The sequence below is a fragment of the Cyphomyrmex costatus genome, unplaced genomic scaffold, assembly GCF_001594065.2.
Source record: "Cyphomyrmex costatus isolate MS0001 unplaced genomic scaffold, Ccosl1.0 scaffold297, whole genome shotgun sequence".
Taxonomy (NCBI): Eukaryota; Metazoa; Arthropoda; class Insecta; order Hymenoptera; family Formicidae; genus Cyphomyrmex; species Cyphomyrmex costatus.
This window is the reverse complement of record NW_017277093.1, coordinates 133,868-277,146: the sequence shown is the minus strand read 5'-3', so window position 1 is coordinate 277,146 and position 143,279 is coordinate 133,868. Positions and strand designations below refer to the sequence as shown.

General features: G+C 30.8%; 3 protein-coding genes across 4 annotated transcripts in view; 1 reads left to right on the top strand and 2 right to left on the bottom strand.

Moving 5' to 3' along the window:
• Nucleotides 1-6,691, top strand: part of LOC108775316 (protein FAM117B) — an 8,008-nt gene extending 1,317 nt beyond the window's left edge. Inside the window, exons 2-9 of one of the 2 annotated variants that reach the window (XM_018541644.1) lie at nt 1,104-1,261; nt 1,385-1,485; nt 1,924-2,066; nt 2,144-2,310; nt 2,700-2,829; nt 3,255-3,335; nt 5,692-5,827; nt 5,914-6,691. In XM_018541644.1, coding sequence (XP_018397146.1) covers nt 1,104-1,261; nt 1,385-1,485; nt 1,924-2,066; nt 2,144-2,310; nt 2,700-2,829; nt 3,255-3,335; nt 5,692-5,827; nt 5,914-6,097 — 1,100 coding nt within the window. In that variant the 3' untranslated portion in view covers nt 6,098-6,691. The remainder of the gene's footprint in view (nt 1-1,103; nt 1,262-1,384; nt 1,486-1,923; nt 2,067-2,143; nt 2,311-2,699; nt 2,830-3,254; nt 3,336-5,691; nt 5,828-5,913) is intronic. The other variant, XM_018541646.1, reaches the window with a different exon arrangement.
• A 5,335-nt stretch (nt 6,692-12,026) lies between these two features.
• LOC108775318 (sorting nexin-29) lies at nt 12,027-18,593 on the bottom strand. The gene is made up of 12 exons (XM_018541649.1): nt 18,318-18,593; nt 16,586-16,830; nt 15,993-16,294; nt 15,787-15,909; nt 15,160-15,412; nt 14,943-15,072; nt 14,483-14,724; nt 13,417-13,632; nt 13,182-13,338; nt 12,964-13,104; nt 12,711-12,850; nt 12,027-12,372 (listed from the first exon to the last, which is right to left on the bottom strand). The coding sequence occupies exons 1-12, from the start codon at nt 18,318-18,320 to the stop codon at nt 12,288-12,290; spliced, it is 2,037 nt and encodes a 678-aa protein (XP_018397151.1). The 5' UTR covers nt 18,321-18,593; the 3' UTR covers nt 12,027-12,287.
• Nucleotides 18,594-29,306: 10,713 nt separating this feature from the next.
• On the bottom strand, nt 29,307-134,330 carry LOC108775310 (EGF like, fibronectin type III and laminin G domains protein pikachurin). Its single transcript, XM_018541639.1, has 14 exons — nt 134,213-134,330; nt 119,487-119,603; nt 99,031-99,260; nt 95,731-96,049; nt 62,551-62,752; nt 56,390-56,534; nt 51,396-51,582; nt 47,129-47,268; nt 38,898-39,121; nt 32,754-33,003; nt 31,798-32,093; nt 30,503-30,748; nt 29,737-29,840; nt 29,307-29,455 (listed from the first exon to the last, which is right to left on the bottom strand). Exons 1-14 carry the CDS (start codon nt 134,328-134,330, stop codon nt 29,307-29,309), a joined length of 2,727 nt encoding a protein of 908 aa, XP_018397141.1.
• Between the last annotated feature and the right edge of the window lie 8,949 nt (nt 134,331-143,279).

Here is a 143,279-nt window from a genome sequence, read left to right as displayed (position 1 = left end):
CCCCCCCCCCCTCCGCTCCCCCTTGTTCCGTGGACTTGTTCTTTGTGCTCGTGGAGTTCTGCTCGAGGAATACGTATCCGCGCGCGTGACCCCTCGAGCACCGAAGTCTCGTTATCGTGGACGGAATATCTGTCCTCAGTAATGATGACTCCGGTGCTCGAAGGGACTATACCGGTACTCTGTCACTTGTCCTTGAAAAGACATGTAATCCCTGGAGATTCTGGTCCAGTTGAAAGGTACGTAAATCCTGTGTGTGTGTTCTGTGCAAACTTGATATTTGTTAAACAATTAGCATTTTTTCATAGGCCGTCTTGCGTTACCACTGTTCAAAGGTATGTAAGTTGAAGAGCTGTCTTTACTGCAAGTGGGAGATGTGTCTGATTGAAATACTTCTCAATCCTCAAATTGTTTACACTTTGACACAAGGTTCTCTTCCTTTCGTTATTTATAATAGAGAATAGAAAAAAAAAATAGAAGAAAATGATTTGTAAGCTATATTTATCATCGTCTTTGACTCAGTAGCGAAAGTTTTTTATTTCTTTATTATTGTTGAACCAAATTTATAGAATGACGGAAAATGTTTTTCTTTTTATACAGTTGAATTATTTATTCCACATTTGCTATAAATGTTGCCTGGTAAGTATTTAATTTTTGTTTTTGTTAATGTATATTTACTTTGTTATAACATGTTACATTTTTGTAACTTTGTTTATACAATTCATACATTGTGTTTTGGCTAGTCACAATTATACTTACTTTTCAGTTGTTTTGAAGAATAAGAAATTTTTTATTTTTTGAGGCGCCTATAAGTAATTTACTTTTATTTCTGTACTTTATAGTAACCGAAGAGACATTTTTAGTTCGGTTACACTATTATTTTCATATTTATGTTTCTTATTATTTTATTTAACAAATACTTTTTACTTATTCCAGCAACCGAAAACAACATGCTTATAGTTCGGTCTGGTGCATGTATACATATTTTGCACTTTAATCTTACAGTTTACTAATTTCAGACTAAAATTCTTTATATTATTTTCTTCTTCTATATCTTTAATTGAATATTATTATGTATAATAATAATATTATTGAATATTTTTCAGCCAAATCAAAAACATTGAGTGGCCGTTGTAGCGATAGCTTAAGTGGAAACCAGAGCATTCGACGGACAGCATCTCTAGATACTATCTATTTGAAAGGACAATGGCCACGTGACTCCTATTATATGCATTCCAGTCTTTTGGTAGATAAATCTACTCAGGTGAGTAAATTTTGTTTCTTTCTAAGAATTATATATAAAAACTTAAGTAGTGTCGTGTTTGCGTTATATAAAACTTATTTAGCATTTATTTCATTTGATTCACGGGTATTTCTTTTATTATAGACGGAAGAATGTTCCAATGAGCCAAGAAAAATGCATACTCGTCATCCTACAGAACAAACTGTCACTGATGAGAAATTGGAGAAAAATTACTTCAGGCATCGGTATGTGTTTATATTTTTCGCAATATAAATTAATTATTTATAGATTTTTAATGTCATTCATAGATTTTAATATGTCATTCAACATTGTTAAGATCCAAGATGCTATGAGCATCGAAATTGTTAAGTTGATAGATAATTTAACTCGTTATATTATTGCGGTAGTTTTGTAGAGTAGCGTTTCAAGACTGAAAAACTGTTCGGCACGCGATTTAAAAGATTATATATGTAATAAATAAATTCACACAAAATTATAATAGCATCTAAGATCCAAGCTCGACCATTAAAGGCAATTTCTCATTGGTTCTGTTTCTCACATGTACGGTCCTATAAGATTTAGTATTTAAAAAATGTGTTTATATTATTTTTATTATTTATATTATATCTTCTGCATGTTTATTGGAAAAGCTACACGCTGTTTCTTATATACTTTTATCGCAGATTACAACGTACAAATAAGGAAGGTACTAGCAGTAGAGAGCGAACGGCGGCATTTGGACTAATAATGCCAGGTGGCCCACCACCTGCACTTCCTGGTGATCATTCAGTACTTTTGCCCAGTATTGCTTCACAGACATCCATGCGTGAGTAATTTTCCGAAAGCTCTTTGTTCTGTTTATAAGATCATTTAAACAATACGTAATATATGTTATCTTTGTAGACAATCAATTTAGCTTGAGTACAAAAGCAAGTCCCATGAATATCCCAGTAAAACCAATAAGGCCTCCAATGCGTTCGTCTATCGAAGGACTCAATCAAGAAATAGAAGGACTTGTGCTCAAAAATACAGCCAATAACAGTGATGCAGACCACCCAGTAGAAGACAAGGTAATGTATATTTTATAGTGTTATTAGTAGAATTCGATGTTTTAAGATAGAACAAGAATTTTAATTTGTTATTGATTGTTCTTTGAAAAAAAAAAAAATAGAAATCTTATTCTGAAAAAAATGTATTTAAAATTGTATTTCATCTTGAAAATTATTTTTGCGATGAATGATTATATCTACATGTGATGTCTTTTTTATCTTGAATACTTATATTAATAATATTATTTTTAAATATTGAAAACATACATTTATATCGTTAACTACTACAAAATGTAAGATAATACAACAATTTCGAATCTACATTTTTCGCAAAATAGAAAATGTGAATTGTTTTTTAGTCTTTGTTTTATATAACAGTTTGATGATAAATATGAAATTTTTTTCTTTAGTATGCACGATATCGCGAGCAAATTACACCCGAAGGACATCGCGCCCCTCTAGCAGACTTATTGCGGGCTACTCGGAGTGTCAACACACAAACACCGGCTACTGACCTTCCCTCCAGTTCTTATTCTTCAGGTAAATTACGCAATGACATTTTCATTGATTGATTTCCAGGTATACATGGTGGTTATACATAATTACGATTGTTACAAATATGCAAAAGATTTACAACTAATGATATAATGAGCTCTTTAAAAGATAGCTGAATAATGACCAAAAAGTCAAGTTATTTTAACATTATACTTACTCTATACATAGATTTCTTAATGTGATAATTAAAAAAGTTATAAAATTATGTAAAAAAGATGAATGGAATATATCGAATCAAATTTCTCTATGGAAAAATTTGTTTTTCAGAAAGCATAAAATTATATCGTGTTAAAAAGTTTTATCGCTAATTAAACGATTATAGCTTGTATGTACACATGTATGTATTTTTTCTGGTTAAATGCAACAATATAAATAACACACTAACTAAAGGTGTGTGCCTGTTGAGACAGGCCCTCCATCTAGGAATTCTGAGTCTCCGCTGATTCCTGGTGTTATGGATGCATCCCGTCCGCCTAGCGATCTCTTACAAGGTTGGAGCATTTGCGGAAAAATTTGATTTTTCGTTTTCACAGATCTCATTTAACAAATTTGTTTGTCTTTAATCCTTTCGATATTATTGATATTACACATTGAATAAACTTATATTTATCTATATACATATATAAATACATATATATATATATACACATTTTATGCATGTGTGTATATATATATATATAAATACAATTATATTTTTTCTAAAATCCATTAATTAAGACATCCACTTCATATGCATGGTATTATCAAAATTTCTAAAAGATTGCCATCAAGATATATATAAAATTTAATATAAAATTCTCTTAATCTTATAAGAAAACATCGTACTTTGTTTACAGACAAATTTGTAGTCACGATTTTTACAATCATATTATTTCGATTACGATCAAATTTCTATTCATTCAAGATCTTATCATTTTTTTCATCATCAATAACATGCATATCATTAGATGATATACTGCCTATAATAATAATAATAACAATAGGTAAAACAAGAGATTCTTAAACAAAATCATGTACATATATTTGAATTAGCTGCATGATTTGCTATTTTTATGAATGTTTTGTATACTCATTTATTCTTTAACTGCGTTTCATTTGACGCTCACAATGCCCTGGGAATTATTTCATCCTTGTTTATCAAGTATTAAACAAGAACAAATAATGCTCTTAAGCTATGTAAATGTCAAATGGAACGCACCGTTTATAGTTAACTAAAGTATGCTAAAAGGAATATATTAATATATATATTCCTTTTATAAATGTTACCAGTATATTAAACATACATACTGTATATATGTGTGTGTGTGTGTGTAATATATATAGTGTATATTTATGTATATATATATATATATATTTATACACACAAATTTAAGAACATCACAAGTGCACACTAATTGCAATTTTAATTTAAAATATGTTTTAGTATAGATATTAATGTTTGTTTTATTTTTTTTTAGCATCATGAGAAAGCAAGAATATGAATGTCTAATATTATATGTATACACGTGTTTTTTTCTATAATATTTTTTTGATAATATTAAGTTTAGCATGTGAAAATATGATTTGTGTTTATACATTTATTTGTTCAGTTTTGTTACAAAATAAACATGCAAAGATGACCTCTTTTGCATAAATCTATACCTACTCTTTATGTATATGAACAAGCAATTATTACTACAGGATTGCCACAAGTCAGGGAAATCAGGGAAATGTCAGGGCATTTGAAAAATGCGTCAGTAAATCAGGGAAAGTCAGGGATTTCAGCGCATTTTTCGGGAAACATAAAATAGCTGTAAAGAAATTTATTTATATCACAACGCCACAATCGTTAAAATTATTTCGCTTTGTTCTTCAAGCCAATTCGGTCGATAATTCTTTCGCTTTATGATTTGCCGTGATCTTGTAGCGCTAGAGCACTATTGTCTTGTGCGTGTATATTTTGTTTTGACTTGCAATTTATTTGGACGACGTTACTTTTGCTGTTAGACCTTTCGTATGTTAGGAAATTTTTTCTCATTTTTTAAATTATTATTTGTGTTGTAAAGATAATGCATGCGTATAGTGCTTGACCATTGAGCTCTAACGTTTCTCCTGTTTTGAAGAAAGGAAATCCATACCAAAGGTAAACTGATAATCGTTTGATGATAAGTTATGTGATGTGTTGCTGATTTGTTTGCCCTGAGATTTTTTAAATTAAATGAAAACATCATTAGCCTGTTCGCATTAATATAATATTTAGCTCGTACAAAGCTATCATATGGGATAGTTTTTGGTCTGGCATCCTATTTTAGTAGGAAAGTTGTTGACGCTGTTCGTAACTGTGGTCCATTTGTAGTTTCTTTTGATGAAAGCTTAAATAAAATGACACAAACTCAACAAATGGATATTGCTTTGAGATTCTGGAATAATGATAGTAATCAAGTAGAAACACACTATTTTTCTTCTGCTTTTCTTGGCCATGCTCGTGCTAAAGATTTATTAAGAGCTTTTAAGGAAGAAACTAAAAGATTTAAGTTTACAGAATTTGTTATAAGTATCTATGGATGGCCCCAACGTAAATTGGGCCTTTTTACTCGATCAACAAAATATTTAACAATTTTCAAATTAGGATGAAAATACAAAAAATATTTCAAAATATTTATTATTGAAAGTCAGGGAAAATTACAAAATTTTGTCAGTAAAATCAGGGAAATGTCAGGAAATTTTAGGATGAAAAATTTGTGGCAACCCTGTACTAAGATAGTGAGTGGCATGAATTTTTGTTTCATATTTCAATTAATATAAAAAACATGTTCTGTGAATCTTGTTCTTTGCGATGACATTTTAACTTTCTTCTTTGATTTTTAGGTGGAAGCCGTGGTTCAACACCTGAACAAGATAGAGAAGGACGTCTCGGCACTTCTCCTCACATTAACAGGTTCCTTGCGAGGGAACCGCCCGATGGCTGTGAGAAAGTCAACCTCAAATTTGTGGAAGATGCGAGGTAACAATAGAGCTCATTCTTCCCTACGGTCTACAGTATTATTTTGCGCTATAAATAACGATTTTTTTTCACGTTTCCGTATGTAGGCGGCCCATGATAGATTTGAGCAAACTAGACTATTGCCCAAAGCCGTGCGTTCCAGCATTCCAGTTGAAACCCAGCTTGGGATCAGCGTTCCTGCCATTGCAACAGCCGGCCAGTCCGACAATGGTCGCCAGTGCATCACCCTCCGCGCATACAACACCGACCACACCTCCTCCAAATCCATAGTCCCACTCTTTACCTTGCGGTGTTACACTTATAAGCTCGATTAGTATATATACATATATATATTTTTTTTTAACGATCTTGTGGGTAGAAAGTGATTTACTTCGAGATAAAAGCATATAACGACAAAGAAAAGTTACCGAACAAAACAAAAAGAACAGCCTGTCCCCAGTGCGCCCCGTGCGAATATCGTGCGGACTTGTGAATTGTGTAATTAAAAGGAAGTTGCATCGATAAAAAAAGAAGTATTAGAAGACATTTGAGCTCCGTTCTAATGATTGAAACAATAATAAATACGAGGAACAATAATTTGTGATAACTAAAAAAAAAAAACAAAAAGAAAAGAAACGACAAAAAGTTTAGAAATGAACATTGTGTTCTACAGGGAAAAAAGACTAATGAAATTGTGTATTCTAAATTTAGTGCTAAAATGTGCTAAACGACTTTAGTTTTGTATACACGAATAAATATTCAAGATGAGAAAAGGTATTAAATTTCATTGTTGGAATGAACAAAATTCTACGGATACAAAGAAAAGAGCACGTGTTCACAATATATATATACAGGGTGTTTGAAATTAACCGCCAAATATTTTATGTGTGGGTAGAACAGACTATACTAAGTCGAAAAGTCCTGTACCATTTTGCGAATACAGTAATAGTTAACGAGATATTAATTTATAAAGATATTTAAATTCGCCCGGCCCACCGTCAAATGCAAGCGCGCGGCTGGATAGGACCGCCCTGCAAAGCGCGCCGCGCGCGTTCACGTTCGCCGTCGCTAGGCACGCGACTCATGTCTAGCGACGACTATTGCCGCTTGTTATAAACAACGCTTGTTATAAACAACGCCTAGCAACGGCGAACGCGCGCGGCGCGTTTCGCTGGGCGGTCCTATCCAGCCGCGCGTTTGCATTTGACGATGGGCCGGGCGAATTTAAATATTTTTATAAATTAATATCTCGTTAACTATTACTGCAATCACAAAATGGTACAGGACTTTTCGACTCAGTATAGTCTGTTCTACCCACACATGAAATATTTGGCGGTTAATTTCAAACACCCTGTATATATATGCATATGTACGCATATGTATATATGTATACGTTGCTGCTTGTCTCTGATGTTTATTAGATCTTCATTGCTTGAAGTAATTCAATTACATAGTGATAGAGATGAATCACTTGTTAGAATTTTGTATCGTTTTGTATTATTACTTTTTTGTATGCTAAAAATATTCTCAAACTATTATTGTACAAGGAGCTAAAAAATAATGTATCCCTCTGTGTGTATGTATGCGTGCGTGTGTTTCTTTATTTTACGGAAACGGCTTTACGAAAACGATTGTTTTTAATACGAGCAATCGAGTGTCGTGAAAATTTGTTTGGAGCTGCATATAAATATATATAATAAGTTTATGAATCTATTTTTGACGAATAGAATTAAGCAAATTTCACATTTTGAAATATATTATTGAAATTGAATTTAATATTTTGGAGTATTTCATACTTTATTTGGAATTGATGTTTTATTCTCTTCTATTCTATCTTGTGACAATACTATATGATTACAATGTTTTTATTTGTCATATTTTATATTACATTGTAATCTGAATATGTACAACCAACACAACATATAACAGATCGATGAATGTATGATGGAACGAGATATAAGAATGAATACTTATCAAGATAGAAATGATGAGTGATAATACTAAACATTGATTCACGACATGTGCTTTCGCTATGGTATCAGATGAATAAAAACAGCTCCCTAATCTGGCGCGGAAGTTAAGTGTGCGTGTTTTGTATAAACGTGGATAATTATGCTAAAAACATAAAACCTACGTCTTATACAAGTGTGCGTGTTGTAATATCGAAATCCTGATTAAACCGTTCACACGAATAACTTTAGAAAGGAATCGATATATTAAAATCAATTTCAGTATGTAAAATATTTGCTCAAACGCAGTCTGACTATCAACCTTTATGTTATATTAAATAATTAGCAATTTACACACAGGTAAAAAAGAAAATTTGCTTTAATTGTCATCGAAGACACTTCTCGCATTGTTAATAGAAATTTAAAAACTAGTAAAGATTGTTACATAAAATACAAATATGAGAGAGGTAGAAGTTGAAAGTTATTCGTGGGATGGATTAAATTATTGTTTAGTATACGCAGACATAGCCACAGGAAATTTAAGTTTATTTTTTGCTTTCTAATACGAAAAGTTTTTGCAAACGATTTTTATAGTTACTGTCTGAGGAAAATAAGAATCTTGAGAGTGTAAAGTCAAGAGCAGAAGGAACGGTTTTTTAAATACGATAGTAATATACTTTCTAATAATGTAATGTATATCTAGCTATACAACAGTGAAGAAAAAAAAGAATGTTAACACATAAGTACCTGGCACACTGGTCTATGCTCTCTCTTATCCAGCTCACTAGGAAGTTCATGCCTTAGAATGCGTGGTAAGGTGTGCTACATAGACAGGAAGGTTAATCAGAGAGTCAGGATATACACAAAAAAATGCACTGGCTAGTTAAAGTGTACACAATACAAAGATACTGTAGTATTTACTAGTTTAAGAGAATTTCGTTTGTATTTATTTTGCTACAGATCTAACGACACTTCGTACCACTAACTTTGTCGTATATATCTCAGTGTGAAGCAGCTTTTAAGAGAAAAAAGTACGAAGTATGTATATATTCATACATATTTCAATCTATGCTTTGCACTTCAAACGGAGAATGATTCTGACATAATACGACGACAATGTATAATTAACATTAATGAATAAAATGAAAGAATAGATTTTCGTACATTTAACAATGAGCAGTAGATGGGGAAAAAAGTGATTTTAGCGAACGCTAGCCTCGTTATTTTTTCCGCACTCTTTCAAAAGGCTCCACTTTTTAACCTTCGTGTACTTGCATAATGTGTTATCATTATTGTTAGCTTTTGTTGTCAATTCTGTAAGCAGAGACGCGTATGAAGACTGCTGGAACTAAGAATATTACCTGTTATTTGGATACCTAAAAAAAGAATCTAAAATTAAATAATTAGGCTCAAATCATATCGATTACCTATGAATGAGTATAAATATATTCTCTTGTAATTTATTAAATAATCTCTTTACGCGCGCGCATGCGCGCTTCACTATTGTTCGGTACACATTCTCTCTACATATCTAAATCTGAGCAGGCTTCAGAAACGGCAAAACGATTATGTCAATTAAAAATTCATTTAACCCTAGGACAGTCTATAGATGTATCGTTGCAGTATCTTGCACAAAAAATGAAAATGATTGTTGATCATATATTGTAATTTGTAAGATGCTCAGAATTATACAAACTTTTCACTACATAAAAACATGTATGTTGTATAAATTATCTTAAAAAAATTTTATATACCTACTGAAATTAAATGCAACTTTTATTCACTGTTTTATAATAAACATATAAAAAATTATTTATTGTTTTTTTATTCTATGAGGGGTACTGTCGACCTATTTTCTAGATTTTGGTACTGCTCGTGTGTGTAAAAAAAATATAATGTATATTATAAAATATTTCGATGTACCGAGCAATGTATTTATGTTATTGAATGGTGTGTATATATATATTTGCTAAAATAATCAAAGTTTGACATGTTTAATTCAGTTGAAGATAACAAAGTTTGTATGAATAAGCACTTTATTTAACTCTAACATATATATATTTACGTTATATCGATATGGTTTATTATTAGGTATTAGATATAATAACAACGGTTATTAACCAATTGATATTTACAAAATTGAAAATTTTATAATTTACCACATGATTTCGTATAAATTCACCGACTTGGCCTTATAAATACAAATATATTTAAATTTCTAAAATAACAAACATAATTGTTTGTTTTATAATTATTTATGACATTCTTAATATTCCAGAAGAGTATCTTACAATGCTATGTTATATTATTGCTTTCATTCGATCTTGTAGATGAAACGATGTTGAAATTTGTTTAGTTTCTAACTGGTCCTAGGGCTAAATCAAAATTAGTCAGAGAAGAGAAATAGAGTACGTAAATAAGTTAAAAACGCTTCTTGTACTAACCATTTCTGATACAGAACATAGTGATGCATATTTTCGCAAAATTAAAGTTTATTGATGAAACAACAGCACGTTCGTCAATGTGTATATATTACTATAATATATATGTATATTAATCTGTACATATACAACAATAATTCCGTGCTCATATTTTCGCAATAATTAATTGTTACTTAGTAACTTGTTAATTTTGTTTAATAAAAATGTTTCAGAATCGATATATGTATATATTTTTTTTTTAAATGTGGAAATTGATATTAAGTATAATTTTGTTTCACACATTTTCATTAAGAAAATTTCAATTTTTAGCAAGAAAAACTGATATATACTATATGTATATATATTGTGTGTATATGTATATACATATATATATCAAATTGTATATGATGTATCTTGTTAATATATATTATATATCATTCTGAAACAACTTATATATTCTTGTTTGTTATCAAACGATTTATTGGCTTTTTTATAATCTTACAAATAAATTTCGATATTATGATACTATTTTTATATTCATGATTAATTATCATAAAAGTGTATACAGAAATTGTATAAAAATATATATAACAAAGTTAGCATTGAGAATATTAGATAAAATTTTGTGCTTTTTAATATCTGTATTGAATACCTTGTATGATTTATTTAAAATTAAAAATTTTAATTCTGTCATTTTTATAGCTATATGAGAAAATGACATGATTTAATAATGATGTTTATGAATATAATTATTATAATACTGCGATTGTGATGTAATGTAATTTAAGCTCATGATATTTCGTTTGGCCATTTATATAAACACATCGACTGTTACGTGATGGCTTCATAAAATGATATAATTATTACTTGATCTTTATTCGTCGATTATAGGAAAAAAGAAAAAAACGTTAATAATAACAAGTATATTTGTAAGTCTAAGCATACCATGCTATTAAGGAAGAAAGAACTTCTCTCAATATGGAAAGGTGAGCACAGCCAAAGTGTTGCCTAGTACAAATATATTGTAAAAAAATGGATTGTTGTTTAAATGAGCCGAAAGTGCTACTTGCGTTTTGCGCAGATTTATTTCGACATACATTTATTTTTTTTTAAATATTCTTGATCTCACGAGTTCTCTTATTATCTTACCTCTCCATAGTGAGAATATCTTGTCTAAGTTATTAAAATTCATGTTTTATATACGCGATTAGTTGTACTCTAATTTATCGGCATAATATTATATGTACTTATTCCAATAACGATATGCACCTTTATTTTTGTCATAAAAAATAAATGAAAAAATGTACCTTTTTATATTACTATTAAGACGCCTTACATAAATAAACTTTTTAAAAAACGAAATATATCGTAATTTGATGCGCATTATACTTTACCATAGATAACAATTTATTTAATACGCTTTATACGAATAAGAAAGTTCATATTAGATACTTATTAGATAGTTATTTTCTCCATTCTTAAAAAAAAGATTATGATATACATATATCTGAATAAATTTATATTTCATTCAACAACTGGTGTATATATATATATATATATATATATATATATATATATATATATATATATATATACGTATATGTATTTTTAATCGCTTTTTAAATGTTTTACATATATACATATATCTTGAGCAAACATTAATTTAATTACTATTTTTTATAGCATGTAATTATACTTAATTATTGGGGTTCATAAATCAAATATAACACTACTAATATTGTGTTGAGTTTAACAAAAATAATATAATTTATATTGTCTTTAAACTTTCTTCTGTAATTAAATTGATAGGATTTCAGATTGGGATAATTTTTTTTTGTAATAAAATATTTAAAAAATATAAATCTCACTTGCATAGAAAAGACCAGCTTTTAATCATTTTTTGCTACATATCAATCTTATACACATGCTGAGCATCATATATTGTCGCATGTGCACAGATACACTCTTATTTACATAGATACATGCAACAATTAATGCTTGTTTGCTTCATCATCAACAGTGTATATTGTATATAACAAGATACTTGTCTGACGCAATTAAATTAAGATTTCTTTCTCGTTATGTACAAATTGGCTATAAAAATTGTCATGATTATAAACCCATATATTGAGGGGAGGAAGAAAATGTATTTCTTGCAGAATTATTTTTCCTCGATTCCTCAGCATTAGGAATATCACTGAAAATATAAGCTGATGGTAATATTTTGGCAAAAATATAAAAATATATTGAAAAAGACGATCTTTTTTTAAAAATAGAATTTTTTAATAATCTCTTTTTGTACTAAATTTTGCACTACATTTTTGTACTGAAGGAGACAAATTCTGAATTTTTCAGATAAACGCGAAAATCATAATTGTACTTAGCGCTAAATTTAAGTGGATATGTATTTACAGTTATATTGATAAGAAATTTCTTAAGTTTATAGTAGTATTGTCCAAAATAGTTGAGTTATTCGTGCAATTATTGGACAGTACTGATTTATCAAAAATAATTCTTATAGATTAAATAAATTACCCAAAGAAAGGTATCAGAGACACGAGCGTCTGTCTGCTTGGCCTACACGCAAATACAGGTGAACATTGCGCTATGCGCCCAACGACACGTCGTAACCATTGCTGCAGCTTTTGCCGTCGTTCTTCCACAAATTTTGCATCCTAGTTATTAATAATAACAAGTTATTAATAATCACTTGTTGCATCTAAATATTACTATTAATATTACTAAATATCATATCATGAATTTACGTTTCAATATATCTACAACTTACCTTATTTCCTATCGTTTTCTTCGGTGGAAATTCAAAAGTTGTAACAATAGTATCGTGTTTCTTTAGCTCTCGATAAAGTGCATAAAATTGAGCATATCGCCGGTAAATGTTCCACTCTATGTCTCTTATGCGTACGTAAATCTATGTTTAACATAATGAATATACAAATTATATACGAATTATTTTAGTAAAATTTTGGAAAACAATGACGATCGTACTTGATAAACATGATGGATATCAGATGATTGTCCTGTAAGAAAAGCTGATGGAATCCATATGTGAATAAGACATGGTGGCTCTGCAGGTAAATCGTCCTCGTTTAACGGTCCTCGGAGACATTCCAATTCCGTTTGCAGCATTTTTACTAATCTATCTCTGCATAACATTTGAACAGTGAAAGTATAGAGAAGCATTACAAGATTATTCGCGTGATACTTAATATTAATATAATACCTATTTGTCAATTGCATTGTCAATCTAGCATTAAATTCCATTAATTCAGCATGCATATCTGCAACTTGTATTAACTTTTCTTCATATTGTCGCGCCTCATTGTGATAGTCCAACGATGGATCTTCCTCGGATACTGTTGTGGAATTAGAATCTCGTCTTAACATCTGAACAGCAGTGACATACTTACGTAATTGCTGTCGTAAGAGTTCATTCTCTCTGCATAATAAAAAGTAAATCAAATTAATATAAATTATATTATTAGGGCTACGTTTGAGGAATGTGCTGTCATCGGTATTACGTCATTTAATCCTTGTTTTATGTGTAATGAATGATAAAGATAGAAACACAATAGCGCTGATAGTGCACTCTCCAAACATAGTCTAAATATATCAATAATTATTGTTAACAAAAATAATATCTTTATTATGAAAGTAATTAAGATAATTAAATTATATGATTCAGTCTGTGTATATGTGTAACATAAGATGTCTAATGTTAGGTGAAAGGCCGTTTATGAGCAAGTAAACTAAAATGAGTTGAAAAATCTTCCACCATTTTACAATTTTTGTAATTAATTGAATAATAATCACTAAACATCGCTGAATAGGCGTGTATCCGCTTAACCCATCGTCAAATACAAGCACATATGCATTTGAGGAGTTGCGCACAATCAAAGAAATAAAGAACAGGGAACAGAGAATAAGAATTTCAACTTATCAAAATAGTGTATTCCACAGTACATAGTTTCTTTTTTTTTTCAGTACATAAGTTGAAATTCTTATTCTCTGGTTCCTGTTCCCTATTCTTCTGATTGTGCGCAGCCTCTTAGTGATTACTAGTTAACTAATTGCAAAAATTAAAAAATAGTAGAAGACTTCAACTCCACAGTTCACAGTTTTTTAGTCCGCTCTACCGGTTTATTATATATAAAATAAGTGTACGCGCGCGCACGCATGTATAATGGGTACGATCCACTTGACGTTATAAATATTTCGAAGTATTTGTAGCATCAAGTGAACTATAGCCCATAATTGTTAACATTAATCATATAAATAATCATAATTACCTGTTCAATGTTTGCAACTGTAATTCATGTCTTTCTAAATAATGTTGATGTTGCCTCTGGAAACGAGCTAACTGCAATCTGCTTGTTATTGCATCTTCCCTAGCTTGTTCCAGCACTTCTGTCATAGCTAAAAGTCTTATGCGTAATGTATCTATATCTAAATTTTCTGGATCTATATGGAAATCTAAACCAACTAATGGTTCTGTTGCTTCCAATGCAGGTTCTGTTACTTCTGACGAATCCTAAATAAAAATAAAATTTAAAAATATGCATATATACTGCATGTTTTGTTTCAACTATCTTATTCTTTATATAGAGATATATTATATTATTACATTATATACGAATTATAGAATATATTTACAATATATTTACAAATCTGTGCTTTAATTGTTAAATGTTTATAATAATAAAAAATACATTAAATTCTTTTGTTAAACATAATTAAAATGTAACTTACGTCTAAGTAATTTGGCAGACTAACTAACATATCGTCTAATGTTTGATCAAGTGATGAAACAGGTACAAGGCCGCCCAAATTTCCCGTATCCATTACAGGAGTTAATATTTTCTCCTCTTCAAAAGATTCACTGTAGATATTAGATTTTTATTAAAAAAAAATCATTTTATATCTATTATTATATTACATAATAATAGTTATAATGAAAGATGTTTACCATTGTTCCCAGTCCGGAAGTTTTGTATTGATTGCTGTGCTGTCATTAGAATCCATTTGAGGTTGACAATCTGATAAACATGGAGATGTAGAATCTTTAGTTGGCGTTATTGTAGGAGAACTAGAGCATGTTGGTGGTGCACTAATAGAAGTTGCAATTTCCTTGTGTTCTTCTTCCTCATTGTCATCATCAAAAGAAATTATGCGAGTTTGCACTTTCTTTTTCCGTTTTTCTTGTTCAGACGGGAGAGATTCTGTTAAATAACAATTAGCATAATAATTAATAACTCAATACTAACAATTACAATAGCTTAAAAAAATTTTTCTTTTAAATATGTTGATATAAAAATTAACTGTTCACTTTATTAATTTAAACAATATTGGAAATTTAAAACAAAGTTTGTTTTAAATAAATAATTATAAGTTTATTAAAATAAAATTTTATAAGAGAAATTTAAAAAATGAAAAGTTACAAAGAAAAGTAGTAATTATTGATAATAATTAGAACATTATGTAAAATTATAATAAATGTTATAAATAAGTTTTATAACTTCAAGAGTTACGAATTATGTAATTTTTAACAAATGTGAAAAATATTCTATCCCAACTTAATATCTATATTTAATACCTGGTATTACTGTAGAAATAATTGGTTCTGATTGCGCGTATCTATTTCTGTCTATTCCTCTTCCATTTAGGTCATCAAGTTCCTCATTGTCTGTTCTTATCGCAAATAAAATAGTACCGAGACCTAATAAATATACATGTGTATGATAAGATTAATTAAATATTTTTCAATAAGAATACAGTAAAGTATTATTTACGAAAAAATACCTGCAGCTACATTAGGTAAAACAGAACTCTTTTCTTGATCAAGTAAGAAGGCCCATTCTTCATAAAAAGGTGACAATGTGTTAGGATTTATAATAGCATGTAAGTGCCGTTCTAGAGATCTTTCGTTCAAGACAGCTCTCAGCCATGCTCTGCCTCGACCATAATCCGTATGAACTTTTCTCAACATACTAAAACGTTCCTGCTCGTGCCATGTAAATTGATCTTTTATGCATGGCCAGAATGCTATATCTGTTGCATTACCAGGTTTTGCATTACCACCAGAAACCAAATCAGATACATGTCTATAAAATAAATATAAATAAAAATATTTCTATTAATTCGACATATTCTTATCAGATATCATAACTTAAAGTAATTATGATCATTTGTGTTTTTAAAATTATTCATTCTATAAACTTATCAATAAAAAAAACTCCATGCATTTTTATCATCTTGTATTTATCATCTGATGAGTCATACGATAGATAAAATTATAAAGCATGTCTGTTTCATGACCTTGTATATGCTCATACAAGAAATGGGAGACAAAAGATAAATACACATAAAAAGCATTACAATATTATAAACATTACCTAAATGCTGAATTAATTTTTTCTATATAATTTGTCTTTAACCCATGACTAAAGATCAATTCAAATATATGGCAGAGTTTTGCTACACATGTTTCTGATTCTGTAGCTAATTCTGCACGTCCACCAAATCTGACGTGGCATTCTTTTGCAGACACTAATAGATCTTCCAATAATTTTTCCTTCTCAGTTGCATGATCTACTATGTTATGTGTATTTGGCACTATCGCTGACATAATACGTAAAGCCTAGGACAAATAACATTTTAAGAGAAACAGATAAAAATTAACAGTTTCGGAAAGAATCTTAATATTTCTTAAGTGTTTGCTGTATTTTTTAATTATGCCCAATTTCTTCACCTCTAAATAACTTTATCCAGGAGATATCTTTAAGATAAAGTTATCCACAATTTGTCTAGAAGTGAAGAAATTGAGCACTGATAATATAGAAGATTGTATTATTACTTAAATGAAAATCTATTATAAATTAAAACTATTTAAAAATAAACTCAGAAAGAAAAAGGCACTAGGAATTAAGCGCAGATAAATTTACGCAACGCTGATATATATCAAGCAAAACCTATTTATTACAATAATTGTGCTAATTGATAAATGCACTTAACTCCTAGTGTCCTTTTCTTTCCGAGTTTATTTTTGAATTGTACAGGAGTTTTTGTTATCCAAGAATTATTATATGTTTTAAAACTATTTTTTTTAAATAATTATATATATTCTCTATATTTTATATATTAATATATTAAATCTGATATTTAAATATTCAAATATAAATATTAGATGTTTATGGAGCAATTGTAATTTTAATATCTATAATATCAGTTTTATTAAAACTGTCTCTGAAATTTGTTCTAAATTAAGATGATCAATCAGTAACACAAGTCATTTCTCATTTACATATAAATATTGTATCATTTAAATATCATATACAGGTATTCTGTATTTAAATATAAATCTTCTCCAGTTTGATTACAGTTTCTTAAATACTCCGATATTACGAAAACAATATTTTAAAATATACAAAGTAAAAATAATTACTTTTCCATAAAGTAACTAAAAAGAATATCATGTTTATTAATTTTTGAAAGAATTTTAAAAGAAATATTACAGTTCATAAATATATATATATATGTATACATATGAATATAAACAGATATCCAATTACATAGATAACAGAGAAAGTAAATAATTTAAAAAAAATAATTTTAGGAAAGAAAAATATGAATCATAGTATATTATTTCATATAATATTTCTAAACAATATACATTAAACATAATTATCAAATTCGTAATAGTAATTTTTGAAATAAAAAAAATCACGCAGTCTTGGCTTGAAGAAATACATCAACGTGTGCATTCCTTGTAAGTTATTAAAGCTTTTAAAGAGAATCCATATATATTCCTCAGCGATTTGACAATTGGATCTATGTTCGTACAACGTACCCACGCAAAACATTGAGAATCTGCCATAATACTTTATAAACAACTTTTAGCTTTGTGATGAAATTACGGCAAGGTATTCGGAACGATCACGCAATTTTCTCCAGATTTCTCTCGGATACTTTTAATACACATCCGATTGTAACAATAATCGTTCCGAATAATACCGAACATCGCGATTACGCACGGTATCAGCTCAATCGGCTGTGATCGTTGGCGTTGGATATCAATGACACATAATGGAAAGGGAAACACAAAGGAGCTTAGCCAGCGAAACTTACCATTTAAGCGACGCAGTGAGGAATCACACCGCTTCGATTTGCTTTCACGAACAGGGATCGCCAACATTCATCAGAGATTTTGCGACCTAGCGACGATAGTCGTGTACGCGAAAAACCCGTAGCGAGTATAGGACTCGTCACTGCTCGTCACTCTGGAGGCACGACGATGTTGGTGCGTCGTCGTTGTCGCGTCATGACATTTCACGCGTTCACAGTTTGCTTACGATGACACTGGATTACACGAGACGATCGCAAAAGACGCGTGAAGAGTGATGAAGAGTGAGGACGCGATGACGCGTGAGTCGTGACGCTAAAAGTACACAGAGGCAGTGATGGAAGTGAAACTTGGTAAAAACTGCCCCACAACAAGCCAAGAATCCAGAAGTTTGTTAGACCTGGAGAAACCTGAGAGAGGCCACGCCAACGTTTTTCGTGACAGCGTCGAAGTGGTCCATACACTAGCGCCACTACATCCATTTTCGTTATGGGTACTACGTAGCTACATCCGTGATATCTACCAGAGAGAAACCCCGAGAGAATCATTTTTCGTCTATCGAACCTCGAATAATAATGTCCACGTTATTGTGGTTCTCTTCCATGCTATTACGTGACTTAGATGAGGACGAACAATCAACTTCGATGATCTGATAAAATAATAGGCCCCAAATGGACACAGTAGACCGCAATAATGTCACAAATTCTTTGTTTACAGGAATCATCTACACAAAATAAATTATACAAATAAATTATACTATAATGAAGATGATACTAAATTATACTACCTATATAATATTATATATAAGATTTTTTAGAATCTTTTAACATCGATATAAAATATTTTTTGTTAATTTATTGTATATAAAGTTTCATGCTATTATATAAGACGCAAACATAATGTAACATATGCAGGTTCCTTTTTTGATTTTTCTATAAATATACGATTACCTTCAGCTCTCTGATATATATAGAACTATTAGTCACTTTAATAACACTACACGATAAAAATTATATTAGCTTTAATTTTGGTCTTACTGTCTTTTTAGTTTTTATATCATGCCGGTTTACACGCCACTTGTAACATTTTATAATGCAGCGTAATCTTTATATTTAAAACCGTATTATTAAAAAAATAAAATATATATAAGTATATAAAACCTGATTTAGAAATTTACGAACGTATGTAATATTATGAATAATATTATGTCACTATTATTTAAACTACACAATTTGTAAAAGAAAATCGTAAAAATTTCATTTTCTTATTTTGTGGAGTTTATTTCCAGCCGATTTTGTTAGAAATAATTTAAGCTACGAATATATGTGCGCGAATTATGAGTTTTAATAAAGTGTAATAATTAGTTTTCGAAAACTAAGGGGTGTCTCTTTATAAGGTGTCTCTTTTGTCAGTATTGGTGACTTTCTTAATTCTATTGTTTAAAAGACGATTGAAAAAATTCAATGCGTGGAATAATTATTTCTTCAAATATTAATTTTTTGAGCACTACTTTAGTTTGAATATATATAATATAATACATATTTATGTACAGAGAGATATAGTTTCAATGGGGAGAGAATGTTTTTTAAACGTCTTTAAAACGTTCATTAAACATTTTAAAAACTTTCAAAAAACATTCTCTCCTCATTGGAGTACTGCACCGGCAAATGTCAACACCGTGAACAGATTATTTATATCATTCAGTAATTCTGTTATTATGATATAAATTATTAGATACACCACGGCGTTCTGCGGTAAATCAAAAATAAGGTGGAAATGCGCGCGAGATCCATGCCAAAAGTGATAATGGAATTGACGTTATCGAAATTATTAAATTGACGTCGAATCGACGTCGATTCAATGTCGAAATCATCAAATTGACGTTGAATCGACGTCAATGCCACTATCATTTCTGGCTAGAGAGGAAAAGTGGGATAAACGGTTCACGACAATGAGAAACGTCGCGTGGTTTATAAAATCTCTGTTTTTTTTGTTTTATTGATGCTTTGACAACATGGGCTGAGACACACACATTTGCTCATAGTTCATATGTGAATTTAACCACTGCGTGTTCAAACGTATACGTACACAATCCATTAAATAATCGTGCCGCGCCGACCGATGTGCGCCATCGTATCAGTTCAACATTTCGGGTTTATGTAAATCACACACGTATAAAATGTCGATGCGGAATCGGTCGTTCGTAAACGGCACGCGCGGTCCGCAATTTTCTGTCGAATCGCAGAGCCGGCGGGGTATGCACTAGCTGAACACCCTTGAAATAAATCATACGGAGTCGTATCACGCCATACGCGGGCCGCGTCGTGAAATGTCGACGTTCACGCGCGATAACGCACTTCGGCACACGCAGATTGATAAGGTATCGATTCGGTCGTGCAATCGTTACACTTTGACATATCGCACGAGCAATAACAATCGCTCTACCGGAGAAAAATTGTTCTATTAATCCTGGACGCAGACAAGGCTCACAGAACCGATAAGTTTGGCTTTTACGGCCAAGTTCACGTGTGTGTGTGTGTGTGTGTGTGTATACGTGATTATTATTTTAATCACCTGTTTTATATTATACTTAATAATAACGAATGTGCAGAGAAGTGATATAAAGATAAAAAAGTACTTATATGTGCAATTTTTACATAAACATTTTCAAAAGTTATGTACTTAATCTCTTGGAAATTCAATTCTGTATCACTTACATGCCTAAATATGAATTTTTCATATTCTGGCAAAGCCAGTTTTACATGTTTCCGCTTTTATATTTGCAAAAATCTTATATTATTTGTTTTATCATTACTTAATTGCTAATATATTTTGCAAAAAAAAAAAAAAAAATAGCAAGATAGATATTTTCTTACTGAGCGTATAAGCTTTCCCGTATGACTAATTTAGCCGAAAAGAATTTTACCAATATATATTGAAGATACTGTTATTTTATTTTCGAATAATTAATTAATTTAATCCTAACTTTAGTTAATTAGCGATTATTTGCGTAAATAGAATAACAGCATTTTCCGCGAATAAGCGAGAAGGAATTTATCTCGCAATATTATCTGTCCAAGATTAATCCACAATGTTTTCGCAATTGGTGCGCGAGCGTCGACATGCCCACGGCAACGCCGGAGAGGATTGAAGCGAGAAATCGCAAAACGATCGCGAACGTAGCGTCCTTAGTTTTATTGCCACGAGCGTCTCACGAACATTTAACGATGAAGATCTTACACATTGATCGTCTGAAACGAGGACGGGAGACCGTCGGGGACCGACTCCGGTCGCCCGGCAAGTCTCATACATGCGCGTACGCGCGTATCGTTAAGTGCGCGCGAAATTTGCACCGCGGCGAATCTCCGGGGGACACGTTTTGAAGGAGATTGCTCGCAATATTGCACGCTTGTCGATACACGCGCACGCATACACGTATGTACATAGATATCCGAGGAGATCCATATGGGTCGTAAGAATAGGTCGACAGGATAGACTCTTCTAATAGACTTTGCAGACGGACATAATAGAAATAGTTAATATATATATAGCATCATATATTAATATAATATTCAGTAATAATATAATATCTATTATATATTAATATGTATATTGATATTTTTTTTTTCCTTTTCATAATAGCGCCTCTTCCCGCCTTTTCTCATCTCTGTTTTTTTGTCTTGAGGTGTGTGATAACCCAGCGATTTGCTTCAGGTTCAAATGGATATGATGTAAAAAGTACATATTACGCGTCAGCCTTATTACACGTGCTTATCAAATATCCGTTTCCGAGCCGCTAAAAAATCTCTCCTCTCAACGTTTTGTGATCGCGCCTCAACCCTTTCGCTAAATCTTAGCAAGTGAGCGGTTATATATGCGTGCCCGAATTATTATATAGTAAGTATCAGCATATAAAATGAAGATGCGATGAGATTTGACATTTGTTAATTAATAGTGCTTTGCACGCATATACAAGGAACACATAAAAATTGCATTATTCGTGTCTTATATAGACAATTTGCAAAAAATTCGCTTTGTTTTATCATCATCTTTTTAGGAGATTTTAGAAATCGCCTAATCTTAAATTTTTTGTTTCAACGATGTCTGTTCTAAATACAACTAAATTGTGTAAATTGTAATTTTGTGCAAACTGCGAAAACTTGCAGAGCATAGAAATTTATTCGTCGTTAATTTTTTAACGTTTCCAATAAACGAAAGTGGCGAAAGGGTTGAAATTCGTAGAATTTCAGGTAGACTATTTTCGCGCAGGATTACATCGAGGGACGCAGGACAAGTTATTTTTACGAAAACGTGGAGGATCTTCATTTTTCTATTTCATTAATTTTGAATATATTTCTTTCAGCGAATCTTAGAGCTTCTTCGTTTTCTATTTTAATCGTAATCTATTATTTCATCTCCATATTCTCGTTTAAATAGCTCATCCTGTATTATACTCAAAATGATAAGAAACAACTTCGATGTATAGGTGCTTGTACGGTGCTCGAATGCTCGAAATCAAATGCGAACGTCTGATTGTATTCATCGTTTTTTTTTTTTTATAAAAAATGTACACAGATAGTGACTTTTGTCGGCTGTGACGTTCTAAGAGTGAATTCGAGACTAAATTTACGTGCCTGTCTTTTCTTTCTCTATAATATAGGTACACCGACTCGAGTTAAACCTGAAAATTAAAAAAATGTGCACAGAAAAACGGCATCTTTTAGAATGTACATAAATTTGTTATGCAAAAGGAGATTTATTTAATTTAAGGAGTCAACTTTATTTAAATATCTCGTATTGTTCTTATACTGCGAATAATTTATTCAATACAAAAATAAAAATTTTTATAAATTGTTGGATTAAATAAATATAGGAATATATTTAAAACTAATTAATAAAAAATAAATTATTTTAATTTACTTACATTTTCTAAATATATTTCCGCTTTAAACAAATTTTTTTGCGGTTTTTACACTAATATCAATTTATTCACGTTTTATTCTTTTATGTATTCTTTCAAAAAAATTATTTAAAAAATATAAATTTTACCTATGAATATTGTTCTAAATATAATTAAAAATGTTTTCGCAGAAATATTACATTATGTTTATTAAAAGAATTAAAATTTGATAGAATAATAGTAACAATTTTTTCTATTGAAAAAAATTTGATTCAGATGCTTTTCAGTTATAAGGAATCAGATTAGATTGTCTGATAATCGAGCAGAACTTGCATCATGCTTAATTATCGTCAGATAATCTCCTCAGTAAAAAGAGACGCCGTTTTTCTCATTCTAAGTTTTTTCCAGTCGACTTTGATTCAGTTTTTTCAATGAAAAAACCTCATGTCTTTTATTAGCTATCATTAGTAGAATTCTTTAGAACATTTTAAATTGATTTTGTTGACGCGTCTTAAGATCAGTTGTCTCAACGCGATTACACTATATTTTATTAATAAAGAAATAATATATAATTTTTTAGGCAGCAATAAGTAATTAGTCCATATTATATCAAAATAATATGTACTATTTACTCACTATATTTAGATATAGACATTTGTTACGTTAAATGTTCAACATATTGCTCTTTTGTATATTTAAAATTATAAATATTCTTTAAAAGCTGTCAGAGATTTTGAGAACACTGAATGTATTATAAATAAATCTGGATCAAGTTATGCAGGAAGGAAACAATTAAAAGTATTTGATTTATCGATCGATTCTCTATTCTTATATAGAAATCGTTCCGATTCTCAAATGTTAAAACTGTTGCAACTTATAAAGTGACAGTTTCTTGTTCTAATTCGATATAGTACATTTAAATATTAAAACAAAGTTCTGATCACATTCATTTTTTCATAAGGACTCTCATTCATACTTTATCGAAAAGGATCGTCCATTCTTATATATATAATGGATATGAAACTCTTTTCTTTTTTTGATCTTTGAATGAAGAACGCATGATTAAAAGTTCAAAACGACAAGTGCAAAGACAAGCTACTTAATTAAAGCTTTGATCTACTATCGCATATTCGTATTAGGATCAGATTTGCCGTCGAATATACTCGAATGTTCGAAAGGCAACCGCATAATTAATTATTCCAAATTATTTGTATAATTAGAAAAAATTTAGATATTTATAGTTAAAGTATTTATCAAGTATTAAGTTAATTACTTAGAATAATTTATTTGAGAAAACTCGATTGGATATTTAATTATAAATAATACTTTTTATCAAATAATCGCAATTTAATTTAATTCTAGTACGTATTTAATTGTTTTCAAAATTTATACGCTGGATAACTAATTGTTATTGTAAGAGTATGCTCTCTTGGAGTAATGGAATAATTATCGACCCGAATATTCGCAATTCAAGCATGCGGATACTCGAGAAATCCCACTTTGGAATAATTACCACACACAGCTGGAATATTATTATTGAATATTCGAATTATACGTTGCACACTTCGAGTAATTCCAACGGTACTGAGTGGAATGCGTCCAGGAACCATATTTCCGAGTTGAATGCGTTGCAATTACAAAATCAGCAGAACATACTTGGACTTCCCGAGAAATTCTCCGCGTCCGCATGAATTCCTGCGGGTTTACTCGCAAACGCGAAGAAACAGAGTACGTATGCTGTACAAAAACAATTTAACATACAAACACAAAAGCCCCAAGTCACTCAATGCATACTTACGCGAAATATTGTACATTGAATTACACTAGAAAAGGTGCTTTTAATCCTCCCACGCAGTAGAAAGAGTGATTCATTTTAATTTTAATAAGCAAATATCTCCAAATAAAAGTTGTATGATATCAAGGGGTACATATAATAATGACGTCTCCCTCTATACTATATAATTTTTATTTAGAACGTTTTTTTTTTAATTTCATATTTATATAAAACATTTGCCTTTTAAGATTAAAATAAACTTCGTGACTATATTTTAAATAAAAACGTTAAACATATATATTAAATCATGTACGATATATAGTTTGAATAATTTAAGTAAAATTTCTATTTACTATACTGAAATACTAAATCTCTTATTTCGATTAGTACATAATAATAAATTATTTAAAAAAAATTAAATTATTTTACACTTGAGAGAAATAGTCAATTTCCTCATCCGAAGGACTCTTTCCTTGCTAATTAAAAATGCTTTGATTTTTCTTCACATTAAAACGTGAGAGGATTAATAAGAACGATAATTACTCTGCTAATTCTCGACATACAATTAGTTAAATCGTATATTATTACATTTTCTACTACCGACTCTACCACCCATCTTTGATATATTATTATATTTAGTCCCGAAAATAACATCCGTACAAAATTGACTACAGCCGATTGCTTTTATGATGTGTGTGTTTGAGAGTAGGTCATTTTAAAATCATTTTCGTGCGATGACAAAGTGAAATTCATCGATTACTCTATGCTTTACGTTACTTCATTTCTTTTCGTTCATTTCTATCTCACTTTTTCTTCTTTCCCTATCTCTTTCCTTGTGAAATAGGATGTGTATATACGTATTGACCTGGGATTTTCCGACCGGTAGTGCTAAATTGTGTTCATAGGATTGAGTGAAACGCTCTATGAAGATAAAAAAATATGCGACGATCTGCATAATAAAGATATCATTTGTTCTTTTTTTTTATACGTATATGTAAAAGTGTTATTCTCTCGTTTTCTCGTTTTTCCTTCATTGAATAAAATATCGAATGTTATTTAATTTTAAGTTATCTTTAAACAAAAATTACATTAGTTAACTTATATCGAATAATATTCCCCTCTAAAATGATAATTATAAGATTTCTTCAAATGATAATTTGTCAATCTTATCATACAAAGTCATCAAAAATATTTTGTATACGTAGCGTATGTTGTAATATTAATTAAACAACTTATCTGTGAATTTTATACACTTCTGTGCAATTTAAATAATCTTGGAAACTCGATTTAATTATATATTTCTTTCGATATACGAATATACTAATGATTTTAGTTTTCTTTATTGTATTTAATGATAATAAAAATGATCTTATTATTAACGTAAAACGGTAAATTCTTGCATAAATATATTGCTGTAATCTTAAAATATCTTTGAGATATGGCGTTTATACGGACGAAATGGTTAAAGATCCGTATATTGCATAAATCATTTGCAAAGTTTGCCCAACACCGAATGAGATCGCTTATAAAGTATACGAGTCTCACATTTTCATCAGGATACGCACTTTGCATTCTGAAATTGCATTTTACGTATTATATATTCTCGTTGGAATAGACGGTGATACAAGTTGGTGTTTGGTCCATGGCATAGCTCTCTCTTATTTTTATTAATAGTTACTCGTATCGATCACAATATTAACTTCGATATCGTCGTGGAACTAAAACTCGTGCTCATAGTTGCGCTTGTGACTTAGCTCCTAGAAAAAGATCGTGATAAATTCTAACATCATTGGAAAAGTTGCGACGCAATGATTCATGGGAGCAGCGAGCACACACTGTCTGGACCGGTGCTAGATAGTTTTTTATATATTATAATAATGGCACTATACCATATATTTAAATAATCAAATTTTGCTGAATATAATGTATTTATTATAGAACTCTGCTAAACAATTATATATTTTTTTTTCTAAAACTAAATGCACATTTATTAAGGATATATATAATTTTTTAGAAAAATATTGGCTAGAATGTAACATTTTATATACTATTTCTTATTAAAAATATAAAGTAAAATTATTATAGCGTTATCAAAAATTTGACAAATATTTTAAAGAAATATAAAAACAAATTACAGTAGAATATTAATTAACGTAATTAACTGCGCAAGATGAAATTTTTATTTTTCTCTTCTATTTATTTTCTGCTTACATTTTTCTTCAAAAATTTAAATTATCTATTCAACTCTGTTTCCAATTGAGATTTTATCTAGCGCCGATCCAGACGCGCTCTAAAATTTTCAATAATGTTGAATGTTTTGGACTTGTAAAGATTGAAGATAATGACACTTTGTGTCGAAGATAATATCCGGTCGGAGGGAATAATAAAAATTGACGCGGAGGGGTTGCATTTTCTACATACTTTTATCTTATTAGGCCGAAAGCGCGTTTTCACGACGCGCTTCGTCAAATTTTTATATCCGGCCGGGCATTATCCTGGTGCAACGACTTCCATTTCCTTGGATGCTGTACACACATTCTTTTACGAATCCTGACCCTTTCCTGATATTACGTTTACATAACTTAAGCGTTGTTATAGAATTCATTCTTGGATTAAACTCTATTTTATAGAGTGTTAAACTAATGCACTCTCGCCACTTCATTGACTCCACTGTCGTTGTGATTAGACACATTGTTATTATTATACAAACAGTAATATAATTCATGCAAATTTAATTATAAAACAATTTTCGAGAGAGGCCACTATGCCGACTATTAATATACAGATATGGATAAGTTGAAATTGTTAATAGTAGGTGGTTTAATTATGAACGTCGGATGAAAGTTTTAGTTCAATTTGTGCGTTTCCTGGTCCGAGCGAAAATGTAATTGCTGCCAATTTTAATTTAATCCATTCCATTTTCCCTCGATTCAATTTAAGAACAGATATGAGTGAAAACCTATAATTTACCACGGCACGAATGATAATTTTTCAGGAAACGATTGCAAAAATTGTAGAGAATTTTCATTTAATTTGAATAATCTTCGCTTAACTTACTTTAAAAATGCAATTATCATCCATTACTGTAGTTTTGTAAAAATGGGAAATACTGTAAATTTAACGACAGGATATTTCTTTCGAAACTTTTTGCATAAAGTAGCACAGACATCACACAGCAGTTGATTAATTCCACCAAATTAATGAATTATATTAAAATTTATATACAACAAAAATAAGTTTCTCTATTTTTTCATAGAATTTATGTTTGCTTCACACTCTCTCATTCAAATTTTAATAGCATTTCCAGTATTTAAATTTTAAATTAGTATTTTAATTAGACAAAGAAGTAGGTTAAAAAGTGCCAACGAGACTGGAGTAAATCGAGATCTTTTTTCATCCTTTTAACTTAGGAATTATTTAGTAACAATTACTTACAAAGAATGGAAGTAGAAAAGCTGTCATACTTATTTATTTTAATTGCACATCAAAGTATTATTTTATGATTGCAATAACTTTCTTTCTCAACCCTTGTAGTAGCGACATTTTTTGTGAAAAATGGATATGTCAGTTCGATATTTTCAATATTATATACTTAATATTTTTTAGTTATATATTTAAGTTCCTAGTTATCATCTTTTTGTATCGAAAAAGAATCTTAGAAATCATACAAACAGTTATGTTCAAAACTAATTTCTTTCTTAATGATCTCAGTTCTCGAGAAGCACGATCAAGTGGAGTAATTGTAACTTTCGAGTAAATAAGACAATGCGATGAGCTTCCAATGATGAATAATTGCAATTACTTATAACGACGTTATGAGGAATATCATTTTTCATGATTTTTCGCAACATCTTTTGCCATCGGAAAATCATTATCGTTGTCTCGTTTACACGACCCCTTCGCGATCGAATCTTATTCTAAGACCGGGGTAAGGCTCGACAGGAAGTCGCAGCGCCAAGGATCAATGCCGCGAGGCAAATGATAGATATTTTCGCGGTATCGCCCTAATATTTACAGTAAAGCCGCCTACCAGTCGATGGCCGCGCACGACGATGGTCGGTTGCCGACCCACTCGATCTCCATCTTCTCGAGAGTTCCACCTGTAGAAGGATGAGTCTGTACAAAAATGATGAACCGCGCGTAAGATATTACACGCGGTCGCACGTGGATGCACGAGAGACACAGATGCACTTTCGCGGAGCACTATCTGCCACGGTTATTTCACCGCAGTGTGATACGTTATCCTTAAATTTTCATATCCTAGCTTCGGGATGGACCCGACAACACCACCTGACGTCGGACGGCACGGATATCTCTCTTTCAGGGGATGCAAGAGTGTGTGTTGGTTGCCTGTGCTGGCGACGATAGAGCGACGGAGAAGTCCGAGTCTAATACGAGGTCGCTGATACAACCCACGATGCCCTTCGCGTACCTGCCTCCCGTTGTCCTCACGACATCCGGCGCACCGCCTTCAGAACGAATTGAATTAGCATGAAAGAATTTGTTTCTTTAGATAAAGATTTATTTAATACGAGAGAAGTATAATTTGTTTATTAAGGATTATTAAAACAATTTAGAATTGTTTAAGTAATTAGACATTGATTAATCTTATCACATCTTTTTCTCTACGACGGATTTGTAAAATCTTTGTACACAGAAATATTGCCAATAACAATATTTGTGTGTTGATTATAATTGAATTGAAATCTATGATGAGATATAGTAACGATAAAAATGTTTTATTACTTACCTACGTAAAGACCGGTATCAGTGTTTAGTTGTCTCAGTTGTCCTGGAGAAGATGCTGAGACACCAGTGCCACTATCTACTACGAGAGATGCCCATTGTTCATTTCTAGAAAAAGTCAATGTTATTCAATGCTCCATGACCCATTTCGAATATAAACATTTTTCTTTTCTCCGGTTTAAATAAAAAGCGATTTGCTTTGAAAAGAGGTAGACACAGATATTTTTTATTGGCTTTCGGCGAAATATAGAATGGTGTAGATTAATACATGAATGTTTATAAAAAATATTCTTCTTTCATGAAATTTCATGGAAATAGTACCATTTTAAATGGTAGCCTCAAGCTACACAGCTATATGAATAAAAATTGGAAATAGAACAACATTATTTCCACACAATAGCCTGCTTGCATTTATGGAAACTACATATTTCTTAACTAACAATTTTTTAACAAATTTATATCCATTTTTTTTAGTTAAAATTGAATCGTCCTAGGTTTTTTTTGTCACAGCTTTTTTATTTTTAATTACTTTTTAACTAAATTCGTGATGAAATTATAAATCCCTCTAAATATACGTGTGTTACATTTTGTTAACAAAATGTGAAAATAATTATTTTCTCGTATATTTAATAATATATTATTTTAACACTTCTGTTAACATCACCTCCCTTTATTGATCAATATGTTAAATAAATAAATATTATGAAAATAGGTGTGCAAGCGGAAGGGAAGGAATTGGGTAACGAAGCGCATAAAGCGTTTATTCTCACCTAACGGCCCTGATACGATGCCACAGATCGTCATCCAATCGCGTGAGATTATACCGTAACACGGCTTCTCCGGAACCCAAATTATATGCAAGAGTAAGATAACCGTGATCCAGGCCGAGGGCGAGGAAGTCGTCATTTTCATCCCTTTGTTCCTGAGGATCAGATTGACGACCGCTCCACAGCAGCAGGCCACTGCTGCTACTGGCGCGGAATCTCATATTGATGTCTACCCTATAACTGATTATCCTGCAAACATCGATAAAAACGTTTTAATATAGGAAAACAAAAAAAGGAATCGCGACGATGTGACGCACAATGTGAGGAATGGTTAATCTGGAGAGAAATAATTAAACTTGATAATATATATTAATTATAACTGTCAACGGCTATTTTACTTTGTATAATCAATTCATATATTATGGATACAAACTTCTTACATGAATAATTTGAGTAAAAGACACGAAACGAATAATTTGGGTAAATTACCAAAAATTAATTGTGTAAGAATTTAAGTATGAGCAATGCTGTAAAAAGTTTCTGACATTCTAGTAACCAGTTTGAATGTTTTACATAATTATTTTAATGGGTCTCAACAAAATTATTTTCAGATCTGTATCTAGTTCAATTTTTAGATGCTCCAGCAAAACGTTTTTTACGAAAGTTTTATTTCATCAAAAGAATTAGACAGCTATTATATGTAAATTAAAAAGTTATCTAGTGAAATAAAGATTATTTTTGTCACTCGTCACTTGTGCGTGGCACGAACGTTTGATAGACTAACGCAGGATTATTAAATCAGGTCAAGGAGCGATTGTGTAGTGCAACGTGTAACGCTGTTTACGCCCCACTCGGCTTTCAAACGCCGACATGTAGCTTTGACATTTACCGAACTTTTGCGTGCTGCCGATTATTTTACACTTGCATAAATAAAATATTAATAAACAAATCAACAGGATTTTTAAATTATAAAAACGGATCGCTAACACATTTCACGAAATCATGAGGGTAGAAAATTCATGAGAGTGTCAATTGATGAGTACGTTCGTGTAAAGAGTGTCGCAAATCATAATTTTAAACACGATAGCAAATGTCACAAAAATAAGAAGCAACTTTTCAGTTCTCTGAGAAAAAAAAGCTATATTTCTCTCAATATTTATTTGAGATTTCAGGAAAATAAAGAATAATTTTAATGTAATTATATAAAAATCCCAATTTTATAATTAAAGCATTCAAAGTACAGGATTATCAGAATTTCTTATGAGAAGTTTGCCATTTATTATTTTTGTATAGAGCACCTTTTCATTGTGTCGGCATCGTTATAATGTAGGTAGCTTTCACTGCCGGTGAAGCTGGGCACAGCCCTCTCGTATCTCACGGACGTAACAGCGTTGCTGCTGATTCTCGCCGGTGGCGGGACCAGCGGCGTATAATCATCCGGTGCAGGACAAGGGTGCGGTACTCCTGGACGGCACTGGCAGGTAAATCGCTCACGAAGAGGCCGACATTCCGCATCGCCACACGGTCTAGCCTCGCATGCATGCCCACAATTTCCTACGTTTACCCCACCTAACGCTTCAGCTAGGATACCCACCTACGATGAGAATCATAACAGTTAAAAACAACAATACTTAACATAAACGAAAATTTAAAATGTTCCATTAAAATAATGTAACAGAAAGCGAATTTGTTTGTATTTGCTATATTAATTGAAATGTTTCTGTTAAAAAGAAAAATTCAATATTTACACAATTCAAAAAACTTAATTGCTTCTTTTATATTAATCTTTCATATATAAATAATTAGAGGTAAAACATTCAGAGTCGCGTGTTTTGATGAATTTTTAATCAGTTTTTTCATATTAAAGGTCTTATGATCTCAATATTTCTGAAAAAGGAAGAGCTTTGTGAGAGCCTTTTATCAATTTAACTTCAAAGAACTCTTAATTTAATTTTAAACAGATTTTTTCATTTTAATTTGACTCTTATGATAAATTATTATCATTATTTATTTGCTTGTCTGTTACTAGTAATTTCCTGACTTATAATTATACGTTTGTTTAGTTTATGTCTATTTCATCTCGATTTTTATAAAATGCCAGATGCGACGATAGAGATTTAAATTCAAATGATTCAAGTGGGAGCTTCAACATCTTATCTACCAGACCAGAGTGGCTCAAACTCCAAGGCATTCCAACAGTAACATTATCTACCGCGCAACTCCAGAGCAGCCTGTATAATCCCAGTGTTCTTACCTCGCGATTATTCAGCACGATCGCCTGAATACAGCCGACGAAGCTGGCCGTAGTTTTCATCTTCGGCGAGTACATGTCGGAGGACGGCGCTCCGCCTAAATAGAGGTTCAACGGTAAGGATAATTGCGTGAACGCTCCGGGCGCCAGGATTTCCTGGGCTGGGTCATCCTCAACTTCCAAGGATGCCAAACGACCCGTCCTGGAGACTCGAACTTCGACCCATTCGCCAAGACGAATTGGATTTTCGCTCCTAAAACAATAACGTAAATACCACTGAAAATAAAATCATCATTCACTTTTGAAGGTTCAAAGAATATTTTGAAATTATCATTCATTTTAAAGGACCAGGGAATATTTTGAAATCTGAACATTTTATCAGACAGAAAGAAGAAAGTTTCCTAATTAGTAAATAGAAACGAATATGCATGTGTTATATATATATAATATTATGTACCATAAAGCTTATAAAATCCGATTTTCTACTGGCACCGACTTGTTTTTCGGATTATTTTGAATTCAGAAATAAATTGAAGTAATATATGATTGTAATTAAAGTAGCATAAAAAAAGTAGTTTTTTTTACTTTAATTAAATATTATATATAAAAAACCTTTTTAAATGTATTTTTTGCTAATTATTTCCTTGAATAAGCTATGTACTTCAAATATGTTTTTAATACTTTTTTGATAAAAGACTATGCGTTTCAAATAAATAGAAATATTTTTCAGGATTAAAGTTGTAAATGTGTATCTTTATTTATAATATTTCTTATAAATTCATTTTTTTGTTACTATTTCTAGTAAATATGACATTAATTAATGCGTGTTGTATTTTAACATTTCTTTATCTTTTTCATTATAAAAACTCTGAACAGGAAAATGAAGTATAGCATGAGAGACGATATGATCCTTCTAACTTAGCGAAGTATGACATAAGGTTCTTGAAGAATATCCGAGGTTGAAAAAGAGACACGATATTACTTTTTTACGGATTTTTCGAACAATTTAATTTTTTAAAATGGATTTTCGTACGAGAACAAGTCTTTTTTATCTTCTATTTATGCTCTCACAAAAAATCAATCTTCCTGCGATTTTATGTCAATTTTATGGGATATAATACATCCCTATATCGTATTTTCACATTGCATCTCTTCTACTGAAAGTCTTAACGTTGCAGAACATTTTGCCCGGAGCAACTCTACTTTCCACGAAATGAAGCTCTTGCAAAAACACGTTAACACTAAAAAACTAGAACGAGACTTGCACATTGAAAAATTGAAACGGCGCACCTTTCGTCGCGGGGCCCGTGTGAAGCAATTAACGCCGACCGCTCTCTCCTCTCTCGTTCACGTCTACAATTATAATCGACGTTAACTCGATATTGACGGACGCTCCATCGATTTGATTTTGCAACGACGACGCCCGGGAAGCCGCGCCAGCCAGTCAACCAGACAGCCTGGAGTTTTCCTCCAAGCGGTACAGAGGAACGAAAATTCGCGCACGTACCGCAGAAACTTTACGCTCGCGGCCACAAAGTCAGATCATTCAATTTGAATTTCGCAAGAAAAGTCGGCGCGTGTTCCGTAGACAATGGATTCTCTCTCGTAGACGGAGACCGGTACTTTCCTTTCCCGAGAAGATTCGACAGAAGAAATTCTTGCATAATTAATGTCGAATTGTGACGAAAGGACAGACGCAGGTAAAGAAGGGCGAGGGAGAGGAGATTCGTGGGATTGTAAGCGGGAAGTAAATTGCTAATTAATAAAGGAACGATGGAGTCGAAAATTTTCATATTGGACTTTTCGTCCGACGTTATTATGATAAAAAGATACGGCGCGCTTGAAACTTCGAGGCTCACTTGTTATCCGCTTCTTCTTTTTTCCAGACACGGAGTTAAATATCCTTGTTTAATGGCGCATGTAATAATGCACATTTTCTTTTTGCGTCCGAGTTTCCTAGCGGTCGCTTTGTATTTAGCAAAAAGGAGATGTATTTTTGCGTAAGATTTATTATCTAACGAACTGAATTATAAATGGTATATAAATGTTTCTGCACGATTAGAAAATTGTTAATAAAATATTATATTGTATAAGGATTCATATACGCGTGTTATAAGTTTATTCATAACACACAAGAATGATAAATTATATGGTATTTAGAAAGAATATTTCTAATATTTAACAATTAAAAAATCGAGCATTTTTGAAATTAAGATTTCGTGGCATCAATAATTTGTATCTTTTAAGTAATGTTTTTTTTTTACAGTTTTAGTCTCTCTTGTTTAATTTTACGAAAACTCTACTTTCTCTGATAGACTTACAATTTGAAACTAGAAACTGCTAACATGTTGTTAAAATTTAATAAGATGTTGCTTAGTTGTTAAAATTTAATCTTGAAAACTCATGACACAATCTCTCCTGATGCTTCCACAAGAAAATTGATTAAAAATTCGTTAAGTAATAGAATAAATTATATAATATGTACGCAATTATATATATATATATTTATATACATATTATTTATTACGAAATTTGTTTAGCACAAATACATATTTGCATATAATAAATTTAACACAATAATGTATCGTTTTTATATTATCGATTTGTCTAAAATTTTATTCAATTGTAAAGTATAAGGAATATTCCAATATTCAGATTTTATTCAATAGAATTGAAAGTAGTCTGATAGTCAAGCTGTTAGAATGCGAATGCAAAGTATTTCACGAAATTCATTTTCAGCAGCATATTCTGAATAATTTTATATTAATAATACAAACGAGGTCATGTGTCATATTTGGTAAAATGTTATTTTTAATTTAAATTTTGATATAAAAATCTTAAGTAAAACATAAATTTTATAAAATACTAATTTCCTAAATAATGTTTCTTTATTAAAAAATATTAATAAGATAGGGATAACTGGGATCGATTGTCACAGTTTTCGAGTAATGATTTTTAAAAGAAAGTAGAGATGTCAGATTTTTAAACATTATGTTATAATATATGTTATAAATTATAATATATACATCCGTTAAAGGTATTAAATAATTATTACTTTTGAATCATCGTACAAATAAAATCTATGAAGTAAGCACGACATTCTGTCAATATCGAAAATTACAACAGTTCCTTACAAAAATAAACAATAGTTCCGCATTTTGCAATACTAAAAAATTTAAAATGAAAATATATCGTGCTAACTTCGAGAATCTAGCATGACACTTTCTCCTTTAAAGTTCCAAAAAACGACAAATATTATCAATTTTGGCAACAGTTCCAATTAATACTACTCGAGTTCTACTAAAATATACAAATATGAAAACAAAATTCCAACAATTATTAGTAATTATAAAATTTAAATATAAGTACAACATGACACCTGGAGAAAAAGTGTCGTCCTGGTTGTTCATACCAGTTTTATAACGCCAGTTCTAGTTAATACTGGCAAAGTTCTATGCTCTGCAATAATTTTTAAGCAGAGTTCCGGCAGCTAGATATTTTTAAACAATTTTTTAATCTCCGTATCCAGCACGACACTTTTTCTCCAGGTATCCATGCTGTACTTATGTTTAAATTTGACAATTTTCAGTAATTGTTCATTGTGTAATCAGGAATTTTGTTTTCATATTATATATTTTAGTAGAACTCGAGTAATATTAATTGGAACTGTTGCCAAAATTGATAATATTTGGCGTTTTTTGGTACTTTAGAGGAGAAAGTGTCGTGATAAATTCTCGAAGTTAGCACACAACATATTTTCATTTTTAATTTTTTAGTATTACAAATGCGGAACTATTGTTTATTTTTATAAAATAACTGTAAAACACACTATGAAAAGTACTGGAACTGTTGTAATTTTTTTTATATCGACAGAATGTCGTGTTAGCTTCACAGATCCGTACAAATAAAAGTTATTTAATTTTAAATAAATCTACGAAAATGTGATAATATAATTAGCATTATACGCGAAGTTGTCACACGTTCCAGAGTTGGCAGTAACATATTTTTTTGGAGATAAAACAAAATATAGAGTTTTTATTTTAATGTGAATTCTATCTTTCAAAAAATAATAGTAATCATAATATTAATTTAAATAAAATGGTTATTTTAATTATAAAATACATAATTTGTTTTCGTATATATTATAGTTTCTATACTAAAAATGAAAAAAAAAAAATATATGAAATATTATATTTGTAAATTTATTTTTTAACAGAATGTGTTGATCTAAATACTGAGAAAAGAGTTTTGTTGGATTAATTGAAATTGTTGTTAAAAATGTAGGAATAAAAAAATTTAAGGCTAAATCTATACTACAATTCTAGTTGAGATGACTAGAAGCTTTAGTGATATAATCAGAATCCTCTGATTCGTCTATTTTCAATCAGATATTTTTCTTAATAAAGATATTAAAATTGGATATTATCTAATTCCGACTCATTTCAATTAATCTATTCCACGTGGCCAATTTTAGTAAAAAAGATGGTATATTCATAAATTTTATTGAGTCTTGAAAACAAGATATTAATGTTTATTATATTATGTGAATTTATATACTGCGTATGTAGTCCCCCCCGCGACGCTGATAGATTTTCAGCATTGACGCATACATATTCACTACCGCAGTAATATCACTTAATTAAATTGAGAATCAATCTAACCAATTTTTGATGCCTATAGCATCTTATTAGATCTTAATAATATGTTGAAAGACATATATTAAAATTTAATATTAAAGTAATAATTTAAAATCTGTGAAAAATAAGATTGCGAAGAATATCACAAGATCTAATAAGATGCTATAGGCATCAAAAATTGGTTAGATTGATTCTCAATTTAACTAAGTGATATTACTGCGGTAGTGAATATGTATGCGTCAATGCTGAAAATCTATCAGCGTCGCGGGGGGGACTACATACGCAGTATATAAATTCACATAATATAATAAACATTAACATCTTGTTTTCAAGACTCGATTAGGCTTTACACTTTCTGAAATTTTTAAATCATACGAGTCAATTATTATTATCTTTCATCATAAATTTTATTACAGTAATAGCTAACTACAGTAAAAATTATAAAACATATTTTTCACAGGGAAATCGTAATTGATAATTAGCCAAAAAGCTAATAAAAAAAATTTATTTACCAACTTTATTTATTTATTTACTTAGGATAAAAGTTATCATAAGTACAATATATAAGATGGTTTTGGCACAAACCATTTTATATAATGCACTAATATTATATCAGCAATTTAATAAAAAGAAGAGAATGCTGTGCCATGCACTGATTAAGAGTTCTCAACTTTTTGATAATCAACCCTGATATATTAATCGTATCAGTATTCCTATAACATAATACTTATATATAATCTTTTAATATTATAATCAAAGAATATTTTTGAAAAGAAGTTTCTTTAAATTCGATAGTATAAAAAATTTTTTTATGTATCATATTTTTAATTATGTTCAATAATAAAAAATATACTAATTTGATTTAAATCATTAGAAACAGTTCAAATTTTTGCAATAATTACCATTGGTGTACATTATCAATTTTAATCGATTTCACTTAATAATTTTATTCGTTGTTCACTATTACAACAAATTAAATCCAACAATCCGATAAATCCGATTAGCATTAGCGCTTATTAACGTTCCACTTTTCGCAAAATATTATCTAAAAATGATAATCGATATTAAGAATATAATAGCTTAAGCCCAATAATTTGTTAAACATTTCCGATGTTTATCCAAAAGAACAGTTATAACTTTAGAACAATTTTGGCTAACAATGATATCATTTGTTAACAATGATATTATTCGTTAATTAATAACGAATTAAATGAATTCAAATAATTAGCATTAAAGCGCGTTAAAAACTTTCTCTTCGTAAAACAGGTAGCACAAAAAGTTTGAGCGCAGGATATCGACACGCGCTCCAGTTTAGTTATCGGTTTAATTATCTGATGATGCATACGCAAACGATGCAATTAGCGTCTCGTCGCTAACGCTGCGCTACGCGGTGTGAGTAACAACGTCTATCGCGAAACGACCAGCTCCGGTGGATTGTCACCTCGAGGTAGCTGTTCGATACGCCCGGCGGAACCGTTTGCTGAAACTTCGTCGAGGGCCATCGGCTTACCTCAAAGTGGCAGGTCCTGTTCCGAGGTCGAAGGTGAACTGCACGTGGCCCGAGGAGAGATAGAGAGCAATAAAGTCACCAGTGGCATCGCTGTGATGGCCGTTGTAGAGTATCACGCCGTCCGGCGCGGTTGGTTTTAACGTGACGGACAATTCCAGCCACGACAGCGACGTGTCCGCCAATCCCGGATAACGTAGGTAAGAGGATCCGTTGAAGGATGGAACCTGTGGGAATAAAACATCGTTGTGGTCTGAGATTGCATGGAAATGTCGTTACTGGGGAAATGCATTCCCGTTTTTGCCGCCCATCCTTAATCACCTGCCATTGGGGAAACTGGTGAACGCATCGTATTTGTTACGTTTCATGCTTTTTAAACGATAGTAGACAGGTATAAGAAAATACAGAATGTCCTCTACGTTTGGCAAGCTATCATGGCATCTATATTTTCAACTAATTTGCGTTTTATTTTTGGTTACTGATAAATCAAAAGAGATCATCAATTGTTGCAAGCTTTTAGTATTTAACTAATAAATATTTGATTACTCTTTATTTTTTAAAACTAACAAATCACTTAACTAAAATCTATTGAAAATTAAATTAAGTCTTTAGAAAGCTCTTTGTTTACAATAATTTACTCTAATAAAGAAAAATTGGTTTCTTTAATTTTTAAATTTTGTTTAAAAATTCAAATGATTAAAAAATCAAGGATTAAATAAATGGTACATTCGAAATATCAACATGAAATTATCAGAATAAAGAATTTTATTTTTTACAGAAAGAAATGTAACTGATTTTTTTAAATTAAATTTTACATTAAACTTTTAAATTTGCTCGATAAATTTTAATTTAGAAAGTAGAAGAAAAAATATAAAATGTAACAAACATATAGCTAGAAGACAAAAGAATATGAAAGAATAGATAATTGTAAAAGATATTATAGATATATATAATCTTTCTATCATATATATCTTTATTAAATTTGGAAATACGATGTTAGTAGAGATTTCTTGTGATGTAATGTTTCGAATACGAAACGCTAATATTATACCTACTTGCGTGTACTTACTGTAAATGATAATGTAAGTTTAAGGAGGAAATTGCAGTGATAATTCATAACTGTGCTTCCCGAGAACACGAGACTTTAACGTATTCGTAAGTATGGTATTCTAAAAGGGACTATTATATTGTAGCAAAACTATCCATGAATTAAATATGTATTATAGAAAGAGAGAAGATATACTTTAGAAAATAATTTTTAAAAAGAGAGGGGGGGGGAATTCGAAATAATTTTATTTTAAATTTTATTTTAAATTATTATATATATTATTTTACATTAGGTGTGTAAATATTTACATAAATGAGAGAATTATAATAAGCATTTCTATTGAAACAAATATTAATAGTGTAACTAAATATATCATGTAGATACAATTAATTATATTATTGTCGTATCACTTAATTTTCCATTATATTGATTTGATCAATTAATTTGATGTAAGTTCTTTTTTTCCACGAAATTAAATTTGTTCTTGTTACCCTATATTTGTAATTATATTAATTAAGAATATTTCGTAAGAAAAAGCCGTTTGTATTTTATATCGAAAACATTTTTTCTTTTTAAGGAAACATTTTTTTCATATTCTTCTCGTATTATAAGTACTTGTTCTTTCATTCGTAACAATTTTAAAATCGTGATAGATTTAATCAATATATTTGTTATTACAGACATACGTGTTCGCTGTCTGTTTCTCGTTTACGCGCACGCATGCTCACATACACACATTTCTGTTGCGGCAACTGTAATAACTCTTCTCGTCGTCAAGCATAAAGTAGAGAAACTCCCCGAAACAGCTGTTGTTATTTAATTTACGGCCAGTGCGGGATTTTGTGCTTTTCGTAAATCGGAATGCAAATACGCTGTATGTCACTGTCTCGGATAATCCTTAATATAGCTGCATTCACCAAGTGCCTTAAGAGCAGTAAGAGGTTGGAACGGGCTGCTTCCGTCTTAATGAGTCTGGCTGATAATTGTTTGTACGTCAGTTACCTCTCAAGATAAAATGCAAAATGTAAACGCCCGTGCAGAATTCTACGACGAATTATAGTACCTCGACATTTCGCAAAACTTAAATGGGAAACATCCAATGTATATGTTATGAATTTTATGCTACAATTTATCTTCTCTTATCTTATTTTTTATTTTTAAATATTATATATCATTAAATGTATATCAATGAGTTCGAATATTTTTCTCTTATAGAAATTTTACGTAATTTGATTTTTATAGTTTTTATTTGATAAGAAATAAACATATTAAAAATACGCTAAATCATGTATAAAGAAAAAAAACTGAATTTTAAATATTTAACTAGAATAGTAAGTATAAAGTTTGAGACGTCTGTTTCTCGACAAACATATTTAATTAGAAATATATTCGTATAAATATACGTGAATCATGCAAAAGGCTCTGACATACATATATTTCAAAGATTATTTTTTAGAATAAATAAGAATTTTTTTTAATACTTTTTGAAATTAAGGAAATATGTCTATTCATTCTCATCAAACTGAGAATTTTACTTGACTTTTTTAAAGAAAGAAAGAAAGAAATGTAGTATTATTTTAAAATATACATATATATAATTTATTGTAAATTAATTAAAGTTTTATTATCGATTTGCTTTCAAAAATTCATAAAAATCTCTTATTTAATCAAAACTATTTACTTCTCTATATTTATATCCAGAAAACATTATAACATCTGAGTTACGAAATTATACCATATAAATCACATTACGAATATCATTTCCTGTCTACCTTTCCATTTTGCTTGATACTTATTCGATTTCTTTGCTCGGGCGCTCAAAGATCTTTCAGTGTACTTTTCGTCGAGTCGTAGAGGAGGACGGTGAAAAATTCGAAAAATCAAAGGAACGAAAACGGTCCTTTCAAAGTACGGCACGAGAGCGGTGTAAATTAATTACGACAAAACGGACGGAATCCTGACAGCACCGTTAAGTTGGACGGGATATGCTCCTTTAAGATATTTCCAGCCCCGCACGACGCCTATGTGCTCGTTGGCCTCCTTTTCCTTTTCCTGCTACGTAAAAGCTACGTCCCGGTGATAAGGAGGTCTCACGGGATAGCCAGAAGAGAAGTAACCTTGTATTATGCGAAAGACCAGCAACTCGTAAGATCCCTCGGGGAACACCCTTTCTCACCGCTTACGACATCGTCCTTCTGTTCGGCTTATGTCCTCCTGATGTTCATAGCAGTCTGCGGTGCGCAAAGACCGTTGATAGGTTTACGAATTTTTTACCAGACAGTTTTGAACTTCGAAATGCTTTGCTGCATTATCGAGTAAACATGGTTACACATGCGTCGGCTATTACAAATGCCATTGAAACCGTATATTGTTTTACTACCGAATTGTCGTTTGATCTTTGAAGGTAATAATATACGTTGATTGTATTGATTTTGTATTACGCGAAAAGTGCTTTTGCATTTATGTCCAGTGTATTGATCCTATTAAACCCTTAATTAACATATTTATATGTTTCTAATATATATTTTACTTTACAATGAGAGATAATATATATGTATTTTTTAAGTAGAAATAATGTGACAGAGCATCTATATTTTTATGCAATTTTAAAAATCTTGATAATATAAATAATAATAATTAATAACATTTTTAATTTATGTAGTTATAATCCAAAGGATTTTATGCTTTCAATACAATTAAAAATATAATCAATAGATTATACAATATTTTATTATATGTATATGTGTATATATTAGTATATATATTAAAATTGTATACACGTTAACATTATTTTTTATTATAGATATATATATATATCATTAAATTCATTCATCAATAAAAGAAAGTTATAATATCTATCACTTCATATACATATTTTATTATTAAAGGTATAAATTTAATTAACGGGGGAAAAAATATCGTAAAAGAGTAATAAATAAAGACATAAAAAATATAAAGAACTATAAATAATAGCTACAAAGCTTCAAAAAATCAATAGTACAATAATTTGAAATATTTTTATAGTACATTTTTTCATATAAAAAGAGTCATTTCCCCTATATACTTTTTAACTAACATAATTTTATGCTAACGAAACGCAATGTATCCCTCTCTTGGACATGTAATTTTCAGAAAAGCTTTTCATGTTCCTTCGTTTTAGTATAGACACTACTTTGTTTAAATTGTATATGAATAGAAAGAAAATTATAATTAAAAAAATTGCAACAAATTCAAAATTGCTTAAATGCTATATTTTGATGGATTATATTTTTCTCAAATGTTAAGTGTATAAAAATTTATATTATAAGTTATATTACATAATGGAAACATTATATCAAATTTTTTAAATATCTGTTTAAAATGTAATAAATAAATTTATAAAATTTTATTCTATTTGTTTATTTCAATTTATAAAATTTAAAAGCAGAACTTAGCACAATTAATTCTTTTACATTTCAATAAGGAAATTCTCAGTCAGTTATTTATTTACGCTTAATTGGAAGGAATGTTATCTTTCTCGTTTCACGTAAATGATCCAATAAAGCATGTCATATGCATTTTTTATAAATAAAAGTATGCCGTTTGATCTGCTTTATTTTACCTTGCCTATTAGCGTTTCATTTCGACATCCGGTGGCATCTTTCGGCGGATGTCGCAAAAATGGTCGCTGTCGTAAATTACGACAATATTCCGGCGACATTTGGTTATTGCGGCTATATCTCTTCCGCTTGTACGTTAATGGAATTAAACTCGGGAACGGTCGGGCGAGACCAAAGTTCGAGAACGAGTTTCCAGTTTGAAGTGATACTCGTTAACTCGAGCCCTTTATGGTCGTTTCTCGAGCTAGTTTATGTTCTGATTTCGAGATCGGAAACGCGGTAATCCTGCGAAGGGATACATCTCTCTACCGATTCTTGCAGTTCCTACACGCAAAATGCAGTTTATATTGTATGCAATATAAAGAATATCAAGTTTTAAAATGCTGTTACTAATTTAATGTCCTTATTATACATAAAACATTGATCAATAATAATTATTTAATATTCGTAAATAATTTTAATGAATTAAGTACACTTTTTAAAAATTATTTTGAATTGTCAAATAATCCAATACAAAACTAAATAAAAGTAATATCTTCAATTTTGAATTAAAATGTCAAGTATAACACATTTTGAAACAAGTGTTGAAGCAATTTTCACAATTTGTAAAGAATATGTCTTTTACATTTGCTGAGGACAGTCCGATTGGCTCTCAGGAAATTAATTCAACTATCACTGCGATATATTGAAGATAAAGTACTGAGCCGTTACTGATGCATGTGAATGAATCTTTATAACTTGGCACTTGGTGTCATTTCGCTTCGTGCCGGAAGTAATATCGGTCGAACGCCGATACCAATTTCATCATATCGGAGTGAATATACCCCTCTGCTTTCCGCCATTGCCATAATCGATATCGTATATATAACCGCGCATAATCCGCGAGAAACCGTGCACACGAGCGGGCGAACCGCATACGGTGACTTCCGGCGACTGCGGCGGCGTTCGTTCGATTAAGCCAACCGATATAAATCGCGAGGATATCAATAAACATCGTTCGGTCTAAAGTATTTTTATATATATGTATACGCGTGCATACGCGTATGATGCAGGAATTACATCTTTCTATTCGTTTAATCCGCCTCATTAGCGGCGCGGATGTTAATTACTCGTAGCCGTCCGCTTATTGCGCGGATAAACGCGTCATTTGCGAAACGAGTGGACGCGATCGATTCTCGTATGTCGCGTCGCATTTTACGACAATAATGCAGCGGAATAATGCATATCCTAGGGCTTTTTAAACGGAATAGAGTGGCCACGGTATTTCATGCGAAAATATAACGAGACGCACAACCTTTGAATAAAATATAATAATACAAACTATTTTAATATCATGAACCGTCGTATTGCTGTAAACTTGCATATTAGAAATTTCCTGTAAATTAAAATCATATGAATTTTTTCTAACAGTTTAAAATTATAAATACATATATAAATCTTTTTTACGAGTGTAAAAAGTAGAGGCTGACAAACAGTCACGCTTGCGACAAAATTTTAATGCTCAACAGACAGCTAGCATCCAACTTTAACTGCCTCAAAAAACTGAAGCCCATTTACTTAAATCTTTTACAGTTTTAATACATTCAACTTTCTCTCTTTCTCTCTCTCCTATCTCCTTTCAAATAAGCTACAACTCATCCCATTTACCATTTTGTAGTTCTTGCGATATTCTTATAAAAAAAGAATTGCTAAGAAATTCTGAAAAAATTAAATATTCTTTTTTTATTCACGACAGATACGAGTTTAATCTAGAAAGAGACAATTTAAACTAGAGGCTGCAGCAGATCCTTAAGTTAAGCTTATTCGATTCGTACTCTATCGATGTAATCGGATCTTAGATTAAAGTAAGCTGCGTATAATCCATTAAATCTCGTAACGTGACGGCATAACAACGTCATGTTTGATATGATGTAAACACGTTCGCTGTCTGTACATCTGCAAATATAGATACTATTCCCATATACAAGGAAGCGATCCAAGAGGTACGAGTATATAGCAATTCTCACGTGCAAACATGTGTTCTTTGAAAAACATTTTAAAATGCTTTTAACTATAAATCGCGCAAATATGAACAATTTAGAAACTTTTAGATTTGAAGGTAATTTAAAAATAAATTGCTGTCTGTGCAAATTTAATTGTTACATATGATTAATGAATTTCTAAGTGGAGAAAAATTCGTGTATCAGTGAATTTTTATAATACACCAGACTGCACATGCGTGTATATGGGCAGAAATATCATGATGTGATATAGTAAAACGAATAAGCTAAAATATACAAAAATCGTAACATTTTTCTTACAAATGATGTTTATATTTGTTGACATAAAATTCATAGTTTGCTGTCTTTTCAAACGGCTTCAAGGAATATATTCTAGAAATATCTAATAAATGCTCTTTATCTCGTTTTTTTAATCCTTTTAATCTTTAATTTTTTAATCTTATTTTCAATCTTCTATCAATTTATGCAGAATTTTATTATATCGTAAAAGTCACTTTAAGAAAAATTGACATTGTTTTGCGAAAGAAATGCGTTAAATAAATCCGAAAATATGAAACGTGTCGGATGAAAACGACTCTAGCCTCTCTCTGACGGAAATACATTGCAGTGAATGTATTATTAGCATGCGAACGGCGCGCCTTGCAATATTCGTTCGAGGTGCCCGAAAATTGCTAAAATTGAAATTAAAAACATAAACGTCTACATTTACGTCAATAACAAGTTTAAAAGTAAATCAAAGCAATTTGTTATGCATTTGGTTTCTATTTGCAATATAATAAGACGTAATCAATTTTATAATTGTCTTATCTGTTTTCCTCTTTTCAGTTTAGATCATTTAAATCATGTATATCTGTGTTTTCTTATCCGTCCTATGTATAATCAGTCCTATAATAGCCACATTCATAAATTTTTATCTATTCTTAATAATGTTTAATAATAACGTTTAATAATACGCACTATGCTCATAAGGTATAACTGCTTTATAAGAAAAATTACGTAAGTAAAATTCGAGCAATTTAAGTTTAATAGTATATTTAGTATGTGTATTATTTACAAAAATATAAAAATTATCAAAATAGATGATAAAAATTTTCTTGGACCATACATGTGAATACATAACCAATAGGAAATAAAGGCTATAATGGTCGAAGCTGGATCCTTAGTGTTTAAATAATTTGACGTGAATTGTTAAAATAAAGCAATAAAATTTATCAATTATATTCGTAATTTCGTAATGAACTAAATAAACAAATTATTTTATATGTTTTTGGCAAGTGATTTTTTAATAATTTTATTGATTATACTAAATTGTATAGTGTATACTGAAAGAAAAGATTGGCTGCTGCATCCAATTTTTGGTTGCGTTAGCATCCGCAATGGCTGCTACAGCTAAAATTGACTGCTCCAACCCAAAATTGGCTGCTGCAGCCAGTTAAAAATGCTATGCCATATTCAGTCCATTTTTTTTCATGGTGAATAGGAAGAAATACTTCGGAGCTTTGCATTATCAGCAGATTTCGTTTCATTCATGTTTGTAAGCTTGGTGATTGTTCGTGCTGATAATTTCTTCCAAATTGATTTGCTTACCTGTAGATCCACTCGGGTTTCGCAAAGATCGCCTGTGTAGCCGAGCGGGCAGAGACAGACAGCCGTGTCGCCTCCGGTTGTCAGGCATTTTCCACCGTGAGAACATGGCACCTTACTGCACCTGTCGGCCGTGCACTCCTCTGAAACGACAATAAATCAGGCGATTTAATAAAAGTTCCGGCGGAGTGCGAAATCAAGAGTTACATGAGTGAAAATCGGATCGAGGCCGACTCGATTCAACTCGACACGAAAGATTCGACTGCGCGCGAGATAAAACCAATAAAATCACTTGCGCCTCGACAGGCCGTCGCGTCCGATTTATCGAACTGGAGAAGTATCAATCTCTTCCACCTCATCGTATTTTCGACGATATCATTTAGCGTGCGCGAGCATTGACGGGGAAATTTTTTTGCGCGCGTCCGTGCGACGTCGACGATGATATAACACTCGATCGGGTCTTTACAACATGACGGGACAACCGGCCGGAAATACACGATTCTCCGCTCCCGTTGTGAGATATAATTTAACGTTGTGTTTTTTATGTCACTAATTTTGACTGATATTTCCGTAAAACCTCGTATTTGTGCTATTATTAACAAAACAGATTATTGCTTATAATTAGAGTTCTTTAAGTATTGTGTACACGTTAGGTATGACAAATAGCTCATTAAATTAGAAAAAATTATATGTAAAATAAATAAATTTATCTTTTTATTTTCAATTATTGTATTTCTTATATTTACTTTAATTTATAATTATTTATTACATTTAAATGATTTTTTTAAATTTATTTGTTATCGTTTATTTATTTGTGTGTTATTGGTTTGAAACAGAAAATGAAGTTACGCGTAAACTGAAATATAAAGATTAACAATGGACTAAAATCATTCTTATGAAGATAAAGATCCTGAATCAGAACGCGCACCTGAGAAAAGATTGAACCAGTGTCGATCTCGTGATAATGAATGACCTGGACGATTTTTACTTTCTGCAGGTTATCCGTTTCCACGAGTGCCTGAATGTTCGAATCCTGGCCGAAGTTTTCCAATCTAAACGGTGTTATCTTTTCATGGGTCTTCCCATACGGCAAACGTAGACCCAATCGGAAAGTAACGCGGAACTTTCGATTTAACTCGTTTCACATCTATTTCATGTGAGATACTATTGTAACAAATCGATGGTTGTATTACAGATCGAAAATAATAGAGTGAAATAATTGTGAAATAACGTTTACCTCATAAATTGATGTTATTAAAAAATTAGATGTCATTTCATATGTATTAAATTATAGGATGTCAACGTCAATTTTCATGTTTTCTAATTTATATAATAGAAACGTTGAATCTTTGTAATTATTTTTCAATTTTTATATAATTTTGTGCAATAAGTTTCCAGTATCATTTTGTCTAGTATTTTTTTTTATTATGTCTTAAGATTAAGAACTGTCATAAAAATAATAAATTATAAGCACATTCTATATAAATACATGTAACATGCTTAAATTAAATATCTAACTAAATTATTTACAGTGTTTATGCGCATTAACATATAAATTGCAAATAAAAACAAGTTCTAATTTGGCAATTAGTATTTTGCAAATTTGCGTAATAATGCTTTGATTAATATCGATTAATCTTTGATAATTAATACTACACGCTGAAGACTGTATTCCATGCGTGCGATATGTTTGATTAACCGTACATAACCGATTATGCTCGCGGATGGGTTTCATCCGATTTTAATTTACTACATCTGTACGGTATTGTGTACATGTTATGTATACGAACGGAAACACTGAATTCTGCTTCAAAGAAGGGGAAACCTTTAATACTTAGCAATATATATATATATATATATATATATCTTTTACGAGCAAAGAATAAAATACACACAAATGTTTATATAAACATACATTATAAGATTAAATGAGATTATTTATGTAAAATGTATATAATAAAATACGCGCTTTTATTTTATTTCTCTGTTTTAAAGCTAATGCTTTTTCTTGTATCTTCTGCGGTAAAAGCATTTGCGCTTTACTGCTATTTTTATTATTGTAATAATGTTTGCCGACCTTAATATCGTATATGACGCATGATTGAATTAGTTCGGATATGTGCCGACTACATATGATATACCTATCTAAATTATGTTCTGTACATATAGATAATGAACAATGACATGCTCGATATTACAAAATAGAGATAACATTTGGTTGGCTGCGTCGTGATATAAATACCAGGCAGATGTCCATTACTCAGAGGTAATTAATGCGACATACAAAGCAGCTGTTGTATATAGTCGTACCTACACGACTTCCCCTAAATGTTGACAATTAATTACCGACACTCTGGTAATGATAACAATAATTACTCGCGATAATCATGGTCTTGGCTGACACAGCGATTTCTGCTTCGCTCTTCGCTGAAAGAGGCTATCTTACAATCGCAGCATTTCCGATGTAATTAAACAGAGCATGCCTCCAAGCAAACACCAAGTTACATGTAACATACACGTTAGTTGTAATGTCCGACTCGACAATATAACTGTAATATAACACGTATGTTATTTATTACAGTCATATTGTCGAGTCAGACATTACAACTAACATGTATGTACGTTACATGTAATTTGGTGTTTGCTGGGCTATTACTCGAACATGGCAGTTTTGGATTTTTTTTTTAACAACAGAAATTCGATAATTTATAATTGTACAAATAGAAACTATAAAGATGTAAAAGTAGTTTAATCCGTTCACAAGAATCACTTTTTATTATAGAAAAAAAAAACAATGTAAACAATTCAAATGTATAGAACACACAATTGTCTGAATTTGGTCTATTATCTTTAAGTTGAAAATATTGGAAAAAATAGAAAAATTATTTATATTTTTTTGGTGACCTATAAAGCAATATATAATATTTGTGAAAGATCAATTTTAACTTTATGTAAATGGAACAATAATAATTTTTATTTTGTTTTTTATATTTTTTTTATAATATATACATATATATGTGTTTATACACATATTTTTTAATCATCAAACAAATGTTTCACTATCTATTTTAGTTAGTGCATTTTTTACTGTTTTTTTTTTAGTTAACTTGTAGTTACACTCTATAGTCTATTTTATCGTATTCATAAATTTTTATCATTATGTAAGAAATTCGAATAATATAGAACTTCGAAATTTAAATTTGACTAGACATTTATATAACGCTATTTTGGATTTGATATAAAATATTATAAAATATAGCCTACCGATGAAATTCTGACATTGATGTGACGAGTGCTATTTAACCGTCATGTATTGAATCCATTTTAATTGAACACATAATCACCTCTGTAGAGTGGAAAAGCCTGTTCATATATTTCTCATGAACTGCAGTTGACATAAGCAAACTCATAACTCATATAACAGTGCAACGTGAATTTCCTTCTAATAAATTATCACTAATTGTAAAAAAGAGAATGCGACATTTAATATGAGACTGGTACATCATTTATTATCGTGCAAACAACGAAATAATAAAAGGCGGCTTGCACGTCCGTGTGTAGAGATTTATTATTATTATTTATCCTCCGTCGCGCGACAGCAGCAAAGTTGACGTTGAACCAGAGCTAAAATATTTAAAACAATTAATAACTATGAATTCTAATTAGCTGTCTTGCATCTACGACATGATTGGTCAAAATGCGCGATGAAGCGCTACCGAGTGACCGAATTAGCAGCTATATCGGCATACGGACAACAGGTGTCACATGAATTTAGTTGGCAAATCCCCTAACGCCCGCTCGATTTAACTCCAAAAATATTCTTCTTTTTTTTTCCATTGCTGGGAACAGATTCTTTAAGTAGCTCGAACCTCCGCATATCACATACTTCACTGATGAGAAGCAAATGTTATAATTGTAACATTAAGTTGCGAAAAACGTTTTGAATTACAATAAATCTTAAAAAAAAACTAACCATATATACTAATATACCTACTAATTTATTTCTTAATTATATATGATATATACATTCTATAATATATTAATTTTTAGTATATCGTTGTCTTATTTCATGAAAATTATTATGATTGTATGTTATATAATCGGCGTTAAGAAAGGGTATAAAAATAAGTATAATACCGACACACACATAGAATCGCTGCCGAAACTACTTCAGTCCTTGTTCGAAACCGATCACGAGAGTTCGACGATTAGGAAACTTCGGCTCGACGAAATGCCGAAACCGGATGTTACGCCGCGATACTGTACTCACCGATGTCGAATCCATTCGCGGCGTCGCCCTGCGGGGCCAATGGGAAGCGATAATGGTGCTCGTTCGCCTCCAAATGCCGGATGCAGCCCTTAAATCCAGTCCTCACCGGAAGTCGCTCCAAACCGGTCGTGTTTCCGGGCCCGCCGACGAAGAGCGGTTCGCGGAACGTAATTCTCGAGAACAAACCCTGCAATTGAAGTCGGAATTCTCTAGTTATACATATGATGTAGTTGCAGTATAACGCGCAAACCAGCATAATTGCGCAGTTGGTTAATGCACAAAATTACTCCATTACAAGCTCATATAAGCTCAATGCTATTTTCTATTTCTTTGGCGATGAACAAGTCTAAGATATTTCCTATTCTTTTGTATATTTCTACAATAACAATCACAATAGTATATGAAAATCATCTCTACGAAATATTTTAATTATCCTATAATATGACTATATGAGTAGATTTGATTTTTCATCGAGATTTTATGTTTAACAAAATTTAATTAATGCTTTGTTGAATTATAAAAGCGAATTTGGAATTAGCGACCTTGGAAACATTAACAGATACAGAGATTTAGAAGGTATAATTATTATATTCATTTTTATCAAAATGTATATATACAGTATATATACATATTTGATTTTATAAACCGCTCGCTGAATTCTATTTCGATTTTGAAACGCAATCATATGCAGAACTAGAGTAGTAATATCACTTATTAAATTGACAAATATTACCTCGGTGGTCGAATGGTGGAAGACACTTGCAAGAATTTATACGAGAGATCCGAGTTTGAATCTCGGTTGAAGCAATATTTTTCCGAGTAAATTATTAGCATATTTAAGATTCTTATTAATATCCGATTATAATAATATTCTTACTATCTTAAGATGCTTACTGGCATAAAAAAATTATTAAATTGCTTGATAAGAGATCTGGTTCTGCTCACAATTGCCTTTCGAGACTAAAAAGGATGTTGACGCACGGTTTGCAGAATCAGATATGTATACATGTAAATTTACATTGAAATATTTAAGTAAAATCCGCTTTAACCAAATATAGGATTCCACTAATTTAATTAAAAAATCAAAATGTCAAGATGTTTGTGACAAGTTTGATGTAAAGAGTTTTTAATCAAATTATTTCGTGAGTCGAGAAACATTAATTATATGAAACAAATAAATTTAAATTATAAAGTCGACAATGGTGGAGCAATAATTGCAAAAGGAGCACGATAACATTATGAGTGACAAAATAAAAAATTCTTTCATGTGTCTTTTAAAATCCATGTTATTTTTGTGTGGCGCATTTTTCGCATTTTCTACCTTTTATCGAACGACAAACTATGCCTATTGTTATACATGACGTCGTTTTATCGTACATTTCGCATTCAAACGCACGCGTCTCGCGCGATCTTAGGCTATCGTCGCTTCTCAAATTCCATTCTTAAAGAAAATTCCTCAAATCGGATGAAAAGATCGTGCGCTCGATCCACGAAAGCTTTGGTTACCAGTTTCTTTTTAGCTTCCTGTTCTTTTTTCCAAAGAAAGGAGAATGTGGCAAGAGGAAAAAAGTGGGAGGGTGGGCAACAGAAAAAAGAGAGAAAAAAACCGGCGAGAACAGAAGAAGACAGAGGAAAGGTCAGGGATGGCTTCTCTAATTACGACGCTGTCGTTAGGACACCGAGTGCTTAATGGCACTCTAGGATAAAGTGGGCTTGAAACGCGAAGCCATTTGCCGGCGATGCTGCCCGATTTTAAAGGTAATTAAACCTAGCCTGGGAAAAACAGATGGGTCGAGAACCAACCGATAATTCCTCGTTATCATACCGCTATTCTGGACGCCTGAGAGACTCGTTGAAGAAAGAGGATTGGTAGAAAAACTAGATGAGACATTTATCGACTTGCTCTCTTAATATTCAGTGTTCACTCATTGGTAATTATCAAACTCGATTAACTCGAATATGTTTATCGTATTTATATATTTACATTTACTACAATTCTTCAGAAGAACCTTAATGTCTTAATTTATTTTGTAAAGTGTATCCATAATTGAGCAACGAAAGATAAGTAGTGATATTAAAAAATTCAAGAGTATATTAGAATCTATTATTTAAAAACGCTCTCGAATTAATAAGAACTTTGTAAAATAGTAATTCAGTATTTTACATTTTTTTCCTGAAAGGTTATCCATTATCACCAGTGTAAAAACGTTTTGTAAGTCTCAGTTACACTCCTGATCCTTCGTTCTCGACGCTGTATCTCATTTGCAAAATAACAAGGCAAATGGGCGTCGCAGAAGAAACGATGCAAACCAAATTAAGAAAAAAAGAGCAAGAAATGCGTAGCAAGCGCCGAATGCAATTAAAACAAGTAACGAGTTAGTTGACAATAAGATTTGTGTATTCGTTTGCAAAACGACTATGAAAACTTTGTGCGTCAAAGAACGTTATACTGCGTTTGCATTAGAAAGGAGTTACGTTATTCTGAGACACGTTGATGCATCGTAAATTAAATCATTGACTTTTAATTAAGAGCGATTTTCAAACTTTAAAGACGCGAAAGTTTGTAATTAGGATAAAACTAATCTGTTTCCATTTTAGTTGTTAAAATTAATTAAATTATTACAATATACTTGTATAATATTTGGTTTAAAAGATTAAATATATTAAACGATTATGATTAATTCATTTTAATAAATATATATATATTGCAAATAAAAATTTATTAATACATCATATCATAATATGTGCTATGAAAAGATATATCTTTGATTTTTAAATATTTTTTTAACAATAATAGAAAAAGGTTATTTCTATCTTATTTAAATGTAATCGAATATTGAAATCTCGCGATCTATGAATTGAATTTGGTAATACGAGATAATTGAATCGATAGGAATTATTATAATGATTATTGTTTCTCTCTGTCTCTCTCTCTCCCTATAATTATAAAATAATTATTTCTGTTTAATAGGCGATGATATCGCATATACAATATTAATGCTTGTCAATATGCAACTGATATTCTATAATTGCGTAAATTCGAAAGAAAAGCAATGTGAATCTTTTTATTTTTGTGTATATATTTAAATTATTATCGATGTTAATATTATTAATAATAAATAGCTTTTTTTACATTTATGTTAAAATAAATTATAAATTATAATGCAAGTTTTACAATTCGTAGAATAAATAAAGTTTTTTATACAACAAATTTATTTACAATAAATAAAATTAAAATAATTTTATCTATTATTTTTTTATTTGTAGTATACTTAAAATACAAATAACGAAGCATATTCCTCAAACTTCTATTTCCAATTTCAGTGAACTATTAGTCGACAATTACATAAATTGGCACAATGGCTACGTAACGATACATTTCTGCAACAGTTATTTAAATGCATTTCGACAAATTTCCATTTATTACGTGGGTTCGTTAAATTTATTACGCGGTCTTCGACTTACGTTATTTTAATGAACTCTGAAATGAACGTGAAAGTAATCGATTGAAACGGATTAATATAGGAAAGAGCGAAATCGATAGACGATTACTTGGCCGGAAGTACCTTATTCAGACATGTTTTATGGGTAGTGGCACTTTTTTCTGATTAGATTGATCGAGAAGGTGCGGCCTCGTTCTGGGGTGTGGTTCTTCGCTTTTAACCTCCACCGTCTATCTCGATATATCAGACTATTCATACTCTTCCAGTTTCTTACGTCATTCACATTTTCCATGTATGTTATTACCTCATAATTATTTTTATTCCATATTTCTTCACTTTGAATTCTTTGATCAATTTTTTCGATCGATATCTTTTTAAATAGCGATATTAAGAAAAGTTACAATTTCTTGTAACTTTCGAATTACATATTTGTGACACACATTTATACATTTAACTTTAAAATAAGTAATCATATTACTTTTGTTCTACTTAAAGTTACTTTGAAAATATTGTTTACGTTTATATTTTATTATGTAAAACAATATAAGATTTATTATTGTGTTGTGGTGAGAAAATTGCGACCTTTTCAAAGTTTGCATCTTATTTCTTGTATTATCTAGAATGGCGAGAATACAGGAGACTTCTCATGAGATGCTTTTGCTGTTTTTATAGCAAAATGAGAATTTTCAAGAAAACAAAGAAGGAATTTTCAAGAAGTTTTGTTGCGGCAACATTGTATAATGTGTTTTAGCACATATCAATATAACTCGCAACGAAGTTTCAACTTTGCACGTAGAATAAAAAAAAGGAAGTCAAAAATTTTGCCCACATGGAATACCCTAGAAAGAAGTTTCGAAATGTAAGAACGTTTCTTCAATTTCCGGACTACATTCTCTCATTAAAGTTTCCGGGAAGTTTCCGTGAGATACAACAGCGTTTAATGTTGGTTCCGCCCTGGTGCCATTAAACTTTTCATGAAAGTGGATTTCGTCGAATAGAAATAATTTTATTTTATTGCAACTGACCATGAACGTGGCTGATTTTTCAACAAAATAAGTAGACATTGCTGGTACATGATGCCATTGCCATTTGCATTTGTATTGTTTTTATACGAATTATAAATTAATTTTCTATTATCGTTAATTTGTGCATTTTTTATAATTATTTTAACTAAAAATCTATTAAAACAACGAAAGAGAGATTTCAATAAATATGGTAATATTTCAAATTAATGTAATTTACGTAATTAAATGCAATACTTATTTATTATTACGAACGACGATGAATTACTATATTATCGCAACCAATTAAATTTCATTTTCTCATTCTATTTTTACGTAGAACACGAACGGAAAGTCCTGTAGGGGAGGCGATCGAGCGTGTGGACGTCACCCTAAGAATCTCGAGAATTCGAATAAACTCTCACTGGTAATCCCGATAATATGTCCCGCCTCACTGCGGAATATCGATTCCCTCCTTGAATCCGCGGTATATGCAGGTAAATAATATCCGGCGTCTGGCCTTGATGGAAATAAAATGAAGTGCCCTTACCTTCGATCGTCCCTCTACCCTCTTCTCTTGATTCAGCTGGATCCAGGCATCCCATCGATGTCTGTAGACACTCAGGGAGTTCCACTCATTCAGTTTCACCGTTTCCGTACTCCTCACGGTGCCCACACCACTGCCACAATCAAACCTTATCGCAGAAAAATATGAAGGTAATGTTAATCGATTGGAAATGTTAGACTCTCGTTATGTGAAGTATTTGGGCGTAGTCGGTATGGAATTTACAATGTAATATTCTTTTGAAATATATAAAGCCAAAATAATGCACAAATAAATCTGTTTTAATGAGCGTCGCCAGTATTTGCTATTCATTGAAGCAAATCGTTTACTTCCGTATATTTTCACGCTTGTTCGCTTGCTCCAGCTTTATTGAAAATTTGTTTTATTTCGCAATAAAATAGTAAATTAGTTTCGCAGAAATTCATAAAAATATACATATATAGAAAAGGAACAAAGAGAATTCAGCTATATAAAGCAAATTTATTTTATATACATATTTTTGGAATACATATTTTTTCTTAAATTATTGATTCATCATTATACATTATTATAACATCGAATTAGCAATTAAAATTAAAAAATTTGTCCCAGAAAATATTAGAAATAAATTAATTTTATTAGTAGCATTATTCCGCTTCTTCCTTTTTTGTTTAAATTCAATGTTTTAAATAAAGAAAAAAAATTAATTACTGTTATTAAAAACATTTTACTATATTTATAATGTTTTTGCATGTACATAAATATTGAGTTTAGAAAAAAAAAAGAAAAACAACGCTATATATGGATCTACATTTAATATTTTCAAAATAAAATTCTTTTTTATATATTTGTTTATTTCAGCGGTCTATTAAATATAATAATGATAAATGATATCTCTCGCGATACCGTAATGCACGATAAACTTTCATTAATATATGTGCGAGAAAGAATATGATTAGTATTCAATAATATTTGCGGTTGTTTCGGAATATTGTTGGCGTTGTTTGTCACAATATGAAAATCATTATCAATGACGATAATTTATTTGCGATCATTGCAAAAGTAAACCAGCGTTATGCAGGCGTATACAATAATACTCTCTGCTTAGTTAATAGAACAATAAATCCATATAACTAAGCATTTAGTGTTCGAATAATGAGTTGTGGGAACAAATCTAGGAAACAATAGGCAGCCTCTAATATCAATGAATAAACTACATGGCATGTTTGATGAATGTGTCTATGAATTTGGTATATGATCTATGATTTCAATCCCTTTATTCTACAAATTCCGCAGTGTAATTTCACCTGAATAGAAGCTATCGCAAAAATTAGTTCTGAAAAACATATATTTCTTTTCAAGATAAATCGCTAATAATAATATCTGTCACGTTCTTATTTATATCTCTGTTTTATATTGTTAGGTAATTTGTTTATATACATAACATATTGTAATTTTGATATTAAACAGAAACCTTTTTAGTTTAACAATCTTTAGAATCTTTATTAAAAATAAAATTGGCTTATATAAATATTAAGAATTAATATCATTTTCTTTTAAATAAATTATTTAAAATATTATATATAATTAAATAATTCAGTTGGAATATATATCTAACACTGAAATATTTATGTTTTTTATAGTTATATATTTATGAAATACAAGAAAATCTGTTAATATATCGCAAAAATGCATATTAATACTTTATATAGTTTTCCATTTTCTACTTTTCTTGTTTTTTTTTATTAATTATCCGAGCAATAAATACGGAAATTGAAAGTATTATAATCTCCTCTTGAGAAGAAACATTTAACAAAACAAAATTATTAATGTATTATGTACCATCAAAATGTTTTCAAAAATTGAAATATGACTTTCCTGAAAATCTTATCAATACTTGACAATTTATATAAAATGTTTAACAAATTGACGATTATACTAATTCTACAAATGTATATACATAATTTGTACCATTGCATTTTTGTATTTTTTAATGCTGTATCTATTCTGAAATATAAATTTCTATGGAATGTTATATTTATTCACTTCATGATAGTTTCATCCGACCTACACATTCTCCTCTTCCTCTCATTGTCACATTCGTTCGTTGCACTCATGACACTCGCGAAAACACAATTAATTACGATTACACGTACTAATTACCAGAATAAGATTATCTCACAGCACTTTACATGGTACTCCCGACGTTATTCTCACATGGCGTGCACTTTACTATTATACATTGCGACAGAAGAAGAACGCGAAAAGGGTACGAAGTTTTGTAATCCTCTTGACATTCGTAAATGTCGTGTGTGTGTGTGTGTGTATACACACACACAGTATATATACAACGAATAAAGTCTCCAACGCAGAGTTTTATTAAATCACAATGTATAAATTCTGAATTCTATCTAGATTATAGATAACGAATATTAAAATACAAGTTTGATTACAAATCTCATTAGTTACACATCATTAAACATCGTTTAATTTAAAGTCGATCTGCTTCGTACATGCCATGTTCCGTTTATGGCCGATAGATTTGAAAATAATATTGATATTTCAATACTATCTAATTAATAAAATCGAATTAGTGACTAATTGAGACATAATCATGTAAAAACATACAATCAAAATTTAGTTAAGCGTAAAAGTTAATTAATCACACCAATTGTTAACTGTTCGTAAAAAATTGAATTTTAGCAGATAATATGACAACATATGAAGCAATTTACTTTGTTACTAGGTTAAACTCTGGTATTATGACCATAGGCTATAATTTCTCCAATAATTGCTAAATAGTGCATTTCTGTAGTCATTTTTAGAGATAAAAGAACAGCTAAATGTTTCGTAATATTATGGCTATTATTTTTCTTAACAGATGAGATGGTGAGTGAGTATGTTATAATATTACATATAGATAATATTACATTTCTAAATGTTTTTTTTTTCAATTTTAATAGTATTTAGGGTAAACCCGGTATATACGTCGCACCTATCGAAAACTTAATTTATCAATTATTATTTACTATGTTTAAAGCAAATTAATTATATAAATAAAAACTTTGTATCATCTACTATTGTAAAAAAAATATTAGAAATCCAAAATAACTTATTTTTCATATTAAAAAGTAACTTTTTCAAACCCCTGCATTTTTGCCATTTATCCCATAGGGGGGGGATAATATGGCCACTCATATATAATTCATAAGAAAATCACAAATAATCTATAAATAAGATGTAAAATGACGACGTAACTTGCATTGTTTATTAATATATGACAATTTTTATTGTTCAGAATGAAAATTGGAATACAAATAGGACTTAATACAATTTTTTTAAATAGCTTCAAATCTTTGAAATTAATCTTTAAACGTTTAAGATTTATCAACGTTTATGCATTAATGCGATGTATAATTGTTAGAATTAACAAAAACTTCTTAAATAGAGCGTCTGTGCTGCGGCACAGCATCCCGCTCGCTCAAAATGCCGTATATCCCAAATAGATGGGATATATATGACAACTAATTAAACAAACAATACAGGAGCAAAGCACTTGTATTTTGCTATACAACATGCTTTACTATTCCTCTACACATATGTATTGCAAAATAACCACTAAGTCTTTTACATGCTCTATAATAATCATTTTATGTAGATTATAAATTATGATGGCACTACTTATTACAGTAAAAAATCGATTTAACTCGCAATAATTTCATTAATATTAACAGTAAAGAACTGAAATCATAACATAATACTAATATATCATAAAGGCATGTAACAAAGTAATTGACGGAAAATTATCCCCACTCCTTCTATTTTTTCTGACTTCTGCGGCGTATTTCCTGACGCGGCGTATATACCGGGTTTACCATACTTTAAGCTTCAATAAAGTGATAAATGAAATATTATTAAAAATAACAAAGATAAAAGTAGGTATATTTTTTGTACTTTAAAAAACTATGACCATCTTACTCGAGTTTATCCACATCACATGAATATAACAGCACGACGATAGACTTCTGTCGATTATATCAAGATATCTAATAAAGACAAACTACCTATAGGCTCTGCCGCAAGTCGGCTGTCAGTCTTCTTCAAAATATTTAATATATGAAATAAACTTTAAATATATATTTTGTTCCTTTTAAATTTAATTATCAATACATATTCAATATACCATGGCTTTTCGTTATTTGAACAATTCGACATATTATTTCACGTTATGAGTATTGAAATATTAAACAAATTACATTTAAATAGAGTGCGATATACTACATTATATATACTCAATCCAAAGCTGAGGAGGTAATTAGCATATATATATATATATATATGTATATCGCGAAATGCAATAATTTATAATCTCTATTTTCTGTCTGTTTCCTGATTCCTACTCCAAACAAATGTTATGTATTATATTTAATTCATAAGCACATTCGTAATGAAGCTTGTATATTAATACTGTCACTTAATGCGTAATATAAATTTGGCATTTGTGATTTATGAGAATCTTTCGTAATTTGAAAAATCGTTCGACCACTCGCAAGCTTGTTTATTTGCGAGATTAGTGGTTATATATATATATATATATATATATATAAAAGTTAATAAATCACGTAAAATACATATCCTCTTTGATACAGAATTATCACTGCTTTAATCTTAATTAATGCGAGTTAATAAATGCAGTAACTATAAGATATGATAATGTTTAGTACATAAATATTTGTCCTGATTGTTTTTAAAGAGTAATGATAAAAAATAATAAATAACATAGCTATCGTTACTTGTCAGCTTAATTTTGCTATACCAATGGCTGCGTTTAATAGTAAAAGCAGCTTTGCAACTGAGATAAGGTTCTTTAATATGATTGGTTTCTATTATCTACATGTATAATCAATTATATTAAAGAATCTTACAACAGTTGTAACGCTATTAATTTCAGATTTTTATTCAGATTATTATCTTTGTCAAAAAATAAAATCGTATGATTTTAATAAATTAAAGAATTATATATATAAATTGTCACAAAAACATTGCGATATTCTTTTTTCTTGGTTAAAGTCGTACAATTACATTATTTTTGGTACAAAAATAAAGTAATAATAAGAAATAATAATAAAATAATTTTTGTAATTTTGTAAACACTTTTCAAAACAAATATTATTATTCAATCAAACTTTATATTCGGTGTCATTAAATTATGTGTACATATATTGTTAATGTATTTAATATCAATTTAGCAACTATATAATTTTCAACAAAAATATAATTATATGTTATTATTATAGATACGGATAATTCAATGTTTGATTACATTATTACATATATTGCAATATCGAAGAAAGTAACGTCGTAATATTAAAAGTGTCATGTGGTGATATAACATTTCGCAGTGTACTCGCACTGTATAGGTGGAACTTTACGTAGTGCGTTATAAAATAAATCCTACGGCATCGTTTTCACGGCGAAAAACTTTCCCGTCGATGGAGCGGCGCAAAACGTTGCAAAAGAAATGAAATGGGATCAGACTATATTCCAAAAGATAAACTTTTAGTTTTTGCGCTCATAAATCGTACGTGCGCTCCATTAAGTCACGGCTTATTAAGCTGTAAACGAAAAATTAGTCCCGGCACGAAATGCTTAATTAATGACCACGTCAAACTCACGGCGAAGTCTCCGAAATTATGGCGCCGAAGTGTCCTATAAAGTGTCTTGTATAACTTTATATTCAATACAGCTTGCTTCTCCTTATAGGATAAAAAAATCGATGAACCTCGTTTTTGATACTATTTAAGAAGTTTATGTTCTTGTAGAATTTTATCACACTTAACGTTTGTAATAATCTCTTAATTTCTAAATTAATATTTTTCCAGCTGGTACTTATTTTCTGTGAATTCAATTCTATTACAGTTTGCCTTTTTCATGTTTCTTTCATAGTATTGTTTGTTAATATATCTTGTTATAAATTTAAAATTGAATGTTTTCGTGTTTACCTTCTAATTAATTAAACAATTTTGTGTAAGTTTTAATTCTCTTACTATATATGCGAATGTATTATGAGATAAAAAAAGATCAAATCGTTTTTAATATACTAATTACAATTGATAATTGTTCAACCGATATTTAAGTAATAATAAATAAAAAAAATTTGATCATACCTGAATTCGATAAAGCCATGATGCAGTATCAAGGCCATAAAGTCACCCTGAAGATCGTCCCGTTCTCCCGCCAGGAGAAGCACCCCGTCCCATGCCTCTGGTCGAAATTCCAATTCTAATTGGACGTGTTTGTAAGCAGCTCTTAAGGCAGGAAAAGCCAACCAACCTGACCCAGTGAAACGTGGTGATCTTACTTCAGCTTCTGGAAGACACAATATTAAAGTCTTTTTATTGATTCAACGAAATTTATTGGTAGATTTCGTTGACAATCGCTGAATCGAATGAAATTATGTTATTAGTGATATCTGTATAATGATATAGTATCTATATTGTATATTCGTACGTATGGTAGATTTACAAAATTTATCCTTGTGATATGATATTAAAAAAATCAATATCTATACATTAAGAATCTGCATAAGAATGTTGCTTACAGTTACATACTAATTGGAAATTCTAGAAACATACAAAAAGATTTCCTTTTTACAAAAAAATTTTAATAAAATCTTCGACTTACAAAAAATTTTACTTATTAGAAAGGATTTCATAACATAGTACATTTATTTTTGGTAATATTCTTAATATTTATGATTGCTCGACATATCAGAGTACTCGCTTATTAATAAAAAATATTACTTTACAATGTAGAATCAGTTATGAGGCCCACTGTTTAAAAAAGTGATATCTCAACGAATATATTTTTCAAAAATATCAAGAAGCAATCTTGAAGAATGCGTGTATATCTGTAGCAATTTGCAACCGAGATACATGCGAATGGTTAACATGCTGGTATCGTCGGCCACTTTTCGAAGGATACATCGAATGGAAGGGAAAAGAGCGGAAAATCGGGAATTCCGGCCACACGCGAGGCTTATGGAACGTCCCTTTACCTCTACGATCTACAACCTCGTATCAATCACGTGAGTGTACCGCAGGGTGTACCCGTAGAAAGACCTCGAGCACGTGGAACACGTGAGCGTAAGGGTGACGATAAATCAGACTAGACCAGAAGAATAGAAAAAGTTGCGCCCGTGGGGCCTGGAAATGGAATTCCAGTTCTTGATAGCGCCGGGAATCCTCGACGCTATCGTGTAACAAAGCATCGCTCGACTGGCACAATCGTAAGCGCAATTACAACGGGTGATATCGGAAAGACAGGAAGAATTTATCGTATACTGACACGTTGTGTTAGCGCGCAAAAATATTTTCGATCGGTTTTTCTTGATAGTGTCGTAAGTTCGATTTGATCCAAATGTCGATTTCAGGCGTATGACATTTCAGGCTGCGCGGCAACATTTATTTTATCTTTTAAGAAATCAACTATATGTGTGATAATTTGTAGAAATATCTCCTTTTTAAGATATATAATGATATATTTGAAGTTTTGTTAATTATTATTACAAATCATTTTAAATTATAATTCATAATTTTAATTAACTTCAAATGAGTATAATTTACTAATTATCAATAAAACAACGAGACTGAATATTAATGCAGCATGTAAAATGTAATAATGTAAAATTTTGATTGGAGAACTTAATAACACATATAGCCTATATGGTATAAATTATAGTACGAAAACGTCAATGCAATCGAAAGACTAATATTCTACAAATAAATTTCTCCCTATCCGAAGTTGAATAACTAAGTTGCACTCAGATCATATATATTCTCTCTTTGCAGTAGAACAAGTACATCGCAGGCAGACCATAGATTCAACTCTCACAGTAGAATAAGTAAATTATAGCCGGACCATATATTTCTTCCTCTACTAGTAGAACAAGTGTATTATATTCGAACCAATGCAATTCTCTTTTCGATTATACACCCATGTGTTTTCAATATGCTGCATTGCAGTTATAGGATTGCGCAGCAATATTTTATACATAATTTTATTTAGCACATAAAATTATAAATAGAATTCTATTCTGAATTCTGACATAAATTATAAATTGACTAAGGTCAGCTTAATAAAAAATTAACAATTTTCAGTAACAATATGTCGATCAAATTAACTTTTAATTATCACATTCAAAAATTCTACAGCGCGAGTACAATGAAAAAAAATACATTGGTGTCTAGCACTATCACAATATTATCTCTATATCTACACTATTTTTTGCATTACATAAAGGCATATAAAATACGTACATAGCAAGTAAATAAGTTGCCGGAAGATGCAAGGGGTAAGAGAGAAAACGTTCATTGATTAAGATCGTACATTTCAAAGTTATCGTCTGATATTCGCATCGCGCTCGACTTAACGTGAGAAACGAACTTTCGGAACGAGAGAAACAATGTTTCCGCCGCTCGCGGTCTAAGCGAGGCGTGTAAGCTATCGAACCAATCGAAGCTGTGGCCATTCGAAAAGAACGGCGATGGTAACTCGTTTCCCCCGGCGGCGACTTGATTGATCGTTTCGGCATTCGAGGCGTGTCTTTATGCAAATTAAGTGGATCAAAAGACTCCTGCAGTTTCCATCCAAGCTTTGCAAGCTGGACATAACCAGCATTGGTCTTCTCAACGCGTTGTCCTACAACGCGAATGTTAATGAAGATCATTTCTTTGCCGTTAAAAACTCCGACTGCCAATTAGTAAATGTCACTGTTTAAGTGGGTTACACCTTGAAATTTATGGCACACTGTTCTTACATTAAAATTACGTAAAAATATTTTGTGGAAACTTTGCATTAAAATCTTTATTAGAGGAAGAGAGAAGAGTGGCATAAAAGACATAATAGAAAACAAAGGTTACAATCATTAGCATAGTTCCGAAACATATCTTTGATCGTGTAGATTATATGCAAATTTTTTAAGTCATTTACGTAAACCAAAGACTGCGCTTTTTTGAATATCATATATCTCTCCTTTTTACTCTTCTCTCTGAAAATTTGAAAATTTCACTTGCCAATGGTATTACTCGTACCGACTAATAAAGCGGAATCTCATCGTCTGACCACTCGCCAAAGTATACCATACCTAATAACTGAGGAATAATTTACATTTAAAAAAATGTGAAATCTCAGCATTTTACGTTTAGTACTGGCTTTTATGTGGAAATTTTGCATCTCCAGCATACTTTGTCGTATAAATAAAAGTGCATAAATAACTGCATGCTTACAATAAATATAAAATAACATAATAAATACACAAAATACAAATATACGTTTTTATTATTATACGGTAAAGATGTAGGTAAAGCAGAAACAGCTACAATCTACATAGAATAATAAAATATAGATCTGCATTTATAATCATATTTTAGTAAATAATATATTTTAAATCAGTCTTGGGACAGTTTACATAAACTTCGAAAGTAAACTTTATATTTATTACGTTTACAATCACAATTATTTACTTGAGATATTCAGATAAAATTAATCTTGAAACAATTTCAATTTTAAATATTTATGATAAGGCTCAATAATAAGTATTCAACTACTAATATAATGAAATAAGGGCAATGAGCTAATTTTCATTAAAATCTTTAAATCAATCTAATATGATCTAATATCAATCTAATTTCAATTTTGTTTCTCACTATTTACTAATTTAATCTTGAAAGAACATTATATGTATATATTAATATAAATATAAATGATATATAAATATAAATACATAAATATAAATGTGAATATAATGTACTTATACAAAATATTTATAAAATCTGTCTTCACTCCTATATTTCGAAAACGTAATCGATCATTTCGAGAAACCACTAACAATTAATGCATCTTTTCGAAATGACCAAACATGTATTTCGCAGTCTTTTTTTTATCATTTTAAACCATTTCTGAAATATAGAGAGGTAGAAAAAGACTTTATAGACCCTGTGTATATAGCCTACCACTACGGTTTTCTTTGTGTGAAGACCACCGCAGGTCATGTTATCATTTCCGCGGCGTGACTCGAACGAGCAGGTAATGGCGCAAGCTGCTCCGTATGTCGTCGTATTAATCATCGAGTCTTGTAGCATATACTAAACGGTATCGTACAGTCATAGTTATTGTAGTAAGTAATTATTCTAATTTCATATGCTTTTATATAATATAATTATACATCAAGGCTATGATTACTTATCAAACAGATTTTTTTATGTGATTTATTGACTTGAAGCTATGAATCTCGCAAATAAGAAAATGAATGAATTCTCAAATGCCGCAAGGTTTTTATTGTATAATAAATCATAAACAATATATATGAATGATGAATTTATACCACATAACGAATAGTATTAAAGTATAAGCTTTTGTTATACAATATACGGTTATCCAGGTTGTTCTTATTAATAAAATATTTATTTAATAAGTTTATTGGAGTAGAAATGAAAATGATAGAATGGGAATTATAAACTATTTATATTTTGCAATGTGTAGGGTGATAATTATCTCCTCAACAATGAATACTGCTTCAATATACTGCTTCATGCCTTGGATTTTTTGTTTAAATAACTTTCCTTATAAGTAAATCAAGTTATTTATGTAACAAGAGAAGCCCTTATATTCATTATGTATTAACAATAATTAATTAAAGATAAAAGAAATAGAATATTTCAAGCTTATTTCACATAGTATACTAAATATTTCAAGAATGCTGGATTATCTGGCACATGGTCTTGGTATTTATCTTGGGTACATCTCACTACAATATATACAAGACGGCTGTGTACCATGTTATTCGCACAAGGCTCGAAATATAGGTAGCGGAGAAAATCACTGTATGTGTTTTTGCATTGTTCATTGAAACGTAATTATTTGCGAATAATCAACAACCTGCGCTACTAAATAAATTTTTTATAAGTCAAGTAAATTATGATTGTATATTTTGTTATAATTACATTTCAATTAGTTTGCACTAGCACGATTTTATTAATTGCAGAGTATTGAAATATCAATGTTATTTTACAATTGTTTGATCATTAATTGGAACGTCAGACATAAAAAAACGACTTCAAGTTAAAAAAAACATTTAACATATTTAATTAATAAATTAATAAATTTATTGTATGTCAGCTTATATTTAAGTATTCGTCACCTGTGCGTAGAGTATAAATTTGAATTTATTTGTATCGTTCATAATTTGTTGATACTCTTTGCCATTTGCGATTTTATTCGTTGTACTCATTTTCGAGATTTATCTTCTGACGTCTGAAAAAAGCTGTACCATTTCGTGTCCTTTCAATGCATTATACAATAGTAAAGTATGTATCGCATGCAATATCGTATAATATGAGAATGTTGTTTTAAGTACTGCATGATTATACTATTTTGTTGATTAGTAGAGTAGAGTGGGGGATAGAATTGCGAACACGGTGTAAACACGAACAATACTATTGCAGTATATTATAGAATAGTGCTAACCTCTCATTTCTCGCATCTAACGATAGTCTGGTATACGTTTATGTATTCCTACGTATAACACGTTATCGTAAAAGACAATGTTGTGTAAGATAAATATTATTACTTAGAGTTTAATTAAATACTACAAGGGTTAAATATCACGTTGCACGTTTTCGATATTTTTATGTATTTTAATGTAAAAGAGGGTGGAATAATATGCGAATACCTGAGGAAAAAATTAAATAAAGTCGACAATCATATAGAAACATTTAATAAAAAAATATTCGACTTCAAAATTACAATAATCAATATTCATATGTATATTATCAACACAAATTATAATTTTAAATGCAAAATAAAATCCATTCGGCATTGCTCCTGTGTGTGGCGGGGCAATTTTAAATGACAAGAGTTCTGTTTATTTTACTTAAAATTAAATTGATAATATATTTTTTAATTATTTAGCTTTAAATTACAATAATTAAAATAATTTAAAGCTAAATAATTGAAGTATCTTTTGAATAAAGATTCTATTAATTGATAAATAATCGTCGGCTTTATTAAACTTTTCCCTTAGGTATTCTCGTAGTTCCCCTACTCTCTCCTACGCGCAATTTTAATTACCTGTGCTTGCGCGTGTTGTATGAGTGTAAGGAACAAATTTAAAGGGAGGAAGCGGAGCAGAAGACGACGGAGAAGAAGGAAGTGGAAGAGGCCTGGAACATATTGGACGATGGCAGAGCACCCAAGTGATGTATTATTTTGTATATTTTATTAATAAATCTGCGAGAATTAGATTAGAGATATACATATATTAATTTATCTACTTAAATACATGTATCAAGTTAAAAATATAAGATAGATAAATGTAACGGCTCATACAAGATTTATTACTTTGAATGAGTTAAAATAAATTTAGTACGAATATATGTAATTTTAGACTTAATATAATATCAGTCAGTATTCATACAGTCCATTTTTCTATTTGTAAGACCATCTTAAGTGCAGTTTTATGGTGCGATAAATCAGTCACAGAACTATATTAGCATTTTGAGGCATTACATAAGATAAAATACGAATATGAATATCGGCCAATGTATTGAAGGAATTTTCAAGTATAATTTCGAGTTTCATTTCTCACACTTAACTGATTATACTTTCAGCTCAACTTGGTTTCTAATTAAAGTTCTGAACCGTTCTTGCTTCAAAATATGAGACTTTGTGTTAAGTATCTTACTTGATACCCTTTTGGTACGAGATTCATGTAAAGATTGTAAATATGTAGAAATTTATCGATTATATATGTACTCCGTGTAATGGTTACACTGTTCAGGTATATAGTAATTATTATATGCCGATGACGTAAGGCCCGTGTATTTCATATCGAATATTTCATAATTGGTTCTATGTGGTCCTGACAATTAACAGACTCGATGACGGTGACACAGACATTCCGTAGTAATCATGTGACAGATCAATGGTACGTTACAAACATGTGTCAACCATGCGAGCCATTTTCTCCGGAACATTACCGACCAAAATCCGGATTGTATCATCGTTAATGTCTGCGTTCCATTCCCATATTCACGTTGTTATCAATATGAGACAAAGAGAAATGTCGTATACCCAAGCTTTCACGATTATACAGAAAATTATGACGTAATACAATTGCAAAATGCAGAATGCACACTCGATATCGATATTGTAATAGATGTCGGCAATCGCGACACAGATCGTAAATAAAATCGTATTTATTGTTGTAACAATAGGTTGTAATACTGTAACATTTTTGGATGCATGTAATATAATATTTTGATACATTTATGCTTTGTGATTACAAACAATGTATATTGTGGCATATTCGCACATTTCATATATTAATATTTGTTATTACAAATGTAAATAATAACATATAAAGCCTAAAAATATATAGGATAAAACATGTAGGGCGATTCAATTTTCAAAATTCAAATTTGCTTTTTTTCTGTTTGGTACAATAATAAGAGTTATTAAACTTAAAAGTAGATTTTAAAATTGGATTTTTTTTATTTTGAATTTATTTTAGAATCGTACCATGTTTGAAATTGTATCAATTTATTCAGCCTAAAAAATTCTTTTATTTATTAAAATGAATCACTTAAGCTATCTTAAATAATACGAGTTGACAAATTTTTGGACATTCAGATTTTAAAGATCAAGTAGCCCATATAATCATTCTTAAAAAAAATTAAAAGTCAATCACAATTATGAATTCAATGTGATTCAAAATAAAAATTTACAAAATATTCGTCATTAAATATTTGACATAAAGAAGAGACTTTCAGCAAGTTGCTTATCTCTAAAAATGATATTTTCTTTGATGATATTTACATATATAATATTAAGAAAAGCAGAGAAAAATTTTGCTCATGCTGAGCATGAGGCTGCTTTTAAATAATATTCCTTTCGTGATTTTGATAACAAAGCTTTAATTCATTCTTAATGAAAAAATAATTTTCAGAATTAATCTCCTAGTCGTTAATTTTTCTTTAGATCTGTTTGTTCTTTAAATAAAATTTATTACATTTTTTTTTTTTTAATTTAAAGCCTGACTTATATACGATGCTTTTTTACTAGCAACTTTTAACGAACTATAATAGAAAAACTAGCAACTAGAAAATATAATTTTATAAAATTATTTTAGTTTTTTAATTTACTAAAGAAAGAGAGGGGAGGGGGAGAAGATTAGTATGACAGTTAATAAGAAAAAAGTAAATTAGGTCTTAAAAGATATCATGCTGTCAATAATTTATCAACGCTAATGGTAAAAAGTAAAAAAACAGATTCAACAGTCACGTAATTTTTCATTACGCTTCCTATCTTTGTTGCTCACGTTGTTTCATCAATTTTCGCTTCATCCTCTATTTACACAAGCGTATACTTCAATTTGGTCGACACTGGCGAACAAATACCATCTCGGCGGAACTACGCCGAGAGTTGGATCCGCGGAGAGTACAATTTAATTGGAAAAAAGTTAACTCGCGATGTCAGTATCAAAGAGCAATCAAAAGGACGTATGTTGGCGCGTGCCGAACAGTGTGTCATAAGTCAACGAAGAACAGTATGCAGAGCACGACTCGTACATGTTGCAGTGCGCTATCGATTTTATAATCAAGGCAAAGGCAGTGAACCGCATGCTCTCGTTTCACCACCCGCGAAGCCGTCCCTGACACCATACAAACTTACATACATCCCGCTGGACGTCACGATCCTGAAATACCTTGCGGTACACAAAAATTTCTAATAGTTGAGAAATATTTCACGCGTGCAATTTTCTAATAACGTTCCCTTACAAGTCATAAATAAGAAATGTCTTCCTAATCGATTTAACTAACTTATTAATCGAGCAAGATATTTCTTACGGAACATTCTGTACAATTTGAAAACAGCAGTTTTAAGCATCAAGTGACTAATTAATGGTTGTTAGTCACTAATATAAATAAAGAGACTCGATACTTAAGGTAAGTTTATTAATGTTTAATAAGATAAAAATTAAAAAATTCCTTTAACCCTAAAACAAATAGATGAGGCATTATATATATGAGATCGGTTTTTATTTCTGCACTCTCTGAATTAGTGCACACGGTACAATAAATTGAAGTGATACAAATATACGTTTGTTTCAATTTGTTTGGTTCAATTCACTTATTGCGCTGAGTGCAGAAATAAAAAAACAGATCTATGGATCTAACGTATGTTAGAATTAGATTTTCGAGATTACAATTATTGCGTTCAATTATTACAATTCTTACAATTGCAGATCGCTTAATTGGAATGTGCAAAGTTGGTGGGTTATTCCGACCGCATAAACCGTAACAGCGTTTCCATGTGTTTAGCCAAACTGCGATCAGAGATGAGCCTGATACCGCGTCTACCATTAACGAATAACGTTGCGTGAACGCGCAAATAAATTCTAAAATTAATTGTATCGTTGTATGTGCCCGACGGCACGATCTGCATAATTGGAGCGGCTACTCGTCGCATTCACGTGGAATTATGGGAATCCCTACACGCGTAATCCGGCAGTCGTCGTGCATGTGCTCGTACATGCACCTGTTGTGGCGTATCCCGTATCTAATCGATTGACTATCCGCTGTGACGCGACAAATTGCGTTTGTCCCTCTTGCATTATGGCCGATACAATGGCCGCCCACGTGCCCCCCCGTACCCTTTTTGCTTTCATCGCCGTAACCCTTTCGCCCGCAGTAGAGTGAAGGTTGCCATGTGACCGGTCGCCTTTTTTTCTCACGAGCATCGGTAAACGCATCGCTGAACGTGAATGAAGTTTTACTCTCTCGCGAAAAACTAGACCGTGCCCTCTCTCGAACGGTATTCTGCACGCTCGCGTCGTCATCATTACCAGAATAACAAACTTTGTTAGTAAACACGTCGAATGTAGCGTAAATTTGATTGATTTTGTAAAATTATCCGACTGAAAAATTTCTATTACAGTGAATAGAACTTTTAATAAATAGCTTTTTAGAGTTACGTATTTTGTCAATAAAAAATGATTTTTTATTTTCACAGATTCTAAATTTTGCTTATTATATTTAACACATATAGTGTTTAATACTAACGTAAAACGAACATTTTTTAAAGATACGTTTGCATGTAATGTTGAATACATCATACAATATAAAAAATTGTTACCTACGATACATATTTTGTGAGGTAATGGCTGTAAAAGACAATCGATTAGCGGAGAAACGAGTTAAGTCGTCCTTTGAGAACGCCTCGGTAACGGGCATGTCGAGTTAACTTACCGTCAAAGCCAAATAATTAAATTTCTTTGGAAACTGTTAAGACATTGTGTGGTTTAATGTAAATAAAAAAAGCAACTGCCACCTCAAAGAAACCTGGTACAGAGAGATATCTTTTTAAAAAATCTATTTTTAGAAAGTAAAATTAATTAGCTATTTATTAATAAAGAACAAAATAGAGTGTACATTTCTCAAAATTATTTCGCCAAAAAAGAAATGTATAAATAATTAAAATATATTTTTTTTTAAACAGCAAAAATGAAAAATTGTATTATTTATTAGGACGTACAAAAAGTACATTCGTATAGTAAAAAAATTTAACTTCTATAATAAGATCATAAATACAATTATTTTCACAAAGTTCTCTTGTTTATATTAATATAAAAAATTAGTATAAAATTATTAATTAATAGTTTTTTTCCACACAAATGATTGTTTTATATAAAATTTCGCCTGTACAAATACTTTTTGCATTCACTGTATCTCTTATAATACTTGAGACTTTCAAAAAACGTGCCTCTCTGTGTCTAGGAGAAATATTTTGTACTTTAAATTAAAATGAGTTTTCTAAACGAATAAACGTTGCGCTGAAATAATCTTTCGTTGCAAGTTTGAATTACGACGTAAACGTTGTCAAAATAGCCGCCTAACATAAATTTGCGCGAGGGAGTTATTTTAACAAGCGTGCTTCATATACTCGTAAAAAAAGAGAGAAAAGAAACGGAGAGAAAAAAAGAACGCACTCACATGGCAAATAATTTTAAATATTCTTTTATATTTAAAATATATAGTCAATCAGATTAAAGTACGTAATGGCGCAAATTGACGCTCCGAATAGAAAAATGTGAATTTTTTAAGTGGTTTACTCGAGAGATGTCTAACTAACAATAAGAGAAAAGATTAGCTGAATATATGATATACGAATTTTTGATTGTGTTAGTCTATTGAAATCGTAATGGCCTTGCAGGTAGGTTAATGCAATCAAAAATTGGCTGCAGCAACCAATTAAAAATGCTATGTCATATTTTACCATCTGAATTGCTGCAGCAGTTAATCTTTTCGTTACCAAACATTTTACTAGGTCAAAGAATCATATCGGTGAAAAGATTTTCTATATAGAGATGATCAGAAGAGCCAATTTATAGGTTGTACCCGAGAGGCTACTCATCTACGAAATCAGCGAGAAAATCAGCGTAGCAATCAAGCATTCATCATTAAAATTAAAAAATTATCTGAAATTAAATAGAAAAATATCATCGTATGCTTGGTAGCGTGTCTCGAATTTCTTCTGGAGAACAAATCAAATCATTTTGAAATCACGTTGAAATAACATGACTACAAGAAATCGGAAATCATTTTCGTCAGTAAATAATCCCTCAGTTGCCATCTGTTCGAACAAGTTTCGTTCTTTTTGACGATTCTACTTATCGATTCTTTAATCTTGTGAACTTCGCAATGCGTTTTCTCAATCATTCAAATAATCAGCGGGTTTTCCAGCTTTTTAATTAACTTTTTTCCTAATTCTAAGACGTAGAGTGATTTGTCTCCACTTCTCTCTATCATTTTGCTACATAAAATCTTTTTACTATAATAGTATAATCCAGCACATTTGATAAAAGTTTTTTATGAAAATCTATTTAATTTTTTATTTAATTTAATATTTTAGACCGTTTTATACTCATAATCCTATTAGATACAATCTGAAAATACATAATTTTGTTGGACCATCAAAATAATTTTTCAGAAATTCAAATTGATCGTCGAAATATCAAACATTTTTTGCAGCATTGCTCATCTTTCTTTAGTTTTCAATATAATTAGTTCGATGGTCCTACAAAATTGTTAATAAATCTATCTACCTGCAAAATTTTAAAATTTTTCAGCAATACCGTTTTTTCCGTCTAAAACAAAATTTTAATTAATATATAACTTTTTAGCTTTTTATCTTTTTTATAGCTTTTTTATTGCATTTAAAGGTTTGTAAAAAAGTTATCATCAAATAGTTATTTAAAAAAAAAAGACAGGAGAGAGAATATATTAAACAATATCCATGCAAAACGATATTTTGCAACAATTCATATTTTCTCGTTGTTAAGATGGAAAAATAATCACCCCAGATAATTCCTGCATTAAACATATCGACGTAAAATTATTCCGAATTGTCCCGGGTTATTTTTAGCATCGCGCCACGCCGGGAGATCAAGAAAGCACCTGAAATTTTTCGCTCTCGATATGAGTAAGCGAGAACTTCGCGAATTCGCGTGACCAGAATAGTCTTTCGAGTACTCGGCAGTATCGACAAAACGATTATCGTCGCTCGTGTGTGTTTATGTATGTGCGTGTCTGTGTACATGTACTACGTATGTGTGCCTTTCTTACGTGAGCTGTTAGACTCCGGGCAGCTGTTGGCAATAATTGCTGGGTGGATCGTCGCGTTTTACCACTCCCTGTAGGAAGACACTCTCGCGAAGCTGGTAAACACAGCGACTATCGAGTCGTCCAAGCAAAATTGGTTCGCTTTTGCGCAGCACAGCTACGGTAATTCCGCCTCATTTTCATACTCATTTCATTTCGCCATCTTTACGTTTGCGCCGTCGCTGAATGCAGCGTACCTTGCATGTTACACGCACCACTGAGTCACCGCATTTCGAATTACTTACATTTCATTATGATTACTTGTATTAGATTATAGTGCAAGGAGATTGCTGTAGATACCTCTATCGAGAACTAAATGAATGTCTTTTATTGATTAATTAGTTGTTGGTCTTGATACATTTTTTTTATTTAGAAAAACAATTTTCAACCCTTTTTTTAAACATTTGAAAAATCTTTAATGGAAAGTTTAAAAGGTATTTAAATAAATGTAAAAAATAAATGTTCCGGCATTCATAATATCTTAATATCGGGAATGTTACCAATGCAATGTAGCGAAGGCAAAGTATGCTACGAGCGACGAGGATCGATAGCTTTGGCTCCAACTTGGGTAAGTGCAGCGAGCTGCAGCTTTTGTCCTTTCGTAAATATTGACCAAAGTTCGTTGCGCAGTATCGTAAGCGTGGTATTAAAAACAAAGGAATGATCGATCGTTCTCTATGTAGATGTCTATTTTTTTTATTACATCTCTGGATGAACGAATCATCGTAATATATTTCCGAATCTATAGAATGCGAGATAACATCACAAAAAAGTTAGTATTTTATGAAAAGTTAATAAAACGGAAAGTATTTATACGAAAATCAGTTTAACATGTTAGCTGTTAACACGCTCTGTACAAATTCTTAAAAACCGTTTAATAATTTTTTGGGTAAAAGAAATTTAATATAATATTCGAATTCTCTTTCTTTTATATTATGCTAGCCACGTAAAATATTCCATTAAAATAATTCGAGTTATATATCACGTACAAGATAATCGAGTATTGTATTATATTTCGAGATAACATGTAATCAGCAACGAACGTGTTAAAAATATAAACTAATATAGACTGCTTCAAAGAGAGTAGGACGTGATTGATCTTGCCGCGAAATAGATTTCATTTTTCAACGAGTCATCCTAATTTTGGAAAGTGCTCTTTTGTTCGAGTGACACACCCTTACGTCAGCGGTTGCTATAAATAAAACTATTCAGCGCTCGTCAACAATAATAAACGTATTATACTAGTAACGTTTTAAGATATTTATTACCGGAAGATTCAAATTCGAAAACTAATCTTAATTGTACTTTACATTTTATTCAGCACTTCCAAATATTTATACTTCTTTTCATTCTCAAATTATATTTGCAGTAAAATAGGTCATACAGTAATATTGAATAAAAAGAATAGATTTAGTCTTTTGTATTTTTAAACTTTTGAGAGCTTCCAAATTTTCTTTTCAACGCGCTATATTGAGTAGAATTGTTAAGTAATTAAATACAAAATAATTTAATAAAAATTAAATTTTCCACAGTTTTTCATTTCTATTACACTAAATGCTGTTGAAGTAATATAAGAACATTTTTTTAATTAATATTGTATATACAATATATAAAATGTTTATAAAATTGAATATAAAACTGAATATGGATATATAAATTATATAAATTACCGTTTTATTACAATAATTATTTAACTAGAGTTTAGGTGTTTACTTTGTACATTTTCTCTTTGGTTGAAGTTGCCATAATGAAACGTTTCACATCGTTTCGATGACGTGACATCGTTTCGCAAACTTTTTGACGTTATTACAGTTAGATTCTATATTATGGAGACTTGAGACTTTAAGCGGAAAATTGTTGCTGGCTTAGTTTAAGTATGGAATCTTAAGGAAATTTTGAATACATTCGAAACATTAAAGAAAGATTCAAGATTGAATGTAATTTATACTTCAATTATTAGTGGAATAATCAACTCTGTTGTTGAAAAAGCTCTTTACAATCAAAAAGTTTGAGAATCACTTTCCCAGATTATTCTGTTTGCGCAAACTCACGATCCGTACACGTTTCTTATTATACTAAAGTCCATAAAACAAAAGTATTTAATAATATAATAACAACTACTATTATAAAGCAAAATCCCTTTTTCTGACGTATTGCATAAAAGTCATTTCATAGCTTAATCCGAAGTTGTCTCAGTTTAATAGTATTACATTGTAAGAGGAATTATATTCCGAAGAAATTGAAAAAGACAACTTTATAATAGCTTTAAAGCGACATGATATATTCCGCTAATAGTTTTATGCAACCTAATTTTGATAATTTTTCTCCTTGAAAATATTCACTGCTTGTATCCGAATATAGTGGCATATTATATTATTTATAAAAAGATCATGACTTTTATTGACATTGTCACGACTCTCTAAAAGGATTTCTTCTTTCCATTTATCGTAGAAGAGCGAAGAATATTTACAAGTTGCTGGCAGTTCATTATTTCCCTTGAGAAGGTTAGACGGACATAGAATGAGCTCGCTATTCTTATTGAATGAGCTTAACGAAGTACACCAGGTATAGCTTCGAGTCGTCGGAAGGAACAGCAGTAACTTTTAACGAAGCACGCACTCCATTACGCGCAGGTTGTAATGCAGCTCGCTCGTCTAAACGCGCGTTTGCTTTCTTTCCAAACAATATTTGTCTCGTTCTGGAACTGCTGAGCTATTCATTCGCGTCCGATACGCTTTACGGCTACGTCAAGAAGACTGAGCAGCACGGCTGCACTCGTTGTAGAGAATACGAAAAGATACTTGATCTTTTATTCCTGAACAATGCTCGAATTGCACCACTCGAAAATGTATGTCTGAGGAAGTATATGTAGGCCGATTTTAAAGTAGGTTAACTCTGTAGATATTGTATATTTCTCATGAATAGATTTTGTGCGAAGTTGACATTTTTAGAAAAAAAATTTGTTCATACTTTTATAACACAGTTTGTTAATTGTCAGATATTAAAATAGAAATGACATTTAAAAAAAATTAATAATAAAATTTGACTGTTTATTTTTATGTATGAAGATTTAAACAGTCATTTATAAATAAGTATAACGTATATTATTATACAAATTTATATCTATATATAAATTTACAGTATTAATATTATTAATATGTAATTTACAAATAGATTATAAATTTTTTTTATTATAAATTTAAATTTTTAATTGTATTATAATTCTGAAATAATAATCTAAATCATAATATTGAATTATGTTGTTATTAACGTGAGCTGTTGAAATTCGCAAGTGATTATTTCATCCTTTTTGTCGTCAAATATTAAAATGCTCGCAAAATGGGTAATCTTTGAACAGAATAATTCCTTCAATTAATCGTTGTGTTAACAATACCTATCGCGATCCCGGTTATTGGACCGAAAAAGAGTGCGGATAGCCCGGAAAAACGTTACAGCGCAATTACGTCGTCGGCCATGCATGCTCACCAAGTTATCCGTTAAATTATCCTCGCAGTAACATCCGAAACGAGCAGTACGAAAGTTCAACGCTCGTTAAGCACGTGCGGGGCCTTGCCGCGAAGTTACGTCGTTATACGAGGAGGGAAAACGTCTCCAGGAAGCTGGAAACACCGGCTGGCTGGTTGGCTGGATACACGCGAACGGATATTACCCTCAAATGCCTTTAATAGGGCGCAACACACGTGTTTTAACGTTCTAAGATTAAGCTATGTTTGCTAAGCTCACTAACATGACAAGCGGACTTAACGAAAACGTAGAGATGTGCGAATAAAGATTTTTTTTTTCTTACACTGAAGGTGCGTTTGAGAAGACGCTATTAGCGCTATTTGTATCACTCCATTCTTGTTTTACATCTAACAAACAACGAAGATAGAATGACAGAGATAGTGTTAATAGCGTTTCTCCGAACGCACCTTGAATCGAATCGAATCGAATTTCTCTGTTTGATTCCACAGATTGAATTAAATATATAACAAAATTTTACTCAAATTGATTCACCAATCTATTCCAATCTAAGCAAATTGTCGGAACATAATTTTTAATTAATGTTAGATTGACTTTTAATGTACAAATCAAAGATTTCTATCTTTTTTACGTATTAATGGGAAACATAATTTTAATAAAATTATAAATATATGTCATTTATATTCGTTAGTCTGTTTAAAAAATATTTAAAATTTTCAAATAATTCAGATATATGGTATTTAAATCAAAAATATTCCAATTCAAATCGAATAAAGTCTTGATTTGATTTGATTCATATTCGAATACTTCATACATCTCTGAATTTCATTCTACCCTGTTCCGTATCAATTATATTGAGACTTTATCAATTTTTGACATTTATCATATAATATACGTGAAGGAAAGTTTAACGAGATATTATCGGTATTTTGGAAAGTTTCTGTAGAAATTGAAATGTCAGACAAAAAGAGAATAAGAAGGAGAAATCGCAGTACTGGCGATTAGCATTATATAAGTACTTTTCTTTTGAGTTTTAAATTGTTGAAACAGTTTTTAAATGGGTTTCAGAATCCGGAAGGAAAGAACTTCGATTAAAACAGTTTTAACGTGGTATCCCGATTAAATCAATGCTATACATATTCTCAAAATTTTAAATAATAAAATGTCGGATATTAGGAATATTATAACAACACGTTCAATAGATCTGAGATTATGGATAATATATCTGACGATAAGTAATTTTCATTCGCTAATGTACAGGACATAAGCGTGATCGTTTTTTTTTCTTTTTTGCAGAAATCGTCTGCAAAAAAGGTCGAAACCCTGATAAGACTTCGGCGAACGGGTTGCGTGCTCTATCGCGGAGTTTGATATAAATGATAATAAGCTAGCGAGTCAGACATTCCCGGCAAACACGCGAGCTAGCGGAGGATTCCCTTCAGTCACGGCATTCGTGGCCCTTCGATCGAAACGCCGCGACGCAGCGCGTCGCGTCGCTACGCGCCGCTCTCTGGTCCCCTTTTCCGCCTTCGTAATTCTATGCACGTAATTCCATCCAGCTTTGGAATGGCGCCTTTGTACGAGCGATGCACGGAGTTCCTGGCGAGCTCGCGTACACACGCCGCTCTCGCCCGAAAATTTACGGAGTCGTTAAGATCGAGAGCTTTCCCGTGAGCGAGAAACGAAAAAGATCGGAACTGAGAGGCGAAAACTAAGAATTGTGCCGTTATACGACCACAGACAAGCGCAATTCTTTCGCTTCCGCGCTACCACCTCGTGTTTCGCATGCCAAATTCGACATTTGTGATTGATAAATTCAGAATTCGTGATATTTGAATTGGTTAGCGCGGGAAAAAACCATTGCGCCACTAAAGGGAAGATTTTTGCGAGGAGTAAAAGAATAATATGTGAACTCTCGTTGCGCGCGCGATGGAAATTTAGAAACAGCTTATGAAAATCTCAGACCTCTTTTTTTCTTAACAAATCAAGATACAGGTTTGAGGAGACGTGTAACACGCGCGATGAATAAATCCAAAATGACGTCTTGGCAAAAGCATGGAGTAATACGTTACTAAGAAATATACAACAGAAAACATTTTCCGTGCTTTAGGTCTTTTATCGCCATGTAAAATTGAAAATGTTTCTTCGAGAATCTTTTGTGGGATCTCGCGGTACTTCAGAGAATTCTGATAAAACGCGATAGAGTCGCCGAACTAACGACAGGATTGCGTAATAAGAAGCTCGTGTATCAGAGGGTGGGCTTTTCAACCTGTCCCGCGTGCTATAAGAAAAGACAAAGCGAAAGATCAAGTGTTCCACGCGACGAAGAACGCAATGGGGACCTAACAATAGCCGCGCCGAAGCCCTACTCTGGAGAAAACAATACGGTTCGCTGCAACGGTCAGAAGAACATTGAAACCCGCTGCTATCGCGTGCACAGTAGCTATGCAGGGCCGCTTTAAGTTCACTTTATTGTTATACAGATCGAATTAAGATATATTCCAGTACTTCTGTCGCATAGTATACTTTTTATTATTATCTACAGTTTTACATTTGACGTGTAACCGCTTAAATGTTTCTTTATTGTTATGTAGAAAGATTGCTAAAGAAATATATAATACAATACAATTATATAATGCAAATAAAAAAGATAGCGTAATAAATGTGTAAAGAAATGATTAATTTATTAAAAATTAACTTACTGAAAGTAAAGAATTTTATTCACACACCTCGATCGAGCAACATCACGCTATTACTAAATCAAGAGACGCAGTAGTGTCTCAGCGCTAAGAGAACACGTGCAATATACGTTTTATACGACAGGACGTCCGTCGTATAATAGATATCCTAATGTCCCTCAGATGGATCGTGCTGTAGGATGTAAGTATACATACAATTTGAAGCAGATAAAAACAACAGATAATAAATATATAAAAAATAGATATATATGTATAATAAATAAATAAATTAATAATTTTACTGTAAAAACATCGCAGTTGAAAAAAGAAAATGTTCATTTACGGAAGTATGGTTACAAAAATTAAATTATTAAATTCGTACTTTCGGAAATATACAAATTTGTTCATCAGTGAATTTTAAAGATAAAAAAATTATTTGATTGAGTAATTAAATAATTTTTTTATCTTTAAAATATAAATTGAAAAACTCAAAAGCAGATGGATTAAAAATTAAAATAAAAATTGGTAACAATATATTTTTCTTCCGTATACATCTAAATTTAATTGTAAGTGCCCTTCGTATGCGTATATCGTCATACAGTCATGGCTTTGTGAAGTGAATTCACGCTTTCTTGCACACATAAAGCCGAGCTTAAATATTGGCTCGTGAATTAACGCACGACGACTCTCCCTGCACAATAACACGGTCCAGATGTACAAATTATTTTATCAAAGACAACCAAATTGATTTATCGTGACCGCGTAAATGTTTGCTCGCGGCATACTGAGCTGCGGCCCTGAATGCATGTGTAAGTGCATGTGCCTCTCTTCTCCATCTAGGCGCATGCACATGTACGATGTGCACACACTTATACACACATAGCGGTGCATGCATACCGCGGCTACACGTGTATCCATATACGTGGTCGTACGGTATATATAGCTCGCACCACTGCGGAAGACGCAGGATACTTCGCGTCTCACATCTATCGCTATCACTTGGAGACTCGATATGGAACGATATTCGCGGAATGTTTACTCTCTCAACAAACGACGTTCGTGCCATTTCTCGATGCAACCGGATGTAAAAATCGTCTCTCGTTTGTCATCACCAAGGTTGGCTAAGGTAAAAGCAATCTGACGAAGAATCATATCACCGGAGGATTAAATTTGTACCTATTATCTCGGTATAGAAACTTTACCGAATTTATTTAAATTTATTGCGAACGAGCATGACAAATCAAAATCGCATTGTTACGTTGCGCATTATGGTAAGCATAAATCGTCGGACGGCAAAATGTACGAATAAATTATAAGAATTCCAACAAAATATTATATGTTTTTGTGATATTGAATATATTGCAATTTAAATATACCGAAGAAAAAGTTCTGATATCTTAAAAGTATTAATAATATCATTTAATATTTACTTACGAGTTGCGACACAAAAGAGTAGATCGTTGGAAAAGCGTATTTTCTCCTCAGAACACAAAATTGGTAACATTGTACATGTTAGTGCATTGTTTGTAAATTTTAATTATTAATCTTATTAATTAAATTATACTTCGTATTCCATTTGTTTAATAGCAATTAATTTCGCAGATAATAATTATGTTGTGGCGCAATCGATTCATTAATTAACGAGCGTGGTCGTCTCGTTTTTCCATTAATTAATACATGAGGATATTAGGATTGAGGATAATTAATCCGCTTAGGTTTTTACTTTTAATTAATACACATTCTGTAATTTTCAATTAGAGCACGTGGGAATAAATGAAAAGTATGTCACATTGACGAAAGTTTACGAATTTAATTGAAATTTGTTTGAAAAAAACAACACTGAGGTACAACTTTATACAATTTAATGAATAACATTACATATATTTTTTTCATGATATTAATTATAAACACAACTTCGGTAAACTCGCAAGACAGATGTCTTTAAAAAAGAAAATAGTACACGAAGACGAAAAGCTTCGAGATTGTCCGCTTGACTCTCGCCTTATTTTCTTGTCTCTCTTTGGGATATTCGTCGTTGTTATTGCGAGAAAGCTGCTTTATGAAAAACTTCTGACAATGTAAGCAACAATGCATCATATACCGCAGTGAAGGGAAAAAAACGGTCATCTTTAACGATTCACCTTCTTTCATCTCGCGCTCTGTATCTACTTCTTTCTCACTTGTTTCCGCATACTTTATTAGTGTATATTCTGCAACTGCAACTCGGAGATTCGCCAGACTTTTATGATATATCGTAAAGCGAGAGGAATAAAAAAAAACTAGTAGTTTATTATGGTGCAGGTCTGGCGAGACAATGTGTTATGACGAACAATTCTTATTTACCCGCGAGTCCAATTATAAAGAATGATAAGACAAACTGATAAAAGGATATCAAAAAGTAACAGCTGTATACGTATACAATATACATTATACATTGTATAAATTATAATAAGTTTAAATGACAAGATTACAACATAAATTATTACATGCACAAATAATATGATTGTGTACGTATATATGAGATAAAAATTATAGATTAAAGAAATTTTATGTATTGTATTAAAAGAAAATTTACGAATTAGCGATTATTTCTTGTCAGTTCTTTTTGGGTTACAACGTGTGAAGAAATCACGAACTCGATGCACATGAATGATTTCTATGTCCGTATAAGCGAGTTTCCATCAACGAATCCACTCTAGTCCGATAAGGCGAACTTCTGAAATATGTGCAAGTTCTGCTATCAACCCATTTATCATATATAGATATGGCACGTTGAAACGTAAAATAATTTTGAACACCGTATTTAGATAACATTGTTGTTTTCCGTTATTATTTATGGTGTATGTTTTGACAGAGAATGTGAAATTTATTCGATCAATCTTTTTAACTTGTTAAATTGATAGAATTTTTAGAATATATTTCACCATTCTGTTTTTTACTGAAAAAAAATTACTGACATAGAAATGTTTTTTCTTGCGCGGAAATTATTTCTGCTTTCTCTTATTTCTTACCGCTTTTAACATCATAATTCAATTCAATATCTGGCTATAACTACTGCAGCTTAATACTTAAAAGTATAATTTTATGCGAGAGCGAAGAAAAATCCGCTCTCGCGCTGTTTTGTTACGTTCTAAGGTAAAATATTGTTGTTTCCACTATAAACATAAAAAAAAGAATTACTTAAGTAAGGAAATAATTTTCGGTAAAATCCAAAATAAAATTCAGTCGTTTACTGAATCTCGCAGAAAATTGTTGCTTTCTTTCTCGCGTCTCGCAATTTTTTGTCTTGCACTTTAAAAGGAAAGACTTAATGGAGACGCTTTCTAGATGCTGAAAAACAAGCAAGAGACCAGCGAGATCAACGACCTATCTCAGACCACTAGGCACTCTTTTGTTCCTGAAATCGCTGCTATTTGGCGATCGTCCCCAGAACGATTATACGCTATTCAGTAGTACGAATATATGATATACCAGACGGACCGTGGAAAAATATTATGTTGAGTATTATGCAGAATTATAATGAAACTTTTTTTTCTGTTAGTGTGCATTCATAAATAATTTACGATAAAAACAATAAAAATATTCATAAATAGAGAGAGAGGGAATTATATATTATAATTACCTATACATAATGTTATAAAATTTAATAACATGTATTATATATCTATATATTATTCTATTATATGTAATTTTTATATGTAATATTCAGCGAAATATTTTATATTTAATAGGTATAATAGTATAAGATATTATTTTTGTCATATATTTCTCAATTTTTATGTATTACCCATTGATAGAAAACTCGGAATCGTAGGAAGTTACACGTATCTTGATAAGACTTAATATCAAGTTACCTTTAAATTTTGCTATTCAAAATACAGTCATTTCGTGTCGTGACCTGCTTACGTTATTTATTTCTTGGCACATTCTAGATTCAGCTTAAAGTATTCGCACTTCGTAATCTCGTGGGTACCGCGCAGAAGTATCTTAAGAACAGTAACTCTTGGAAGATGTGCGAAGGAAAGAAAATGGGTAGGATAAAAATTGTAGAACTTGACGGAAAGCGTTGGAATGTTACGATAATTCATGACACCTTCTAGTTCACGTGAAAAAGATACAGCCATCCATTTATTCCTTCCGTAAAGAAACGAGAAATCTGTTGTATTCATGAAAATATATCTCAACGGCCTTTTTTAACATTTAGAATGTGTGTGTTGTGGAGAAAGAATTACGTTTTATATTTTCATTTCTTTCGTCATCGATCCATATCGCATATTTTCACGTGTTATATAGTCATATCATGTTTTATACATTTGTATAAACAAATAAAAATTCATTGTAATTTAATATCTCAGATTGGCAAAATAAAAACAAAAAACTGATAGAGTTTTCTGCAACACAAAAGTGCGTCAACTTGATTTGAGATCTTTGTAGGAGATATCCTCTTGAATTTTACTATTCGATAAGAACGTATATCGTGCCGTCTCGCTAACGAAGTGGAATATGAGGATATCGGACGCAAATTCTGATCGCGTTTCATAATTCATCCGCGCGGATGATCAGAACACCTCGCGCGAGATTTCCATCGATTCGAGATGCGACAGACGGCTCGCGCGCGTTCAAAATATATCAAATTATCAATGAAGCCTTTCAACCAGGGAAATCGTGCCACGCGAGCGATAATGGGCGCTTTATGAGCCGATAATGCGATAACCGAATTATATCTTGCAACTGTGCGCGTCTTGGAGTAAGTAGATGCACTTCGGTAATGTGCGCGATAGCAACGTGTCGCAACTCTACGTTCGCGTAGTCGTTACGTATGTATATGCTTAAGTGTGTACGCCCGAATGCGACGAACTCGCGGTTGTGCGCTAATGCTATCACGTCGTCACGTTTTACGTTTAAATGAGCCACCTTATGTGAAATTCGGCAAACATCTCAATATAAATTAAAGTTAATTACCAATAATAAAGATCAAACAAACACGCTTTGATTACAGCATATATAATATAATTGTAAATATGCTTTATTAATTAAAAAAGTAGTTAGTAACTGATTTAATTTTAACATATATCGATTACTTATACATATTATATACAAGGTGTCTCAAATTTAAATTGCCAATCTTTGGGCGCGTATAGAGAATTGATAAACTAAGAAAAAAAGTCCTTTAGATATACATGTTCGTTTTTTGTTTCATTCTGGAAAAAATTGCAAAACAACAAAACGTAATTTTCGAAAATACGGAATATTATTGTTTTTGTATAAAACTCCAATGATACATGTAATACAGTAGGACCTCTTCATAGTCACACATTCGGGACCAAATGTGACAATAAAGAGGTTATCTTCGCCCCAAAGCAGAATTGAAAGAGCCTTCTTAAGCACACATGTAGCACTCACTGAGATAAATGTTTTGATAACTATTTATTTTATTGAGATGTGACTAACACAAGATTTCTTACTTTAATAAGAAAGCTTTTGACACACAACTTGACGAGATACCATATTTTCTTGCCACATCTTTTTTCTCCTCAATTATCTGTTGCTTGTTGCTTATTATTATACACTTCCTCATTTGATTCATGTTTAGACTTAAAAATAATTAAGCAACTAACAATTATGCAAGAGAGACCAACATTTTAAACAATCATTTTACAAACATAAAAATTACATTTTGTCTTTCTTTGCGATTTTCTCCAAAATAAAACAACAACGAGAATATCTCTGAAGGACTATTTTCTTAATTTCTCATCTCCTACACGCTCCCGAAGTTTGGCCATTTAAATTTGAGACATTCTGTATAAGATCCGAAAACATTAATAAACACATCAATGTCCAAAATATAACATCATCGCGAAAAGCGACGACGTCAATAAATAAAGTTTAAATCGAGAATGTGTCAATTATATTGATTTTATTACATTTATTTTATTAACTTATTCATTATTCAGTCTATTTGTTATTCTATATTTTCTCCTCTTTATTATTTTGAATCAATAATATGTCATTTTAGCGAAACTGATTATGTTGTAGTTCGTGACTTTGACTAGTTCGAAATTATTCATGAATTCGATTAACCAGCCTGTAGTCGGATACCTAGATATACGGAATAAGCGATCGATACTGAAAGCATGATGTGATACGTACACACACACACAATTAGATTTTGCTATTCTACTATACTTGTCCAAAGCAACGAGAAATGTTCAACTCAGGCGTATTTAATGTAGTCAAATTTTATTTATAAAAATAAAACAAAGAATAAGAAAGAAAGAATTCTAGTCTAAGAAAAAATTATAATTACAACATATATATGTGTCTAAGAATATGAATGCGTATAAAATAAATATAAATTTTATTATTTAGTTCATATATTATAAGTAATAGAAAAATTCTTATACCTTAGTTCTTTGCTTGGCTCGTTTACTTATCGTCTTTTAATATTTGATAATAACCGATATGTTATATTTATGATTTTAAAAACAAAACAAGTTCCTAACCAGACTAGACTTATTATTAGCAGTTTTATAATTTCATCGGGGTTATTGAAATTTCGATCCAATCGCGTTATTAGATTATTCAATTGTTCACGATCAGATTGCAACAGGCTACTCAATCAAACGCTTCAGAACGAAAGTTTCGTTTCTTTAGGTAGACGAAAAGAGAATTTAACGCCTCGAAACACATTACGTTGTATTAAAAATGCAACAGGCTGCTCGTCTAACATTCACTTTCGACGCATCAGAGTCAACTTTTCATAGATTTTTACCTAAAAGCATTGCCAGTTTTTTTATGCAGCTTACTGATAGATCAAGCAGTGAATAAATGAAGTTCCAGACAGTTTAGTGCATTTGCGTCAGACGCAGCAAATAAATTTATAACCACTTTTAAGCCCGATCTACAATTGTGTAAATGTAGTTGTAAGTAGTTGTGATGGTAAGAATTGACTAATCACAGTTGAATACGAGGAGAATAATACTCGACTGTGATTAGTCAATTCTTACAACTACAACCACTTACAACTACGTTTACGCAATTGTAAGTCGGGCTTTATCTTGTAAATAATACGTCAGCTATCATGGTTTGGACGCGTTATTAAAAAATTGTACCAATTTACATCACAATTTGTTAAGTCTGTTTTATTATTGCACAAATAGTTTTGAAAACCAGTAATACGTAGCGATTTTATTTACAATTTTATAGTTTAAATAAATAATAAAAAGAAATTATGTAAGACACATTGCAGTAAATACTTTTTATTCGATTACATCTTTCGATGAAAAATCGACTATTCAATTAGCTACACATCTTAATCGTTCTGTCCTGACAAACTGACACGACAATTATATCCTATCAGACATTTAACGTTCGTGTTTTTCCTTCATGGAATAGAAATCACATAATGAGGAAAGTGCGATTTATTCGCAAACAGCAAGAATTTAACGACATTTGGGCCGAGCTCTCTGTCCAGCGTTACAATACCCACTGGAGATGCGCGCGGTTAATCTGCTTAATCTAGCGTGTGGAACGCCATTTTGGCGATGCGCCAATCTCGCCGGATTTCGCTCAGTCGGCCGGTCGGCCGGGTTCTCCAGCGGCCGAAGATCATCATAACCATAGTATAATAGCACCGTGTTGTGCAGAATGGTCGGCAATTGTCCGACAATTACCTACTTCTAAAAGAGACAATGACTGCCGGTTATTTAGGTCGGTGCTTCTCTCAATGGTCCTGTATACATAATTCCTACGAAAAAGTGCTCTAGACTAAGGAAAATATTGTAATATTAAATCTTACAGGACCGTACATGTGAGAAACACAACCAATGAGAAATTGCGCCTTTAACGGTCGAGCTAGGTGCTATTAGAATTCCGTGTGAATTTATATACATATTATGTGCAGTCTTTTAAACCGCGCGCCGAACAATTTTTTAAATTAAGGCCTCTAAGTGTAATCTAACTAGTAGGGCACTCGCATGGAAGTGAGAGATCCGGGTTTGACTCCCGGCCGAGATATTTTTCGCAATATAAATTAATTATTTGCAGATTCTTAATATTCATAGATTTTAATATGTCATTCATCATTATTAAGATCCAAGATGCTATAAGCATCAAAACTGTTAAATTGGTAGATAATTTAACTCGTGATATTATTAAGGTAGTTTCGTAGAGTAGCGTTTCAAGACCGAAAAACTGTTCGGCGCGCGGTTTAAAAGATTACATACGTAATAAATAAATTCACACGAAATTATAATAACACCTAAAGATCGAGCTAAAGATCCAAGCTCGACGTTAAAGAAAATGTTGTAAGTTTGATCTTTTCTGACAATTCTGCAAGTACTGTAATTTTTATTTTGTATATACATGGCAATTACGAATTTTGTAATCATTAATACTGTATATTTCTTTTCCGCATTTTTGTATATAGTAAAGAGTACCGTATACATAAATGTAAGGTGATTTAGGATAGTGCAGGTATAACTTGGGACAGTATATAACTTTTGTTAAATTCACTCGTGGCATCCATCCATATGGGTCATTAAAGAAAAATTAAAATTTAAACTTTTTTTAGAGATACTCATATAGGTGGCTATCACGATTGAATTTAACAAAAGTACATGCTGCTCCAAGTCACTTACATTTACGGTAGTAATATTATGAAACTTGCTGATACACACAACTACACTGTTTTGCTGCGACAAGATCCTTTTTCTTCGTGTATTCGGTGAAATGTAATAATTAACACGGTTGTACTATCATGACATACTCCATCGCCACTTAAATTATTATAAAAAATAGGTAATATGACCCGTGAGGCGGATTCCGGTTTTGGCTGAAATGGCACGGAAGTTCCTTTGATTTATGTCCGGTTGTAACGAGGAAGAGAGAAGAGCGGCAGCTGCGAAAAAATAATTCTTCCGCTCATCGCGCCGCGTGCGCAGCTTCAACCGTGACATAAATCACAGCAAAGCCGCGCCGTCTCTCACACCTCGCGATGGCGGACGGATGATGCGGAATTACCGAGCTGCACTTTGTAATATTAAAAGTCCGGATAATGTATCACTATTAAAATGTAGCAGCCTGAAGTTACGTCTTGACGGCAGCTGCAAGTAAATTTTTGTTTCCGTGCTAAGCCGTCGGAGATACTATTTTCGCGTTTAAATAGTAGAAGAAATTACAGTTATACATTTTATGTCTTGCTCTCACATTTATTTTTGAATAATGCGTGATATTTATCATTATTAAACATTCACCCTGCCAGATTATTGTTTTGCCGATCTTAATTCTGCAAAGCGTGATTTATTACGAGTGAATTTTCTCGGCGTAATTATAATTACGGTGTATATATTTACAGACGTAATTATTATTACTTAAACTTGACATTTTATTTGTGGTTTTCTTCTGATTAAAAACTAGAAAGAAAGATATATAATTTAATTTTGCTATTCTTTCCTATAATCTGTGACAACTTTGAAATATCATAAGAACATGTATTTTACAAACTGCACTCTTTTAAAAAATATTGCCGTTCAGCAGAATCGACTATTGCGGAGCGGGTTAGTGGTTGCTGCTATTGGATGATCTAAAAAAATACATCAATAGCAAAATGAGCACTTACGAATCCGCTCCATAATAGTTGAGTCTGCTGAACGCGACCATTGTTTATCTATTTCTGTTTTTATGTGAAAACTACAAGTAAATAATAAAATTTTGCTGAATATAACAACGAAAAATGGACTTTATGGTGGCTCGGGATAAGAGTGTCTTTCAGTTTTTAAACACTACTACCGCGTCTCCTGATTAATATAAGTCCTAATTGAGTCACGTTATAAAAAAACATGCAAGTTCATAACAGATACATTTCAAAGTTTATCTGCATCTGTATGTTGATTACATTGAATCTGCTGACTATTCTATTATGTCTGTTTTTTGCTCCAGGCTGATAGTCAATATTTTGAACGCGCAAATATTCGTAGTTTGGATTTATTTAGTTACTTGGATTTCTTGTCGAGAATGGACATATTCGCATTCTAAAGAATAAATATTTATATGTATAAACAGGAACCGAGAGCGCGCGCGGTGTGCAGTGGGCGTCGTTGATAAAATAAATTAAGCTCGTTAGATCTTGCTCAGAGAATCAACGAGGACGACTCGGTAGTCGGTTTGCAGGTCGCGTTTGCTTTAAACCTTCGCAAGCGGAATTAACTGTCAGGCAACGCCCACTTCGTGGTTTTACCAAGCCGCTCAGCGAGGCTTAATTTGGCCACGCCGAATAACAAGGTGGCGAATAATCCTGTACTAGGTCAATATAAAACCAGCCAGCTCTTGTAACACGATGCATTCAAGGTACAAAATGTAGAGTATCGTTTACAATCAAAATGCGTGTAAATTGTGGACGTCTGAATTATGCGCGTTTTCATGAAAAACTGACGTATACAGTTATCTATATATTAATACATAACGGACAATGAGGAAAAAGTAACAATAGAATATCGTTGCTTATTATCACGTGCGATATATAAAAAATGTGTAATGTAACTACTCTATAAAGTATTTAATATAATTTTTATATAAATATATAAAATTATATATATAGTATATATTACTTATTCAGCCAATAGAGTTTAAATTGTTTAAAATATGTAACAAATTAATTATTATAAATTAATATATTAAAAGCATTATACACATTGTATAAATAAAATACCTTTAAAAATATGTACAAACATGATGTTATTAACTAATAGTGTACAGCTTTCTAACATTTTATTTTAATTATACTATTAATGATTAACATATATTAATAATTAATTTTATTATTATTATTATTATTTCCATTATATTATTTTATTTCCACTTTGCAGGTTGGATTTCTAACTCTGCTTGTACTACACAGAAGCGTTATTGACTCGTGTAAATAAAAGCGGAATAAACGCTCTTAGCAAAGGTAGAAGCGAAAGCATGAAGCGAACGCATAAAGCAAAAGGATATCCGACATTTCGTATGAATAATCTTTTGCTTTTCCTACAAAGCATTTGCTTTCTGTTGTATACTTGTAAGCACCATCATTCTCGGAACTAGCATCAATAACGCAACCGCACAGCGTATATAGAATTACAATGAACAAATCGGTAATCTTTACCACATTCATGTATTTTCACAGAATTTTCTGTAATTCTTCAATCACGTAGCAATAAATTAACTTCAAAAATAAACAAACAACAATAATATCTTTACGCATTATTAATGTGTTCACTTCGATAAATAAAAGCAAAAACGTATGTATTTATTATTCGCTTTATGACCTACTTCTTTTAATTATGAGCCGCTCGATGTGCTGCATAATAACAGTATTTTGTATGCGTAACATTTTAAAATATTTCATTGTAATAATCTGCAAATTCAAGTATTTTACATTATATCTTTTCTTTTTTAATTATCGTAGTCTTGGATGAAGAAATCAATTTAAAACAATTAAAAATTAAACTGCTATGAGATATCATTTTGGTTCAGACATTCGAATAAACGATTGCTCTGTACAGCTTGTCATGAGAGAACTAGATGAATGTTTTGCCATATCGTAATTCTTGTTATCGATTCGCGTCATATACGGAAACTGCACGATAAAACACTCAAATACTGAGGCGTAAAACATACTTCAAACTACGAACCATCGATCTCCTCTCGCAATTTTTCTGCCGCTTAATCCCATGCAATCCCATGATGCAATATAAACCACTCTGCAAGATTAAACCGAATATCGAGTAGTTTAATCCGTACATTTCGAACGATCATAGTAGAAACGACGACTAATACATGTTTGATAAATAAAGAAGATATGTTTCATTTATTATTCAAATAGAAAGATATAATCTTTATTTGTTGTATATACTAGTTAAACACATCAATGTTCTAAAACTGATATTCAGATGTCTAGAGCCTTGACGCTACGTATTGTTTCGTTCAAGCTATGTTATCCACAAAATGTCAATATTGGTAAATCAGTTCAGTTATTGGTTTGGTATTGATAATGCTGAAGCAGATCTCGACTTTTTCCAAATAAACGAAAATCGTATTTAATTCGTTTGGAAATCGTAAGTATCGAAAGTAGAGGAAAGTAGAGGGAAACTATGAACACCTAAAAAAAATTAAATAAAACTGATAATTACTTATTTATTAATATAAGTCTTTATTTAAAAGAGAGATACTCTGGTTATTTGGTTTTAAAATATACAATAATGAACATTTATGTATTATCAATATAAACTATAATTTTAAATAAAAAACAGAGCCCTTGCTGTTCGGAATTATTCGCCGCGCGCCGTCATGCGGAGCAATGCCCAGGCGGGGTTTCGTTTAAAGTTACAGTTTATCAATAATATATAAATGATTGTAGTTTAACCCCCTTTGTATTACGATTTAAGTCCCGACAGCGCGACCGTGCGTGCTAGCTACAATCAAAGCAAAGTCGATCACGTATCGAGCGTAAACTGATCGTGTTTATGTTTGGCCCGATCTACGTAACACGAGCTTAATCCATGTTTATTATGTTTGTATCGAAAAACGTACCGTGGTCCTCACTCGTAGTTCTTGTGTTTGACCCAAAATCTTTACAAATCTCACTGTCTCGCACAATATTGGTAAACAGGTTAAAGTCAATATATCCTTCGAATAAAGACTTCTATAAATAATCGAGAACTTTATTTAACTTTTTCTTTAAATATTCACAATTCCTCCATTCTTTCCTACATCAAAATTATCGAAAATATATAACGGTATTCAGCTTAAACAGCGTGTATGTTCTCTATGGTCACAAGTTATATTACGGCAGTAAGCATATATCCAACTATCTGAATACGAGAAATAGCAGGTTACCACTACTCTGATATACTACAATAATATCGTTTGCGTTTACCCTGTATTCGCAATTCCTCCATTTTACTGTATATCCAGAATTGATTGGAGGATTATCATTACAAAGCGTTCTAAAGATTTATAACAGATCAACTATACGGAATTATGGTAACAGAAGAAAAACAAATAACATAAACAATTCTTATATCTTGTCAAAGTTTAGTTGTATTTATGTTGTATTTATATTATTTAGATTGATATATCATAATCGGATTTGACGATTTGTTTTGTGATTCAATTCTAATAAACTATAAGGATGAATTTTTAGCTTTATGTATTTAATTGCTGAGAACTCTAAAATATATCAAAACGTACAATCGTTTATGACATCATTAATCTAATAAAGGAGAAAAATATTTTTGTATTACTATATTTGCGCTTTTTAACTACATTGTACTGTCATACTTTGTTAAATTTATCGTGTCTTATGTTCACAAAAATCCGCGATGAGATAGATTTATATAATATATCAGAAACTATTATCTGTTTCTATTATTGCCTATTATCTCTTTTATAAATCATTCTGTTATCTCGCTATAAATCATTCTAGCAGCTATTTAATTTTTTAATTTAATTATTTTTAAATTAAACTAAAAAACTAATAGCAGAGTTTGTATCAATTTTAACGATTTTAATAAATTAGATATGTAGTTGTTAAGATATTGATGTGAAATACCGCTTAAATTGACAGGAATATTCACGTAATCCTCCTCATCTCCCATGTCGTGTTCAAGATGGCCGATGGCATGATGAACTTCTCGTATATATGCCATCGGCAATTTACATTTCCGTGACGACAGGTCTCCAAAGATCCTCAAGAGCGTTTAACGGTTTAATGTTATTCGCTGGACAGCAGCGCGCGCGCAGCACAGCGGGCATCTCAAAGGGTTAAAAGTTTGAGATTACCGAGAGCACCCCGTACCGAGTTTCCTGGGAGTTTCCGTAAAGCAACCAGGTGCAAACAGATTTGATCGTCTCGAATGCACGGAACTCTCGGGACCTCGGGGCGAAAACAGTACTCTTTCGACTTAGATACCGTAAGTTTTGCGCGGAACGTAATAAACCGGGGGCGATCGATGAGCAAGTTTTCAATTCTTCGATTGCAGGACCCTTCGATTTTAAGTTTACTTTCGCGAAGAGAAAGAATCACCCATCGATATCTCACGTCAATTTTATTTGTTTATCGATCTTAACTTTACGTTTCTGAATGCGTTTCTTTCTATCTAACGTTGATTGAAGGGACAATGGATAAAAGATTCATATAGCGTGGTTGCGCGATATTTGATAGCACTTTTTTGTTCCTTTGCCTTTGCGGTAATATCACTTTGAGAGAATGAGTTTCGAAGCAAAAAGTTATGACAAAATCAATATCGATATGTGTTTCTCATCTTTCTTTTTTACAAAGCATTGCAAAGGCAAAATGGTTGTTTAACCGAGGAAAAAATTCTTGTATGTATCATTATTCATATGGTATATTCACGGAATAGGTAAAAAAAAGCAAAATAGGTCAAAAAAAGCAAATAGAGAGATAAAGAAAAAAAATGTCACTTACCCAGCTGACAACGATCTCCACCTCTTCCGAGAGGACACTGGCATCTCTGTCTGAATGTTCCTTGCTTTCGTCTGAGGTTCACGGTATTGCCCTCAAGATCCACGGCTCCGTCGTCGTCGTCATCGTCGTCGTCGTTGTCGTCGTCGTCGTCGTCGTCATCGTCGTCGTCGTCGTCGTCTTCGATCACTACGTCGACTTCATCTCCACGAGATTGCTCGATATAACAATTTCCAGCCGGTCCGCAATCCAAGGAGCATGCTGGCTCAGTGCTCACGATGCTCTCCATCGTGGATGGCAGTTTTTGCTCCAGATTTGGGCCCTGAATATCCACGGGAACAAGAAATGTCATCACCGGTTTCATATTGAATTGCTTCGTATTGGTTTACACGTATAAAAGTTTAACATTGAAAAGAAACTATAAATCTAAGAAAGGAAAACCAATTTTCTTCTTATATGTCTATTTACGTTATATGCGTTTATAATTAAACAAAGTAATTGCGTCATTGTAAATTTTTAACTATTTATTTTTAATTACTCTTTCAATACGGGTACATGTCTCATTGTAGAATCAGATTTCTTAATTAAATCATTCGAAAATATTCATAAAACCACATTTAACACACTGTAAGGTACCATATTTATCATAATTAACCTATCTGCATTAATACAAGCGTAATTTTCCCGCAGGGATGACTGATTCGCATAGTCATTTGGGCTTAGCAAACCTGTGAATCCAAGCTCAATACACTGCGGACACACTCATATACATAGTGCATCTACGCATTAAGCATACGATACACATACACACACGCACGCATTTACGACACACCCGCGCATTTATGAATAATAATGACTGAGTGAATAATTAAAAGAAAGTAAAAGCAAACATATTTTAACGCAAAGAATAATTGGAGACTCGATGATGTGCGTTAAAAAATGTTATTAAATTAGTACACTGCATAAACTTTAAAAAAAAACAAAAAACAACTTAATTTAGTGAAAAATAAATGTCATATCAACTTATATTTTAAATAAGAAAATTTTAAACAAGATTGACACGCTTGAACAAAAAGGAAGTTAAAGAAAGTTTTGTGAAAACGTGTTTTCCGCATAGTTTCGAGCATAACAACGTAAGGAAAGTACACGACTTTAGTAAGCAACCAAAGAGAAGAGAATATTATTTATGGGTTGACCCGCTTTCTGACATCCGCCTCATCACTTATTGATCCTTCTGCTCGCTGTTGTCGATTCGAGGCCAAGAAATTTTCAGAAATAATGGGGTAGCCTGCTGCATGTTAAGAAAGCTGCAGCGGATGTGAAGTACCTGTTGCACGTCTCATGTTTTTTATTTGAGGAGGCTTTTGAATAAAGATTGTCCTAGAAGCTGCGAACCTTACGCTTAATGCCAAGAGACTTACCAAATATTAAATAAATTTATTTATCTATTTGTGGAAAAGAAAATTAACCCCAGAAAAAGAATGGAATTCATATTACATTGGTTTGGTCAAACAGCGTGTTAATTTGATATCATCAAAATTTCTGTATCAATTCCATTTTATTAAATTTTAATAACATGTCCCGTAATCAATCACAATATTAATATTCATTTGCAATTTCGGTTAATTTCTATCAGCTGATATATATATTTTAGTAAAATTATAACATTATCTCTTACATCGATAGTTATCATCTTTAATTTAATTTTGCTCGTCATGACGAAAGAAAATTTTCAATATTTAAAAAGAGTGAATACATATTATTATAATACAACGTAAGAGACAAGAGAGAGAAAGAGAGAGAGAGACAAAGTCTTATGTCATATTGTTTAATATCAACAATCGTTCGGATCGAATCCTTATAATCATACAAAACTTCATGTCCTTTAGAGATGTACTGGAAATTAATTCTAGCTCAAAGGAAGATTCCTCAGAGAACATTTGTGCCCGATTTCGTAATCACTATTTCTATACCTGCCACATAGACATCCATTTATGTTCCTTTATGGAATGTTCTATTCTGGAGTGCTTAACCCAAAGACAATGTTCGATCGATTTTCTCCAGTTTAATACGGACGGTGATGGCACGTGGACACATCCATCAATTAGATTCGCAGTTAGTGCGAATTCTGCGATATTGACAATTCCTTTATATAATATAGAGTATTTGCTCTACATCAATAGAACGAAGTTTGAATTCGTATTCACGTGTCAATTAGTCAAATCTCATAGTATATATAAATATGCATTTGTATATATACATATGTATGTACATACGTATATAATATGTGTATTTATATATATATATATATCAATATTATATTTGCCACTTCAAGCAATTGCATTTTTTATTTTATTTCTCAATTTGCTTCAAGAAATATTAATAATAGAGAAGAAAGTGTATTATGGCACGCAATTTATATTTTATACAATAACATGGTTAAAATAATTAATATTTAAATTTTGAAATTTAACGATTGCATTTATCAAAGTGTTACTCAATCGATTCTAGATTCAAACATTTATTACTTGAGATGTTATTTATAAAAATGTGACGACATTGAAAATGACTCAAAGAGAAATAGGGCTGGTAATGTAACCTTCCTTAGAAATACATTTTCAAAAAGTGTTCTTGTTTAAAAAACAATATTTACAAAATAAAAATATTTACAAAAAAAAAAGTAAAATACTTAAACACAATTTATTGCAGAATACATGCAAACGCATATGTTTTTCTGTATATAGAGTACAGCTAAGTATTTATTAAAAATCTATAGTACATATAACATAAACTGTAAAAAAACAGTAGAGCTACAAATTTTTATGGAATAATTATTTTAATTTAAAAACCTCGAAAAAGAGATCATCAGCAATTAACACGCTTAAATACATTAACAAAATGCCATAGTATTGCTTAACTTTGCAAAATTCGAAATAAAATGTTAAATACGTATATTCATGTAATAATATTCTCAAGTTTAAGAAGAATAAGTATAATGTGTAATTACCAACACGTGACAATTAAAAAAAAAAAATATTATATTGTATATAAAAGTAAGCAGGGCTATTAAAATTTAAGTCCCGTTATTATCACGTTAACATTAATCGTGGACTTAGTTTGCGTAATAAAATAGTAGCCCCCTGACATCGTCTTATCGTACTTTTATTGTAGATCAAAGACCTTAGATTTTTCACATAGAATATCCCTCTGAAATCCTACATAACAAATGATCGTAGAACAACATGCAAACACTTACGGAGCAATACGACAAGCTAACCCAGAAAATATGGCGAATAATGTTACCTGAGACGTGGCGTGCAGCTCGATCCGATCCGCGTTCGCCTCGTTTATCTTCGTCGTGTTCACGGAGGAGTTCTCTGCTGGGGCATCCAGATGTATCGTGAAGGTTGCACCGCGTATATAAAGAATATCTTCGACCGCATCTTCGTCATCTACGTTGTCCGCGTTCACCTCGTCGCTCTCGTCAACGAGGTCGCCGAGTTCGCTCGTCGATGGCGATGTCGAGTTGAGTTCTATAACGAAATAGCCGTTCATTCTGTTAGAAAAACTGTCGGGCACAAGTTTGGAATATTGAATAAGCCGCGAGATAACACCGTTGTCTGTTAGAATCGCTTTTATAGAAAATTGACATCGACAAATTGTCGAATTTCAAGAATTTCTGTCATTGTTGCCTCTTTTTCGCTATTCCAATTAATTCTTGTTGTAGGGGTGCCTGTTAATTGTGGGAATTATATTTACTGACAGCTTTATGCCGCATGGCAGTTACAATAATTGTAACATAATATTATCTTTGTTAATATTATAATTTTCTTCTAAATATTAATTTGTATACAAACAAATATATGTGTTGTATATCATTAATTTGTCAAAAAATTAATCTCTGTTTATTTAACAATTAATCATTATTGAAACATTTAACATTTCAATTACGACTGTGCCATTTCTAACCCATCTGATAGTTTTTCTTTTCTAGCTAATTTGAATTTGCATGGAGCTTTAGATTTTTGTGACATTTCATATATAGTTTTAAATAATTATAAGTAATTGTACTGTTATGGTGACAACTTTTCCTCTTAAAAAACCAGAAAATCATTTACCTCAAACCATAATTGGGTTTAATTTAATCCCGCGCGCGTTCTAATTTAAAATTCTAACATAAAATCTATAAATAGATTAAATATATGCATAAAAAGATTAAACATATTAAACAAGAAAAAAGACTTTACGAATAATTACTTAACAAAAGACAGTTATGAATTTTTATGCCTTAATTCAATCTCGACTTCAATCTTCAAATTCACTTTATCTAGCTATCAAAACCAGACGGTAACTAATTATTCATTACAGCGCGTACCGTGAAAGTGCAGTTTTTCCATCCCATTTGATGACAAATTGCTCTATTAATTCAAAAAGAAAATAGAATATTAACGAAGCTTGACGCGTTCGTCATATTGCATCTATAATTTAAAATAACTTAACGTGGCAGTAGTTAAATGAGCCATTAATTGAAATTGGTATAATTTCGCTGAATTCAGATTCGTCTGCACACGAACCTTGCGTTTATTAAATGTAAATAAACGAAACGCTGCAGTTGGTACAAGAGCTCGGCGTGTTCGCAATATCAGCAATAAATTGAATTGAAGAGGAAAAGGTAACATGGATTCTATCTATGTAATATGCAGTATAGATTAATATATTTAGCGACATCAGAATTTCAAAAAATATTAAGAACGAAATGGGGTGTGTTTCTCTTAGCATCCTTCTCTTTTACCAATTTCTCTTTTACAAAACTTTACGCTGAATTCGCGACACATTCGTTAAGATCCCACGAACTGTTGCACAGCACGACCAGTTCACTGCACATGCAACTGGCGCGACGGCGGCGGCGGCGGCGGCGATGGCGGCGGCACCGAGGTGCAGGGTCGTTAAGAACTTATCCGTTGGTCACACATGAGTTTCCACGTGTACGGTACACACGAGTAGTTATGTTGGCAGGGTAGTGGATAGCGCTCCTCGAGTTCCTTGAACGCTGACCGAAACTCGCTTACATCGCTATGTGTCATAGATGAGAGAGATAGAGAGAGAGTAACGGCGAGGACCAAAGCCCAGCATTGGATCGCTCGAGGCAAGGCACACGATACCGAACTTTAGGTGCTTACGCTTGCAGGTCGCCCTATCGGTGTAAGCCTCGCACAACTACGTGTGCCGCATCGGAAATTCGTGTATAGCGTTAATTTGGTTATTACCGGGCTTGCGGAATAATAACGCCGAGCCAGAGAACGTAACCAGCGAGGGCGGTGGCGGCAGTATCGAAAGTCACCATCGAAACGAGAAATGCATAGGGTGTATAGAGATCGATGCCACCCAGATAACGCAGGTTTCAGGCTTCGTATTGGATTTCGTTTTTGGGGAGAATTCATTTGCGCCGACCGTGGGCACAAACTGCAGTGTTGCGCGCGCTCCATAACACCATGCTTTTGGAGCAAAAAGCGATCGGTGATTCCGTAGATATACTTGAAACAGTTGGTCAGTAACTTCTTGAATATGTAACATAATATTCTTCATGAATAAAACCAACAAGTTTGTCGCCCTTGCCAGTTCACGACCTGTTCGAAAAGTTGTGACGCATCGCATGTATGAAAAAGTATGTTCAAAAATTTTTCGAACAATGTGTTATTGTGTTTACGATGTTGCAACTCCAAAATTTTCTATGCATCGTATACATAATAAATTGTTCGAAAATGTTTGAACATACTTACATGTGTGCAGCTATTCTTGACATCGTTTGGAGGATATATTATTTATTGAAGTATCGTCGCTTTGATGTTTTAAGTTCTCGCTTTCTTAATTCTTTCAAACGCTTATTGATCTAATAATATTGAAAATAACAATAATTAATTGTTATACACAATAAACATATATTTAATATTAAAATATATAGCTCAATTTATAAATACAGATTATTATTTGTGTAAACACCACAATGGCGTTTGCAAACAATTGCAGCAAATATATTCAATAGTAACTACTTCGTTCGAAAGTTACAATCTTTCAAGAGGACACTCAACCATTTCTTTTCAACAAGATTTTCTTGTGTGCCAAAGCTTCTGCCACGATACTTACCAGTGCCAGTGGATCAAGTGGCGAGCGAGCTCCGGCATTTAATCCCCAGGCATTTAAAATTTAATGGGTCTGTCGTATACGAAGCTTCCACTACCAGGTGGACGCCTCTTGAACTTGCTCAAATTCAAAAGCCTTTGACGCCAGCTATTTTTATTCAAATGACGCCTGATAGACCTTAATTGATGCTAATCCGAATTTTATCGATTCATAAAATGTGCCGTGTCTTGAAACGTAGAGAGAATGCAATATTGTCGACAAAATAAGAAAAATGTACAAAATGCAGTTTAGATAAGGATTATCTTCAATATATATATTATATGTAAAGTGTTTTTATATGTATATATCATAATATATCAAATTAGTGTTTCCAAATTGAATTTATTTAAACCCTCCTTTTCTATCACTTTCGTTAAAATTAACCCAATTTATTGGATAAAATTTAAATAACATTAAAATATATAAAAATATATAAAAGTGTATAAGAATGAATAAAATGTATAAACTGAAATAAAAATGAAAACTTATGGCAGAAATCCCACATTTTATCACGATAAGAAATACAATTTTCGATGAGATAAATCATATTAAGTTTTAAACTATAATAAAATATTATCAATAATATGTATTATAACATTTTTTATAAAATATAATTGTAAATATATATATATATATATCACTAAATTGTAATTAAAAATAAATGTTTACAAGAAATATATTAAAAAATTATAATAATAAAACATATTTAAATATTACAACGTACATAGCATGGACGACCTACATATGCATGAACGCGCATCACGGTAATACTGAAATAGAATCTATTACAGGAACTCACTTTATAATAGTCGCGACAAACAATATGTGTTTTTAAGTTATGTTGAGTATGACACATTGCTTACTTAGAGTGATAATTGTTTAAGATGTAGAAAAATATGTGTCTTTTATTATATAATTTATATCTATAGAAGTACAATTTATCGATAAAATAACTTACGATTATAAAATAATTTACGATTTACGGTCATTTAGTTCAAAGATTGAAAACAGATCGAGATAGTGCAAATAAAATAGATTAAAATGGATTAATTTTAAATGATTCAAGATTTAAAATGAAAAAAAAACATTACATTTTTAATAAGATATTTACTCACACTAAAAAAAAGACTACGATTAAATTATAAGAATAAATTGCATTTATCACGACCAACAAAATTTATAACAATCAGATCTTATTACTGCGAGAATGTCAGTTCAATCAGAAATTACAATCCTGGATTTGCGCGGTGCAAAAATCGCTGGCGAAATGTTGATTTTCGCGAATTAAGGTTGAAACGACTCTTGAATTCAAAATGAAGCTCGAAATGCATTTCGAGCATTACGCCTCGCAACGCGGAAGGAGGCGAAAGCAAAATTGCACATAGCTGCTAACGGTGTGCAGTACTGGGGTATCCACCATATTTAAAAAGCCTTAAGAGTCCGAAGCAGCAGGCAATCGTTGGAATATTTCTGAAACTTCGACAATTCTGATTGTACGGAACGCATTGCCGAGTTAATTTAAAAAGGATGCTCGTTGTGAAGCGCGTTTACAAGACCGGCCGTAATAACGTTATTAAAAGGAAGGACGATCAAAACGATCGAGAGACGTCAATATTACACAAACGAACGAACTATTAGCAATCAATATTAATGTTAATAACTCTTATGTTGTGTTCATATGGCATTGTACATCTCTATAAAGAGAATTTCAAATTTAATAATTGTTTGAGATAACAAGGTTTTGTAAAAAATATTATTTTAATTTTTAAATACTTGAGATACTATTTATCTTGTGAAATAAATTTGTCATAATTAATTAGAACAATTTCACAAATTTAACATTTAAATCTTTAATCAAAATTTGTTTATTTATTGTTAAATGTAAAGGCAAATATAGAAAAGTATTTATTAGATGTTTCATTTGATTTAAATAAGATTATTATTATTTTTTTATCATAAAAAATCAGTTTTTTGTTTTTGATGAAGAAGTAAATTTTAATTATATAAAATATTGTGATTTAGGCTTTGTAAATATTTGGTACCTACTTGAATAATACTATGTTATATGTACAATGATATCGCTAATGAATTACGTACATATCGAGCGCAATGGAAAGCTAATATTAGTATACATATTTGAATCAGCATAATAACAAGTATTGGTCAAATCGTATAGTTCATCATACTGCATGTAAATAGATAAATGGATAAATCAATACAAAGAGAGAGAGAGAGAGAGAGAGAGAGAGAGAGATTTTAATACAATAACAAGAGATAATAACTAATATTATATATTATATTATAATAATAAAGATAACAAAAAAGATAAAAAAAAACAGAACAGAGAGAAAAAGAATCAACAAAACTTAAAATAAGACAAATATTAAAAAAATATAATTTTTAATTCCTTACTGCAATTTTTATAAAATAAAAGTAAAATAACGCTTACATTTAATATTTGATTAGTAGTGCTAATATTATTATAACGTACCATTTAATAAATTTGTATTAATTTAAATATTAAAGACAACGTAACACAGTTATATAGATTTATCTTTGGACGTTATCTTTGGACATAGTTTAAGAAGATAAATTTAATTATCCGTAATATGATTTATTGTTGGTTCTAATTTTATTAGAAATATGAATCATGAATTAAAGAGAATTTAAGGTATAATATAAAAGAAAAAGCTCACAATATTGAATAACAATTGATAATGTAAAAATGACAAATATGAATCGAATGCGGTTATTGGAGCGCAGTAATAATTCAAATATAACAATTTAGCTCAGTAATGAAATTAATGTTATTAATATGATTAATGTTAAGAATCTAATTTTAATTTAATATTACTTTATAAATTAAATTAAGCATAAATTTTGAAAGTCGTTAATTCATGAATTATTAAATTTTTGTAATAAGTATTCATATTCACTATCGTTGATTAGTGGTAAACATTTATAGTTTTAGTAGAGTAATATAGTAGTATACTACATCAATGTCTATTTCGCAAATATTCCTCGTGTTCCTTGGGAAATCCCTGGAAAATCGTGTTAATCTCAGCAATACTCCTAACGATCTGTCATATGTGGATTTTCCCAAGTTTTCGAAAAAAAACTTTATTAGTACTAAAACTTTTGATCACTTCACGCTCTGATTAAGAAAACTTTCAGAAAATCAATTTTATGAAAAATTATGTACATTTTATTATCTCTTTCTACTTTTCTATAAAAGAAAAACTTATTGTTTATTTTTTGATCATCACGTGATATCTTATTGTTATGTTTCGAGGACATTTTGCTTATTCAAAGTAGAACCTAATATATATATAGTATAAATATATATTGTTGTTATTAAAAATTGCTAAGGTGTCATAATGATATTTTACGTATATTAGTCTAAAATGCATAAAAAATTACTAATGTTATAGGACTTTTCAAACTTGTGTTTACCGATCAAGATTCTAAATAGGCAAACATCCATGATTTTCCTAATTTCAGTACATATGAAAAAACAAGTGAGAGAAAGACAATAAATAAATTATTTATTTATATTATTTCATTCTTCCTACTTCTTAATTTCTTATTGAATACATTTTTATAAACCTTTCTCTGATATACATATAAGGAGATATATGTAAAAAAATGGGTTTTTTTCTTATTATTTTTGATGACAGCTTGACCTCGACATCGGGTCGACATACGAATTATTTTCACACACAGGCACAAAGAGTTTAATAATTGCAGTTTATTTAAAAATGTTTTATTCCAACCACCTCTCTCTCTTGTTGACAATTTAACTTTACATATGTATGAAGCCGTGAAAAGCTCGTGCGTGTAAGTTTATACAGTTATACAAAATAATAAAGTGTAACTTATTTTAAAATTTTTCATGAGCCATCATAAATAGCCTCACAACCTATCACAATCCATACTTTAGGTATCTCTGGTTCACTTTTTAAATAAAAGATAAAGAAAAGAATAATCCATTAGTTTAATAATTAAAAAATTCATGTTAAAAATGAAAAAATATTGTTCAATTTAAAAGTAAAAGTTCAATTTAAAAGTTGTAGAGAAAGATTTAATGGAATTAGGTAGTAATATATTTGAAAATAAAACATTAAATAGATCGATCTATTTACCATTAGGTAAACGGTAATCTATTGACTGATTATGCAGTCAATCAACCAAAGAAACGATATGAATATCTATAATGAAATTAATGATGATTAATAATGATGAAATTAATGATGATTAATCATACATTTACATTTGATAAAACTTGCTAATTACCATGATATTAATGTCGACTTAACCTACCGCAAAAACTAATTTATCGTACATGTGTAATATATTGCCATAATTTCATAGACACAATTTAATAAGTATAGATTCTATTGCGGATTAATTAAAAGGTGATCAGGAAAAATGTACATTAATTTTATGTGTGAGTGTATAAAACTGTGTTTTTAAAAATTTTGTCCATAAATGAGACATAATTTTACTGTTTAATAAGTAATGAAATTACTTGCAATTGAAGAATTGCTAATTTATTGTTTTCGTATTAATTATAAAAGCGATTAATTAAAAATGAGAGACATTTGATTATTAACTTAAAATTTGACTTTTTTAAAATTTAAAATTCTTGATTCTAACTGTATGTACTATGTGTATATATAGGTACAGAATATCTGACAATTAATGATTAAACTCTTGCATAGAGGCAAAATATATTGAATTGAGTGGAAAAGTTCTCTATTTTGCAATTTTCGCAGGCAAATGGACATACTTTCATTTGGAAATCTTTATTAATTAATATCTCGTTAACTATCACTCGTGTGTGTATGTGTATTGCAGATAGACTAAACTGAATAGAAAAGTCCTCTACCATTTTGCAATTTTCGCAATAGTTGACGGTCAAGAGAGCGAATACGCGCTTATTCGGAAATAATTTAGAAATTAATATCTCGTCAACCACTGCAAAAATTGCAAAATGATACAAGACTTTTCTATTCAGTTTGGTCCATTCTATTTCTATGCGAGAATTTGATCATTAATTATCAGCTACTCTGTATATGGTCTTCGTAATAAAGAATTCTTTAAATAAAAATAGTGTGGAATAATTCTTTAAATAGTTGAAGATTTTTTGAAATTATTACATCAAAGGTCAGAAGAAGCCACAGAATGATGACTAAGTTTTATATGATACATAAGTATTTTCTTGGTCAAAGGAAGATAAACTTTTCTTTAAGTAAATATTATGTATAAAAGAAATATCTCGTTCAAGTTATCTATTCAAAGTAAAAATCGAAGAAGGGAAAATTTTTATTTATATTTTATGATCTTTTTTCTCAATATATATTAATTTTTTCTTTAAAAACATTTTTCACATTTTAAACTTCTCTTTAATATAAATTATAATTTGTTTACTTTACTTTCGTATTTAGTACATATTCTTACGCGGAACAATACAAAGAAATATACGTGAAATAATAAATCGATTAACAGAAAATCTATTACTTAAAATATTATGTACATTTCGTTTATTAATAATGCGTGTATACACAAGATTTATTCATTTAACATACATATGTATTTATATTATGCATAGTACTAAAAATTTCGATTATTTATTTTCAAACAGTCCCCGGTCCACATTAAGTCATAACTAGCTATTAATTCAGTTTTATAAATCACATTATTTAGAATAGTATGAATATAAAGTATTGTAAGGTAAATGTACCGGTTATTGGACAGTTAAGGAATTGCACGACGAAATTATTTATTTAAACTTTAGAAACATTAAAATTTTAGTTTATTACACATGCTTAGTAAGAATGGATGTTTTCTGAAACTAAATCCATTATCAAATATGTTATTTGCGTTTATTATAAATTGTATTTAGTCATAAATATAATATGATTCAAATGTCCTAATTATTGGACAAAAAATGTTGCGTGTCTCAGTGTCCACAAAAGTATGACCCAATTATTTGGACAAATAATAAGCAATTTTTTTATTATAGAAGAGAATCGCATTTTACTTACTTATCATTCAAGATTGTACAAAAAAGTTTATTGAAATTGTAATTAGTAAAGTTTTATGTAAAGTTTTATATGTAATATATACAAAATATGTTTGCAGTAGACAGGTACGCTAAGGAATGTCCAATAATTGATACACGCATATGTATGTGTGAATGTCCTAATAAATGGACGATTGTCCATAAACGAAATTTTTTTTTCAAAAGTATCATTTTTAATATGGATAAATTATATAATACTTAATTTCTAAATAATATGAAAAATTGCTTAAAAATATTTATTTAGAGTAACACATATCATCAAAAGCTTAATATTTAAAATTGTCACAATTTGTCCAACAATTGGGTCATGTCCACGAACTGGTACATTTACCTTATATAGTAATTAACGTAGAGTGCATTTAAATCATTAGAGTAATATAACGTTTTAGAATGATAAATCGATATACGGTCTTAGCACTTGTTTTTGCGGCGTTTAGTGCTCAATTGTGTAAGATCACAAATCATCACGTTACCACTTACTTATTGATATTCGAACTAAGATATTGTACTAAATACAAAATGCAATCGTGATAGACGGTAAAAGATAATAACAGTTTCATATCTTTTATAATAAATGGTTATTATTGTATAATTTACGATTCATAAACATAAAATGAAAACGATAATTCTTTATCGAAGTGTATATTTCATACGATTTACTTTGATGTAGAAATGACGAACAATGAAGAATCAGTGTTATAACTTATTGTCTGTGACTGATATTTAAGTAATAATTATTTTTGAAAAAAATTTTTATTGTTATTTGATTCGAATTTATTTTATGCAAAATGCATTAATCTCTTCTCATCTATTAAAATATAATTTGTTTTCTATTTTTCGATTAATGGTACAATGTAATCATCTGATCAAGTAATCAACTAACGATAAATCATGTATCGAACCTTTATTAATAATTAATTTGTAATTCAATAAACCAAAGTTTTGATATTTATTTTGTGCAATACTTTATAGCGACACAGAACTCGATTCACACATATTTGAATTAAACGTTTCGTTGCGGTGACAAACTGACATATGCTCGATATTTATTTTTATAGGTAAACCGATAATTACATGGCTTTTCGCCGACGGCACTTTCCTTCCCCTGGGTACGAGCTTGATGAGGTGGGAGTATCCCGAGGTTATAAAAACCCAACGACGGGGAAGCTAACGTACTCATCATCACCGATTTAATTAAATAAACGAACCATATCCGCTTCATCGCATCGCATCTTAGGTTTCGAGAGTGCTGTTCAAGTAATCAGACTAAAAGATTTTTCTCATTTAATTAATATCCTAATTCAAAAGGGCAACTTCCGATATAGCTAATGAAATGAGACGTTATTGAGATGTTGGTCGGTCAACGTCTTAGGTACGTTAAGTGTAATATCAGCGTAATATTTGTAAACTTGTAATATTCGCAGTGTGCTTATTCGCGTGGCTTAACCCTTTTAGACTTGATTTCATCGAAACCTTAATAATAATTTTTTTAAAATTCAATTCAAGGACAATTTAATAAAAAATTCATAACAAACAATGAATTTTTTTTTTAAATGTTGACTATTTTATCAATATATATATTCCCAAGTGGGAACAGAATACCATAAACCAGCATTGACTTCTGGCAACGTACCGATTATGTACTGAAAAACGGATTTCGTTTTTCAGTATTAGTTCTATATTGGGCCAGTATTAAATAAACAACATTATGGTACTATTCCAGCGTGTGAATCGGTATCGAATAATAATACCGAGCTAGTATATTATTAGTAGATCTTCTTTATGATATCTATATAGAAATTAATAAAGAAATGTCTTTACATATCAGTACAGGAACAGTATATTGCTGATATATCATCGATATCATATTCGTACTGAAATTGACAGAAGAAGTATGTCAAGCAACAATACCGAAACAGTACATTGCTGGTAGACTTTCAGTACCGCATCTATGTACATTGAAATTGTCAAAAGTAACTTATCGGGTATCAGCATTGAAACGGTACATTGCCAACGGATTATCTGTGCCATATTTGTATAGAAATTGGCAAAAAGAACATGTCAAGCCACTGTACCGAACCAGTACATTGCCGGTAGATTTTCAGTACCGCATCTATATTGAAATTGTCAAAAGTAACATATCGGGTGTCAGAATTGAAACGGTAAATTACCAGCGGATTATCTGTGCCATATTTGTATAGAAATTGGTGAATTGAACTCGTCCTTTGTCTCCTAGTAACCAAAATTTTATTGAACGAACTATAATCTCTGAATTACATCTATAAAAGTCAATGATTTTCCCGTTTCGAGAATCAGGTAATTTTTTTAATCATGATTATTTTTTAATTATTTTTACAGTTAACTTAAAACATCTCATGCTTTTGACTGTGAAAAACGTATCTGTTACGATTGATTTACATTTGCTGTGATAAATTTATTTTAATATAAGAGAAGTAGTACGGATTTTTTATACAATACTAGTACTGTGTGTGTTATAATATTATTAATACAGAATCAGTACTGGTACTTACCGAGAGAAGTCAGCATCCCTAAATGTGAATTTTGATAAAATCATTATTGCATTCGTTTGTCCACTGTTGGTCCACGTTTGTCCACCCATTATTTTCGTTTGTCCACCCTATTATTATTATATTTTTCATAATAATGAAAAATAATCACTTGGGGGTACTACAATCTTTTTTTGTGTATAACTTTTCTTTGGAGGGTGGACAAATGAAAATAACGGGTGGACAAACGTGGACAAACGGTGGACAAATGATTTTACCAAAATTCGCATTTAGGGGTGCCGACTTGTCAGAGCTGCTCTGAGAAGTCGGCATCCCTAAATGTGAATTTTGATAAAATCATTATTGCATTCGTTTGTCCACTGTTTGTCCACGTTTGTCCACCCCTTATTTTCGTTTGTCCAACCTATTATTATTATATTTTTCATAATAATGAAAAATAATCACTTGGGGGTACTACAATTTTTTTTTTGTATAACTTTTTTTTGGAGGGTGGACAAATGAAAATAACGGGTGAACAAACGTGGACAAACAGTGGACAAACGAATGCAATAATGATTTTATCAAAATTCACATTTAGGGATGCTGACTTCTCATTGTTAGTACTGCTGCAGCATTATGATTCGGTAACCATTTTTGGTATATTATTGTTACTGCATTAGGTACAATATGTGTACTGATTTTCGGTATTATTGTGGTACTGTAATCCCGTATTGTAACACCGTACTATAATGGTACCGACGTTTAGAAACATTACGACACCGTAATCCCGTACCATAAGAGTACTGTATTTCGAGTCTTGGCCCGTTGCTATCAACCCAGTATTACATCAGTACAATACCAATACTGGCATCCGATATCACGCCAGTACTGAATACTAAAAGTTGGTACTGGGCCAGTATCTCGCCGGTATTCAATTCCCACTTGGGTTATTACATACTTATTTGTACATCTGATTTTATAATTAGTTGATGTCAATAAAATCAAATAATTTTAACGGATAATATCTTCAAATTTGATATATATTATAATACTATATACAGGATCTGAAGGAGTTGTTATACATGACTTGTTATAATTATTGACAAATCGGTTGATTAAAAACGCACTCTGTCTTTGATCAACGGTTTGATTTTCGAATTGATAAAAGTTCGATTAATTGATTTAAGTTCGTCCTCTTGTCTATTAATCATTTAATTCATTATCTATTATATCGTTGTACGAATTGTACTTAAGTTACCTTAGCATGGTGGTTTAGTGCGTTGACGAGAAGTTGAATCCCATTTCCTGAATTGTCTAGAGTCTCTGACTAAACTGTCTAGACTGTTAAGCATTGGCAATGAGCCTGCTGTCTCATGACGTCTAATCTGATTTGTGATATTGCATGCGGCATACCACTGTGGTGTCTCACTTAAATTATAGCAATTAGTATAGTCGAGTCAATTCAAAATTTATTTTTGTTTGTATTTTGAATGAGAGGTTTAAATTTGACATATGAATTTAGCTCACTCAAATTTCTGATAAACAGCTTGAACGCTAAAATCAAGAATAAAACATTAAATTGGCATCTAGTTAGTATATTTAATATGGATATATGTCTTATTTAAATTTTTATTAGTGGAAGTGCTAATTTGATTACAAAATATTCTAAATTTGATTTCTGGACGAGTCCTTGGATACAATTCGATCAGATCTATCTTCTTCCATTTAGAGCTTAACTTCTTGCTCGGAGTTACTATCTCGACTTATTCGTCGATGTGCAGGCTTATCTAATAGAATATGGTATAATAGTCTATATCATAGACTTTATAAATGAGAGAGTGCCATTGTGTGGCGAAAGGCTTTTATTGATAATTTCGTACGCGATTAATACTTATTCACGAATATTTTTTACAAATGAGAGTGGATACGTTAAGAGAAATTAGAAGCCAAGAAATTAATTTAACCAACATTTGTTTTTATTTTCAATATCGAGAAATAATATAAACATGCAAAATAAATAATTTAAAATTGTGTTTAAAAAGCTATTAGCAACTTTTGTTAATAAAATTTATTAAATAAAAATGTAATTTTCGCTGTGAAACCAGAATTAAACCCGAGTTTTCTTAAATTAAACACGGATTTCCGGAAGCGATTTTGAATAATGTATAAAACGGCGACATTCACCATACACACATGTGCGCGCGCGCGCGCACACACATACACACACACACACACAATGTTTAAATATTATAAAAGAGGATTTTATTCTTCTCAATAAATGTTTTCTCATTAATTCTAGAATTAGTATTTATCCCAATGAAAAGACAATAACTAGTCAGAATAATGGTTTACAATAATTGTATATAAGATTAAAAAAAATAAAAGAAAAATAAGGAAGACAAAAACACAGAAAGATAAAGCAGAAGAGATAAAAAATTACATGATTTAGTATTATTTTGATGGATACAAATATAAATAAGTATATATATATATTTTATTTTTCAATAATTTTTAATTTCTCTCTTATAAGAAATCATTTTTTAAAAATAGATTCTGTCAACTCGGGACATAAAAAATTAATTCATTTGTATTGTTTCATTATAGCAAAATGTATACTAAAAATTATAAAACGATTTTTAGTTGATTAATTATATAAATGTAATTAAAATTTGTGAACATGTTTATTTGTATTACCACATGTAATAAGCTAACAAGCTTTAATACAATAGCTCATGCATTTTTTAAATATACTTAATTATAATTGCTTTTTAGTAACAAATATTCCGTCTACTTTTTAATAGAAGAAATATACAGCTTAATGATAGGTACATATTTTAATTATGAGAAAACGAGAAGAATAGAAAAAAAAGAAAAGAGAAGGAGAACAGAAAAAGTAGAAAACTCTAATGGTCAATCAATCAGTATTTATTTTTCAACGCTTTCACCAGATAATCTGATAAATAATTATTAGCAATCACTTTTATCGATTTTAAACAATATTCCATTTTTAATACAGTTAAATAAATATTCTGAGATACATACTATTTTATCAATATTCATTTATGGCATTCTTGGTCATTACGACAATGACAAATTTGTCACTGTTGCAAGAATAAACATAGCCGAAATCGATTACTGTCAACAGTTTTTATTCAGAAAATAGAATAAAAATTGATGACAGTAATAGAATACAGAAAAACCTTTCTCATTTCTTATTAAAAAGAATATCTATACCTAATGCGCTGTCACAACAAAATTATAAATATTTAACACTGAATTTTAGTACCTTTAAGTGCTTATCGATTATGATATAAATGGAATAATGATTTTCGAAGAATCCAAAGTACCATACATGTCCAAAACTGGGACACAAGAGGTCTAAATAACAATTTTTAAGACATTTTATTTTTCAAATTTGTACATAGTGCTGTTTGGACCGTAATAGAAAAACATTTATTAAAATAATAAAATATACAATGACAGGACATTAGAAATCGGCGCTAGAAACATCTATTGTGTATAAGAAATTTAATATACCAATATAGATTACATAAAATAAAAATTAGTTCTGTATGTTTTGGATCTGACTTGAGATATCTTCAGCAGGAAAAATCTTCAAATTACATTCTAACTAATCAAATTTTGAACTATATACATATTGAAGCATGTTTACAATCATGATCATTCAACGTTTAGTCAATTAATAATTATCCCACATGACAAAGGAAAGAAATGTATCGGTCACACAATATTTGAAAAATAATAATAAACTATATTACTTTATAACTTATTGAAAATATCTATGTAAACATGGTTTAAGTTTAAAGCTTTTGTATCAGTTTGCATATTCAGTTCATTAGATCGACGATTCATAAGTATTTCAGACATTAGTTGTTTGTTATAAATTTATTAAATTGTAATAAATTTATTTGTTATAGATTTATTAAACATAAAATAAAGAATAAAAATAAAAATTAAAATAAAACAAAGATAAAATAGGTAAATGTTCAGTTACAAAATATTCAATTAATTTCAGCTTTAAATCGTAGATAATTATTCCCGTGAAGTCGTTGACGTTGCAAGTCGTCAAGATGCCGATCTAGCAGAAGTTATTAGCAAGATTACCGAAATTCGTGTTCGCTTGAATGCCGAGGTAAATCTCGAGAAATCGACTTAGCGGGTTTACTTTTGGTAAAACTCTTGTAAGTTAAGAATTACAGGTAGTGGTAAAATCAATGAGACAAATTAAATTCGCGAAATCTATAGCAGTAGAAGAAAGTAAGAATTAGTTCAGCAGAACAATTTGAATACATGACGAAGATGATAACAGAAAAGAAAACGCGTCCATCTTGGAATTACCATTTTGTTCAATGAAAAAGAGCTAGATAAATTCATGTAAAAAGAGCTTGCCAAATTAGACATTAAAGTTAATAATAGAGTCAGTGTAATCAAAATTATCGAATCTGTGGAGATGGAAGATGTTGAGATTCTATCATTCCCGGAATTGGCGGATTCCAGAGGAAGGATTTGGAGCTAGGAATAAGAAGAAATCGACTTATCCGATTTACCACCGGGTAGAGGTCGCCAGATTGAGAATCAACATCAAGAGTAAAATCAATATAAGAATCAGATTCACAGACTCTGCCGTATTGGCGGGAGCACAATTAGCACAAGATAGCGGATCGATTTGGATTCGTGGCAGCGAAGAAGAAAGTATTCACAATGGCGGCACCATCAGATTCAGCGTGCAAGAACTGGACGAAGTAGAAATAAAAGATGTAAGAGTTTTACCAGCCGCGAAATTAAATCCGAAGGAGAGATCCGAACGGAGAAACGAGGACGCAACATCCATGTTAGTTAGATCGCACGATTAGATTCAGCGAACAACGGAAAAAGGAAATTGCGAAGTAAAAATTCGATGAAGTTGAATTTATTGTGTTACTCGGTGATGTTTTTAATGGATGGTAAAACCAATAAAGTATTGAGATTTATAATTATTACGTTTGATAGTTGAAATAATATGACAGATAAAATGTTTCAATTGCATATAAAATGCAATTCAAACACGATCTAATAATGGATATTTCAGAATAATCAAAATCGAAACGGACATTATAAGTTCTTCCTTTTCCGAGCTGCATTAATTGTGCAATATTCTCTACTAAAAACACTTTGATTGAAGCCGTTATCATTCATTAACTACAAGTTACATTTCGCATAATATGATAAATTGGTAATAAATGTACTACAAGTAACGTAATTTCTTTTTTATTCTAATCTTTATCGTTATATCCAATATAACAATTAACGAACGTTATAATTTTGCAAAAATGTTGTTGTTCTGTAATTTTTCATCGACTATGTTGATCCATACAAATCCTGCTCTTATAAAAACATTTAACACAACAGACAAATCGAAACGTATAGTGTGTTTTAAAGCTATGTTCTCTTTTTCTAAATTCTTAAAAAAGGGAGTGATTTATATGCATAATACAGAAAAAAACTGTTTATAGTCGGATGTACTAAAATAAGCATTCCGATCGTGGACAGACTGTAATAATGGAATTTCACGAACAATCAATCGGAAAGCAATTAACGGAGGTGATCGTCGGCGAACTTCTCACCAAATTTCCTGCCGCGTTCACTCGTGAGAAAAACGTCTATTGTGTAAACAGAACCGCGTAATTTTGTTGCAACAATTGCATCGAATGCAATGTATCCTACAGATTCAATGACGCCGCATCGCTTACATTTTATTAGGTATGTAACATAAATAAAATGTGAAAATATAATTAAAAGCATGAATTGTTTCAATGTTCCACATTCTTTTAAATATAATATGATTCTATTTCTCTATTCAAAATAAAAATGCATAATAATATAATATAAAAAGTAACAAGAAATGTTAACTATATTTTTTCATGTCCTGAGAAACTACAAGAGAAACAAACAATCCTCGTATTTGTTAAAATAAAAAATGATCGTTACTTATGTGTAATTTATTTTATGTGAATGTTACACATTGTTTACGCGTGTCATATTTATATAGATAACACTCGGTTGGAAATACTTTTGCCATGACACAAAAACTTTTACGTAAGATTAAACTAACGATAAATCATAACTGTCCCCAAAATTCTTTATGATTTATGGATAATTTTACCGTATTTTTCTTTCACAATACCTTCTCTCCGTATTTCATAAGCCCGACACGAAATGTATTCCGTGCAATTCCACGCGAAATGAGATATTACCTTTAATACGGGCATGGCACTGTAAACAGTTTGAACTTGAGATTGTCGAGATAAATTTGCAACCAGTGCGCAAGCTTTTCACCTCATAATTTTTCGATGGCGCGATAAATAAATTATACATGTAATACAAGTTATGTTATTATTTCTATAAATAATTAAAAATATCAACAAAATTATAACATTTATTTAATTTTTGTATTTTTTAATGATTAAATAACTAAAATTTTTCTTTCTTACTTTATATTACATATTAGAATGATTTTATTTAAAATTTTTATTCGACTTTTCCAATGACATTCATATTGAATTATGATGTGAAAAAATTGTATAAAATTCGTTTGTACTATATGTTAAAGTAAATTAGTTTTTTCATGTATCATTACGTATAGAAGGAAGCAAGGAAATTGCGAACACAGGATAAACGCAGCCTATATATTGCTGTAGCAGCGATAAGCTCTCATTTCTTGTATCTGTGATAATCTGATATACATTTAGTGCCGTACTATACACGTGATCATAGAACACGCCGTTTAAGGTAAATACCATTACATGTTTTAGATAACTTCGATCCGAGGAGAGAGAGAGAGAATGGAAGAATTGCGAATAGCTAAAGAAAAAATAGAATATAGTCAATGATTATTTAATTATAAAAATCTTTATTCAATCAATATTAGCTTTAAATTGCAACAATTAATATTTATATATTATTAATATAAACTATTGATAATTTTAAACAACGTAGGCTTTATTATTTTATTATTTAAAATTATAATTTATATTAATGATATATGAATGTCAACTATTTAAAGCTAAATAATTAAAGTATTTTTTAAATAAAAACTTCTATTAATTAATAAATAATTGTCATTATTTAATTTTTTCTTTAGATGTTTACAATTTCCTTATTCACTTCTATGTTCAATAAAACAAACTATGAATTAGAAAATATATCGAAAATTTTTTTTTGTTTCACAAATTAATAAATAGCTAAAAACTTTGATTGATTGTTATAAAAGATAAAGTGGAAATGTTGGACATATATAGACTAAATTGTTCTGTATTTATTAACCGGAGATAAATAACAGAGAATGTTTTTATATTCCAACCGGAAGAAAATATGAATTGATCTAAAATGGATATTTGCTTTCATTCTTTTTCAATAACTACTCTTTTGAACCTTTAAATATGCAATTTTATTCAAAAACCCGCAATAAAAAAAAGCATTATATTAGTTAAAATCTTTATTATTTTGTATAAATACCATTATAATAAGCTACTTAACAAATATTGTTTTGAAAATATTATGTAGATTCATTTACAATCTTTTGAGGAAAATAAATAGAGACCAAATATTAAATCCAGATCTATAATGTTTGCAAATGTCAACAAATAAAAAATAATCAATATACAATACACGCGATGACGTGCAAAAGATTCCGGTCAGTAACATTTTGTTTCTAATTTATAAAAAAATCCTGATAAATTTTAATTATAATATTATCAAATGTTAGTACAAGACTTCATTACTTACATCTTGCACTAACATCCGATAACGATTAATATTTTATCAGGTTTTTTTTATAAATCAGAGTAAAAAAATGTTACTGGCCGGAAAATTTTGTACGCTATTACATGCTAATGCTTTTGAGACTTCCACGGCTACTTTCGATAAAAAAGCTAAGCATTTTGCGAGCTATCTTCGTGTTCAGATTCATTATTAGAATGTCAACACTTCGTGAACATCGCAATTTACTTCCTACTGTATTAGGCTGCTTCTTCGCCCTGATGAAGTAAACTGCAATGTTCAACTGAAATATTAGCATCTAATAATGGATCTGAACATGGAGATAATCCGCGAAATGCCTATCTTTTGTATATAATACGTTAATTGTCAATAATAATGATTTTGATCAAAGTGTAAAAATATGATTTATGTATAAAAATGATTTATATACAAAAAGATGTGATGATTATTATACTCCCGAATTAGTGTAAAATAATAAAAAAGGAATATACATTTTTAATATATTTTACGAATCTATATATCGTTAGATTCAAATAATGATATGTAAATTAATTTATTTCAAATATCTAAAAAAAAACTTGTTTTATTTCTTATTTTTTTCAATTTTATAGGGCTGAACCTTTCAATTAAAAAAACACATTTTTACAATAACAAAATAAAATAAAAAGGTTTTCATAAAATTGAATCGAGACATTCCAAAAAATAAATAAAGAATTTGAAAATCATTTTTAGAAAAAAATCTAATCGCGAAAGCGCAGATAATATCATTAAAAAAGTCTTCACTGTAAAGCTTTTGGATTGAGATGTTCCATAGTCAGACAGAGATAATTGCATATACTAAAAAAAAAAACTATAAAAACTGTCGAAACATTTTTCTAAAACCTTCAAACTTTTGATAGATTTCCAACCTAGTAAAACTGCAATGGTGTTATCAAAAAAATATTACCAACAGTTCAGAGATAATAACAATTCGCGCTTGAAGTACTCCTGAAACAAAGCTCTCCGGGAATCAAGTGAGGGATTCAACGCAGCAGCGAGACAGACGGGAGCGTCGCGTCGCGTCGCTTCGGAAACAATACGGGCGTCGTCGCATCAAAAAGTTTTGCCGGCGCGGCGCAACGCAAAATTTTATTAGGGAAATCAAAGATGTCGCCCGTCATGAATGCGAATTGCAAAGCGGAATAAAGATCGAATCGTTTCGCACTCACCGGCACAGCTGTATCCATTTTTGTGAAGTATGTAGCCGTCCCTGCAGTCGCACTCGTACATGCCATCGTGGAGTTCGTAACAGAGCTGCTCGCAGGGCGATCCGTGCCCGCATCTTCCTGAAACACGGTAGGGAAACGGGGACGTGAGTAAGTTATGCGTGTCGAGGGAATTCGAGGTGGCGCGAAGTGGGCGAACAAAGGGAGAAACATCGGGAATAGACGGCAGCGATGAGTTGCAAACGCAACTGTTCGCGCATTCTCCGTTCTCATCCCTAATAGCGTATTTATACAACACTATCTTTGGATGTACTCCGTAAAATTGATTCATATAAAAATTCTAGTGTAGACGTAGTCTTACGTGTATGACACCTGCACTATTGTTTCCAGTGCTGTTCACTGATTTTTTAATGTAATATAGTTTTTATCTTTGTATATATGTATTTTTTTCGCTGAAAGAGCTCTATTCTGTAAAACCTGTTCTTATACAATAGGGTTGTAAATCGTAAACCGTAAGAAATTGGCCAATCAATAGTTGAATATGACAAAAATAATTGGAACTGATTGTGGTTAATCTCTATTTTTTACGACTTGCGACTTTATTGTAGAACACACTTAATTCTTAACAACAGTAATGTTATATATTGTTATTGCGCAAGTTTTATACATGATCAAAAGCTGCGCAATGATAATATACCGATACTGTAATTAAGAGCAGGGAACGAAAAGTTACTTTTTAGAAGAGTAATTATATATAGTTACCGTGTTACTCATTATTATGTCAAAAAAGTAACTAGTTAACGTCTGATTTTCAAAACTTGTTACCGTTACTTAAAACTACTTATCGTTACTTAAAAAGTACGATTCGTTATTTTTCTATTACCTTTTTAACGTTAGATAAACCAAGAAGATTTTGCAATATATGTATTTTGATTAAATATTTATAAAAGTAATAAACAAAATAATAACATTAAACTAATATGTAGAAACACAACTAATTGTAAGAAGAAAAATGCTTTTTTGGTTTGAGCTCTGTACGTAATAATATTTTTCAAAATGAGTTTATACATTCTGTAAACCGCCGATTAAAGTTTCAATCTTGAAATACAATCCGACTGAGATAATATTTTTCATAATAAATGTGACATGACACATCACTTTTGTTAAACTTAAAGATTGGTATTTGTGAAGTTTATTCTTATTTTTGTGATTTTATGACGTTCATAAGAGACATCTTAAACTATACAATCACAGAATCGTATTAATACCTTTTAAAATATTATTTAAAACGGTCTTGAAGTAAGAACAAATATTAATACTAACCAAAGATTAAAATTAAATATACAAAAAAATGATGTCATATATAAATTTAAAATATAAAATGTAACGGTAAAGTAACTGTAAAATTCATTACGGTTACGAATAATGTAATTATGTTACCGTTACAATTATAAGAATAAGTAACGCCGTTAATAGTCTATTATAAAAAGAATAAACTTATAACGGTAACAGCGTTACAAATAACGCGTTACTTCTATTCCTTATTAAGAGTTACAGAATAGGGACTTAACAATAATGGGCTTTCGACAATAAGCTATTATCTAAACTTTAAGTCTTAAGCCGTAAGAAATTGATCAATCATAGTCGATTGGTCAATTTCTTACGGTTTAAGACTTAAAGCTTAGATAATGGCTTATTGTAGAAAGCCCATAACTGAAGAAACCAATCATAATAAAGAATTATTGAGCGTTCACTGAGATGCTTTGTCTAAACGTATTACGCAAGTATGCTCAAATATACTATTTCTATTTCTCTTTAACTACTAAATATCATGAAATAAATGTTTTAGTTACTATTCATTTCATTTTGAGAATCATCAGGTTATTATAATCCATCCTATATATTAATTATTTACCGTATATTTTTTGATAAACTGCTTTTCATAAATTGTGAGATAAATTCCTGCGAGTTATTGCTCTGCGTAACGTTTTAGTCGCTGCTTCATTTACGATGAGAAAAAGATATTATAATTGCGACACACAAACAAACTAAATGCCATCAAGTCAATTGCAGTATAAAACTGTTTCTTCTGTTGCGATTTTATTTTGTTATTTAATTTAACGTTGCAACAACAAATTTATAAAAAATATGCAAAGTATTAACTTGTGAAAGGCGTACGAGACTCAAAATAACAGCGTGATAATTAATGTTTCATTATGCTGTGTAAAACAAAAGATTGAACCTTGTATATTTTATAAAAATTTTCTCTAATAATAACGATGAGTATTTAAATATAACTTACAACATAACAGAAATATCAACGATAATAACAAATCTAAATTATTCAATACAATGTTGTTTATTGCAAAATTTAATATTTTAGCAATATTTTTATATGACTGTTTTCTCTCTCTCTCTCTCTCTCTTCATTTTGTTCATATTTAATATATTCATAAATATACGAGCAGTTGTTAAACTACCTTTATTTAACAAGTCGCATGTAAAACAATTCAGTAATTAACATTCGTTCAGTGCAACCACCCGATACGATTAAAAATTTCAGTGCTGACGTTTTATGTCATGTAACCGTCGTTGCAACGTTAAAATTTACTGCAAACGTTTTACAACTAGCAATAAATTAATCAGTTTCAGTGTTGCAATGGATACTGACAGTCCTTTTTATAAATATACCGAATCACTGCATATAATACGTTGCAATATTCACCAAAGTTAAGAAAAAATGTAAACCAATATGCATATTGTATTAAAAATATGCACGATTCGTAAACCTATCCGAGTGATAATATTTAACAAACATTTCATTTGATCTATTTAGTAACAAAAATCAGTTTATTTATCATAAAAATTGAAATAACAGGATATGAAAATTGTAAATTATTATTTTATTTCGATATTTGTCAATTATTTCTTTACTAATATTATATAACTATATATTTTTAAATTAATTATTTTAAATATTTTCTAGTGAAAATATTCGTATTTTACAAATAAATAAAGGGTATGTTACTGTGTCGTATTACCAATTCCGCTGCTGCGCATCGTATCGGTGCATGTTAAATTATTTCACCATAAAATACACGAATTTCAGAATTTTGTATTTTAATTTGAAGTAATGGATCTGTAAGAATTATTCTCTACATACAACAAATTTCAGTAGTTAAAAACTCAAATTAATGAAATTATAAATAAATATAACTTTTCACTGATCCACTAAGAACAATATTCTAACAGATTGAATAGTGTACGTGATATTTACATATAAGAGAAAAGATAAAAATAATTGAACTGTAAAACTGTAAAGCTGCGTCCAGATGTTATCTCAGCTGCATGAATCAATAATTACAATAGCATTGTTAAATCATTTTTAATCGCCTCATAATTGAAAAATTTGTGGATTTCGACGAAAATCCAACGACGTAATCTTCGAAATAAAATATTGAATACGGTAATTGTGAAACATCTTTTTTTGTTCTTTGCAAACTAGAGATTTCGCTTGATGTCATCCTCTTTTATTTTATAAACTGCTCATTCAATTTTTATGAAACTTAGTTACGGAATAATTTGAAAATACTTGATTTGAATCTGAAGTCGACAAAAATAAAAAATTCAAGATGATAGATCAATATGATGGACAGAATTTTAAAAGAATAATTTGATTGTCATAATTAGGTTTTAGGAAGTTTGTAGTTGTGAAGAGTAACATCAAGTTTTCAGTTTCGTTTTATTTGAAGCTCATTGGTAATATACAAATAGTTAGTACTGATTTCTAAACTGGTTTTCAAACTCTAATTATGAACCCTATGAAACTAGATACTCCTTCATGGAGGTTACTATCCTTTTGAAATTCGATATTTTCAGATTATATTCAAACTCAGAAATCCAAGAACTTTCTAAAATTGAATTTTACACGATAATCATATAATTTTTTAAATTTAATTTTAAAATTCATCAAAATTGAATTCAATTGAAAACTTCTAGAAAGCAAGATCTTCTATAAGTTATTTTGTTAAAAAGATTTGATCTCTAAAGTTATATACATCTGTTTTACTATTACTTATAAAATAATATCTTCAATAATTCTAAAGAAATTATGTACAAAAAAATAATATGATGGATAGTAATAAGAACAGCATAACAATTATAACAATTTACTTTAATGTTTTAAACTAATAATTTAATTTGTTAGAGAATAACAATAATGATATTATATTCACGCACACGCAAATAATGTTATAATAATTAAAAGTAACTATTAAATTGTAATATGCAATTGTGAAAAAAACTACAGATGAATAGCAACGATTTCGTTTTACGTCAATATTACATATTCGTATAATAATGATGCATTTTCCGATATTTTCGTGAAATAGTCAAAATAGCGACATATTGCGAATGTTTTAACATAAAGCGCGATTGGATGGGAACAGAGCAGAGCAATAAAAATTTAATAAAATAGTGCATTACATTGAATGCAGTAAAATTTTATAACAATTTTATTTCAACCGAGCTCACCTTTCGGGTAGACATTACGAATGAAAATAAAGCGCATTCAATTTGTATGCGGACTTTTCAATTTGCACATATGCATACTTAATGCGTATATTTCACACTTAATTTTAGTTTAACGAAAGTGCTTACTAAGTGGACTTCATACAAAGCCAGCCGACCGCACAACGATACGTACAATTAAAATATTTCTATGTTATCGTTTCATTCATGAAAACTTTTTAATCAACTAGGTTATATTTCTAATTTTCAATTTTAATGAATATATTTCAAGTTTTTTTCCAACCAACATGTTTTTGCTATTTAATACGTAAATAGAAAACTATGTGTTTTATGTGAGTATACAACACCATATAAATTTTTATTTCTGCAGGCATTATATTCTTTTCTACAAAATGATTAACAAATCAGAATTACTGATTCACGTGCATGAAATTTAATAGCACAAATATAATACTAACAGCGACTATTATACCCAGAGCGACTTGTTTTTCCTATGTCAAATAATTTTTTGTAATATAAAATCGTACGCATAAGCTTCTCATATATTTTAAAGAGCATTATAAAACGACTAGAGTAAATATTTTATATCGATCTCATATTAAAAATTGCGAGAGTAACTTTAAATTTTTTTAATAGCTTCTTATATGTTTACCATGATTGAAATAGGATCCTAATTGAATAGCAAACAAGTGTGTTTATCATATGCTTGTACGCAGATGTTATACTAGAGTTTATATATCTATACGGAATCTCTTATTTACATAATGGATAAATTACGTATAGGATCCCATGAATGTCTCAAATATAGTAATCAAATACAGTAGTGTTTACATTACGTTGTACAATAAAAGTCAAAGAACACAATAAAGCGGAATTGCCAAATGTAAAATTAGGCGTTTGCCTAACGATTAATAAAATAACGCGAGCAGAAATAATACCTACTGAAAGAATTCATTGTTGAATGTGCAACAACGCATGTATGCCGAACTTGCATCGCGCTGAGTTCTGCGATGAATCATGCAGATCGTTGCACCTGGATGCACTATGTTCTTCTATAGTTACTCCCACCCGTAGACACAGAACATTGAAAATTCCAATATCCGGCTCGGTCGTGTGTACTCTTTACGAAAAACTGGCCGTATGGGAAAAACCAGCATTATTTTCATGGCGGTACACTGCCTGGAAATATATATTGTATATCGCGTTGCACTTGATTTGTTAAGTTGCATCGGCCGTATAATAAAATAATAAAACCGGTGTCGCGCGCGATGTTCCATAGAACGCGATAAAATTTCGTTTCACCGATTGTTTAAATATCCAAGTGTTATGATTGTTTAGCTTCAAAAGTGGACTCTTATAAACTGGTTTGTAATACCGTTATTTATTTGTTAATATTACAATTTCCCCCTTTTCCCCGCCCTTTCACCACCCGATCACATGAGATCTTATAACAAATGCATTTTTTGTACGTGTTTCCTAATTTCTATCTCTATTAATTATTTTTTCTTTCCCGTTTTAATAATTTTCTATTGCGCAATATTCCGTTGCGAGAAATTACAGCTAAAGGGTACTTCAGCTCCACTTTTGGCAGAGGAGCAATGAGTTTAGACTCGAGATATTGATATCCGGTTACATAGATACACCGTGCATCCAGGTAATTACTCGACTTTCGGGAAATGCTCAAGTTCTCATTACCCGAATACATTTTCATATGAAACACGGAAAGCATACACGATATACCGGATAAATAAGCACATATTCATGTTGACATATAAAGGGAACAGATGGAAATTTAGCTGCAGATAATTCACAATTTGATAAAATTAAATAACGGATAATGATATACGAGGACAAATACATATATAAAATAGAATATTCCATATTTTATAAAGGCTACTATATAGCTTTACTATTTTAATTATGTTTAACAGATTTCTTATATTTTGGCATTCATAAAATTAGCATTTTGTTAAATTTTACTCGAGATTAATTATATAATGAATAAATTTTTTTATCCTTATAATCTCTCTGTTTTACGTTTACATAATAATAAGAGCTATATAAAGCGATTTCTAATTTATTTAAATATCAGGAACTCGAATATCAGGATAAAATGAATCAGTTTAAATTGGATCCTCTCCCTAAAACAGAACTCATGTTAGTGTTTGCTAGTGCTCGCATCCCCTTACGAAGGTTCAGGCAAATGAACCGATTGCATGGCACATGTGCACTCTGATATATGCAGGCTATGATTCTACTGCGAGCCATACATACGAAGCAACGCAAACTATGCTATATGGCCTTAAGTACAATGTGGATCTTGGTTTGATTCGAAGCGACGCGACACGACGCGATGCCGACGCAACGCAAAGCGACATTGTTACATTGCCTGCAAAATGCCATGACATGTATAATCGTCCGTATGCCGCCATATTCTAACACTTGTAGATAGACATACATATAGATAGATATACTTGTAGATAGATATCGGTAAGATATATTATATAGTAATATAACTGTTATAAATATTGTATTATACTATATATTAAATAGACAGTTGTCAAAGAATTCATTATGTCCAGATATTTACACTGAGAAAAAAATGTTCTTAATTTTAGTAAATACATTTACTGAAATTTGCTTAATTTAAATACGTAATGATTAAATTATAAGACTTTATCTCTTAAACTAAATAAAAATTATTAAAGTTGGAGAAAATGATTTTTTAATAGATTTATTTAAATCTAATTCAAATTTAATATATAATTATATAATATTTGTTGAAATCTAGTAGATGAATTTTTTAAATATTAAATCGGAATCTGTTTTAATTTTAAAAATAACATTTTAGTAAATATTTGTTGAAATTCACTTTTATAAAGTTCACGAAAATAATAAACGAGTTTTTTATGAAATAAATATCTCTTAGAAATAATTTATAATATTTAAAGAAATATTTAATTTAATTAAATATTTAATTAAAGTATATTTAATTAAAGTTAATATATTCGACAAAAACAAAGGAACCTCTTTTATTTCTAGTAAACAGATTTTTTAATTTCAAAATGCATTTTCTATATACAAGATTCTTTTTTCCAAACTTTTTATTAAAGCCACTCCCTCGCCAGCAATACGCGGCGCGCCGATAGATGGATATTATTTAGTAAAAAAGCATATATAGGAGAATAAAAGGCGTAGCATTATGAGATCCTTTACTCGTATTTTAATGAAAATTAAAATGTTGATACCTTGAAGTCGAATACTCAAAACTAGATTCCGAAATAAAATAGTACATTGTGTAACAATGGAGGATAGTTGTTTATAGCGCGGCCGTGCGAAGCGCCCGTGCCGACCTATAAACAAATATGCCCCCACTCGCTACACATAGAATTTTTCATTACAAGTGCTCGTCATAATGTGCCCTATACAGCAACGTTTTTGCGCAGAAGAGTGGGATTAGAGAAATAACTCAACGGTTTGAGGTATTGGTTATTTACCGCACGCAAAAGCGTTGCGGTATAGGGCACATTATGTGCACGCATGATGAAAATAAATAAAGTACTGCTCTATTCGACAATACAATTTCGTTTAATTCTGTATAACTTGTTATTACATAAACACTCACACACTACCGTCAGAAACTTTAAGATTAAACATTTTAAAGACTTAATCTTGTGTTCTTTTTATTTAAAATATATGCAAGTCCACAATTTTATTTGTCACAGCATTATAATATGATCCTAAAAAATAATTAAGTAAAAAAGTAATTTTTGTTTATAATTATTTGCGTTATAATTTTATCATAAATTATGTGTTTTAAGATTATATCACATTGGTCCTAAACTTTCTGACGGTAATGTGTGTGTATATACACATATATATATATATATATATAATAGAGAGAGAGAGAGAGAGAGAGAAAATGTAAGAATGATATTCCAAATTTAAGTTTACACTTTCATTTTTATGTTTAAAATCAATACTTAATTGTTAAAAAGTAAAAATTATATTGTAATTTAATACATATTAACTATGTTATACAAAATAGTTTTATAATTTAAGGATAATTTACTCAATAGAAAAATTATTTACTTGAAAAATGAGTAAAAATAATTAAAATATTATTGATTAATAAAAGTATTAAAAAATAAAGATTTAAGGTGAATGTACCAGTTCGTGAACACGACCCAATTGTTGGACAAATTGTGACAATTTTAAATATTAAGCTTTTGATGATATGTGTTACTCTAAATAAATTTTTAAGCAATTTTTCATATTATTTAGAAATTAAGTATTATATAATTTATTCAATAATTAATACGTTAAAAATAGCGAATAAGAGTCAAATTACAATTTTAAAATCTGAATCTAATAATTTATTCTAATATTCCATATTGCGAAGAATATCACGTAATTTTTGGCGTTTCGTCCCGGCTTCCACTACTGGACTCATCAGTAAGATATTGTAATGAAAGCCTACCTTAGACGCCGGTATAAATTATTAAATCGAGATGCTATATAAAGAGATATACGCGTGTCTCAGCACTTGCGAGAATTTGCGAATATCGATAGACCTCTGATGGCGGGTCGACGTAGTAATATTCTTCGCAATATTTATCCAAGGTAAGAAAATAACGTTATATTAATATATATGTAGTCCCCCCAAATTGCGCAAATTGCGGGACGAAACGCCAAAAATTACGTGATATTCTTCGCAATATAGAATATTAGAATAAATTATTAGATTCAGATTTTAAAATTGTAATTTGACTTTTATTCGCCATTTTTAACGTATTAATTATTGTTATATAAAAGAGTCCTTTAATTCTTCAATTATAATTTATTTATATTAAAAATGATACTTTTGTAAAAAAAATTTCGTTTATGGGCAATCGTCCATTTATTCACACATATGCGTGTATCAATTATTGGACATTCCTTAGCGTACCTGTCTACTGCAAACATATTTTGTATATATTACATATAAAATTTTATATAAAACTTCACTAATTACAATTTCGATAAACTTTTTTGAACAATCCTGATTGATAAGTATAAGTAAAATGCGATTCTCTTCTATAAAAAGAAAATTGCTTATTATTTGTCTAATAATTGAGTCATACTTTTGTGGACACAGAGACACGTCACATTTTTTGTCCAATAATTATAGGACATTTGAATCATATTATATTTATGACTAAATACAATTTATAATAAACGCAAATAACATATTTGATATTGGATTTAGTTTCAGAAAACATCCATTCTTACTAAGCATGTGTAATAAACTGAAATTTTAATGTTTCTAAAGTTTAAATAAATGATTTCGTCGTGCAATTCCTTAACTGTCCAATAACCGGTACATTTACCTTATATTATAAATAAAAATATTATATATTGTTTCTTTATCTTCCGAATTTTCTTATTTACAAAAGCAGTATTATTTTAAAATTATCTAGATGAATTAACTTATAATTTTATTTTTTACCTAACTAGAATAAAATCATTTTTATCTTATCTTAGATATGTTTACGTATAATATATCTTATTTTTAGATAGCTTTTAATTATCTAAGCGAATGTATTTAAATATTATTTAAAAAACAATTTTCTAAATACATATATACATAATTTAATATTAAGTGACATGATAGATTTAATTGCTTATATTCATACGACATTTGTGTCCTAGAAATGTCATTATACGCAAAAGCTATGTAAATTTTAATAAGTTACTATTCGCGGTCGTGCAATTTTCCGTCCGACGTAAAGTTTGATTATTCTCTCTAAAGCTTTAATCGCCGTCAGTTGTCAGGAACAAGAATCGCTTTTTAATCGGCCAATCTTCGAGTTATGAGAAAATTGGCCCACTTATTATCTATCGCTTCTTCGTCGCGCGCGCTTCCGCGCGCTTTTAATCGACATCGGCGTTATCGCGCACTTTAATGTGACGGCATGACTTTTAATGTCGCGGAAACGCGTTAAATAATAGCACGCACAAAACAGTTTACGCGTAGACAATTGCGTCGGTAACAACGCAGAGAGGATACGTTAATGTTAACGACTCGCGTGCACGCTCGCTCTACGCACAGGTCCTATTTGCTAATGGGTAGCGAGCGATTAATATCGTAGGCGTTTGATGCCCTTTAGGCGCGAGCAAATGACGGAGCGAGCTTTCTGAGAATAGCGGCTACACGCGGGAAATCATGCACGAATATTCATGTAACATTTATTATATGGAGTTCGTTTAATAACTATATGGATGAAAACGCGGCTATAACGTTTTGTGGTGTAAATACACGCTGCTATTAGTTCGATATTATACAAGTTATTAAAGCTACTATATATTATACATATCATATGTAAATTTAGAATATTTCATAATCTATAATATATAATAAATATTAATAAATTTGCATGATAAATATAGACGGTTTTTCTTGAGAGAACTTTTGAATAGATTTAAAGTGTAGTTTTATTATTTTAAATTGTAAACTTGAATTAAATTAAAGTTTTGAAATATAATATTAAATGTTTTTAACGGTGATTAAACGATTACAATACATTCTTGCTTTTGCAATAAAGATCTCAATAATTAAATAAGAATTAGTATTAATTTTTTTTTACAATAAGAAAAAGCTCTTTTAACCGTTCAATTTATTTTAATATTCGTATAGATATCAAAATAAAAAATAATAAAACGTTTCTTTTTTAATTTACATTAAGTAACTAAGAAAATGTTCCTAAGTCACAAAATCTCGAATTATATTTTGATTTATTATTTATTTAGAAATAAAATTTTGTGAATTATATGCTTGGAAGTAGTTGAGCATTAAAGAGAGAATAAAAAATTTCCAAAATTAAATATTGATTGAAAATCAACGTTCAAGATTATATATAGATATATCTATTATATTCAAAATCATTCTATCTAGGCTTGCAATAAAAAGTCAATTATAAGCTTGCTCATGCATAATTATCAGTTCCATTTAGTATGAAATACGCTTGCTGATTGCTATGAGAAATAAATGAAAGTCATCTTGTTTCATGCCACAGCAGTGACACGCCTGCATTCATTTGCGATGAAAAATCGGTCGACATTATTCGCGTTATTGCCATTGGAATATTGGCAGTTGAGATGGAGAGCTCATGACAATACAGCATGCCGACCAATGTCGGTTGGAGAAAATGGCGGAAATATAAAGCTCTAATGGCTTTTGGCGGGACTGGTGTATCGATTCTCGTGCGGCTCCGCGCATTAATCGATCGTAAATGTTGCATAAATACTTGCGCGACCGCCACGAATCCGCCGAATAGTTCCGCGCGGAATAACGTCGGCCTTGCTGGAATTCAGTTCATTTCAACAGGTCACATATAATTCAATTTAACGCGCATAGTCCAACGGCATTGTTTTTACTGTTGAATCAACACGTTCCGCATCACGGCGATATCACGGAATTTGCATTGCACGACGTTGCACAACCGATATTCGTTCGGTACGAATTATACCTCGATTATTATTTTTTATTAATTAATCAATCTTTTAATCACGTGCCTGGTCGTAGCTTCTTAAAAGCTCAGACGGTTTATATTAAACGGGTGGCCGTGCATGGATTATCTTATCCTAAATATAATATAACAATGTACATATATAATCGCGATACATTGTGTTTAACCGTTATCTTCCTTATGTCCTATTTATTGCAATTTATGATAAAATAAACGACAATATTTGCAGCGTGCAACAAAATAGTTATCACGTTGCGCTAATTGAAAATGCAAGCATATTAAATATTCGCCATTGATCATCTGCTAATGCGATTAGCATTATCACGATTTGACAGACTAACAAGTAGACACGTACATATTGACATATAGTCGAAAGACATTACCACATTCCAGGAAAATTTTGAATATTCAAATACATGTGCGGACATTGCGAAAGCAAAAGCTAGTCATTGAGCGGTCAGAAGTGTTTGCACACGGCAGCTTGGAAATTGCGAACATTATCGCGCGGCTCGATCCCACGGCACTCTCGCATTCTCGAGAGGATCGATAAGGCTACAATTAACTGGATACAGCCGTACCGTACCGGTAACCGACAGATATTTCACTGACTGACGCAAAATATTTCGCTGGCTCGGCCCTTTTTTCGTGTCTCTCGTCCACTCGCTTGCGCGAATTTCAACTTGTCGCTCGGTGGAATTCAGCCATCGCGAGGTAATTTTTCAAAAATTACCCGTCCGCTTCATTAAGAATAACTAACGTCGCAAATAGACATAAACCTGCAAAAAATTTTTCGGAATAACAGAAAAACGCCGGAAGGTTCTGCTATTCCGCGGACAAACTTTTCACATCGACAGTTGTCGAGAGACGTTGTCGTTAACTTTTTATCGAATGGATATGGATTTTCGATACGAAATGTATTTTAAAAACGAATTCAATTATTTAAAGTGGCACTTTTAAAGTCGATAAGTTAAGCTAATCAAAAAGTAAAATCAAAAATGACGAATATAAATTTTTCTATTTTACATAGGGTAATTTTTCGAAAATTCCACAGAATACGTCTATGTCATGCAACGACAAAGTAAGAAAAAATAATAAAAAGTTGAATCTATGATCCATATAAACGACGAATTGTCACCAAACTCCTATAAACCCCAGGCTATAAAAAATACGTCATAAGCTCTTTCGCTCACTATGAAATGAACTTAACTTCTTTTATATCTTATACGTCTCTCTTAATTGAAACTTTTTCATTTAAATCTTTATTCAAGATTTGCTGAAATACTTAGAATGCATCTAAAGTCAACTTATGGTTTGTTATAAAATTTTTATAAAAGATGTACAATTTATTTTTTTAATTTAAAAATATAATTTTTCAATTTCTTTATATATTTGTGTTACTCGTAAAATATTAAAAATATTAATCCAATTATTGAATTGTGACATATAATTTTATATTAATAACTTATAAGTTACTTTCAAGAGAACAAACTATATACATATAATTAAAAAACATTATGTTTTTTAAAACATCTTTTCTTTCAATTTATGATTATATTATCTTTTTTTAGTAAAATTTATTAGTTTTCTTCTCTCAAAATGTTTAATATATATTTTTTAAGGATTATATAACTAAAAATGAGATCGCTCTCTTAATACTTTTATTAAAATATAATTGAATTCAAATTGGTTAAAAAAGTGATTTAAATATGACAATATAAATATAAATGACTTAAGTGGCTTTAAAAAAAGTGATTTAAATATGACTCAATGTAATATATTTTTAAATAATTTTTAATATATTTTTCTATCGATAAGATTCACAAAACGTTGGAATTGGATAAAAACATGGCAATAATCCACAAACATTTTGATATCTTTGAAGATAATATCCGTGAAAGCTTTAAAAGCACTTCCAAGCACATTGTTAATTAATAATGGCAAATTCTTCGATTGCTTATATATCTTCAATTCTTTAATGTTCGATCAATATACCTTTCCATTTTAAAGATAAGAAATTTAATGAATCTATCGTGCAATATTTTTCGAATAAATATTATCTGTTTATTCATTTTGTGAATATAGGTTCTATCCAAAAAGCAATAATTCAAAACTTCTTTTTCTGAAATACGTTATTATTATATAACATAACATACTGTGTCATCATGTACGATGAAAACGCAATAAGTTTAAATATACAACAGACAGTAAAATTATTTCAAAAGGGAATAAGATTGATCAAAGGAAGTTTAATATCATTTACGAACTAAAGAAAGTAATCAACAGAATTTCACAGACGGAACGCTACAATTTACGATCGAGTTATTTTTATATAGGCATTAAATGGTTCCATAAAACTCTTTTACTGCGGTGCAGGTACAATTCACTCAGTCGCGCGTTACATTAAAAAATAAATAACTTTCACAGCACGCGACTTGTACTTATAAGATATGTATTATAACAACAAAACATCTATTTTATTCTATTTGTAAATATTATTGTTAAAAGTAGTCATTAGGACTTTTTCGGATTGAGAGTTTGTGCATCAAAATCTCAAGGTGATCTGCAGCTTCTTTTTGTAGCAATATCGATCGTAAAACAGAAGTCAGATCAGTATATCATGCCACTTATGTAATGGTAGTTAATGGTGGCAGGGAGTCTATAAATCTAAAAGAACAAATAAAAACGGCTCACCTTGGAAAGCAGCCTCGAAGGTGGTCTTCTCCTCCACGGGGTTCTGAGCAAGCACCAGAACGACCGACAGGTATCCCAGGATGACGAAGAGCCAGCAAACGTAGCGTAGTCCAGCCATTGTCCAGCGATAAACATGCACGTCGCTGGGGTCGATAAGTCCTTACTGTCGCATGCTCCAGCAAATTCTGTCGATCACTACGCGGCACACACGAGACACTCTCTCTCAATCTACCGAATCACTAATTACTCGCGACTACTGGCACCAGGCAATTCGAGATGCACTGGTTCGAGACACTCGTCACAACGCGATGAATCGATGCTGCGACAACTGATCACACGAGCCCCGTTGATTCTCTGTGGATCAAATAAACCAAAGAACCGATAAATAAAACATAAAAATTCAGATCCCGATGTGAAGAATATACATTTTATCAAAATAATTTTCATAACTTTTTAAAATCACTTAAATATTTTATTTAATAATTGCGCACAATTATTATGTACAGAAATATTTGTAGAATAAACTTTTAACAGGAATATTTCAAAAAGTATCGTAGCTTCTGCTGATTAAACGCTCGACGCAACGCAACGTTTCGATATTACAAAAAGAAAAAGAAGCAGCTGTCGCTAAAGAAAAATGTAGATTCTTTTAATACCTAATGATAGCGCGTTGTAAAAGATGAGTTCAACTAGCTATCGTGATGACGATCGCGAATATAATTCATATAGTTCTGCAAAAATGAATTGACACAGGCCGATTCAGTTGCAAATGGCGTGTACGTAACAAAGTATTCGCAGCGTTTACTATTCTCGTTATATCATGGCAAATGATAGGTCTCTATTTTCGCACGATACCCGATGCAAATTTACTTGACACCGTATGCATATCAATGCGGGCATGCATATTTCCCGCGGGCTCGCACAAAGGGGTTGTTTTCGCCTCGCTCTCGGTCTCTATCTCCGATTCGTTCTCTTTTCCCCACCCCTTTTTTTTTTTTTTTCAAAATTCGCAGAACGAAAAGACAAGGTATAATCGTGCAACCTCCCGAGACGCAACTATCCTTTCATCGGAAACTGCCGGCAGAATGTTTGCATGGTGGAAAATGCAAGGGAATTGCGCTACCATATCCGGATTAACGCGCGAACTCACTAGTATTAACGCCCTTAGAATTAGGTTTTTTGCTTATTGCCACTCTTGCATTACACCTTTCCGCCGCACCGTCGTCGTCGGTGTCGCCAGACGCGAACGTTACGTGAATATGCAAGGCGTCGCGTCCGGGTACACAGCTGCAGAAAAAAAGAGTCAACCTTATACTGTGGTTAAAATTAAATTTTCGGGATATTGTTGGAGCACGTGACTTTATTATGTGGAACAATGTACGAGGTAAGTTAATATGTGTGCAAATCTCGTTTCATCGACTCTGTGTCAATTTAGGTATAAGTTAATTTATTAAGTGATAAATTTCCCAAATGCTGAATAATTTTATCCTTATTTGTGTTTATTTAATATTTTATATGTTTTTCTTATGTTTTAAGACATTTCCTTTATCCAGATTATATATAGAAAGAACCCTTCTAGTAAAATTATTAATAAAAATGAAAATATAAATTTATTATGTATCCTGTAAACGTATTAGTTTTGCGAAATAAATGAAGTAAAACAGAATTTGAGAAACTAGAACGCAAAAATAATTGCAATCTCATAAAATTTGAGAAGTTAAGTAATCGGTTTGTCGATTATATCGGGCAAGCATCACATCCACTGCTTTTAGATTTCGGCGAGGATCGAGGTAGCTCGATATCGACTGTCGTAGCCGATAGTTGACGTTTCAGCTTAAGTCACCGACTGGTGTCACGAAGTTGCGGCAGATAAGATTACTCTGGTAGAGCCTCGTGGCCGAAATTTCCATTCCCAGGTTGCATGATGTAAGCTTCAGTCGGTGAGTAAAATGCATCGGGTTACATCCATCGCATTACGCTCTGATGTCTTATGGATATCGAATACAACTCATATCGTACGTTCTTCTCACGTACCACTTGAAAAATTGAATTTTTTAACTATTAAATTTGCGAAATCAGAAATTAAAGGCGTGCACGCGTCACATTTTCTTTTGACAACTGACTGTGGCACGGAAACGTTTAATAATTTAATTTTAAATTCTTCAAAGAATTGAATATAAAATTGCAATTTATTTTTGGTTAACGAATTAAGTTAAATCGATTACTTTGCAAAGATAATATAAGGATATATAAATTAATATATAAAAATAAATAAAAATACAATGTATACAAACTTATATAATTGTGAAATTATAAAAAGTAACATAAGAGTAGTCTATTATAAATATTAGAAATGTTAAAATTACAAATATTAAAAATATTAAATGTTTAAAGAATATAGCTTAATTCTTAAAACAAGTTTTTATTATAGCATACATTTTGCATTTTGTAAATTAAACTTGCATTCTTTTAATAATACTTTATAAAATAATATGCTTTATATTTAATATAACAATATAATTTAACCTTTTGTGTACCTAGAAATGATTGTCTTTCTCCCGATTTATTTTTAATAATCCTAATTATTATGTCTGTTATTTATACATTGAACAAATTATATCTTGCGGGATAAATTCCCTCTCTCTCTCTCTCTCTCTCTCTCTCTCTCTCTCTAAATGACTTTTATTATCACATTTTATTTATTGATTGATGAAAATGGTTTACTCTGTATTGTGTTACCAATATGTGTCTTCATTTGTATAAGACAAATCGTGACAAGCTAAATTAGCAATCGCAAATTTATATATAATTTAATGTGCAATATGTGCTGACTAGATATACATATATAATTTTTATATGAATTCAAAATAATGTACAAAATTAAACCAGCAATTTTCTGCTACAAACTAATATTATGTTTAATTCTGCTATAATTAAATATTGATTGTTGCAAATATGAAATAAAAAGTTTAAATATAAAAACGTCACAAAATAAAACATGATATAATTAAAAATTTCCCCGATACAAATGAATATTTGTTCCTATGGAAAAAATACTTGATGCATTCGTTTTACTGCGTTCTAGAATTTCCTTAAATATAAGCTACATTTAAAAAATTTGATAACACATCAAAATTATCATTTTAATCTAGCTGTCTATCTCAGTTTCTCTGTAATCAATTTTCCTTTAATCGTATTTTATTTTACAAAGAAAGGTTCTTCATATATATGTTTTAAGAATTAGATTTGTAGTGAGATTTATAGTTTTAAATATAAATATGTACGACCTAACGTGTTTTACAATATATTCATATACCGCGATTTACTGCATAAGTGCAATAATTACGTGGGAAATATGGAAGCAGCTTGCAGCTTTACCGCAGCTCGTAATAATTTAGTATTTGCGCAATACAGCTTGTCGAGAATTTCAGGAGAAGCTTTTTTTACACGATACAATTTAAGCTGCTGCAAAATACAATGTGACAAAGGGAGACTCGGATTGCACTATTGTGACATTATCCGGTGGCTTGATAACAAACAAATTTTAACCCTTAACAAACTGACGTTCAACGACATTCGATACGTAAGTTAAAGCCGTTCCATATCACAATTCGATTGAAGTAAACATTCACAATTTTATTCACAAATTTTAATTTCTGACTGTTTGTACTATTTAATATTGAAATCGTGTCTCTAATGATAAAAATCATTGCAGCGTTAACTATTTGCATTAAGTGAGTTTTAATAAAAATTGAAAGATAATGTTGACTATTCAGAATAATTTCAAAATAATCAAAATCACATTGAAGTTAATAATAATGATGGTTATAAAAATGATTGATGTGTTTAAACCAATTTATTTTTTAATCTAGTTTACATATTCACGAAAATTTTTGTATCGCGAAAGAGCGTATTAAAAACGAATCTTTTTCACGAACATTGATTCAAATTGAACAAAATCCTTAATACGGAAAAAATATACATATATATATATATATATAATGTGTGTGTGTATATATATATATATATACATATAAGGAATATATTTGTTTAATTAAAACATTACTCCTGCGCATTGACACGTTAATGCTGCATCAGTAACTAACATCTTTAACGATTACCGAATAATCTACATGGCTAAGCGTGAAATTTGTTCCTCCAAGAAAGATTGACCGTCCGACGCACCAGTCCGTGGTGTGCGAGCAACAAGCAACCGACCTCGAAAGAAGCAATAATCTGCGCCCTCGCGGATAACCGATTAACCCGTCGAGGATCGTACGGGTGGGAAGTAATTTTTGATCGATAGAGGCTAAAGTCTCGCGCGCACGAGAGAGACTCACCGTCGAAAATACGATGCGTGCGTGCGGATACGCAGCTTATCGAGCGATCGCGTCGCGGACCGCGAACCGAAGGTTGCCGCTGAATCAATAAGAGAAAAAGCGTCGCTTCCGCGACGTTGCTCTTCGGGGAAAGGCCACTACGCGTCGTCCGACGCGAATCGGAACGGTCACGAGCGTCGCCGAGATGCCACGGAACTCCCGGTTTTCCCGTAGGGTCCGCGGCGCAACCCCCTCGCCAACACACCGTTAACCCCCGTTTCCGCGTCACCTCGCGTCACGGCGCGCCGCGCCGCGCCGGCGAAAGCTCGACGGTTTTCCCCGTACCTGTCGCACGACACGGCTTCCTCTCGTTCACGTCGCAGGCGGATCTTTCTCCTCTTTGTACTCCTTTTTTTTACTCTCCTCTACCTCTACGCGAACGAACAAACGCACACACGCGTCGCGGAGCGTCACGACGGCCGTCGGTGCCGGCCGGTGTCTCCAATCGAACTGCGGGGGTAGTTCGACGGTGGCGCCGCCGAGGGACGCCGCCGTCGCCACCACCACCTCCGCCACCGCCGTCGCCGTCGGCGCCGCCGCCGCCGCCGCCACCACCACCACCATCGCCGCCGCACGGCATGCGTCATAATGCTGCCACCACCGCCTTCGATCGGCCGCCATTTTTTTGCCCGAGCCACGTTACTACCCCCTTGAAAACATTCCCCTGAAAATGCGTGCTTTCCGATCGAGGGTGCGCGAGAAGCCGGCCAGGGATGTAACGCTAGGGGTGCAGAACCGACATGAAAAGGTATATCGCGTTTGCTGCGCGCCCTAAATTCTCTTCTCTTGTTTTGTGAAAGTAAAAAGGGGTTATATCATAAATTTAAAACCTAAGAAAATTAGGATTGTGAAATTTATCGACCTGTACATTGTAGATGAAGATTAAATTGAGATCGTACATATTCTCCAGATTGAAAATTGATTAATCAAAGTTAAAACAATAGCAATTAAGATTGCAAATTAAAGTTTTAACTCATACTGTTATTATATTAATTAATGATTTGCCGATTTTTGATCAATGATTCAACAATTTTTTATCTCTTCAAGGCAATTTTAAATTTAATCTTTATCACCAATTTTTAGTAAACGATTGAACAATTTTTAATCTCTTCAAAGCAATTTTATTTAGTTTTAATCCGTAATGCCAATTTTTAATCAATATGAATGAATATAATCTTTCTCTCCAAAACAATTTTAATCTCTGCGTAATCTAATACAAGTGTAATCCTGTAATGGACAGTGATTATTGACATTTAATTGAAACAATGTGAGTTTAAAAAAAAAACTGAAAATTGTTATGATAATATTATTAGAGCATCAAGATTCTTATTCTATTTATAATGAAATCCTCTTGAGTTAAGAGAATTATTAGGAATTTTTTATACTTATATTCTTTTTTATGATATCCAGTACATTTGATATTTCTCGTATTTTAAATGCTTTTTTCGTTTTTGTTCTTTCAAAATGCATTATGCACAAATATATGAATTTATAAAAAGTTATTTTTAACAAATTTGATATTTTCAATATGAAAATGAACAATATACATGGGTTCATGAACCCGCGTGCTCCAGTTACGTGAGATGTCTTCACCACTTCAGTTAAGGGTTAAATTGACCATTACATTGAGAGGATTCAACAAGAATGCCCAATTGCCTAGATAGAGAGTGGTTGAAAGTTCAATGGTAGCTCTGCAGGGCAATGTAAAACAAAAGATTCAAAACACAGCGAAAACACATTGAGTTAATCACTTTTTAACAAAATAGTTTGCCTTACAAAGATTTAAAGCGATTTCAGAGTTTAAATATGCACGGCGATTTTGAAACAAGTTACTAAACATTCTACAAACATACGTTGCACGTATAGGCAATTAAATGATCGAATAAAAAATTAATTCAAATTTTACCTATTTTAAAGTTGAAGATCTAATTTCTAACCATTTTAATATATTTTATACATATATATATTAATATATATTATAAATATATCAATGTATATTTATCGGTTAGAATTTAATTATGTTACCGTAATTTCAATTTTTATGAAATTTTTATAAATATGTTACAATATAAATAACCTTTCGTGAGAAAGAACACTTGAACGTAATCCTTTCAATTTATCGCTTAGACTAATTGTATAAGTTATATAATTTATTAAATTTGTTAGGTGTTAATATTAAATAATAGATATTAATAAATTCTTCCTCTGAAATGCTATGTTAGTTTTATAAAACATTGAACATTTTTTTTCTATTAATTAAAAGTTGTGTAACTGAAGAAATTGAAAGACTCTTTACATTTATTTGTATTGTAAAATGCATGTAACTTTTTATTAATAAACTATCTACAGATATATGGCAAAAATTACATTATTACACTTAAAATTATTAAAAATATTACAAAAAAAACGCTTCTTCACACTTTGCACTTTTACATTATTATAATGTAATAGTAATAATTATGACAAATATTTAAAAGTTTCCTTATACATCAGTATTCTTATTTTTAATTTTTTTATATTAATTACACATTTTATAAGGCAAATATTATTATTAATATATATAAATAAAGGGGGGAAAGGAAGATAAGAAATGACAACCTTAAAATTTACCGATTTTTCTTAATTTTCATGATGATGTAAAAAAAGAATGTATTTTGTTCAAATTTATTAAAGCCTTGATTATATCATGTGTAAAAATGAAAAAAATATTAAAATATTAAAAATTTATATATTATATAAATAAGTTAATATTTTTGATAATGTATATTTTTTCATAACTTTGTTATCTTGCCTCCTATATGTGGATAAGATTTTCAGTAATGAGTAAAATTACAAAAGGTTGAAAATATATTCTTTTAAGAATAAAAAGATTTATTTTATTGTAACATATAAATAGTAAATACTTTTTAAAATAATATTATAATAGGGATTTTATAAAGAAAGTGAAAGTATTTAGTATCCCTCCCCCCCCAGTTATGTCATTTCTTATAAACTAATACATCTAAACATATTTTCTATTATATTATTAATTTTTGTGGTCATATTGGAAATCAAACTATACGAGATGATTTGTTATTATGTAAAGCGTTTAATGAATTTAATATCAACTCATCTGTTATTAACTTAGAAAAATCAGTAATTCGTTTTTATCTCGCTTTCCCCAGCTTGATATTTATCAGGGTTCCGAATAAGCGCGTATACAGGCCTGCATAACAGCCTCAGGCTTTGATTGGTTAACATGTCAGGTGAGTCTGACTATTATCGGAATGTTATCACTGAATTGTTCGTTATAGCTAGCCTGAAAAGTTGGCCTATAGCCAAAAATCAATAAAACGAGAGCGTTTATTGTCATAGATTGTACCTTATCTGCACACAGTTCGTTTTTGCTTCACACGTTCATTAATTCGCTATCTCATAGTTTGTTATTTGCAATATCACACATATTAAAAACAAACAGAAAAAATTAATACATTTTATCGTATGATTAAATGCAAAACAAACACAAAGTTTAACTGAAATATAGATTTCAGCAAAATGTATTGAATGATCTGTGTACACGTATTAATCTTCTTTAAATAAAAGTTTAATTTGTAGCACATCCACACTCATACAAATCAATACTGATATTTATTATACAATTTTTTATATTGCATATGTAGTGACCGATAATAAATTTATTATCTATTAAATTTTTGCTTTAATTTAGTACTATGTTTTTTAAACCAGCCATATTGCGTTTATATATAATAATTACAATGTGTTAAAAAAAATGTATATCTAAAAATAAGGTATGAGAATGAAAATCAGTCATATATCAATTAAGATAGTAATTATTATATGCTTAAAGATTTATTTTTGTGCTGAACCTTAATTAACCTCAATCATGTTCTTTAGTTGTCCGGTTTATTTACAACACCTAGTACATAGTACTATGAATTTCATCAGTTTGCCTTAGAGTTCCCCTTTATTACTTTAGAAAACTCAAGTTTCATGTAATCTAGTTAACAGCGGCACCTTATACTTAATCGTGTTCAACCAGTGACCTATTCTGCAAGATACTGACGATAAATGGATGATCTCAGGGGGATAATAAACGAAGGGGTAATTCTCGCGAAATTTTGCAACAAGACTGACTCGACAAAATAACAGTTTTATTTAATAATTTATTAAATTATTAAATATATCATCTTGTTTAATTGCACGGCATAGAAAACAAAGATATCGATAGACATAGAATAGAGATACATTGAGAGAAATGTTTGGTGTATGTGTATAATCATTTATTTTATTAACATGTGACTAACAAAAACTTTTTTACTTTTTTGTTTAAAAAATTGTATTGTGCTAATGAAAACTAAATATTAATTAGAACAACACAAATTTTAATTAAAAAGTAAGAAAGTTTTTGTTATATATTCACATATCAACAAAATAAATGATTATACTTATCAAAATATTTCTCTCAGTGTAGGATAGGATATTGCTGCCAGATTGGAATATATTACAATAATATTGCATAATACTGCTACAACATTGTTAGGATATAGATAGTTGAAATGTCCATTTATGATAGTTTCATACATTGTCATTTGATAGGTGATTCAATATTATATTTTATAGTTATTTTATTATATGTTTATATTTCAAAAAACATTATTGCAATATTATTGTTATATTGTTAAAATTTT

Coding starts and splice junctions, on each gene's coding strand:
- LOC108775310 (XM_018541639.1), bottom strand. CDS start 134,330: ATGGCTGGACTACGCTACGTTTGCTGGCTCTTCGTCATCCTGGGATAC. Junction 47,269..51,395: donor CGCGAATGGATTCGACATCG/GTGAGTACAGTA, acceptor TTGTCGTTTCAG/AGGAGTGCACGGCCGACAGG. Junction 29,841..30,502: donor CATCGTATCAGGGCCGTTAG/GTGAGAATAAAC, acceptor GACTTTTTCTAG/AAATGAACAATGGGCATCTC.
- LOC108775318 (XM_018541649.1), bottom strand. Junction 14,725..14,942: donor GTCTGCCAAATTACTTAGAC/GTAAGTTACATT, acceptor ATTTTTATTTAG/GATTCGTCAGAAGTAACAGA. Junction 12,373..12,710: donor TCTCTGATACCTTTCTTTGG/GTAATTTATTTA, acceptor TTATATTTTCAG/TGATATTCCTAATGCTGAGG.